Source organism: Meriones unguiculatus, chromosome 19, assembly GCF_030254825.1.
Source record: "Meriones unguiculatus strain TT.TT164.6M chromosome 19, Bangor_MerUng_6.1, whole genome shotgun sequence".
In the NCBI taxonomy this organism is placed as follows: Eukaryota; Metazoa; Chordata; class Mammalia; order Rodentia; family Muridae; genus Meriones; species Meriones unguiculatus.
The window spans coordinates 13,159,010-13,303,188 of NC_083366.1; the positions used below are offsets into that span (position 1 = coordinate 13,159,010).

The 144,179-nt window shown below is 39.2% G+C and overlaps 1 protein-coding gene across 9 annotated transcripts; it reads left to right on the top strand.

Moving 5' to 3' along the window:
* Positions 1 to 48,466: 48,466 nt before the first annotated feature.
* Mindy3 (MINDY lysine 48 deubiquitinase 3) lies at positions 48,467 to 120,869 on the top strand. 9 transcript variants are annotated; one of them, XR_009587712.1, is made up of 16 exons: positions 48,467 to 48,791; positions 58,690 to 58,769; positions 62,420 to 62,480; positions 64,200 to 64,370; positions 67,333 to 67,384; positions 68,239 to 68,353; positions 70,636 to 70,709; positions 71,881 to 71,960; positions 81,041 to 81,111; positions 85,631 to 85,711; positions 102,936 to 103,008; positions 110,002 to 110,074; positions 111,834 to 111,921; positions 117,015 to 117,086; positions 118,145 to 118,280; positions 119,914 to 120,053. XR_009587712.1 is itself a non-coding variant. In XM_060372726.1 (15 exons), the coding sequence occupies exons 1-15, from the start codon at positions 48,698 to 48,700 to the stop codon at positions 120,061 to 120,063; spliced, it is 1,335 nt and encodes a 444-aa protein (XP_060228709.1). In that variant the 5' UTR covers positions 48,469 to 48,697; the 3' UTR covers positions 120,064 to 120,869. The 9 variants fall into 9 exon arrangements, 8 of the variants coding, with proteins under 8 accessions (XP_060228710.1, XP_060228709.1, XP_060228713.1 ...); XM_060372726.1 differs by lacking the exon at positions 118,145 to 118,280 and having other exon boundaries at positions 48,469 to 48,791; positions 119,914 to 120,869; XM_060372727.1 differs by lacking the exons at positions 85,631 to 85,711; positions 118,145 to 118,280 and having other exon boundaries at positions 119,914 to 120,869.
* Positions 120,870 to 144,179: the final 23,310 nt, after the last annotated feature.

The following is a 144,179-nucleotide window of genomic DNA, read 5'->3' on the forward strand; positions in this document are numbered from 1 at the left end:
ACATACAATGACAGGAAAGGTTTATAAAACATGAAAAGTATTAATGACAAAAATGAGTACAATTAAAATTTAGATCACTTTTTATAGGAAAGGCATTAAGGAACTAAGAAATTATGAAACTGTGCATTTAAAACTGAGCAGAGAGAGTACTTTGGTTGGAAAATATATTCTTAGCACATATATCTGAAAAAATTAATAACCAAAAATTACTAAAGGATTCCAATAAATCAACTAGAAAATATGTGGTCCAGCTGAATTTAAGAAAAACAATAAATCTGAGGTTTTCCCAAAAATGCCAATAATACCAATACCAACACCAAATATGAATAAGCAAAGAAAAGCTTCTGAGAATCACCAGCCATGAGTGATTTCATGAATATTAAAGATTCTCAGGAATATTAAAGACAATGTGATTCCCATTCTTAGCCTCAAAATGCAGGACTTCGAAGAAACAGACAAAACTGAAGACCACCAACACTTCTATGGCTTTAAGGAAAGACAAACACATTATTCACAGGCATGAGGACAAGTCAGTCGGCAAAGCGCTTTTTCGCCTGGACGTGGAAGGAAGCATGAAGCTCACACCACCAGCATGTCTGGGGTTGGTCTGGTGCTCTGTGTAGTCAGATGCTAAATACTGACCCCCAAGATCTGGTTGCCATCCAGATAAGCACTTTCTCACGTACACCAAGCGATGCTGTATAACTTTGGTCCTCAGTTTCCTCTGGTTAAAATGAGAAAGGCTGGAGTCTGTAGCTGGGCGGAAGAGAGGTAGGCCGCGCTTCCGTTCACGTGACTAGGGTTCTCCGGAGGGACTGTGAGGCCAGGAAAAGCTGAGAGAGTGGAGAAGGAAGAAGATGGAGCTAGAGTACGCGTGGCCCGAGAAGGCAGATTCAGCCCAGACTAGACCGCAATTTGACAAGTAACTTAGGGGATGCAGCCGGGAGATAGCCAGACTAACTTAGAAAATTAATTCAAACGCCTGCCCAGTTATTACGACAAAATTGTTTAAGTAAATTAATATGTCTTTGTCCAGATCATTGGTCAGGCGGGTAGCTCAGTCGTAGAAGAGCCCTCAGGAGTCTAAAGAACATTCTGTAACACCGTGTATCTGTAGTTCCAGTGCTGCGGAGGCACAGATGGGTAGATCCTAGAGCCACTAAGATGGGCTGGCTAAGCCTGCACGGGGAGCCTCAGGCTGGTGAGAGACCTGGGGCTTAGGGTGGGTTGGGGAAGGGTGCAGGGGTAGTTGGCTTGTAAGGAACAATACCCGAAGTTGTCCTCTGGCATCGTAAGTGTAGCCCCAGTAACCACGAGCACCCAAACATGCACACACATCCATACATGCTCATGCAGTGGGCAAACGTGCTCCCTTCGGAGCACTTTAAAGTGGTGTTTATCCCCCTCAGGTGACAGAGTCATCATGACTTAACCACTTCCCAGTGCCCCGCCTCCTAACAGCCCAACAGTTGAGTTTAGGATAAATGAATTTTAGAGAGACACGTTCAAATCACAGTAAGGCTGAAAATATTGTCAGTTTTTCCATCGTAACACTTTCTCTTTCTTCCTCCTGCGTCCTGTGTAGATCTCAGCTCGCTTGACTTTCATCTCAGGGTTTACAGAGATATCTAATCTATTCACAATCTAGTCATCCACTCACTGGACACAGGTTTCCTAGGTGGAGAAGGGAACATGGTTTACTGTCCCTTAAAGAGCTTCAGGACAATGCAAACCTCATTTTCCTTCAGTGCGCTGGATTTCCCTTCCCCCGGGATTTCATGACCCAGTTTCCAGGGGTGCCCTGGGCTTCTTCAGTAATAGGAAATTGCCTAGCACACTCTTTTCTCGCTCTTTCCTTTTTACCCCTCCATGCTTTCTCTTCCTCCACCTTGATTTCAAGTACACTTCTCCCATGGAAAGGACCATGCCTCTGTAGCCATCATGGAGAGCAGATCACACTCAAATAACGCAGCTGGTCAAAGGAAGACGCGGTGAGTACAGCGGGCGTGCTGGGCAGTTACACAGTGTACAAAGATAAGGCGTATAGATCACCTGTCTGGGGAGAGAGGAATTGTTTTTCTTGGGAACCTGTGTGTTGGAACTGAGGGTGAGCTGCAGACAAGCAGACCCTGCCAGGAAGTCCAGTCCACTTGGAAGCATGTCAGACTGAGAAACTGGCCTAAGATGATCTCCGATAGTAGAGCCTCCAGGGATCTGGCAAAGCCTGTTCTTGGGGGCTGGGGAGATGGCGAGGTAAGTGAGACCATGTATCACACAAGCCTGGTGACCTGAGTGTGATCCCTGGCACCCACAGGTAAAAACTTGGCACCATGGCATAAATCTGTGGTCTGCGCACTCCTACAGGGAGATGGGAAGTGGAGGTAGGGGAAGTCCTGGAAGACAGATGGCCAGTCCTGCAGCAGAGAGCACGGCAGAAAAACTAGAAAGACCCTGTCCCAACCAAGCGGGAAGAGAGAGCCAAGTCTCAGTTGTTCCCTGACCTCCATATGCACAGCTGCACTACATACACACAATAATAATAAACAAAAACAAATAAAGATGAAAGACCTCTAAACAGAAAGATGATATATCTTATTCTCAATATTGTTTCTGAAAATAATCCTGCAATTTCTGACACCCAGCCACTAAATGATCTCAAAGAATCAGTGGTGGCATGGCGCATGAGAGAACATGAACAGTTTATAGAATGTTATAGGCACAAAAGAGCTCCAGATATTAATGTGGATAGGCAAATTGTTTAAGCAAAAACAATCAGACAAGTAAACCTCATTTCCATTAATAAAAGCTGTCTAATAGAAGTTAACTTAGAAGGGAACCTAAGAGTAATAGGAAGTGAAACAGCAATTTAGAGATGCTTTGTCTTCAAGTCCTGCTCCATCACTAAGGGACTATCCCCTCAAGAACACGGAAAGGTCCGGGAATTTCAGTGGGAATAGAGAAGGAATGACTGGCATGTAGATTCTCACATTTAGCACGTGTTTTAAGTAACATGTCTGTCATGTGCTCTGGTGTCTTTGGTTTTCCTTTATACAATTCAGAAATATTGACCCAGAGTTCTATACTTCACATGACTTTCTAAGAATAAGACAGGCATGATTAGCAATTCAGGAAAATGCAAGACTTGCAGTCCTAGAGCTTTAGTTGTTCCTAAGCTGGAGAAGGACCATTTATAACATCCAGACCCAGCTGTACCATGAAGTCACCCTGGGGGATCATCCCTGTCAACCTGACCTAGAGCCTCATTGTAGTTGCTATGTGGCCTCTGTTTCTTTCCAATAGTTATCACAGCACCTACTATTGTCTAGAGGGCCAATAAGTAGTTACTAGATAAATATATTCATTAATCTTTCTGATTTTGGTGAGACCCTGAACATATTTTGGTGTTAAACAAAATATGCTGATAACAAATAAGCTACATAGTCATTTAAGTCAGTGAATGAAGTGATAGTCAATTCAAAATTAATACTAGCTAATGGAGCATTACAACATACGATGCACTAGTCTAAGAATACACAGACTTTGAAAGCTCCGTTTGACCTTATTTTTGAGGTTATCTGAGAATCCCGACTTCCACAGATGAGAGCACTGAGGCACAGACTCACATAGTGGTCTCCTTGGCTCCTGTAACCACTCAGTATTGAACCAGGATTCAGACCTGTGAAGTCAGGGGCCGGCGAGATGGCTCTGAGGCTACAGACACTCATGAGAAGCTTGATGACCTGACTTTGGTCCCTGGAACCCACATGGTGGAAGGAGAGAAGGAACCACACAAAGGCAGGAGGTTCAGATGGTTCTGGCCATCACCTCTAAGTGGAAAGTTGTGGCTGCATTCTTTAACCTCCTCTTTTCAAAATGTTTCATTAGGACATAGTTCACTCTAAAGCACAACCAGCACGTGTGCTCCCTTAATTAAATCTTACTCTCTTTGGAATTAAAGTCTCATCTTTTAATTTTTAAATTGGCTTTCATAGCTACTTAGTTAAAGAATTTAGTCTTCTGTTTACTTTTTAACAACATAAAAGTATTAACGTTCAGAATAAAATATATTGATTCTACATGAGTTTCTTTTTAGTGGGATCTAGTCAGTCCTATCTATTACAAAATTTAACCCAGCTATGATGCAAACTGCTGAAATGACAGCATGCCTTTTCACTGAAAGGTATCCATTTATTTTTATAAAACGCATTAGCTGACCACACTGATATTTTCCATACAACTCCACATTTTCAAGTTTAATATTCTATACTATGCAAAGATGGTGCATGTTGCTTTAGGGTAACATAATCGTTGAGCTCTATCATTTTTTGTGTTTGGCATACTGCTTTTTTAGAGGGTTTTTTTTGTTTGTTTGTTTGTTTGTTTTTTCATTATGAGTGCTTTGCCTGCATATATGTGGACTCAGAGACTGGCGGAGGGTGCTCAGTCCCGCAGAACTGGAGTTACAAATGACTGTAAGCCACCATTCAGACACTGGGAAAAGAACTCTAGTACCCTAGAAGTGCAGCCAGTGTCTTACCCGCTGAGCCATCTCTTCAGCCCCAGGTCACCTGGTTTTTAAACTATTAGATTCAGTCAAGAGCCCATTGACTAGACTTTCCTGTTTAATGACCAATGTGTCTTTGTCAGAAAACAAAACTATGCTTTTTATTCTATACACACGTTTGTTTTGTTTTGTTTTGTTTTGTTTTTTATGGCATTCATTTGCTACACTGGTATACCAATTTTAGGAATCAAAAGTATGCTTCATATCTGTGGTGTGATAAAATCAATGTATATAAAACTTATATTCTCGAATTTATTTAGACATCAATATTCTCTTTAGCCAGATATGTGAAAATTGTTACCTATTTAAGTCCAAGACAGATGATAAAAAGAATTTCCATACAACTTGATTTATTCGATTTAAATTGAAGGTGGTCGACTAAGATGATATGGCATTTGAAAAACATGCACATTGCAGACAAGCCACAATGAACACAGTTGGAGCATTCTCTCCACATTATTTAAAAAAAAAAAAAAAGACTGATGCAAGAAAATTTTAGTGCGTTGAGAAATTCATTCTCTCATGAGATGAAACATTCAATTAGTGAAAATGTGGTCCTGCACTCTCATCTGATGGCATTCTAGGGACAAAGACAATGCGATCTAGGGTACATAATTCACCCCCAGCTGAGCTAATATTGTACAGTTAAAAGTTCCCATGGGACTCCCATACCTTGCCTATATCTCCCATACATGTCCTAAAGACCAGTTTTTCTTTCATTTCAGATAGAAATAAAGATTTTTATTCTTGATTCTCTCTTTCAGCAGCATGGGCATCCATGGAGAAAGTACCTTTCCTTTTCTAGAATGACCAGTCTCCTCAATTCCCTTCTGGATCACTCTCCAGCCTGTATTTTGCCTTAGGAGGTCAACAGATAAGGCCTACAGGACAGGCTCTCCTGCTTCCCACGAAGTTTGCTCTTGGCCAATGAGAGACAAGAGTGCAGTTGGATTGCCTCAAGATTGTCACACTTTTCCAAGGAGGGTGAGTTTTCAAAGCATGTTTTCTTCTTCCAGTTTCCAACACCCTATCTCCATTCTGCCCATTAGCTCTGGGGTGACTACATTCCCTTTATTATCCTCTCTTTTGTTCTCTCTGTCTCCTTCCCTCTCTCCTCAATCTCTCCTTTCCTCCCTCTCTTTCTCCCACTCTCTCTCTCTCTTTCTCCTTTCTCCCTCCCTCCCCTCTCTTCTACTAGGAATGTCTACATTCCCTGGCAGCATCTTTTATATGGTCCTTCTATTTAAAACACCAGCACATGGATTAATGTGCCATCAGAATGGTTTTAAAGCTGGAAGGTACTCAGACCACTCATATATTAGATGGAAGAAGTGAACTCCTGGAAGAGTGCTAGCATATAAAGTAAAACCAACACAAGGGTGTCAAAAGACCGTCTCAATGATCACACCTGTAATCTTGGAACTTGACGGGTTGAGGGGAGGGAACAGGCAAGAGGACTGTGAGTTCAGGTCCAGCCTGAGCTGCACACAGTGTCTGATTCCTGAAAATTAAAGTGTCACAGACTAATTGTTTATCTTATATAAAAAATAAGGAATACCTTTTGTTTAGTTGGTCGATGCAGGTAGAGTATTTTAAATTATTAAAATCAGTTCAGGTGCCGCAAGCCAGAAGGACTGCATCTCCACCTGAGAATTTATTACCACTCAGCCATCTGTGACCAATAGTCCCTACAGAATTGTTGCAAATTTATTCTTCCAAGTTAAATCTATGAAAGAAGAAACCTGGCACCTTTTCAGCAGGTGAACAGCTGGGTTCGTTTTGAACAGGTAAAAACCAGCTACCTGATATTTTAAATATTTAATGACCATAAGGAATGATGCCGAAATACATTATCCTGTTGTAATAAAGTACAAAGAATTAGTTACAAAAATTGGAAGAACATGGTTGGAAGGCCCAAAGGTCTACAAAATTGCACATGTTTAAGGGGGAATAAAAGTAGCCACAGTGGGAGATGCTCAATTTTGGATTGGAAGTCCTAATTATTGTTTACCTGGAAATTTTATTCATTTAAAATTATTTTCTTGAAAGTGCACATTAATTATCTGTAAGCTTTATAATATACACAAGATATGATTAAGAAAATGGTAGAATGGACCTTATTCTCTCAGAGCAAAATTTATCTATGAAAAAACTGTGGTAGTTAACCTCCTCATCCCATCAAACTAGAAGAGGAGGAGCAGTCAATAGGACTGTGTTGAGTCTGCGTTGCGGGCAGTTCTGCAGCCTGTGAAACGCCTCACAGATGTCTTCCCACAGGCCCTTTGTTCTTGCCAAGGATCCGCCACATGGATCAGTGTGCATAGACAGGCACTTCGTAACCTCGAAACTTTCTATTTTCCTCAACTCTTATTTGGACATAGGGTGAGGAGAGAAGTCTGTATTGTCAGGTCACAGAAGAGGGCAGGGTATGGTGGAAGAGACAGTTCTCAGCAAGCTAAAAACAACTATTACCGAAGTCATGTCAATAGTATCTGAAGTGCCACCAACATCAAGTAAGTACTTTACACTTTCAAAAGTCCTGTCTAATTGATAAAGATAAAACTACATACTGGCATAAATTGTATTTCTTTCTCTAAAGCAAAGTTCAAGTTACTTTAAGATTATAGTCACTTGCAGTTTTATGTGTGTGTTGCCCACTGGAAGCTGTTTTTTGTTGTTGTTGTTGTTTTGTTTTTAACTTGTATTTATTTATTTTAATTTAAAAAATTAGTGTGGAGGTGGGGGAGGGGAAAGACACACATGGGTAATGGTGCCCACAGAGGCAAGAAGAGAGCACCAGATCCCCAGATCTGAAGCTACGTAAAGTCTTGAGCTGTGTCAAGTGTGCTGAAAGCCAAACTCAAGTCCTGTGGAATAGCAGCAGGTACAATTAAGTTGTGTGCCATCTCTGCAGCTCTGTTGCTCTTTAAAATTGACTGTATTGGCATGTTTTTATCTCTCTCTTTAATATCAATGTCGCGTCATGCTGAGTACGATGGAACTTGGTCAGGAATTTGTGTTACCTAAGGAAAGCTGTGGGGATGGTGTAGCACTCACATGTTGATAGGGGAATTTATGGTTGGTATCTGTATTTACTTTCTAGATAAATAAATTAAGAAGCTTAAGAAATTTGTGGAGAAACCCAAGGATGTAGCTTAGTGACCGTGATGGCTTAATGGGAACGGCCCCGTAGGCATATTTGCGTACTTCCTCCAAGTTGATAAACTGTTTGCAAAGGATTAAGGAGGTGCAGTCCTGAGGGAGGAGGTGTGTTTTTGTTGGAGGAGGTGTGTCTCTGGACATAGGCTTTGAGGATTCAATAGCCCAAAACAGGCTCAGTCTCTCTCTCTCTCTCTCTCTCTCAGCTGCTGCTGTTGCCTTCAGAGCAGAATAAGCTCTTAGCTACTTCTCCAGCACCATGCCTGCTTGCATGCCACCTCACTCCCTGACGTGAGGATAACTGACTAACCCTCTGAAATTGTAAACAAGTGGCTTTGGTCATGTCTCTTGACAGCAATACAGCAGTAGCTAAGGCAGTGATTAAGTATGTGAGCTATATTTATTTAAATAGGGCAGCACTTGGCCAATATTTTCCTCTTATTTTCACTTGTGTAAAAGTAACAGACTAAACTCATTAGTCTTAACAATGAATAGGACTGGTAGCATCTTTTTATAGTTTTTGTCTTTTTTTTTTTAATACATGAAAAATCTTTCAAACCATACATTTTGTTTTTCTTGTAGAGGATCCATAATCATTTTTTCAAGAGAATTTTCCTAACCTGCATAATGTTTCTTAACAGCTCAGGGAGATATTTTAAGGCACTTAAATATCTTTTGATGTTCCCTCCAATTTTTATATTTAAATCCTTAAATTTCTACTTAGTACACAGTGCTTTCTTTCTTACAAGGATTTTTCATTTTTAGAATGGATAAAAATTCACTATCAACATAATAATGCAACAGCAATGCCAATGATTCAAAAGAAAACATTGCATTCAAAAATAACTCCATCTTGTGTCACAGTTTGACCCTTTGATTTATTGGGCAACCACACAAACTGATGCAGCATTCTATGACCATGAACATGAACAAGCCAAGACTCTACAGTCAACTAGTTTATAATTCGTTATCAGGTTTACCAAAGATGCAAATGTCCAGTTAAATATGAATTGAAGTAAATAAGTATTAACATAAGCATGTCTCAAATATTTCAAGGTGCATTCCTGTACTAAAAAAAAAAAGAAAAGAAAAGAAAAACAGAACAAAAAAAACCAAACAAACAAATAAACAAAATAAAACAAAACAAAACCCTGCTCATTTGGAATCCTGTATTTCACCTGGAAGTTCCAGATGAAGCATCTAGTATAATATTGAAATTCATAGGAATTGAGCATTTTAGCAAGAGTCCTCCCTCTTGATTAGTTTCTTTAGGTGTACAGATTTTAGTAGGTTTATCCTATATTATATGTCTATATGAGTGAGTATATATCGTGTGCATCTTTCTGCTTCTGGAATTGCTTACTCAGGATGATCTTTTCTAGATCCTACCATTTACCTGCAAATTTCATGATTTCCTTGTTTTTTGTTGCCGAGTAATATTCCATTGTGTAGATATACCACAATTTGTACATCCATTCCTCCACTGAGGGGCATCTGGGCTATTTCTAGCTTCTGGCTATTACAAATAAGGTTGCTACAAACATGGTTGAGCAAATGTCCTTATTGTGTACTTGAGAATCTTTTGGATATATGCCTAGGAGTGGTATAGCTGGATCTTGAGGAAGTGCTATTTCTAGTTGTCTGAGAAAGTGCCAGATTGCTTTCCAGAGTGGTTGTACAAATTTACATTCCCATCAGCAGTGGAGGAGTGTTCCCCTTTCTCCACAACCTCTCCAGCACGTGTTGTCTCTTGAGTTTTTGATCTTAGCCATTCTGATGGGTGTAAGGTGAAATCTTTGGGTCGTTTTGATTTGCATTTCCCTGATGGCTAATGAGATTGAGCATTTCTTTTTTTCTCTGCCATTTGATATTCCTCTACAGAGAATTCTCTGTTTAGCTTTGTACCCCATTTTTTAATTGCATTACTTGATTTTTTTGCTGTTTAACTTCTTTAGTTCTTTATACATACTGGATCAGAAGAACGAGAAAACAGGGAACAAGTCAGGAGGCTGACACAGAGGACCTCTGAAAAGCTCTGCCCTGCAGACTATCAATGTAGATGCTGAGACTTATGGACAACCTTTGGGCAGAGTACAGGGAATCTTAGGAAAGAAGTGGGAAACAAATCTGGAGAGGACAGGAACTCCACAAGGAGAGCAACAGAACCAAAAAATCTGAGCATAGGGGCCTTTCCTGAGACTGATATTCCAACCAAGGACTATACATGGAGATAAGCTAATACCCCTGCACAGATGTAGCCCATGGCAGTTCAGTATCCAAGTGGGTTCCATTGTAATAGGAACAAGGATCGTCTCTGACATGAACTGATTGGCCTGCTCTTTAATTGTCTCCCCCTGAGGGGGAAGCAGCATTACCAGGCCACAGAAGAAGACAATGCAGCCACTCCTGATGAGACCTAATTGACTAGGATCAGAAGGAAGGAAAAGAAGACCTCCCCTATCAGTGAACTTGGGGAGGGGCATGCATGCAGAGGGTGGAGGAAGGGATTGGGACAGGAGGAGGGAGAGAACCACAAGGGGGATACAAAGTGAATAAAGTGTAATTAATAAAGAAAAAAATAATTTTAAAAATTTTTCTCATTTATTTATTTAATCCCTTTATAGCCTGATCCCAGCCCCCTCTCTCCTCTCTTCCTAGTCCCACCATCACACCCCATTCCCCTTTTCCCTCTCCCCTTCTTCTCAGAAAAGGGGAGGCCCCACCATGGATGCAACCCACCCTGGCACATGAAGTCACAGCAGTATTAAGCACACCCTCTAAGTACAGACAAGGCAGCCCAGCTAGGCGAAAGGGATCCAGAGGCAGGCAACAGAGTCAGAGACAGCCTATTCCCATTGTTGGGGGATCCACATGATGACCAAGCTGCTACATATGTGCAGAGGGTCTAGGTCCAGCCCAGGCAACTCTTCATTTGGTTATCAATCTCTATGAGCCCATGGGCCCAGGTCAGTTTACTCTGTACATCTTCCTGTTGTGTCCTTGACCCTTGTGGCTCCTTCAGTCCTTCTTCCCACTCTTCCGCAAAACTCCGAGCTTAGCCTACTGTTTGGCTGTGGGTCTCTGCAACTGTTTCCATCAGCTGCTGGGTGAAGCCTCTCAGAAGATAGTTATGCTGGGCTGACTGCAAGCATAGCAGAGTATCATTAACAGTGTCAGGGGCTGGCTCTCTCCCACCAGTGGGTCTCAAGTTAGGCTGGTCTTTGGTTTCCCTCAATCTCTGCTCCATCTTTATTCCTACACATCTTGTAGGCAGGACAGATTTTGGATTGAAGGTTTTATGGATGGGTTGGTATCCCCGACTTCCTCCACTGGAAGCCCTGTCTGGCTCCACATCTCCACCTGCTAGGAGTCTCAGCTAGGCTCACCCCCATAGACGGGAGCCTCCTCCCCTGTCCCAGAGATAGCCCTACACCAATTTCCATTCTCTCTCCCTGTCTTCCTCCTCCCCCCCCCCATCCCTGCTCTCCCTACATCTGATTCCCACCCCAGTTAGGGAGTGGGAACAGTTTATTTTTCTAAGACAACAGTAGCATTGAGCAACGAACCTAAGCATGCTGTACAGAAGACCCGAAGACCCAGAGAGTAAACAAGACGATAACATTCATACTGATGGTAATCACGGGTGGTCTCAGAGAAGTGTAAAGTACAAGCAAGGGGAAGACCAGCAAAGGGCCCCACATAACCTTTACCAGAATCCGTTGAGGAGGTTTATAACAAGGCATAGCAAGCATAGCCCGTATGTTAATTCCCAAGTGTAAACGGTGAAAGAAAAATACACAACCTTACACTTCCTGTTTATCAATTACAAGTCCAAGGGTGTGACAGTAACCCTGTGAGACATGACTTTATTTCTGGTGGAAAAGCTATTTATGGTAAGTGTTATTGCTCCCTCTACTGGTGACAAGAGAGAAACGCTTCCATTGCTATGGAAAGACCTCACCATTTCATAAGAAAACATTCCTTATTATTCAAATTTTTCTTGGAATACATTATTTTAATCTGTATAAGCGTTCATTTTATAGAAGCCACAATTCAAAAATTAATTAGTGAGAAAATATACAATAGGTTTGGGGATTCATTTAAAGTTGTTACATGTTACCTGTCAAGTTGCCTAAGTGAAGCTCATTAGAATCTTGGATTTTCTCCCCAAGGCTGAATTCACCCCACCCAACTGAAATTCCCCAGAGAGAAAATGCAAAATCTGTTATTGATTACATTTTCTAACTACCCAGAATAAAGCTATGTATACATAAATAAGACTCATCCTATGGGCTTGAAAAAAATAAAACTTTCTAATCTCAAAGCTGGAAAACAGAAGCACCACAAGAAGGGTTTAACAATCTTCACTTCAGCAGCCGCCCCCAAGCGGCTGTTACCAAGCCCACTTGAGAGGCACTTCTCCAAAGCAAGCGCTCCTTAATAAATTAAAGCTTCTTAGCTGCCAACTTGTCGTTGAGCAGTTGATCGACTCCTAAGTACCCTCAATTCATTAGCACTACCTGTTTGACAAATGGAAATTGTTCCCTATTGTCTATTAGATCAACTCCCTGTTAAGAGTTTTATTCTCTCCTCCAGCTGGGCTTTTCTCTCAGCTCACATTCCTACACCTGGTCCTGATTCTAGAAATATGTCACTCTCATTGGCACCTTCTCTGTCACGTGTCTCCTTGCAGGGGGGAAAAACTGATTTCATCTTTTCCAAGGCTTGCCTCAAGTTTCAACATCTACCATACTAACTTCTCTAGCTGGCCATGACCTTAACTAGCTATATCCTGCATGGTTTTTTTGTTTGTTTGTTTGTTTGTTTGTTTGTTTGTTTTGTTTTGTAGTTTAGACTTGATCTCTATAGTACTAACGTGAATCTTGTGAATTTATAGACTGATAATGTATGCACAGTCCTGGAGAGCTTACCATTGGCCACTCTTCTAAACACACTGGTTCAGTGTTACTTCAAAATATATAGGTAAGACAGGTTGGCAATGCAGGAAGAAGATCTCAGAAGGAAAGGAGAAAGAAGGAAGGAAAGGAAGGAAGGAAGGAAGGAAGGAAGGAAGGAAGGAAGGAAGGAAGGTTGAAGGAAGGAAGGAAAGAAGGAAGGAAGGAAAGAAGGAAGGAAGGAAGGAAGGAAGGAAGGAAGGAAGGAAGGAAGGAAGGAAGGAAGGAAACATTCATTGCAACCACACAACACATCCGCCCCAGGAAAGTTTTAGTAAGAGCATCTTCTCGGTCTCACCTTTTGATTGACGTTTAGCACAACCTATACGTGGCAACAGCACAGTTAGCTCTTTAGCTACTCCATGGTCAGCTCTTCACATATTAATAGAATTAATAGCGCTCACCCAGAATCCATATTCTGATCTTGCATACATTCCTCTGGGCTTTCACAAGTCACTGTACAATAAGATTCTTGATGAGTATTTAGTGAATCACTATCATCATAAATAGCCACTTTTCATTTTGTCTGATATATCTACTTCAGAGATTTTAAACATGACTTATTAATGTTTTCTTAGAAATTCAGATGTTAATAAATTCACAATAGTTACATTTCAAGCCTTATGCTTGACTAGTTAACCTAATAATAGCAGCATAAACATTAGAAAATAGAAATAAAAGTTAGCAAACATTCTTTTTATTGCAGCAAAAACAATTTGTATATAAATAGGAGAAAAAATCAAACAGTCTTAAAATATCAAAATCTGGTACATATTTAACATAGAATCAAGCAGAATATTAATTTCAAATGTGCATACTCTCCCTGCATCTTTAAAGCATTCTGGCTTTAAAACTATCATGTTCACATTTTAACATATATTTATCTATGTCACTATGTCTCTGCTATTTATTATAAGTTACACTAAGAACTGAATGTCATCCTGAATCCAGCACAGAGCATGAGACATGGACTATAAACAGTAACAGTTTGTGATCTAATTTGAAATGACTGCTCTAATCTGGTTAACAAGCATCAGTTTGACTTAGGAGCAATTATAAATTAAATAGACAAGTAAATTATCAAAAGGAGAGAAGGCCATGTTCATAGAAGTTATTTAATGCAATTGCAGGTGAACTGTAGAAGCCATCATTGTTGTAAAATGAGTTACTACAAACTACAACTTCAAATACTTTGCTTTGTCCCAGTTCTGTGGATCAAAACTATAGAGGGACAAAGCTGAGGTGCTTCAGATCTCCAAAGACAAAAATCAAGGTGTCAGCAACTGTTTGGTATTTGGAGGGTCTAGAGGGATCCATGCCCAAACTCATGCCAGTCAATGGAAAACCGCATTCCAGAAGTTAGCCATTCTTTGCTGGTTGTTGTGGAACAATTTTGACTCTGATGATATTCTTACCATCCATAAAAGCAGCAGATGGGCATCCACACCTAGTCCTTCAGCCCTTCTAAGACTCTTTCTCACCAGCTAAACTTTGCTTGCACAATACTCCTGTAAAAGATCATACCCACACAGGCAATTTTCCTTGAAAACATAAGATAATCTGTAGTTATTTCTCTATCCATAAAATGAGAATGACATTTAAGCCTATGAAGAGACTTCCCTGTACTCCAAAAAAAGCAGGTGGTAAAAGGTGAAAGTCAGTGTGATCGTTCATAGAACTTTGCATGTTGCACAGGACAAGCAGATTATTTAGTAGATGGTTATGGTTTATTTAAAAGACTGAGCACATATTTACTAACTTACAACTCCAAGTATGTACCCATGATATTATTGGAAACATCAGAAAACATGGTCACTCGGGTGACTTATTAATAACTCTTATTGTGGTGATTGGTTTAATACAGATGTGTAAATACAATAGTGCCGTAAAAGAAGGAGAAGTGGGTTTGAGTCGTAACATAAGAGGTAGGTGAGCAAAAACAGGCGACATTGAGATCCAGGTGGTGGAGCAAATGATGGTGGTCTTGCATGTTATGCTGAGATTTTACTTTATCCTTTAATGGATAATACAGTGATCACTCATTATTCAGCAAGAGAAAGAGATGTCTGCAACCACTAGAAAGCTAGATTTAGCATTGTCATTAGCAATAAACAGTGCAATGTCTGCAGACTGTTATTGGTCCTGCATTGGGAGGAGAGAATTTGATAATCCTAGTGGCCAAAAATGTTAATACAATTTTACCATCCCATAGGCCCTAGGAAATCTGACTCAGCCTGGCATCTCTTCCATCAGTCCTCTGTGACAACTTTCTAATTTACCATAATCTACTGTGTTACACTTCCAAAATTCTAAGAGTTCCCCCCCAACCCTCTGCCAGACTTCTTACAAAGAATTTCCTTTATAGACTAGAGTTGAAGCTTTCCACACATTAAAAAAAAAAAACAACAAAAACAAACAAACAAAAAAAAAAACCCCTGCACCTTTTATGCCTGCTGTTGCTTCCTGAGAAAAGGTTACAGGAATCGCAAGTAAATTTGAATGAGTGAGCTTCTAAGTTCTCAGAACTGATTTATGTGGGTAAGCATTTGAGACTTTGTAGTAAGCACATGGTTGACATGAATTATCATATAGAGGGACACCATTCCACACTCATCGTCCCCTTGCTTTAAAGAGTGGCTCAGAATAATTTGTAAATGTCAGTGTTGGATCTGCTCACCACAAGGCACTAAGCATTTAGAAAATCAAGTCCTAGAAGTGACTCATCATTGAGCTTCTTCTTATCAAGGGAATATATTGTTGCAAAATGTAAACATGTGATGGGAGACCCATTTTCTGACGAAGGTGAGGTGACCAACTGACTGTTTCCCTTCCTTTCCCTACTTTGTACATCCGTCCTGCTCTTTCTGCGCCCAGCCACATGAGTGACTGGTGAGATTCTATTCAAAGTTTTACCTCAACTAATCTTCTCTCAGAATGGAGTTTTCTGTCAAATCCATGAGAGAGGGGAAAGAAGAAGCCTGAGCTTTCAAAGTCCCTGGTTGCTGAGAAGGTCGGTCAATGGTTGTATATAGAATGTAGCAATGATCAAAATATGATTAATAATTTAGAGAAGCACAGTTTCACCCCTCTAAGTGACACTACTAAATAATGAAAAATTTTAGACCTATCAATTAATTCACATCTGAATTTCTCAGAAAGAATTTTGTTTTGAGTACATAGTATGTGCATAAGCTGTAGCAGACCTGGGCGAGAAGATGCTGAGAAAGACACCTTTGTAGAGTCCATTTCAACCATGGAGCGTGTTGGGAACCCACACCTTCTCCAATCTTTAAACAGAAGCCAAATCCACGTGTGGAAACTTTAGTAGTCTTCCCAACCAGATATTATGGTGTCCTATGGTGAGTAATCAAATTTATTTTTGTCTCTTTCTAATCCATTTGCTTATTTTTCTTTATACTCAAATTATTTAAGGTGATTGTCCTTTTCTGTCACCATTGTTTACTATACCTTCACATTTTAACTTCATGAACTCTAAAACCTTCCAGATAAAGACTGTTGCTGCAGCTCAAGTGTTTTTATGTTTGTGAAAGGGTGCTTGTCAATCTGAAATATTTCTGTCAATTGCATTCAGCCATTCACAAGGGCTAAGGTACAGTGAAGACCCCAAGGGCATGATATGGACAAAGAGGCAAGTTACCTAAGCTCTTTGCTGAGACTCATACACCAGTTCCTGTGATCTTGTAGAATCTAGGAGAATCTACAACCTTCCCTTTTCCAAAATTGCCCAAAAACGTAAAGGCTATTGAATTATGCAAAAACAAAATGCTATTTCCTGATAAAATATAAAATGGGTTTTCTACAATTTAAGGCCTAACTTACTGTTCCAAGAATACTTCAGCAGTTGGCATTCACAAATGCCAAAACCCAGTGTGCAGTTTTGCAGGTTGAAAAGTTGACTCCTCCTTAGCTTAAAAACACAATATTTAGATCACTTTGCTCAATGTGCATAAGAACATTGAGGTCTAAATTTCACTATAACAGCAAGAATATTGTATCCATTGGAAAATTAAGTTAATCAATAAATAAAAAAGCTTTCTGGAGCTCTAAAATTAAATAATAGTCCTCAAGATTAAAAACCAACTAATTTAGTCTACCAACAAGGCCCAAATTTATACACCTGACGTTGGTGGAAGCTGTGCTGCTATGAAAGCAGCCTCTACTTTTTCTGTCAAGAGCCGTGCAAGCTGGCTTGCAAATGCTTTGCTTGGTTACCTGACCCAATCTTGCATTTTGCACATAAAATTTGGACATACAGCTTTCTGTATAAATTATAGATTCCAATTTCATGTTTTCATGGAATTCCCAAGTGTATGAACATCTGTGTCTCTGCATCGATTTATATGTGTCTTGTGCTTTTTCTTTTGCTCTTTTTTGTTCTGTTTGTTTTGTCCTTTTCTGGGTTGTTTGGTTTGGTTTTCTCTTATTTTAGTTTATTATTATTATTTATATGCCTGTTTGTTTTAAAACAAGAGAAAGAAAGAGTATGGATTCTGATGGAAGGAAAATTGAGGAGGATCTCAGAGGAATTAGAAGAAGGGAAACTAATCAAAACATATTATATAAAAACCTATTTTTAATAATAAGAGGAAAGTAACACATATAATTGCCATGGTCAACCACACTGTATCATTCTAACATATCAGAGTTCTTATTGGATACAATAAGCTTGTTAACAATGTTATATTTTCTTTGTTCCCTTATTATTCATATTTTAGAAAAAATATACAGAATACTCTGAAACAAAAGTTGATTCACCAGTGTCTAGTATCCAATGTTTTCTCTTGGAAAAGAAGGCTCTGGCAGAATGGCATCATAAGAGACAGCTACAGTCAAGAGGAGAAAAATTAAGGCCAGGCAGATGATTCCATAGTTAAAGCACTTGTGCAAATGTGAGAACGGGGAGAGTCCAGATCTCCAGAACCAACATAAAGGCAAAGCGAGTACGGCAACTCGCCTTTAATTCTAGCTTCAGGAATCAGGAACCCGGGATTCCCAGAATAAGCTGGATAGTTGTAAAAGCATTTATTATTTGCCTGATGTAATTGTTGTCTGAGAAGCTTTATGCCCCTATCTGCTAACCTAGGCAGAAGCTTCTAAACTTTGTAAAATTTAACCTAAGCCTAGAATGTTTTCAGCTTCTGGGACTGATTGCTCAATAAGCTCACCCTTCCTAGTTCTTTCTGAACTCTGGCTGGCTGGTTCAACTCAGCTGTTCCAGCTCAAATTCCTATCCTAGCTAGCTGATTCAAACTGGCTTCTCTCAGCTTCTGACTGAATTGTTCTACTTGGCCTCAAACTAACTGTAGCAATCTGTTCTAATCTTCTGGCTTCTTCTCATTCTTCTGGCTTCATGCTGTCCTCATTCTGTCTAGCTTGTTCTCTCTTTAACCTACCTCTAAAACTCTCCTCATGCTGCTCTCTTAAGTTGCTTCTCTTTCCTGTGTTGTCCCTGTGAGAGTTACGCATATCCTATTCTGTCAAATCTTTCTCTGATTCATTACTTTGTCCCTCAGTTGAAGTAAATTTCATGGACTGGAGAGAACTCTCAGTTATTAAGAGAATGTAGAACTCCTACAGATGTAGCAGATTCACTTATCAACCCCTATTGTGTGGCTCATTGCTACCTGTAACTCCAGCTGCAGAGGAGAATTTAGAGGGCTCTGGCTTCCATGGATACCTGCACTCCTGTGCATATACTCCCTGTTCCCCCCCAAACACACATACAATCAATTTTTTTAACAAAGAAAAAGAGAGAAAAAGAAAGAAAGAAAGAAGGGAAGGAAGGAAGGAAGGAAGGAAGAAAGAAAGAAAGAAAGAAAGAAAGAAAGAAAGAAAGAAAATTTTCTTTATCAGTTACATCAGGCTTTTCTATAATTGGAAACAATAATTAGGCTTGGTTATATGACAGTTATAGGCCTTTCTGTTTTAGTTTTCCATGTAAACCACAGCATTAACTTTTGTTTTATGTATCATGTGGGTTTTTTTTTTTGTTTTTGCTCTGCTTAACATAATTATTTAAAACCACACTGTATGATTTGCTAAGACATCAGAAAATAAACTTGTGGTTTAAAGGCTTTAATATACTTAGAATGAAATAATAATATTTTATCAATACTAATGGGAATGACTTTCACAAGAAAAGTATAGGTTTATTCTCTATACCATATCTGCTTTTTGTTTAACACTACATGCATACGTATTTAAATATAGGATAAATACCTTCTGGTGTTGAATTGTACAATAGTGTGCTAATAGATTGTCCTTCATTCAAGAAAGGATTTTGAGTGTTTTTTTCCACAGAGATTTTTTTTTAATTTGGGCAGATGAAAAGACTCATCTTAATGTATTTTTGTGTTGAAATAACATACCGACTGAGAAAGAGCAAAGTGTGTATGAAGTTTCACAATACAATCCACTTCATTTTTTTCAAACAAAATGATAATGTTAATAATGAAGAGGCAAAAACACAGCACTCAGAAATGTGTATAATTTTGTGTCATTTAGGAAATAAGTAATTAATATGAAATTTTCAAAAAGATTGATGAGCAAACAAGAGCTAGGAAAAAGAAATGAGAAAAATATAGTCAATTTAAAAATGCTCCATAAATTTACCTTCTGGTGATAAGCAATATCAAGATTTTGTTTTATATCTTTCACCATTATTTGCACATATCTGTAAGTGCTTCATACATGGTTGAGACATAAACAACATCTGTAATTCTGTCTTTCTGCAAAATGTCTTGGCGCTTACAGTACTGAAATGGGGAGTGAGGACAAAAATCACTTGAATAGCTTATATAGGAAGGGACAAGCAAAGAGAATAAAGTAGATCTGGGACATGGAATAAACAGAAAAACTAACAAAAGTATAGATAACACAGAAAGAAGGTGTTGGCTTTAACTGATGGTTTGACACAGCTTAAAGTCATCTGGGGGACTGTAGCCTGTGGCAATGTCTGTGAGAGACAGTCTTGATGAGGTTTGCTATGGGAAGGCCGAGCCCACCGTGGGCTCCACCATCTCTAGGCAGTTGGGCCAGAGCTGTATAAGATAGCTATCCCCTATCAGTGGACTTGGAAAGGGGCACGGTGGAGATGAGGGAGGGAGGGAGGGAGGGACTGGGAGGGAATGAGGGATCGGGACACGGCTGGGATACAGTTAATAAAATGTAACTGATAAAAAAAAAATAATAATAATAATAATAAAGATAGCTATCCTGCATGAGCCTGACAGGGAGCCAGCAAGCAGCCTTTTTCCATGGTTTCTATCTCCAGGTCCCTGCCTTGATTCCCTGCCCTGACTTCCCTTCACGATGGACTGTGACCAGGAAATATAAACCAAACAAACCCTTTCCTTCCTCCTCAAGTTTCTTTTGGTCAATGTTTATCACAGCTACAGAATGGGACTAGAGTAGATAGAAAATAGGGCTTTGGAGAGAGACAGACAGACAGAGAGACAGAGAAAGAGAGATAGACAGAGGGAGAAAGAGAAGAAATTTTTCTATAAATTTTCAGCATGGTGACATGTCTTCAATCCCAGCACTTGGAGACTAAGATAGGAGGATCCCAAGTTCAAGGCCAGGTGTGTGCATAGCCTTTGTTCAGCCGGATGAAAGCTCAGGTCTGGAAAAGGGGGAATCTCATTTTGAGAAAATGCCTCTATCAGACGGCATGCAAGAGGATATGCAAGTTTGTGGGGACATTTTTGTGATTAATGATGGCTGTGGCAAGGCTCACCCCTAGTCAGGTAGTATAAGGAAATAGTCTGAGCAAGCTGTGGGGAGTCAGGCAGTAAGAGGTATTCCTCTACAGTGAGTACTTTAGTTCCTGGTTCAGGTTTCTGCCTGGAGTTCTTGCCTTGGCAAGATGATGGACTGTAACCTGTAACCAAATAGGCTCTCTCCTCCCAAGCTGCTTTTGGTCACGGTTTTATCATAGCCATGGAAAGCAAACTAGGACACCAGATGAGCTGCACAGAGTGTTCCCAGACATGAGCTACATATGATCCCACCCCACCTAGCGCCCTAAAATAAAGCTTTAGGGAAACTTTTGATTGCAAATAAAGATTTCAGTGTCACTCTCTCTACGTGAATGAAGACTGCCAGCCAGTTCAACTGTATATTAGTATGTTTGCGTGTGAATAAAACTAATGGGAGCTATGTCCTGACATGCTCATTCTTCTCTTTACTAGCTACAGCATAAACTCCCCAGATGTACTGGACATCTAGCAGTCAGGTTGGCAATGGCAAAACTCTAGTCCTGAGACCCTTGCGATCCTGAGGGCAGGCATAGATTTGTATACCCTCAGCCCAAGTCTCTCCAGGAATTTACAACTATAATTTACAGACTCCCAAGTGGTTTCCAGAGGTAGCTTGCTGTCACAGATAAAGCTGGTATTCTGGTGTCAGCGTAATCCACCACATGGATCATGGAATTAGAGAGAGAGGGAGAAAGATGAGAATGCTGGCAATTCTTTAATATCATGGTTTAGTCTTTAGTCTTTTTTAAAAAAATGTTTCTGTGTGGTGCTAAATCACTGAGGTATCTCTTAGTTTTTATAACAAATACTTGTTTGATTAGTCGGTTGGTTAGGTTTTTTTTTCTTGATTTGGCTAGGTTCAGTTTGCCTCATCATTGACAAATACATTCATAGTCTCTCTCGTACATACACACACACGTATGCATGGAGGCAATCATGCACATGTCTAGTAAACTGCATTTTCTCATTCTATAATATGTCAGAAATATCTTATATTAATAAATCAATCCTTATATCATCTATATTGATTGTTCCAATAATTTGTTCTACATTTTCTTGTATGCTTCCTGCTCATATAAACAATCTTTGCACATATATCTGCATGCTTATTTGAAATTTTCCTTCAGGATAAATTTATAGCATCCCATATGCTAGATCAAAGACTATGCACATTTTTAAGGCTTTTGAGACATGTTGCCATTTTGCCTCCAAAATATGAAACAATTTATCAAAAAATAGTCACATATATTTAATAGCTCAACAGAAGTACAGATAAGTATCTTGCTTTTTTAATTTCTTTTTTACATTTTATATTAATCACAGGTTATTTACTTTGTGTCCCAGCTGTAGCCCCCTCCCTCATTCCCTCCCAATCCCACCCTCCCTCCCTCCTCTCCTCCCTGCCCCTTTCCAAATCCACTGATAGGGGAGGTCCTCCTCCCCTTCCATCTGACCCTAGCTTATCAGTTATCTTCAGGACTGGCTGCAATGTCCTCTTCTGTGGCCTGGCAAGGCTGCTCCTCCCCTGGGGGGGGGGGTGTCAAAGAGCTAGCCATTGTGTTCATGTGAGAAATAGTTCCTGTTCCCCTTACTAGAGAACCCACTTGGATACAAGTATCTTGCTTTAAGAGTCAATATTTTAGTCACTAGAGCATGACAATATTTATTCACATGTGAGTTACTTTATTTATTTTATAGTTAAAATTGCACTTTATATTTTGAACTTATTTTATGAGGACACAGAGTTTTCTATCATTATTGTAAATGTTATCCTAAATATAAACATTTCACTTGCTTGCTTAGCTTAGGTGTTGCACTTATACTTCCTGGTGTGTTACTGGTTCAGTTTTTAAAATTTACTTATTTTTAAATTAATTACAGTTTACTCATTTTGTATCCCAGCTGTAGCCCTCTCCCTCATCCCCTCCCACTCTCTCTCCCTCCCTCTTCTCCCATGCCCCACCCCCCAGTCCACTGATAGGGGAGGTCCTCCTCCCCTTCCCTCTGACCCTAGCCTATCAGGTCAGACTGGCTGCATTTTCTTCCTCTGTGGCATGGTAAGGCTGTTCCACCCTCAGGGGGAGGTGATCAAAGAACAGGCCACTGAGTTCATGTCAGAGACAGTCCCTGTTCCCATTACTAGGGAGCCCACTTGGACACTGAACTACCATGGGCTACATCTGTGCAGGGGTTCTAGGATAGCTCCATGCATGGTCTTTGGTTGGAGTATCAGTCTCAGAAAAGACCCCTGGGCCCAGATTTTTTTCTCCTTTTGTGGAGCTCCTGTCCCCTTCTGGTCTTTCTACCTCCCCCTTCTTTCATAAGATTCCCTACACTCTGCACAAAATTTGGCCATGAGTCTCAGCCTCTGCCTCGATACCCTGCAGAATCTTTCAGAGGCCCTCTGTGGTAGGCTCCTGTCCTGTTCCCTGTTTTCTCCCTCTTCTGATGTCCATTCCATTTGCCTTTCTGAATGAGGATTGATCATCTTACCCAGGGTCCTCCTCCTTGCTTAGCTTCTTTGGGTGTACAGATTTTAGGATGATTATCCTATATTATATGTCTAATATCCACTTATAAGTGAGTATATACCATGTGTGTCTTTCTGCTTCTGGGATACCTCACTCAGGATGATATTTTCTAGTGCTCACCATTTGCATGCAAACTTCATTATTTCCATGCACTAAGATGTATGTTAATAAATGATACTGTGTTTCAGATTATACTGTTGCTCTGACTGTTTTCCAGGCTTATGAGTACACTATCTATGTAAAAGAATTCTCCCATATAATACCTACATCTAGTATCACGATTGGATTATGTTAATCTTCCACCCTCTAGTGATAGAAATCACCTCTCTTGTGTTCTTAACCTTGTGGTTTTACAGCAGGGAGCGTTCTTTTCATTTAAAAATATGTATTTTACTTTTTTCATACCAGAAATGTTCAAACACACAGAAGAGTTGAGCAAATTCTATACTAAACACCCTGAACTCTTCATTTAGTTGAAACTTCAAGAATGACCATTCTTCCCCCCCTTTTTGAAAATAGATTCTTTTCTCATAGACTATATTCTGATTATAGTTCCCTTCCCTTTACTCCTTCCAATTCTTCTCAATAACAACAAAATATAACAAAATAAAATATGATAAGATAAAGCAAAACCCATAACATTAAAGTTGGACAAGGCAAACCAATGGAAGGAAAAGAGCTCCAAGAGCAGACACAAGAATCAGAGACCCACTCATTCATACACACTCCCAAATCCCATAAAAACACAACTGAATTCTATAATATATAAAGAGGAGCTGATGCAGACCCATGAAGGCCTGTTCACATAAGTTTATTTGAGCTTTGCTTAGTTGATTTAGAGGGCCTTGTTCTCCTGGTGTCCTTCCTCTCTGGCTCTTAAACTCTTTCTGCCTTCTCTTTCATGGGATTCCCTGAGCTCTGAGAGGAGGGATTTGATGGAGACATCCCATTTAGACCTGAGTATTCTGAGTGATCACTCTCTCTGTCTCTCTCTTTTGTTTGTGTGTGTGTGTGTGTGTGCGCGCGTGCACGCGCGTGAGCGCGCATGTGTGTAGATCATGTGTGTAATGTTTGTTTGGCTGTGGGTCTCTGTATTTGTTCACATCTGCTTCAGGAGGAAACTTCTCTGATGATAACTGAATAAGGTACTGATCTATGAGTATAACAGAATATTGTTAGAAATCATTTTATCATCACTTTTTTTTAAGACTAGTAGTGTTTGATTTTATCCTAGGTCTCTGGGACACATAGTCTCTGGTTCTGGGTCACTCAAGCAGTGTTGGTTGTGGGTTCCACCTCATGGAACAGGACTTAAGTCAAATCAGATGTTGGTTGGTTACTCCACAATCATTGTGTCATCACTGCCCTATCATATTTTGCAGGCATGACAGCATTGTAGATTAAAGGCATGTGGTACTTTTTTATAGTCTATTTCTCAGTGTATCACCTCTCTTTCTACTGATTTGTTTTAGAGAAAATTAAATACCAAGTATGTCACTTAACTGTGACATTTAGGAAACATCTCTATATAATGCAATAAGATGCAAGTGTTTTGTGATATTTATGCTTAGAGAGTTCCTTCAAGAAGAGCACCTTACCTGGTATGAAGTCCATGGCCACACTACCAGCCTGCGCACACCCAACCATATTGTCCTGATGTACATGGACTAGTCGGTGCTTAGAACACTTGGCAGAAGTTCCTCATGCATCTTCTTAGTCAAACACATCTGAGATTAGTCCTCCAACACACTTTCCCAATTTCTCTTTTGGTCACCAATCTGTTAAGAGTTCTTACCACATGCTTGATATGTTACTTCAAGAAAAATCAGCTTTTCTATTCACTGCTTTTAATTCACTGCTTTCCACTTTTTCTCTCTGTAACTTTCTCCATAGCTCTTGGGTATATTTAATTATATGAGTTTATTAGAACTTGAATGTTATTTTTAGCTGACTTCTGATTGTACTTTCTTGTTTAATAATAAACAACAAAACCAATATTCCTTGATGCTAATATTTGTAGTTTATCTTAGAAGTTATAGAAAAAAGGTATTTTAAGCATCTAGTTTGTATTAACATATTGTTATTAATCTCTACTTTGTGCCTTAGTTAAGAATATGTCTTCTATAGTCTGGGAAGATGGTTTGGTCAGTTGAATGTTTGGCATGGAAATATGAGACCCTGAGTTTATATTCTTACACCCATTTGAAAAAATAAAAGCAAGGCATTGTGTAAAGACCTGTCTTCTGAGTGATGGGGAGGTAGATACAGGATCTTTGGGGACAGGAGATCCCCAGAGCAAGCAGGCTTCTAGCAGTGCTAGTCAGCTGAGTTCACTGCAAGACCATGTCTCAATGAACAAGGTGGGAAGCAGTTGAGGAAGACTCCCCAAGTCATCCTCAAGCCTCCAAAGCACATGTGCACCCATGCACTCACAGACATGCAAACACACATATATCCATGCGTACACACTACAAACAGAAACACATGAAAAAAAAGGAGCTACATCCTACATCCTAAACAAGTGATCAAAGCCTGTTTTCTCCAAAAACACCTCCAAAACAGCAATAGTACTACCAGGGCTTGTCTCTGAAAGAAAAGGTAAGGGATTGAGGAGTGGGCACTTCCATTAGCCAGCAATGAGGACCTCCTCACTAGTGGCAAGAAAAGCAAGATGATCCAAGAAATGTCACCAGTGGCAAAGTACGATGACATATCCACATCGTGGCTCACAGCCATCTCCAGTAAGCATATAGTGCACATAAACTCATGCAGGCACATACACTGAAATCATTAATTAATTAGTTAGTTCATTAATTAGTTTGTTAGTTAGTTAATTTTAAAATTTAAGGGGGTCTAAGAAAGCTGCTATGTGCCATGCAGTCTCACAGCCAAAAAGACAGACAGTAATGGAAGTTGATGGGAAAACTGTACAAATCTTCTGTATGTCTCTGTGTGTGTGTGTGTGTGTGTGTGTGTGTGTGTGTGTACAAATCTTTCTTCAGAAGTAGGATATCTAAAATTATGTCCTTGCAAAGTTCAAATCCCTCCTCATTATAAAAGTTCTGGAAAAAGAACACACCTGAACATAAGACTATTTATTACAAATTTATGCCAACATTTATCCTTCAATGTCAATGTCATAATAAAAATGACATTTGAACTATTCCATCTTTTTCTCCAGATTCTTTGGCAATGATGGTTAGTTACAGTTAAAATTCAATCTGCCCATGCATGCTGTGTAACAGAAGAGCACATGACTTAGAAGGACCTTTTAGTGGGTGTTCTGATGTGTCCTTTGAGTGTAACTTCTAAAAACTTGATTGTGAAATGAAGATTTTCAAAGAGCCTGGAAACAAGAAAATTTGAAAATGAATCTTAATGTAGCATATTTGAAGACAGTGAATTTAAGATTCTTGTTGATAATTACATTGTTTAATGTATAGCCCATAACTTGGGTTTCTGATCCTAAATATATCTTGTTCATCTGCTTTGAGACTGAATTTTCTATATGCTGACCTGTTCATCCAATTGACTCAAATGCTTCTAAAATCAGTTTGGTTCACGTCTTGGTATTTGTACTGTTGACAGTTCTGGGCTTGCTGAAGAACTATATTGTTTTCAACTACTGTTTTCAGATCACCCAAATCAACAGCACAGTACTAGTTAGATTGGATGAGCTGGTGGTTTCTGAAATCGCCAAGAACAAACACAAGAAGCTTCAAGCTAATCTCCTTCTCTATGACCTGTGCCAGCTCCTCCTCACACCTTCTGTGATCACACTGTGGCTTTGAAAGCCATCCTTAAACAAACATCATCTCCTGGCGATGAAGGACAGGCCACTGAGCAGGACAGAGCTGGTGTACTTTTCTCTGTGTTCTCCTTATGACAGGGAAGATGGGTCAACTGTCCCAAGCTATCCCAATGTGACTTGCAGCAGCATGAAAGCACCTTCACAGTGTTATTCCTACGAATGATTGACTATAAAGACTTGTCTGGCAGAGCCAAGACCAATATTATATTTAATGCATTTGCAAAGGAAGAAATATAAATATGTATTCAGTAGATCTTTTACTCTCAGGATGGGAAGAAAAAAACACTAGAGGTCCCCCTCACACACAGCAACATTTTAAAAATCGTAAGAAGAAAAAAAAATGAGAATTGTCATAACCTAAAATATAAAAGCAAATGTCAGGCTATTTAGTAGTCTACTAAAATCTATTTTTTTGTTTTGTTTTGTTTTGTTTTGTTTTTTGGCTATTAATTTTTTCTTTAGACAAAAGAAAATTCACATGCCCTACAGTTTCTTGAATTACGTATTGGGAGAATGTAAATATTTCATAATAGCATGTAGCCACATACACTTTCAAACTCTAAAATCAAATTTTGTTACAGAGTAAAGGCAGTAAAAGAATCTTTAAAATGTAAGGTGCTTATAGAGCAAACTACTCCATTTTTTTTTTCCCCACAAAATTCAAATTATAATCCAATGGCACCACCTGTTGTTGAGATGGCAGAATTGACCTACATGACAAGATCACATACTGAAATTCAAAGGCAAAAGACAGAGCATTAGACCTTTAACTGCTGGGCAGATGACATAATGATACAATAACCTGGTGATTGATTTATTCAGATGCTCTGACCTTCTTTCTGTAGAACTACACAGGATGCCTTAAAGACTCATCATTGTGTGAGCATAAGAGAATGTATGAGTAGGATTACTTTCCCTCATGTATTTAAATGTAAGGCATAAAAAATTGTTGATAACATTGATTTGTGTTTGTGTGTGTATGCATGTGCGAGTAGATGTGCATGAGTGTGTGTGTGTGTGTGTGTGTGTGTGTGTGTGTGTGCACGCGCACGCACGAGAGCGCGCACGTAGAAGCCAGATATTGATATCAGGAGTCATCCTCCATTACACTCCATTTCATCCTTTGAGACAAGTCTAGGAAGCTTTGAGATCTACTTGTTTCCCTGCCACCACTGTGCTAGGACTGTAGGCATCTGGGTTCTGGGGATATGACTCGGATTCTCACATTTTTTGCAGCAGGCACTTTAGTGACTAAACTATCTCCTCTATATCAACATTGATTTTCTTTTAATACAACATATAGTGAGATTGCATTGAACATGAAGTTCTGCAGATCACAGTATGGGCAGCATTTATTTGTTTGTTTATTGGAAACATGATGGACTAAATAAATAACCAGTAAATACATTTTAAAATATTTTTTAAATAATTAATATATTTTATGCATACTTATTAAAAAAAAAACTAAAGAATATCTTCACAGGCAAAGTCATTGAAGGATTTCAGAATCAGGGCAATAAGGCTGAGGAGCTATCTCAGTCCTTAAAGTGCTCACCACTCAAGCAGGAGGCTGGGATTTGACCCAAGCTGGGTGTTGTGACATAGTTTTGTGATTCCCAGCACTGAAGAGACATAGACACAATGATCCCTGTGTCTTTCTGGCCAGCCAGCCTAGTTAAATTGGTGACACTAGGTTCCATTTAGAAACCCTGTCTCAGAAAACAAGGGTCATGGGTCCCGTAGAGAAAAGACACCTGAGGTTGGCCTTAGGACTCCATGTGTGCCGACACTCCTCCTCCTCTCCCCCCCGACACATACACACACACACACAACACAGAGACATACTAAAAACAAAAGCCAAAGCAGTCAATCAATATGCTGAAATTTCCTCAGCTATCCTGGGAACTTACAGGATGTTGCCAATTGAAACTGAACTACTTTAGACCATACAGCCATGATGGAATCCTGAAGAAAGTTCCATTGCAGATGAGGAATGAGTTTCCGTCTAAAAAATTTTCAAAACCAACAAGGACACATTTTATCATGAGTAATTCAAAAAACATCATAAATTCTCAGGCACAATGAAAGGACAATTAGATAAAACATGTATCATCTAAAAATTTACTAAGATTTAAAATTCTGTGAATTGTGGGGATAAAGGAATTAAGCAGAGACTTAAAGGAAGACTATTAAAACAGCAGGCAAAAGAAACAAAAATATAAATGAAATTGATACATGGAAGATGGAATGAATAAACACAATAAATTATCATATTTCTTAAAATGAACATTAAATTTATGATTGAGGAAAAATGCTAAAATTGAAATGGCTGATTTTCCCCAAAATTGGTGAAAAACGAATCTTGTCATTGAAAATGCAAAAAGACCCCCTCCTTCTTTCTGTCCCTCCTTCCCTTCTGCCTCTCTGCCTCTGTCTCTGTCTCTGTGTGTGTGTGTCTCTCTGTTTCTCTCTCCCTCTCTCTCCCTCTCGCTCTGCTTTCTGCTGCCACTGGGAAAGCAGCTTTGCTATATATTCCCACTATGGCATTCTGCCTCCCTCCAGGTCTCAACAAAGCAGCTAAGTGATTGATTCTGGATAGAAGCTTCTAAACTGGGCAACACAAATCTTGGCCCCATTTGTAAGTTAGTTAGTCCACAGCTTTCACAGGGTGGTAGAAAGCTGGCAGAAATAACATCTTTTCAACCTAAAAGCGTCCTTTGTGCCTTACTATGGCTTAAGATGACACTAATGAGATCCAGGCCAATGTCCGTCTCTCCAGGCTCCAATCACAGTTAAAATGTTTCTTCCTTATGCTGCAGAATGTGTGGAAGAGTAGGTCCAAGTGCAGAGGGCATTCATCGGCTGGCAAACATGGCATTCTTTGAACAAAGGCCATGGTGGTGGTCACAGCCTCCACTGAACCAGGCAGTTAATGATCCCAGGCCTCTTCCTTCTCTAGTTTTCCATGTAATAGTCCAGCACCAACCTTGAACCAAGTAAACTCGGATATTCCTGTGTTAGCTTTTCACTGCATCAACCACTACTTTAGAAATCAACTTTAAAAAAGGAAACTGTTTTAGCTGACTGTTTAAGAGATTTCTGTACATTGTTGACTGATTCTACTGCCTATGACAGTGTATGATATCACACTGGAAGCCAGAGAAAAATCACTCACTTCAGAGAGGTAGGAAGGAGGGAAAGAGAAAAGGAAGAAAGGAAGGAAGGAAGAAGGAAAGAAAGGACTTACAGAGAGACAGTCCCAGACAAAAGCATGAGAAACAGTGGGAGAGGAAGTCCCTGAACACAGCAGGCTAGTGAAGTATAGGAAGATGGAAGAGAGAAGCTAGAGAGATGGCTCAGTGGTGAGGAGCATGCTCTGCCTCTGCAGAAGACCAGATGGATTCAGAGGACCCACATCAGGTAGCTAACAACCACCTATATTTCTAAATCCAGGGGTTGTCTCTTGTCTGCAAGCACGGCAACTCCCATTCAAGGACCTATACACTGACATGCACAATTACTCATACTTAAAAAGAAATTTTTGCCATGACAGTTCAGTGTCCAAGTGGGTTCCATAGTAATGGAAAGAGGGACTGTCTCTGACATGAACTGATTGGCCTGCTCTTTGATCACCTTCCCCTGAGCGGGGAGCAGTCTTACCAGGCCACAGAAGAAGACAATGCAGCCACTCCTGATGAGATCTAATAGACTAAGATCAGAAGGAAGGAAAGGATAGACCTCCCCTATCAGCGGACTTGGGGAGCGGCATGCATGGAGAAGGGGGAGGGAAGGTGGGATTGGGAGGGGAGGAGAGAGGGGTTTAGAAGGGATACAAAGTGAATAAAGTGTAATTAATAAAAATTTTTTAAAAAGAGAAAAAAAGAAATTTTTGAAGGAATACATAAGAGGTACTAACATAGGCAAATTATAACATAATTTTAATGTATTATTATCATACCAATAATGGTAGCTTTCTATTTTGGTGTTATTTTCTTTCTCTTCCTCCTTCTTCTTCTCCCCTCCTTTTTCTCTTGTTCTTTGCCTCCTCCTTTTCTTCCTCCCACTCTTCCTCCTTCTCTAATTCTCCTCATTTTCCTTCTTCTTTGTCTTCTTAGTCTTCTTCATCTCCTTCATCTTAGTCTTCCTATCATCTTGTCTTACTGAGTAGGACCTCTTTTACTATGTTAAATCAAAGTGATTACTATGGGCATTGTTATTTTGTTGGCAGTCAAAAGAGAGAACTGGGACATAGTGATGTCTGTCTTTAATCCCAGAACCTGGCAAGCAGAGGCAGTAGATCTCTGTGAGTCTGAGGCTGGCCTGGTTTACACAGAAATTTCTAGACCACCCAGGGTTACATCATGAGACCATATTTAAAACATAAAATACAATTCAAAGATTAAAAAAATCTAAATGTCTCAGTAAATGTGACTTTGTCAATGATGATTTACAAAATTCCCTTGATGCCTGTGAAGGAACCTACAACTTGTCACTTGGATTCCTCTCACTGATGCACCCAATGCTGCTGTAAATGATTGATAGTTAAAGCTGGCAACTGTTCCTTTCCACACAGAGTTACGTTTGAACAAGTTACAGCTAAATGCATTAGACATCCCAGCCCATTACTGAGCATTCCTATGACCTATTGAGAATTGCTTTATGACCTGTTGCAAGGTAACACATCATGGTGGGAAAGAGGCAAGCAGTTGGTAGAAGCTAAGAAGAATAGCAAAGACCATCTCCTTTATGGGGTTCAAGGAGATGTTCACAGAAAGAAAATGATGGGCTCATAGGTAGTGCAGATTAACATTCTTAGACAAAGAATGAGATTTTAAAGTCTCCTTGGCAGCACCTACTAAGAAATGAGAAAAGCTTTAGATTTGTTCCTTATAATGACAAAAGGGAACATATAAAAGCAGGAAGCCAGTAAGAATTTACTTTTCTAAAATTATTTTTAAAATTTACTTTTTAATTAATTACCATTTATTCACTTTGTATGCCAGCAGTAGCCCCCTCCCTTGTTCCCTCCCAATGCCACCCTCCCTCCCTCGTCTTCTTGCATGCCCCTCCCCAAGTCCACTGATAGGGGAGGTCCTCCTCCCCTTCCCTTTGACCCTAGCCTATCAGATCTCATCAGGACTGGCTACATTGTCTTCCTCTGTGGCATGGTAAGGCTGCTCCCCCTTCAGGGGAAGGTAATCAAAGAGCAGGCCACTGAGTTCATGTCAGAGATGGTCCCTGTTCCCCTTACTAGGGAACCCACTTTGAGACTGAGCTGACATGGGCTGCATCTGTGCAGGGGTTCTAGGTTAGCTCCATGTATGGTCTTTGGTTGGAGTATCAGTATCAGAAAAGACCCCTGGGCCCATATTTTTTGCTTCTGTTGCTCTCCTTGTGGAGCTCCTGTTCTCTCCGGGTCTTTTTATCTCCTCCTTCTTTCATAAGATTCCCTACACTCTACCCAAAGTTCGGCTATTGGTCTCAGCATCTGCTTTGATATCCTGCTGGGTAGAGTCTTTCAGAGGTCCTCTGTGGTTGGCTCCTGTCCTGTTCCCTGTTTGCTCCCTCTTCCGATGTCCATCCTGTTTGCCTTTCTAAGTGAGGATTGATCATCTTACCCAGGGTCCTTCTTCTTGCTTAGCTTCTTTAGGTGTACAGATTTTAGTACATTTATTCTATATTATATGTCTAATATCTACTTATAAGTGAGTATATAACATGTGTGACTTTCTGATTCTGGGATACCTCATCCAGGATTATCTTTTCTAGTTCTCACCATTTGCCTACAAATTTCATGATTTCCTTGTTTTTAATTGCTGGGAAGTCTTTCATTGTGTAAATGTACCACAATTTCTGTATCCATTCCTCCATTGAGGGACACCTGGATTGTTTCCAGATTCTATTACAAATAAAGCCACTATGAACATGGTTGAACAAATATCCTTGTTGTATACTAACTAATAGGCAGAGAGTAACTATCCAAATCAGCAAAATAAGAAATTAAAAGGGGGACATAACGACAGACATTGAGGAAATCAAAAAAATCATTAGGTCTTACTACAAAAGCCTATATGCCACAAAATTTGAAGATCTAAATGAAATGGACAATTTTCTTGATAGATTCCATTTACCAAAATTAAATCAAGATAAGGTAAATAAATTAAGTAGTCCTATATCCACCAAGGAAATAGAAGCAGTCATCAAAAGTCTTCCTTCCAAAAAAGCCCAGAAAAAATAGAAACAGACATACCAAAGAGCAGTAGACGACTGGAAATAATCAAACTCAGGGCTGAAATCAATAAATTAGAAACAAATAAAACAATTCAAAGAATCAATGAAACCAAGAGCTGGTTCTTTGAGAAAATCAACAAGATAGACAAACCCTTAGCCAAACTAACTAGGAGGCAGAGAGACACTTTCCAAATCAACAAAAACAGAAATGAAAAGGAGGATATAACCACAGACACTGAAGAAATCCAAACAATAATTAAGTCTTACTTTAAAAGCCTTATATGCCACAAAATTTGAAAATCTAAATGAAATGGACATTTTTCTTGACCAGTTCCACATGCCAAAGCTGAATCAAGACCAGGTAAATCAAATGAATATTCCTATATCCCCTAAGGAAATAGAAGCTGCCATCAAAAGTCTCCCATGCAAAAAAAGCCCAGGGCCAGATGGTTTCAGCGCAGAATTCTACCAGACCTTTAAAGAAGAGCTAACTCCAATTCTCTTCAAATTATTCCAGAAAATAGAAACAGAAGGAACATTACCAAACTCGTTCTATGAAGCCACAGTTACCTTGATACCTAAACCACACAAAGACGCAACAAAAAAAGAGAACTTCAGACCTATCTCTCTTATGAACATTGATGCAAAAAAACTCAACAAAATACTTGCAAACTGAATGCAAGAACACAGAAAAGATATCATCCACCATGACCAAGTAGGCTTCATCCCAGGCATGCAGGAAATCCAAATGTAATCCACCATATAAACAAACTGAAGGAGAAAAACCACATGATCATCTCCTTGGATGCCGAAAAAGAATTTGATAAAATCCAACACTCAATCATGTTTAAAGTCTTGAAGAGATCAGGGATACAAGGCACATACCTAAACGTAATGAAGAAAATATACAGCAAGCCTATAGCCAACATCAAACTAAACAGAGAAAATCTTAAGTCAATCCCACTGAAATCAGGGACAAGGCAAGGCTTCCCACTCTCTCCATATCTCTTCAACATAGTTCTTGAAGTTCTAGCTAGAGCAGTAAGATAACTAAAGGAGACCAAGGGAATACAAGTCAGAAAGAAAGAAGTCAAAATATCACTATTTGCAGATGGTATGAGTATATATGAGTGACCCCAAAAATTCAACCAGAGAACTCCTTCATCTGATAAACACCTTCAGCAAAGTGGCTGGATACAAAATTAACTAAAAAAAAAAAAAAAGAAATAAGTAGCCCTCTTGTATATGAAAGAAAAAAGGGCTGAGAAAGAAATTACAGAAACTATACCCTTCACAACAGCCACTAAGGGCATACAGTACCTTGGAGTACCTTGGTGTGACTCTAACCAAGCAAGTGAAAGACCTGTTTGAAAAAAAACTTCAGATCTCTGAAGAAATAAATTGAAGAAGATATCAGAAGATGGAAAGATCTCCCATGCTCATGGATCAGAATTTACTTTTCAAGTTAGAAAACTATCAGAGAAAATGTAACTCTCTTTACCTAGGTCAGATAGGGCTCCACCAATCAAGTGTTCTTGAGTGATGGGAAGGGTGTTTCTAGCCTTGGCCCTTCTTCCTATGTGCCTACCAAAAACAACTGGAGTGACTTTATGATGTGGCATTCGGATCCCAGCAAAGCAAAACAGTCAAACTACCAGGCAGAAGTCACAATGCCTATAATGATCTTTTAATAGAAATCTATCCCCCTGATTCTTCAGTATTGCACTGCTCACATCATTCAGTGTTGTTATGGGAATAACTGTCAAAGGCATGAATCATTCACTTCCAACATGAAGGCTGGTTACCTCAGACCACCTGTTGGCCTTTAATTATTCAAATCCCTAATATTGTGAGACTTGTTTGTCCACTGCCCAAGAATCCCAAGCATCTCGTATTATTAATGTGCCAGCTTTAACTCACAAACATAGATAAGCATCCTCAAGGGCAGTTTCTCAAAGAAGAGCCACATAATCCGGTCTGCATGCCCATCATGTCGGCAGAGCAGATCTCTCATCATCTGACCTTAAACTAAGAGCAGCCCTTCTGAATGAAAATTGAGCATCTTACCCAGGGTCCTCCTTCTTGATTACCTTCCTTAGGTGTACAGATTTTAGTATGATTATCCTATATTATATGTCTAATATCTACTTATAAGTGAGTGTATACCATGTGTGTCTCTCTGCTTCTAGGATACCTTACTCAGGATTATCTTTCCTAGATCCCACCATTTGCCTGCAAATTTCATGATTTCTTTGGTTTTAATTGCTAAGTAGTATTCCATTGTGTAAATGTACCACAATTTCTGTATCCATTCCTCAACTGAGGGACATCTGGGTTGTTTCCAGCTTCTGTCTATTATAAATAAAGCAGCTACAAACATGGTTGAACAAATGTCCTTGTTGTGTACTTGAGCTTGTTTTGGATATATGCCTAGGAGTGGTAAAGTGGTAGCGCTATTCAGAAGAGGGAGAAAACAGGGAATGGAACAGAGCCTATCACAGAGGGCCTCTGAAAGACTCCACCCAGCAGAGTATTAAAACATGCTGAGATGCATAGCCAAACTTTGGGCAGAGTACAGGGAATCTAATGAAAGAAGGGGAGATAGAAAGACCTGAAGAAAACAGGAGCTCCACAAGGAGAGCAACAGAACCAAAAAAATCTGAGCACAGGGTTCTTTTCTGAGACTGATATTCCAAACAAGGACCATGCATGGAGATAACCTAGAATCCCTGCACAGAAGTAGCCCATGGCAGCTCAGTATCCAAGAGAGTGCCCCAATAATATGACCAGGGACCATCTCTGACATGAACTCATGGGCTGACTCTTGGATCACCTCCCCCCTGAGGAGAGAGAGCAGCCTTTCCATGCACAGAGGAAGACAATGCAGCCAGTCCTTATGAGATCTGATAGGCTAGGGTCAAAGAGAAGGGGAGGAGGACTTCCCCTATCAGTGGACTTGGGGGGGGCATGGAAGAAGATGAGGGAGGGAGGGTGAGATTGGGAGGGGATGGGGGATGCCCTTAATCAGCAGGAAGTAGTCTAAAGATGTCTACACCCCTTCCCCCTACCCTCACCAACCTTCTTTTTCAACTACCTATTGTTGGGGCAGGGTTGGAAGGGATTGGATTGGAGAAGAGGTGTAAATATAGGAACCCAAAAGGCCTGGCTACAGCATTAATACGTACACAAATGTTTGTGTGTGTACATAGACATAAAGAGTTTAGATGAAATTCTCACATTTGAGCTGACATTGCTTCTCCCAAAGAGCTGCAGACTAACTAATGAAGATGCCACCAGCAGGCAAGAACCTTTCTAGTCAGTCTTAAACCCTGCAAAAGCAGCGTGCACAGCACTGCTGCTGCACTGACTCTGTAGGCATCAGGTGTAATTCAAATGCTGAGTTCTGTAACTCCACCACCACCTGGTTGCAGTCCTTATTCTGAGACTCTCCTTTCTCAGTGTTGTATAAACACTGCTTCCTAATTGTCCCCTGCTATACCAATAAAACAGCTATAGCCAGGGGAAAGAATAGGGCTGGACTTTCTGCCAGCCAGGGAAGAAAGAGTTAGAGGAGGAAGTATGGTTGATTGAGCCGTGGCAAAGATCCAAGAATCTTCAGCAGGTTCAGCTGGAGCAGGGAGAGACACAAAGTGCAAGTGTCTCTGGGATGTGCCCTGGGAGGAAACCAGAGGGCTAGGGATAGAGTAAGAACTGCTCAGTTACTGTCATGCTTATTTTTAACCTCTTTTGTATTTGAGGTTCCTTAAAGCCTCTCCCTCCCAATCCCCCAGCCCTGGGTAGGAGCGAGGTTAGTGGAGAGGGGGCGCACACCCCTTTACTTCTCCTGGATGTTTAAGGTCTATTGGTTCTTTTGGAGCTATACCAACCTCTGTCAACAGCAAATGCAGTAAGCAGTCTCCTCCAAGCTGCTGAGACACAAAGCATCTCTCCTGTGTCTCTCCAACCCACACACCATCAGTCTCCACACGACACACCATATCTTTCTTTCTAGGCTCTCATACTTATATCATTCAGAGTCCTAAACTGTACCCATTTCTGTGCTGCACAAGACAGGCCTATACCAGCTGGCAAAGGACAAACTAAAGTCCAAACTAAAATCCTACACTTGGGATTAAAAATATATATATTTACATCAGATAACTGCATTTTTAAAGCAGCCAAAACTTCCATTACCGCTATTGTGTTGGAAACTTGTTATTAAACAAATATAAAAGAGTCTCAATTATTTGTGTGATATCCCAGTTAAGAGAGAAACTGAGAAACAAATGCAGTTTTGTAAAATTATATCCTCCTCAGCCCTATATATTCCTTCATTTTCTCCAGTATTAAGGTAATAGCTTCATGTGGTGCTCTTAGCTCCTCTGGGTGACTTTCAGGGCAAAGAGGCTCTGAAAGCTTTTACACTGTGGCTTCAGTAAATATTGGAGTTTAGACATCAATGACCTAGTTGCTCATTCCTGTGTGTACATAGGGAACCAGGCAGACCTGTCATTTTCATCCCATTTATGTTTCAGTTCCACTTCTGTCAACAGAGATGCTAATTGTACATTTAGGCAGAGTTATGTCTCAACCTGTTAATTAGTCTACCAAGCTCGTCCATTCTGCCTCCAAAATGCCTGTGGAATTTGCTGCTACCTAAGCTCAGCACTGTTAAGGGTCTATCTAATTCAAACCCTGAGCTCTTCTAGAGCACTGCAGCCACTCCCTACCTGGTTTAGTAATTTCCAGACTCTGTTCTTTTCATTCATTGTCTGCACTCCTCCTGGCCAGGTAGCATTATAGAATATAAATATGATATTCTCACACTGAGGCTCAAACATTTCTCAAGTTCTCTTAAAACAATTTATATTAAAAACCAAGTGGTAGTAAAGGAAAAAAGTTCAAGGGATAAGCTCTGAAAACAAACTACCCATCTTAAAACATCTAATGGTAGATGCTGGATATATGTCCTCGATTTTTTTTCATTTATTGAATGTCCAAGGGCATAGTATTTATACTTTTAAGAGATCTAGTAACATACATCAAAGAATGTGAGAGTTATATTATATATATGGGCTTAGCCATAGATAGATAGATAGATAGATAGATAGATAGATAGATAGATAGATATGAGCTTAGAACTGACCTGCATAATACTAAGACAATAAAAATCAGCTGCTGCTATTCTTATTTAAGACAGTGTCCTATTTTTTTTTTTTTTAAGATTTTAACCCGTGTAATGATCAGGTAGCTATTCCCTAGTGAAGTATTTCTAAGTAGACGGCTGGTACAAACATTTTTTTTTCTTACAGTTCTGGAAGATAGGTTTCTAGCATCAAACAGCGCTAGGGATTGGCTTAGAGCAGTGGTTCTCAACAGTTGCTCATGTTGTGGTGACCCCAGCCATAAAGCTGTTTTCACTGATACTTTATAATTGTAAGTTTGTTACTGTTGTGAATTGCAATGTAAGTATATGTGCTTCCTGATGGTCTTAGGCAACCCCTGTAAAAGGATTGTTTGACCGCAAAAGGGGTCATGACCCACAAGTTGAGAACTGATGGCTTAAAGTGAGACTTCATTTCTGTATCACTGGTGGCTGACAGCATCATGTAGTTAAATGGCTTTCTCTCTGTTAATGGAGATAGGGATTGCAGAAGAAAGGAAGAAAAAGGGGAAAAGAAAGAAAAGGAGAGAGAGGGACATGGGGAGAGAGAGAAAAGAAAGGGAGAGAGAATAAATAAATGAATATATGTATTCTGAGGGTTACTTATAGAAAATAGAATGTTCATCTTGTTGAATTAAGGCCCAATCCCACGATCTCATTGAACTGGAATTTTCTTCTAAAAGGTCTCATCTCTCAGTGCCTTCATGGTTAAGCTTTAATCATGTAGAATTCAGAAGGAGACTTATTTGTGTCTTCCTAGTTACAGAAAAGTCAAAAAATTTTCACAATTGTATTTCATACATAAAAGGCACATATACTATCCCATTATAGATATTTATGCACACGCACACATTTTTTCTTTAAAAAATATTGTTGTATACATACATGATGTGTGTAGAAGTGTGCATGCCACAAAGCACATTTGGAGTCAATTCCTTTGCATGAGACCCAGGGACTGACCTAAGTTCATCATGGTTGCAGGCAAGTATCTTTAGCACTGAGCCATCTTGGCAGCACTTTCTTATTCTATAGTCAAAATCCTCTGCAGCTTAAACTTCTCTGATTTTCTCTGATCAAAATGAAGAACTAAGTCTCATTCCAACTTTGATCCTTCTTTTATGTTGTTTTCTAAATCAATAGGTTATATAAGAACGGTAATTTCTTTTTTATTTATTTATTTATTTATCAGTTATATTTTATTAACTCTGTATCCCAGCCGTGTTCCGATCCCTCATTCCCTCCCAGTCCCTCCCTCCCTCCCTCATCTCCACCGTGCCCCTTTCCAAGTCCACTGATGGGGGGGACCTCCTCCCCATTCATCTGATCCTGTTTTATCAGGTATCTTCAGGACTGGCTGCAAAGCCCTCCTCTGTGGCCTAACAGGACTGCTCCTCCCTTCGGGGGTGGGGAGGCCAAAGAGCCAGTCACTGAGTTCCTGTTAGAAATACTCCTTGTTCCCTCACTTTGGGAAACCAATTGGTTACTGAGCTACCACAGGCTACATCTGAGTGGAGGTTCTAGGTTATATCCATACATGGTCCTTGGTTGAATATCAGTCTCAGAAAAGACCCTGTGCCCAGATATATTTGGTCCTTGTGGAGCTCCTATCCTTTCCCCATCAGACTAACTCCCCTTCTTTCTTATGATTCCCTGTACCCTGCCAAAGGTTTGGTCATGAGTCTTTGCTTTGAAAACACTGCTAGTTAGTCTTTCAGATGCGCACAGTAGACTCCTGTCATACGTTCAATGCACATCCCATCTGTCTTTCTAAACGAGGATTGATCATCTTGCCCCATGTCCGCTCAATTGATTATCTTTTTTAGGTGTATAGATTTCATTATGTTTATCATATCTTATAGGTCTATATAAGTGAGTATATCCCATGTTTGTCTTTCTCCTTCTGGGATATTTCACTCAGAATGATCTTTTCTAGATCCCACCATTTGCCTGCAAATTTCATGATTTCCTCCTTTTTGATTGCTGAGTAGTATTCCATTGTGTAAAAATACCACAATTTCTGTACCCATTCCTCCGTTGATGGACATCTGGCTTGTTTCCAAGTTCTGGCTATTACAAATAAAGCTGCTATAAACATGGTTGAGCAAGTATCCCTTTTGTGTACTTGAACGAACTTTGGGTATATACCTAGGAGTGGTATAGCTGGGTCTTGAGGAAGCACTATTCCTAATTGTCTTAGAAAGCGCCAGATAGCTTTCCAGAGTGGTTGTACCAGTTTACATTCCCACCAGCAGTGGAGGAGGGTTCCCCTTTCTCCACAACCTCTCCAGCATGTGTTGTCGCTTGAGTTTTTCATCTTGGCCATTCTGATGGGTGTAAGGTGATATCTCAGGGTTGTTTTGATTTGCATTTCGCTGATGGCTAATGAGAATGAGCATTTCTTTAAGTGTTTTTCTGCCATTCGATATTCCTCTGTCGAGAATTCTCTGTCTAGCTCTGTTCCCCATTTTTTAATTGGATTACTTGGTTTGCTGCTTTTCAGCTTCTTTAGTTCTTTGTATATACTGGATATTAGTCCTCTGTCAGATAAAGGGTTAGTGAAGATTCTTTCCCAATCTGTAGGCAGTCGTTTTGTTTTGATGACGGTGTCCTTTGCTTTACAGAAGCTTTTCAGTTTCATGAGGTCCCATTTATTGATTGTTGCTCTTCGAGCCTGTGCTGTTGGTGTTCTGTTCAGGAAGTTGTCTCCTGTGCCTATGAGTTCTAGGATGTTCCCCACTTTTTTTTCCAATTAATTTAGGGTATCTGGTTTTATGTTGAGGTCCTTGACCCACTTTGACTTTAGTTTTGTGCAGGGTGATAAATATGGATCTATTTTCATTTTTCTGCATGTAGACATCCAGTTGGTCCAGCACCATTTGTTGAAGATGCTGTCTTTTTTCCATTGAATGGATTTGGCTTCTTTGTCAAATATCGAGTATTCATAGGTGTGTGGGTTTATTTCTGGGTCTTCTATGTGGTTCCATTGATCCTCCTTTCTGTTTCTATGCCAATACCATGCAGTTTTTATTACTGTTGCCCTATAGTACAGCTTGAGATCAGGGATGGAGATACCTCCAGATGATCTGTTGTTGTACAGGATTGTTTTGGAGATTCTGGGTTTTTTGTTTCTCCATATGAAGCTGAGAATCTTTTTTTCAAGGTCTGTAAAGAATTGAGTTGGTATTTTGATGGGAATTGCATTGAATCTGTAGATTGCTTTTGGCAGTATGGCCATTTTCACAATGTTAATCCTACCAATCCATGAGCACGGGAGATCTTTCCATCTTCTGATATCTTCTTCGATTTCTTTCTTCAGAGACTTGAAGTTTTTCTCAAACAGGTCTTTCACTTGCTTGGATAGAGTCACACCAAGGTACTTTATGTTATTAGTGGCTATTGTGAAGGGTGTTGTTTCCCTAATTTCTTTCTCAGCCTTTTTGTCTTTGGTATATAGGAGGGCTTCTGATTTTTTTGAGTTGATTTTGTATCCTGCCACTTTGCTGAAGGTGTTTATCAGCTGAAGGAGTTCTCTGGTTGAATTTTTGGGGTCGCTCATGTATACTATCATATCATCTGCAAATAGTGACACTTTGACCTCTTCCTTTCTGATTTATATCCCCTTGATCTCCTTTAGTTGTCTTATTGCTCTGGCTAGGACTTCAAGTACTATGTTGAAGAGATATGGGGACAATGGGCAGCCTTGTCTTGTCCCTGATTTCAGTGGGATTGATTTAAGTTTCTCTCCATTGAGTTTGATGTTAGCTATAGGCTTGCTGTATATTGCCTTTACTATCTTTAGGTATGTGCCTTGTATCCCTGATCTCTCCAAGACTTTAAACATGAATGGGTGTTGGACTTTGTCAAATGCTTTTTCGGCATCTAAGGAGATGATCATGTGGTTTTTCTCCACATGTTTGTTTATGTAGTGGATTACATTGATGGATTTCCGTATGTTGAACCACCCTTGCATGCCTGGGATGAAGCCTACTTGGTCATGGTGGATGATATCTTTGATATGTTCTTGGATTCGGTTTGCAAGTATTTTATTGAGTATTTTTTGCGTCAATGTTCATAAGAGAGATAGGCCTGAAGTTCTCTTTTTTTGTTGGGTCTTTGTGTGGTTTAGGAATCAAGGTGACTGTGGCTTCATAGAATGAATTTGGTAGTGTTCCTTCTGTTTCTATTTTGTGGAATAGCTTGAGGAGAATTGGAGTTAGCACTTCTTTGAAGGTCTTGTAGAATTCTGCGCTGAAGCCATCTGGTCCAGGGCTTTTTTTGGAGGGGAGACTGTTAATGACTGCTTTGATTTCCTTGGGAGATATAGGGCTATTCAGTCTTTCTACCTGATCTTGACTTAGTTTTGGCAGATGGAATCTTTCAAGAAAATTATCCATTTCATTTAGATTTTCAAATTTTGTGGCATATAGGCTTTTGTAGTATGACCTAATAATTGTTTGGATTTCCTCAGTGTCTGTGGTTATGTCCCCATTTTCATTTCTGATTTTGCTGATCTGGATAGTTTCTCTCTGCTTTTTAGTTAGTTTGGCTAAGGGTTTGTCTATCTTGTTGATTTTCTCAAAGAACCAGCTTTTTGTTTCATTGATTCTTTGGATAGTTTTATTTGTTTCTAATTGATTGATTTCAGCCCTTAGTTTGATTATTTCCAGCTGTCTGCTCCTCTTGGGTGTATCTGCTTCTTTTTTTTCTAGGTTTTTCAGTTGGGCCATTAAGTTGTTTGTATGTGATGTTACGAATTTCTTCTTGCAGGCACTTAGTGCTATAAATTTTTCTCTGAGCACTGCTTTCAATGTGTCCCATAAATTTGGGTATGTTGTGCCTTCCTTTTCATTGAATTCTAGGAAGTCTTTAATTTCTTTCTTTATTTCTTCCTTAACCCAGCTGTCATTGAGTAGTAAGTTGTTCAGTTTCCATGTGCGTGTCGGCTTTTTGTTGTTTCTGTTGTTGTTGATGTCTAGCTTTAGTCCATGGTGGTCAGATAGTATACAAGGGATTATTTCAATCCTTTTGTATCTGTTGAGGCTTGCTTTGTGACCCACTATATGGTCTGTTTTGGAAAAGGTTCCATGCAGTGCTGAAAAGAAGGTGTACTCTTTTGAGTTTGGGTGAAACGATCTGTAGACGTCTATTAGGTCCATTTGATTTAGGGATTCTGTGAGTGCTTTTATTTCCCTATTTGGTGTCTGTCTAGTTGATCTGTCCCTTGGTGAGAGTGGAGTGTTGAAGTCTCCCACTATTAAGGAAGAATGGTAATTTCATTGTTTATGTTTTTATACCAAATGTTCAGTATTACATATCACAATAATTTTATCACATATTATTTCTTTATGTTCTTTTTCCATATGCTTTTAGTCAAAGAGAAACAATTTTTAGAGTCATTATAAAATTAGTAATAACATCTTGAGTGAATGAGAACCTGAGAAATTATCTAAATGCAGTCTTTACAGATGAAGAAAGCAAGAACTAGACAGTGAGATGACATAACCACAGCTTGTGCATTTGGACTTTCTACTCCTACTCTAAAGTTTATTCTACTATTCCACTGATTCCTAAAAAGCTTTTCCAGAACACAAACTGTTCAAGAGATGTGACTCAAATGTCTCCTTCAATCCTGAGCACACTTAGCATTCTTGGGAGCATTGCAATTAAACAACTTGCTTAAATTCACTGTATAGCAGCTCATGATAACATTCTTTTTCTACCATGTAGTGACATTGGTAGAAAATGCTGGTATAATGACATCTTACTTGAATGTGACTGTACAGGAGTTGAAAGGGCTTCATGTACTCAGTTTGAAAATCCAGCTAAGCAAAAGTTAGAATTATGCAAAATAAAATTCATTAACTTTGTTAAGATTTCTGGTTTTACCAGAGGGGAAAGAGTATATGAGTAAGCTTTATTAATGAAGTGAGGATGAGCCCTTTATAAGATTTATTAATCTTGTTGCAGGGTACGCTTTTTAATTTTTTCTTTTATTTTACTGTAATGAAAATACACTAACTTAGGAGATAAAGATTCTTATTGGAGAATTGTTCTCATAGTCATTTGTGAACAAATAGAAAGAGAAACTGCTTCTTTTATTTGCAAAGAAACTTGGGAGAAAGACAAGGAAAGCAATTAAACAGAGTTGGGGAATTATAATGAATAATTCCTTTGCCATGAGCTAGTACACATTATTAAGTTACTGAAAATTCTGAATAAATAAAACTTTATGTTTCTATTGTAAAAGAAATTCACAATTTAGGTGTTATAGTTAAAGAATAAGTGAGCCAATAAATAATTTAACATTAATTAAATATTACTTGATAAAATATGTGCTGGTACTTTTAAAAATATAAGCCACCAAAAATAATAGATACAATATTAAAGAATTGATAAGGACATTAATCAGGGTCTGCTTCCTTCAGCATAGATTAACATTCAGAAAAAAAATCACAGGTCAAGATTTTTTTCTTTTTTTAAAACACATGTTTTATATTAAAACTGCTAGAGGGGCTGGAGAGATGGCTCAGTGGTTAAGAGCACTGTCTGCTCTTACAAAGGACCTGGGTTCAATTCCCAGCACCCACATGGCAGCTCACAACTGTCTTTAACATCAATTTATTCCAAGGGGTCTGACACCTTCACACTAATACACATAAAAGAAAATTAAATAAATTATTAAAAAATAAAACTGCTAGAGAAACAATAGGACATAGGCATGTGTGTGTGTCTGTGTGTGTGTGTGTGTGTGTGTGTGTGTAGTAAAAGGAGCTATACCACACAGAGTGATAATGCTTCCCCAAGAACCATAAACTACTAACAAAATGCCAGAAGGCATGGGAAATCTTCCTTTGTTGGTCATAGGGCTCTAAGAGTCTCCCAAACGTATTGTCATTGGTTTGGGTTTGCCTCCTGAAAGTAAGACCGTGCTGCTGAAACCACTACACATGTAAGATGCTGGACTGAGAAAAACTGAGCTGGAACTCAATTGAATCTCCATCCTGAGGTCTAGTTCTCATAGTATCAGAAGGTGCTGTGGAAAGGAAGAAAAATAACCAACAGCCCTATAAATAGTCCTGTAAAACCTACAAGTAAGATATCCCAATGGTGCAACTGTGGCACTTTTATCTTGAGGGTAAACAACAGCAGAAGAATTAGACTTAAGTTTCCCCCAACAAGAGGGAATTTATGGCTAGTTCTGCAAACATAACCAACTCTCAATTGTGGGGGAGACCATAGACTCTAGAAGAGAACTTATTACTGCTCTTTTCCTAACTGTATTTTTTAAAACTTACCCTCATACCCTCAAATAAGTAGCGTTTACCACTCATCCAAGAAGCTTCTTTCTGTGACATATGGAAATTATTACACAGATGCCCAATTGGTTAAAATACAGAGAGTAAGTGGCTGTAGAGTAGCCAACTATAATATATATATATGTATATTATATATATATATATAATGTCCCTATCTATCTATCTATCTATCTATCTATCTATCTATCTATCTATCTGTATGTATATATATGCAACCAGAACCTATATTCTTCAGACTCAGGGAAAATCACAGAAGAAGGGGCAGAACATTTGTAAGAGCCAGAAGATCAAGCTGCCTCGTGCTACATGGTGTTTTATAGACACAGGAGCTGTATCCATGACACCACAGCAGCATGGTTGCCTACAAAAATAGAGCAAAACCAAACAAAAAAACCTGGGTACTGACAACATCAGCTGACATGCTGATGGGGACAGGGGAAGTTTCACGTGGTCCCACTCCTACATGAAGATCTATAGACAAATCAGTGTCTGTTGAAAAAGGGAGAATGGGGGGGGGAATTCTACAATCCCAAGTAGTCAGCTTCAAACACATGTAAATAAGCACAACACTAAATAGATTTGTTTAAGGATTTTGAACAACAAGAATAAAGAAGAAGTCATGAGTTCAAAAGGAAGCCCAGAGTCCACAGGAGGAGCTGGAGAGGGGGCGTGATGAAAATGACTTAAACATAGTGTGGTTTGTATGAGAATGGCTCCCACAAAGTCCCATGTTTGAATACATATACTCAATTGGTAGAAATTTTAGAAAGGGTTAGGGGGTATGGCCTTGTTGGAAGAAGTGTGTTTACAAAATGAGGGCTTTGAATTTTCAAAAGACAAATGTCATTCCCAGTATTCTCTCTGCTTCCTGCTTGCTGTGGAGATGTGATCTCTCAGGTGTTCCTGTTGCCATTCCTTCATTCCGCCATCACAGACTCCAGCTGTCTGGAAGTATAAGCCCAATTAAACACATCATTTTATAAGTTATCTTAGTCATGGTGTTTTATCATAGCAATAGGAAAACAGCTATGATGTATAGTATTTGTGTTTGAAATTTAAAAATAAATATATTTAGACAAATCAAGCTTTTAAAATATAGCTTTTTCTCTCTGTATTGGTACATAACTACCAAATCTATTATCACCATCTCTGTATTATAGGGAAAAAACAAACATGTTGAATTATATACATGTATACACAGACATATATATATATATATAAAATGTATAGCTTTTAAAAGAAATTTGGATTTAAGTTACACCTTCCTTTTGAGATATGTATGTGTTAAGAGTTGACAATGTTGAAATGTTGGTTTATTTATCAAGTAAATTTGAGTACTAACTTCTAGTATAAACAATCATAGTCATAGAGTTACATATGAAGTAATGTGAAATTTCACAAGTTATTGTTGGTTTAGACTGTAATGACTGAAGAAAGTGTTATACAAAAAAACATGCAGAGCCTATCTTATAAAATAGCTAAGATTCAATATGTAAAATAGAATAAAGGGCCAACAAGACATTTCGTTAGGTTAATGAGTTTTCTGCCAAGCCTGAAACGTGCCTTCCATCCCTGGGACACATGGCTGCATGAAAGAACCCATCTTCACAGGTTTTCCTCATATCCCTACATGTGTGCCACGGTATGCATGAACCCATGTGTGCATATGTATTTACAGCACACACACACACACACACACACACACACACACAAATGAATGTAATTTTTTTAAAAAGAGGATAATGGGAATTCAAAACACTTGTTAAAAACTCAGGAGGAAGACCTTGCCCACAACAGGCATTTTTAGCAACCCCCTGGTACTACAGGAAAGGTCTTGTTTTCAAACAGCATGATTTAAAATAAGAGTTTATGTTAACCAGTTAATACGAAAGCAATGTTCCATAAAACACTTGTATCTTGAAATAAGTGAACTATGTGTCTTGAATTTATCATTATATTAAAGAGCAAATTGCCTAAAACGTGAGTAAAAGAATAAAAAACATTAGGGTTGCATCAAATTCTCTCACACACACACAAAAATCTTATTTAATAAAACATCCTTGCTTTGTTAGTACATTCCATGTGCCTGAAAGTACCTGAATCTTTTGCCTCTATTTTTCTTTTACACCTTACAACATATGAAGTGTATGGCATTTCCTCGTTTAGGGAACAAGACAAGGGGGAGTGAAGCCAATTCAATAATCAGCACAAAAGAGTCTGGAGTTTTCATAACTCAGAATCCAACCTCCAAATTAAATATGAAATACTGTATCCCACATTCAAACAAACAAACAAACAAGCAAAAGACCCCAAAACCCACACACTTTTAAAATGCACATTTGCCCTTTTCATTCGTTAAAGCCAAGCAGCGAAGTCTCTTTTTTAACTTTCCCAAATGGTTTTCATATTAAATTTAACAGAATACTAATCCTTGGATAAAACCCTGGTCTTCAATCCCAAATGCTGCCAACGTACGGGGTTCAAAACTTGAGATGAAATCTGTGCTGTTTATCAACTGTTGCTTTAGGTCAGCTTAGCTCTATCCAGCTTTCTAATGTGTGTTACACCTATAAAGTTATTTTTAATACACAAATGCATTTACAGGTGTAACCAAGTAATGACTTGGTTGGACTTGTCGTGGTTTATGATGGGAGAGCAGAAGGCAGCTTCCAACTCAAGGGCATAGCCATCATCTTATAATTTCAGTTTTATGCATTACTCTAGATTTTTACAACCAGGTAGTAGAGCGAGGACCTCAAAGTCGGCTGCAAAAATTAGAGCGGAGCCTAGGAGAGGAGGGGCTCTCTAGGCGCCCTGGCAGGGCAGTGCAAAAGCGAACAGTCCAACTTCCCCCAAACCCTATGGCTCCCAAAGGAAGCTGGACTCTTCCAACTCTCCAGGAGCTCGCCCCACTTCCGCTTCCGGGGAAGAGCTTCTCCGGCAACCCGCGGAGGGCGGGGCTAAAGGAAGCCGGAAGTTAGTGCACTTCCGGCACGGGAAACTCCTGGCTGCGGCTTCGCCCCTCTTGACAGCCTCGGTCTGTGCCGGCGGCGCGCTGTCCTCATCGCTCTCGGCCTCCGGTTCGCGCCAGGCCGCCGCCGTCCCGCTGCCCCTTTCTCGAGTAGCCCCTTCCCTATGTTCCGGGGCCGGAGTCCGGGAAGCAAAGACCCTCTTGCCCAGTCCCCATCATGTCCGAAGTGACCAAAGAGCTCCTGGAGCTGGTGTGGGGCACCAAGAGCAGCCCCGGGCTGTCGGACACCATCTTCTGCCGCTGGACGCAAGGTACCAGGGCAGGGTTCACCGCTCCAGCTACTGCCAGGGTTCCGGGAGCCGGGCCGGGACGCCCGGCTCGGTCCAGTACCCGCGCTCCACCAGCTCGTCCCGGCTCCGCCACCTCGGGTACCTGGCGCTTGACCCCAAGCTCCCTAGACCCGTGCTTGGTCCCAGTAACCCCGCTTTAGGCACGCTGGCACCCGCGTTCTGTCCCAGTAGCCCCGCTTGGACTCGGTACCCCAGCTTCAGTCCCTGTAGTATCCGCAACTCTTTCCCTTGGTCCGAGTGTCCCAGCTCCGGCTCCTGCGCTTCCAGCACTCTTTTCCTGTACCGACCCTTGGTCCTGGGACCACAACTCGTCTCTCGGGTACTCGCACTCTTTCCTTGAGCCCAGTACTGCGCCGGCACCCTCGGGACTGTGCACTCAGTTCTAGATACCGGACTTGGTTCCAATAACCCCGCTCGGGCACCTCATGGGTACCTCGCACTAGCCTCCCTTGCCCCCGCTCTGGCCTGTCGGATATCCTGAGCTCGGTCCTAATACCCATGTTCTAAGCAGTGGTTCTCAATGCTTAATGCTGGTTCTTAATGCTGCGATCCTTTCATACAATTTCTCATGTCGTGGTGATCCCTAAAATAAAAGGTTGATACGGACCCCCAGTGGGGTCGCGACTCACAGTTTGAGAACCGCTGCTCTAAATGGATTTTGATGGGGAGAACTTGGATGGGAGAGCGTTTACCAAAGAGCTCAAGTGCCTCTGCTGACTCGCTGCAGAGGCCAAGGGACCAGGGTGGGTGCAGTGTGTGACGCCTTAGGGGTGTCACCTGTCAGGATCATTACACCTCCAACCTCCAAGTGAGCTTTACGTTTTCAGTGTTTGGTATGTTTTTGAGGGTGGGGTGGAGTGGTGATCTAGGTGACTAATGCCAGAAAGCAGTTTTATGTTGTAATTATGTGGTTAGGTGTGGCACTCTGAACGGAAACACAGTATTGCTGGTGGCAGATTGTTCACTTGGCCTCAAGTATCCCTGATTTTGAGACAGTGTCTGATATTGTTTGTTGTATTTTTGTTTTGTTTTGTTTTAAGGAGTGTGGATCACAGACAGCACTTCCTCAGCCAGTCTAATGACGCTCAGAGGCCATTGTTAAATGTTGCTGTGGTAGCCATTCGGGGTTGTGGAAGTGGGCACAGAGCACGGAGTGCTGCATTAGTGAGGTGGCTTGATTTTGTGGCCAATAACTGCATTGGATTGACAACTGCAAACTCAGTGTTCTGAAAATACGATGCAGGTATAAAATGGTTAGCATAAAACCAAGTTATACCCAGAGATATTTCTTTTGTGAAGTTACATTAGTCAGGTTATTAAAATAAGCCAACTGAGGAGCACATGATGGTTCGTTTTTCATTGATATCACAATCTTGGTTACTTCTTTGGTAATCCCTTTCACTTGAAGAAGTAGACGTTTTGGGTTGTTTCTGAGCAGTCTTTAAAGATTTATTTGATTTTTTTTTACTTAAAAAATGAATATAGATGTTTCGCATTCATGTATGCATGTGCACCACGTACACGCCTTAGGCCCACAGAGGCCAGAGGAGGACATTGGATTCCCTGAAACTGGTTGTGAGCCTGCACATGGATGCTGGGAATTGAACCCAGGTCCACTAAACAGTCAGTGTTTTTGTTTTGTTTTTTATTTTTTGTTTGCCACTGTGCCATCTCCCCAGTTTGCCAGTTTTGTTTAAAGGCAATAAGCCTTTTAATAAAAGGCTTGAAGTTAATTTTGTTTTTGAAACAAGCTCTCACCATGTAGTTTTGTCTGGCCTCGAGCTCAGAGATCCACCTGCCTTGACCTCCTGGGTGCTGGGATAAAAGACATTAGCATGTCTCGGTGATCCAAATTGGCCTTTTTTAGATTGAAATTTTGTCTTTTGTTTTTGTTTCTCCTGTTCATTTGCCTACCTTTGAAAAATGGGTTTTCACTTTTTTAGTTCACTAGCACCACTTACTCTTTTTTCTTCCCGTAAACCACACTGATGTACCAAACCCTTACAGCCGAAACCTGGGGGAGTGGAGTAAAGCATCAGACACTTGTAGTGGTTATTAGTGAAGGTACAGAGAGTCCTGGAAACACTTGGAGTCATGAAGGGATCTGAAGAAAGTGTTCCAGACAGAGGGCATCACCCCTGTAAAAACCTTAGTGCCAAGTGTTCCCTGGACTGTTGATTTGGGAACAGGAAGGAGGTCAGTATGGCTGGAGAGAGGCAGTGGGAAGGGGAGGGTAATAAACATTCTAAAAGTAATATAGTCATATAAAACTTTGTAGCCCTTGTAAGGACAGTGGCCCACATTTCTGATGAACTAGTGGTCACTGGAATGTTTGGGGCAAAGGAGACACAGGTTCTGTATTTAGAAGGTTGATTTGGCTGCTGTGGCCGAGTAATTAAAATTAGGTGGTCCCTGGAGGTCCAGGGGAAAAGGTGGAGCAGATCAGGATACTAGCATTAGTAACAGTAGGAAGCTGTCAGGTTAACTATGTCCCAGCAGAGCCCAAATTGGCATCTTCTCTGCCTGACAGAAGTAGTATTGATCATCCAAATGGGAACAATTGACGTAGTAGAAGTTCAATTTTCAATGCTGATTTCGTAACTCGGTGTTTGGTAGACGCCCTGTAAAGGGTCAGTGCCTTTCCTCTTTCTGTGTTCCTCTGGTTCTGCTGCAAAAGCTGTCATGGGTAGTGTGGGCACAGCTTCTCCAAAACATCTTTCATAAAGCATCTGGGGACCGTGCTTTCCCTGACCTTAGTTTAGATCTCAGGAGATCAGGATCCATGCTGTCCCTTCCTCAAACATCACGTTATTTTAGAGGTGTGCTGGAAAAGAGAATACTATCTGTAATAATGTGGGTTATATCTTTTTGTGATGGGGCAGGGCTATATTTGCTTAAAATTAGATTCGGGGGTCTTCAGGAATAAGGGACAGTCTTTATTAACTAATACGAAAAATAAGATTTTTACCTTAATGAAAATTGAGGGATCATTTAAAAATATAAAGTGGGCCAAGAAGATTACACAGGAAGCCTGACTCCATGAGTTTGATCCTTAGAACTTACATGCTTGAAGGAGAGTCAGCTTGTGCAAGGTGTCCTCTCACAGCTGCATACACATCCACACACGGCAGGTGCACACACACATGCACACACAAATCATTACTGCATCATTTGGGTCAAAGTTTGACTTAGGTTTTACTTTCTGTAACATAACTAAATTGTAATTAACCTAACAAGCAATTAAAATCATAATTTGCAAGCATAAGAGGGTTAATTGCTTGGTACTTAAATAACTACTAATGTAGTCCTTTAAAATCAAAGATTTTAAATATCTGTTATGGTGACATGCTGTACAGGGTTTTGAAAACTTATTTAACGCTTACTACAACCTTGCAAGATAGCAGAAGATGACTATTTCTATTCTACCATTATTAGCTAAGGAAAATAGGATACCATTCAGATATTTGCTCAGGCCATCTGCTTTATAGTAACCTAACCAAGTCTGTGCGCTTGGTTTTACGCTGGTGACTAAGAGTTAGCTGTCCAGTCAGTTAGAGGAATGTGTATGTGTGCAGGCAAGACTTGAGAATAAAAGACTGAAAATTTTCAAAAAGACTCATGGCTCACATTTACATTTGACGCTGTAAAACATGAAACAGAATGGCTTCACTGTCATTATGGCTTCACTGTGAAATATGCTACTAAACTATGTGTCAGGTCAGCTGTTAGCTGAGTAATGTTAGATTTAATTAGAAAATCGTTCTTTTAGAGAAGCAAATTTCTTTTAAATCTAGGAAATAATTTGAGTGAAATAAAAAACACTTGACAAGAAAAGTAACTATATTAACAAACTCATATTCAAGGATAAAAATAAAAACAACTCATTGTATTGTGATTGTAACAGTAAGACCACCCATGGATCTTGATAGTTGCATTATATCAATAGGATTTTTTAATAATGTTTTTACTTCTTCTTTGAATATTGATGGCATTTTTTTAAGGAAGGCTAGGATTCACTCCTAATTCACTGTTTATTACATGAACTGAAAGATCAGTAGAATCTCGTTGTTCCTCTGCATGTACATGCAGTACCAGGACTCCTTCCTTATCCTCCTTGGACAAACAGTGAGGGTCTCTTGGCATCAACTCTCTTATTCAAGTGATAACAAGGCCTGATGGTGCTTAGCAGAAGAGAAGATGTGGGGTCAGGTGGATTCTTGATGGTATTGGCCATAGACTCTTGGCTTCAATTTTCATTCTTAGTTTGGACCTGAAACTTGGTTGTCTTAACATGATAACCAGTACTTTTTAAATTATTATTTATTTAATTTTATTTTCTGTGCATTGATATGAAGATATCAGAATCCCTGGAACTGGAGTTATAGACAGTTGTGAGTTGTCGTGTGGGTGCTGGGAATTGAACCTGGGTCCTTTGGAATTGCAGATAGTGTTCTTAACCACTGAAGCATCTCTCCAGTCTCACGAGCCATCTTTCTAACTTAGATAACCAACACACTTAGTTGTCACATTTCTTATTAAGTTTTCCCCATCCATATTGAAGCAGATGCTGAGACTCACAGCCAAACTTTGGGCAGAGTACAGGGAGTCTTACGGAAGAAGGGGGAGAAGGGTAGAAGGACAAGGAGGAGACAGGAGCCCTGCAAGGAGACCAATAAAGCTAAAAAATCTGAGCCCAGGGAGTCTTGCAGAGACTGATGCACCATCGCAGCACCATACGTGGAGAGGACATAGACCCTCTGCTCAGATGTAACCCATGGGCAGCTCAGTTTCCATGTGGATTCCCAAGTAAGGGGAACAGGGGTTGCCTCTGTCATGAAGTTGCTTGCCTGCTCTTTGATCACTAACTCCTGGCCATGTGGCCTTGCCAGGCCACAGAGGAAGAGGATCCAGGCAGTCCTGATGAGACATGATAAGTTATGGGCACATGGCAGAAGAAGAGAACTGCCCCTTTCAGTAGACTAGGGGAAGGAGATGGGGAGAAGAGGGAGGGAGGGTGGGACTGGGAGGGGTTGAGGGAGGGGGTTCAATTAGGATATGTAATGAATAAATTGTAAAAAAATAAATAAAAATTTGTAAAAAGTTTTCCCCATATATCTTAACTACTCCCAGCTCTCCATTTATTGTTATCATGGATTCCGGGTGTGTGCGCCAGATAAACATGTGTCTGGCATCAGCACAGTCAGTAATCACACTTTAGCAGAGTCCTCCCTGCTTCTACCCTTCATCTTTTTCAGGTGTCCTTGCGCTTCTCAGACTTTGCATCCAGAGAGTTCCTCAGCTCTCACCTCTCATCATATCCGGGACTCCAGCCAGCGGCTTCACTTTTCTTTGTTTTAGAAATCTAAGATTCATATCTGTTAGGTTACCAGCTTTCATGTTTTCAAAGCTCAGGATGCCATTACACTCTTAAAAAATGAAGGATTTCAAAATGAAGGCAGACAGTGTCTTGGTAGGATTGTGAAAGCGCTTTAACTTCAGGTAGATACCTTGCACCTGTCTACAGCACTATAAGTTTGTAGTGGGGGCACATTTAAGAAGCTCTGCAGGGCTTGCGTTTCCTTTTTCTCATTATCAGTCTCTGAATCAACCCCTGTTTATCTCTCTGTTTGTTTGTTTTTAAACAGTCTCACTCTATAGCCCTGGCTGCCTGGAACTCACTAAGTAGTCCCAGGTTGGGCTCAAACTCAGATCTCACCTGCCTCTGCCTCCCAGGTGCTGGGACTAAAAGCATATGCCTTTTTTTTTTTTAATCTCCCACACTTCATTCTTTTGCTAACATCAAGTGTCAGAATAATTCTTCATGCTGCCATCTTTTTTCCTTCCATGAAACTTGCAGCTTGCACACCAGATACATTGCTTTTGAGTGTTTCTCCCAGTATGGCTGTTCCCTCTAGCTCTGAGTTTTCTTTTGTAGTACTTCCAGTGGTGTGCTTGATCCAGCATTTTGTCTTAGCACTTGTCACAGCTGACTGCCCTTGTATCTAATTGCTCTTTTCTGGAACCTCGGCTACTATATTTTTTATCTTGCCTGTTTTTCTAAGCTGTTATCCTGCACTGCTGGCCCAGCTTCTGCTCACTTTTAATGTTCTCAGAAGCTTTGTTATCTTTGCAGTGCATGTTGGACTTCACTTCATTAACCTGCTTCAGATGATTGTAATTCTCTCTGTAGTCCCGAATCTCACCCTGAGGTTCATTATCTTTGACTTCTAGATGGGAGTAATGGCTGTTTTACTTGTTTGAAACTCAACTGTTTTACATCTTAGAAACAAACACCCCTTATTGTCTTCCTTTCCAAATTTTAATAAGTGTTAATAAGCCTTGAGTATACAGCATATGGTGAAAAACAGACACCAATTACAGACATGATACCTGTATGATAAATTAACAAAAATGTAGATTATGATAAATGCTGGTTCTGCCGAGGGATGGTAGACAACTTAGGTTTGCCAGGAAGTCTCTACGGGGTTAACATGTTAAGTTGGATCATGAAGACCTTGAAGACCAGAGTGGAAAGAAGCATTTCATTGGAAGAAGAGCAAGCATTAATAAGGACTTCATAGCTAAGCAAAGTAAAAGTAGAACGTGGTCAATTTACCATGTCTTTACACCAGAAAAGGGAGTTAAGGTTTTATTCTACTTGCAGTGAGAGCCCATAGAAAGATTTTTAAGCAGGTGTGACCAAATCTGGTTTTCTTTCTGAAATACTCTCCAGGCAATATTGATGAATAGGAAGGGTTAAGGAGATGAGCTGGGAGGTGTCGTTGGAAGCTTTTATTCTATTTGAGAGGGCATAGTAGTTTGAACAATAAGATAGATGAGATATGGGATAGGAATGGACACATTTAAGATATGTTTCAGAGCCTTGAGCCAAAAGGAAGAAGCATAAAAGATAGGTCAGTTTCTTGAGAAAGGGCAAGCATGTGGTTCAGGTTGAAGCACATTATGTCCAAAGGTATGGTAGAACATACCTGTGATCCCAGCACTTGAAAGGTGAATGCACAAATGTTTGAAGACCTGGAAGAATCTCACCAGTAGAACTAAAGTCATTGTGCAGGGCCACATAAGGACTTCAGATGCTGTATCTGGTCTGTATTTGGGGATTCTTTGGTTATAGTCAGTAATGAGAATTGAGGGAGTAGATGAAATTACTAGGGGTAGATAAAATTCTGCCTATTACCAGAGAGATCATACAGAAAGGAATAATCATAGTTCCAAGGCCAGTCCTTGGGGAGCAAAGGCATTTAAGAGGTGCTGCAGTGACACTGAGGATAGCAGGTTAAAATGTGCAACGAGGGACCAGTATGCAAGAGACCAAGTCTATGCTCATAATTTTAGGTGACTCTGGGAAGTTAGATGAGCCTTTAAGAGTATCCTAGAGGAATCAACAGTGAACATGATGAGAGTGAGCTAGGTGCAGCTAGGGATGGAAAGTAAGCACATAATGTGAGCTGAGGAGAAAGGTGGGCTGTTGAATATAGACAGCTGGGGTGGAACTGAGAGGTCAAGACTGAGAGGGTGTGGGGTAGGGGTAGATTTCTTGGTGGAAACACAGATTTTAAAAAGAAAAAAAGCTATGTGAAAGACATTTAAATGCTCTCTAGAAGAGAGGCTAAAGGAGAGGTGTGATGAGGAAGCTCGGACCTTAAGTTTTGTTTTTGGTTTTGTTTTGTTTTTGGTCTCTAGAAACTTCCGAGGATAGAAGGACATAGAAGCCAAAAAATCTGGTTCCAGGGGGCCTGCAGAGACTGATGCATCCATCACCCAAGGACCATATATAGCCTACTCAGATATAGCCCAAAGGCAGCTCAGTCTCCATGTGTTCTCTAGTAAGGAGAGCAGGGGCTGTCTCTTGTCATGAACTCAGTTGCCTGTTCTTTGATCACTTTCCCCTGGTGACACAACCTTACCAGCCCTCAGAGGAAGAGGATCCAGGTGGTCCTGATGAGACTTGATAGGCTAGGTCAGATAATAGGAGAGGACTCCCCTTTTGGTAGACTAGGGGAAGAGGGAGGGAGGGGCCTACAATCAGGATATAAAGTGAATAAGTTGTAAAAAAATTTTTTTAAAAAAAATGAAATAAATTTTAAAAAACTTCAGAAGCAACTCTCATTTCTTCTGTATCAAGCATTCTGCATTTACATATAGTAATCAAACTTTAACTTCACTTTAGAAATACCATTTGAAAATAGCTCTTTCTCTCCAAAAGAAACTAGCTTTTATTGGGTCAGTTCCATCTCTACTGGGCTCTTAAAAGAACCTTCCTGTTTCAGTTCTTTAAAAAAGAAGAAAACTATGTAGTCCCCAAAGACCAGAGCATTATCAGACCCATGCAGGTCTTTGTAGTGTGTTCCACTTCTCTTCCCTTTCGCCTGTTTGGGCTTCTTTCTGCTCCTAACCCGCCCTTCATCTGCATTCAGATCCCCTTTGATCTATCAACTTTTCCTGCTCTTCCAGCCCTTTTCCTTTAAGACTACAATTTCCCACCCTCCCTCTTCTCCCCTTATGCCCTTTCCCTCGTCCCCCGATAGGGGAGGACCTCCTCCCCTTCTATTTGACCCTAGCCTATCAGGGGATACAGAGTGAATAAATTGTAATAAATAAAATAAAATAAATTTAAAAAGACTGCCATTTCCTTTGCCTGAACATCATTTGCACACCCTTGCTTCCTGGGCGCACACCCTGTTATGATTAGCCTCCAGTTTATATGTTACTATTGACTCAGGCAGAGTAAGTTGTTCCTTTCTGTACCCAGACACCCACAGTACCCTTCAGTCTCCCAATACACTAACATATTCTTTTAGTTATTACCTATTTATATGTCTCTTCGGCTGGATTATCAGCCTACTTAAACCAGAGATTTTAGTGGTCTTGTATATATTATAAATTGCAGGTATATGATCTAGTGTTTATGAAATATAAACAAACGCATTGTGCTGACGGTTACTGAATTTAACTATTAGTGAATTTCAGTACATACCTAGCACTTTGAAGTTGAAAGTGAACATTTTGAAAAATAAGACCCTCAAGACTCAGGTAATGATATGATTTTTCCAGGGTTTCTACTGGATTCTTACTTCTGTCCCAGGGCAATCTGCATAACTTTAGTTGCTATCAGTTAATGCTGATAAGGAATATTCAACATAAGGTAGAGCCATTGTGTGAACACTTACTATCTATCATGCTATTTAGTTTTTAAATTTCGGAATGTGACTCAAGGATTGAAATGAAGTACTCTCACTAGTAAAATACTCAGGGCCACTGCTTAGTCCACTGCTCCCATACAGTGTTCTCAGTAACTTACTCTTAAAAGGGGCAGGGGTTGGGGGAGGTGAAATGAAAAACAACAACGAAGTAGTTTGGGAAAATGGATTTCTAGTCTTCTTTCAAGAAATTAAATTATGTAAAAGTAAGGTTTAAGGGGTTGGAGGTGTAGCTTAGTGCTGAGGATGTGCTGGCATTCATGGCTATTTCCAGCCATCAGATCAAGAAATAAATACAAGAGGTAATGTCCTTCCATTCAAGTCCACCCATTCAAGTTCACTTTGCCTTCCCTGGGTGTGAAATTTTGGATGTGTGAGTGAAGGGGGTGGGTAAGTGAGAGTGAGAGAGAGGTGAGAGAGATTTTATAAATATTTTTTGGAGGAGAGGCAGTAGTTGTATAATATTTTTCAAAGAGTCCTCTTGATCTCCTGAAAGAGAGGCCAACTCATTCTGTCTGACAACTGTAGATATTTTGTTGTTGTGAAACATGATCTCAAAGCAAAGTACACGAATAATTCTTTTATAGAAGATGCTGCTGGAATTACTTTTAATCCTTGCTACTTGCTTTCATTTTTAGGCTTTGTGTTTAGTGAATCAGAGGGATCTGCATTAGAGCAGTTTGAAGGTGGCCCCTGTGCTGTTATTGCTCCCGTCCAGGTAACACAGACTACTTTACCGACTCCTTAGATAAGGGGCATGTTCCATGGTCAGCTTGCCTTTGTCTTCTGTTGTCTCTACTCCTAGAACAACCAGACAGTGCCATCTGCCAACTCTTACACAAGGATTGTAACTAACCAAAATGAAAATGAATCCAGAGCATGAGTGAGTTCTTAAAACAGTAGCATTTTGACTATTTTCAAGGAAAAATAAGAGTTATATCCTGATTTTAGAAGATTAGGAATTAAAGATAAAGACCCGTTATATGATAGAATGATCATACTGATCCTATAAGATCTATACATTGAAAGCAATTTGTCATTTATTCCTAATACAAAGATGTTCCTAAGAAGTTGAAGATGAGTGCATGTTTTCATGGCCTAAAACTTTATATATATATATAAAGTTTATATATATATATATATATATATATATATATATATATATATAGGCTTTAAACTGGCCTTTCTAAGTAAGTTGCAATCAATTACAAACATGATTTAAAAAATAATTTTTCTTTGCACAAAAGATTTTTGTTTAGATATCAGAATTTCTTTGTTTTAAATCTTGATGTTTTTGAATTTCTGAACTGCCGTTCTATCACTGCTAATTGCTAGAAGCGGCAGCTTCTGGCTGACTGTTACATATGTGACTATCAGTGTAAACTCAAAGATGTTGGATGGGGACTGATGCCGATTACCCACTGGACAGGGAAGACTTCTAAACCCTTAGTCACGTAATACATTAGTGTCCAACATTATCCTCCATAGGATAACCTCACTCAGTTAAAAGAAACCGTCTCAGAAATGGAGAGACAGCTCAGTGCTTTAGAACACCTGTTGTCTTGCTGAGGACACAGGCACATGCATGGTGCACATACAAAAATGCAGGCAAAACATTTATACACATAAAATAAATCTAAAAAATAAGATATTAAAAGGGTTTTCTCTGAGTTAATCCAACATACACCTTTGTAGATCTTGTTTTTATTTTCTCAAAGAATAAAGCTACTTTCTTTTCATATTGGTAAAATTTTTAAGAAAAAGTTGAGTGTTCAAATCTTGTTTCAGAATTGTTAAGTATATAGAGTGGAAATTTAAGTATAACATAAAAACAGTACATTTAGATATTCTGTGTGATTACATATATTTATATAATAATATATAATATACTATTGCTAATTATTATTATATCTTTGTTTCTGAGTATATGAGGCAACTTTCAGGAAACTTGTTTGAATTTGAAGACCTTTGTGTCTTCAAATGTGTATTAGATTTAGAAATGGGTCAGCAATAGTGCTATAGGATTGAAGGTCTGTGAATGCAGGTAAGCAGAAGGTAAACTACAGGCATTTAAAATTCATTATATATCAAAAATAAACGGCTTTAATATTGAAATCCTAACTGCCTTGTTATGGACCTTTACAGCGGTGGCTTTAGCTTGAGAAATGTACCAGTATTTTCAGTCAATATAATCATTTTATTTTGTATTTCCACCTAAACATCTACACTAAATGATTAAGAGTAGTGAGAACTGAGTCAAAATATAAACAGTAACCTTTTGAACTATTAACTTTAGACCATGGTGCTAAACAATACGTAGGGATAACATTAAACAGATAATTCATTTATTAAATAAGGATTTGCCATCACATACTGTGATAACAGAGCTGTGATCAGTGTTGAAATAAAATGAAAATTTATAAATACCACTAATATGACACAGTTTGGGGGGGGGCAAATGATTTTTGATCATCTCCTACCATATGCCAAATATGTCCATAAGAAACCCAAATATTAATGTACTAATGCTCTAAGATAAAGGATTACTTTAAGCTAAACATTCTCAGTAAATATTATTCTCAAGGGATGTTGTCTGTCCTACACAGGGAGATAATACAAATTGGATAAGAAAAGCACTCTAACCCCATTGGTAAAATGGGCATCACAAAGTATTTATTGATAGGTGAGGTGATGCTAGACAAGAAACTAATAAAGACATTTTCTGAGTGCAGGCCAGTACAAAACAAAGTACAGCTTGACCATGTTTCTTATTTTGTTTAGTTTCTGTAAATATAAGATTGTCAAGGCATGTATGGATGGGATGGTGCTGGCACTTTTGAATATTGCTGTCTAGTACAAATTTATTCTGTGAAGGTGTTTTAGATTATGGTTTGAGCTATGATAATATAGATTCTTGAGGCAATAGTGCACGTCTATGAATCTCTTAAAAAATCCTTCAGATGGAAAAAAGTTGTCTTCATGAAGAAACTCATTGGTAGTAGCAAAAGTTGTACTCTGTGTTTTGTAACAAAATTTAAATGTGGACATAACAGGTAAATCTTGGGAACTTCATAGAAGTAGTGACTCTGGCTGTTGAGTTCTGTGGAAAAAAAAAGTGTCGTGCTTAATATATGCATTAAACAGTTCCTTCTTACAAACCAGTTATTCGGAAAGAGTGAAGAAATCTTATATGCCAACAGCAGGAGTATTAGTGGTGGATTAAGTGCCCTTGTGCTTTACCTCCGAAGTTTGTGTTGTAGATAATTACCCAGGTAGTTCATTTATGCTGATTGTTGAAGATAGTCTATAGTTGGTTGTAGGGTTTGCTTTATCTCTGCATAAGGAGACCTTTCTTGTTGGGCTGGGGAGGTTGCTGAGCTGACACCTGTTAGGTGCCGGGTGGTATGCTGAGTGAATTGCATACATTTTCTCATATAACCCTATTGACATCTTTCAAAATTTGTCCTAGCAGTTTTGATTAACAGTGTAGTAAATCAAGTAAAAGCAATCTCCATCCTGCTTTCTGGTAGCAGAGGAAGAGTCCTCTAAAACCCCCATTTCTTAGACTTTCCCTGTTCAGATTCAGATTCAACAGGGGGGCCCAAGAACCTGCATTTATGCAGGTCAATTGCATTGTGCCTTGAGGAGGCACTGTCCTGTAACCCACAGCTCCTGTGACACAGCCAATAAAAAGTAGGAATCAACTTGTTTTTCTTTAAATCATATAACTTGATGATTCAAATCATGAAGTTATGAGTTATTGTGAGAAGTAATTAATAGTAAGATTTTCCCTTCTCTCCCTTCCTCTCGCTCTCTCTTTCTCTCAGCATTTAGCCTATAATCTCACCATGGTAGGCAAGTGCTCTGCCTACTACTAAGCTTCATCCACAGTGCTTTTGTATCTATCTTAAGACAGGGTCTTGCTAAGTTTTCCAAGATGGCCAGTAGCGGTATTTGAATAACAGATCAGAGCTAACAGGAAAGAAAGAACTATTGTTGTATTAAGATGTCTCATCCCCAAAAATCCAACAGAAATATAGAGGTGTTCCTATAAACCTATAAACCTTCACTTTATGGATAGAACACTAGATTTCTAGTTACCTGTCTGTTATGTGAATTAATTCTCTACTTCTTAGAAAGTATGTGTCTGAGGTAGGTAGTCTGTGAATCTGGATAAAGTTTATATTAGTATATTCTAAATAAATAATGGTGTACAGTGACTTTTGAATATGGGGGAAGACTTTGAAGTTTTAATAAAACTACTCAAAAGATCAGGAAGGTGGTATTAATTTTTTCCATTTTTAAAAATAAAAGAGCTGCATGAGTGTGACTATAATGCATTCTAACTGTTGCTTTAATTGTGTAAAGGCATTTCTTTTGAAGAAGCTTCTGTTTTCCTCTGAGAAGTCATCGTGGCGGGATTGCTCAGGTATGCTAGCTGGCTTTAAAGTGTTTATTCCATCTTCTCTTGTAAACCTGGTCTACTTAGCATTTATTGTTAGTAATCCTCTTTTTTTTTAAGTCTGTCTTTAGTAGGAAACAGTTGGTAGACTGTTATTTTTTGAATATTTCAAAAAGTTTTATAAACAGTGACTTTGTTATAAAATGTTCATTTTAGATTTTTCCAAATAAGAGACAATCTAGGCTATTATGACCAAGGGAAGACACTTGGCCTCTTGCTTACATGCTGTTTCTCTTAACCTTTACAATGCTAATGTACCCATCAAGAGTACCATGTGCTCTGGTGTTTGTTTGACAGGATCTCACTGTATAACAAGGCTAGCCTGGAACTTGCTGTGTAGCTCAGGCTCTCCTCAGGCTCAAGATCTTCTACTCTCACTGCTTATGACTAGGATCACTTTCTTGCCCACCATGCCTGTCTACTGCTTGTTCCACCTTGGCTTTCCCTTTTATTTTTATTTTTATATTTTATTTTTTGCCTTATTGAGTTCTAATCAAGAACTCAACATTCACTTTTTATTCCTTTATCTTTTATTATAATGCATTATTCAGTGGGAACACTGAACATAATTATATTGCAGAGAAAGCTATCAGAGTGTCTACAGCTTGAGTAAGACAGATCCAGCAGCTGCCTGATAACAAACATTTGCATTCCACTTGGCAGTTTGCAAAGGTCTTTCCTCTTTTACAGCCTCATAGTCACTTCTAGAAGGCAGGATATTACAGTGCCATCTTTGTGTGTGAGAACATAATAGCCTCCATTCTAACCCATGACCACAGAATCTTGTCATGATTTTGAACTGAAGAGTTAAAGATGTCCTGTTAATATGAAATCCAAAAGTTCAGTAAAGAAACTTTGGGAGAGTCAGTTATTAACATGACTTTCAATTGCTGAAAACATTTCTTTCTCAAAAACACAGTCTCTTTGACAAATTTGGAAAGCATTGTCATAATGTCATGAAAGCTGTGGTGCAATGAATGGAACTGTTACTGACTGTAAAGACTTTCAATCCATTAGAGAAGACAGAAGCCTCTTTAATGATAAAATGCAATTTATGTTGTTACACAGGCTTCATTTGGACATTTGAGTGTGATGGTTCATCTGGAGAGGGAGGGCTTGCCTAGATTCTGGAAGAAATGGCCTTGCTGTGCCATCTCTGCAGTGCTCAGCTTACTGTGGGATGGTGTAGTGGCATCTGGCTTATGCAGCAAAACAGTGGTTGCTTCTTCTATTGTAATGGATTGTGGGTTTTGTGTGCTGATGCTGTCTTATTGCCTTCCTCTTTTTCATGTAAATTGGTCAGACATTAGAATTCAGAAGATGAGGAGAGCAAAGGTCTCCAGGGCCCCTGTTGTTCCTTATGCTTGCTTCTACTGGAAAGGGAACCTGAGTGCTCATGGGTCCAGACAGAGATGACCAGCATATTGCTTCTCATGCTGTTACATTCTGCCCTTTTCAGTATTCTTCTTCTAACTGATGCCAGTATTTAAAGTGATAATATTTTAATCTTTAGGCAAATTGCTTTTCTAAAGAGTAGTTTACAGTCTTCAAACTGTTACATATGTTTTCCTCATTCTTATAAAACACCTAATTTTCATTATTAAGGCAAGGCATTCTTACTATTTTTCATGACTGGGTTTTCTTTTTCAGACACACCATTATAACCTATATTTTGGTCATTTTTAGAGGAAGAGCAGAAGGAGCTCCTGTGTCATACCTTATGTGATATTTTAGAAAGTGCTTGTGACAGCTCTGGATCATACTGCTTGGTTTCATGGTTGAGAGGAAGGATGACTGGTGAAACGGCTAGTGTTTCTGCAAGCCCTGCGCAGTCTAGTTGCCAAGTGGAGCACTCTTGTAAGATACATTTTTATTTCCTGAAGTTATTCTTGTTCTTTTGTTTTAGTAAAACTATTGAAAATTTTGAAGAGGAAATATTTTAAGCTTCTATAACACTTTTTCTATCTTAAATTTAATTAGTAATCTTTAATTTTCTATTTCTTTTTCTATTTTAATTACTATAAGACAGTGTATTTTTACAAACGGAGTTACATTTATCTTTTAAGCATTTTTAAAATAATACTAGCTAACTTCTGCTTAATGAAATCTTCAAGAATTAGAATTCTGATTTTATCTAAAAAACGTACATTGTATGTAATAGAATTAGGTATACAGAGGGGCTTTTTACACTATTAAATGTTTAAATATCCTTAGTTGCTTTCGAAAACAAAGATGGAGACATTTCTTAATTTTACACCATTATTTTGCTCCTAAACTTTTTGGACATTGTTTTATATCTGAACTAAAGTAATTTTAGTTTTGTTTTATTTATGTCTTTAAGTTTTCTGATCTTGACTGTAGTTTCTTCTTTTAAATAATCTAAATAATATCTACTCTTGTTCATAAAAATTACATACTTGAACATTTTCAAAAGTGGCCTAAATACTGCCAAAATGAACTAGTAAACTAGAGACTTCTAGTGGCAGGGATTATGGATAGGAGTTACTTTTCTGATATTCTTTGGAGAAATAATCTTGCTAGTAGATGATTTTGATAATTGGTCATCTCAAATACCTAGACTGAGTAAGTGATTTATTCCATCCACTGAAGTGCGCTTACTACTTTCTGCATAAAAATGGTTTTGTAAAATTCAGATACCTGACGTTAGGAAGTAAATATTATGTGTGTGTTTCTATCACTTTCCATATAGAAATACCTATGAGACAGTGTTGCTTCCCCTCAGCTGAAATGCCCCATTTTTTCATTATCTTTTTTTTTTCCCTACTTCTGCAATTAGAATAGCTTATGCTCGGCAAATTTTAATAACACATTTGTGAGGAGTAATTTAAAATTTAAATAGTTGTGTAATTTTTATCAGGCCTTTAAAATATTTCCTTGTAAAAAGAATTTATTTTGGAGTTGAGAATGACCTTTAAAGACAAATGAAAATTATTCAAAAGGATGAAAATAAAACATCATTAATTTTTAAATGTTTTTTGTAAATTTTACTGTGTGGCATGTAAGCATGTTAATAATAACATCTGAGATACTAGATTTTGAGAGAGAGATAATGAAGCTATTCAGAGGGTTTAAATTAAGCTCCCTTCGTATTTTCATTTGGGTTTCAGTAATACCGTGTGCTTACTATGGAATAAGTGGTGCATTTCCATACTGACAGGTTAGGATGCTGCAGAGTGAAAGACCTCATATCACACAGTCACCTAAATAACTAATTTAGATGGACATGTTCTATTGAATCCCCCTCCAAGTGACATGCTAGCGAATTTTCTAGTGTATTTAATGACTCATTTTAAAAATAAGCATGATATAAAACCACATTTGAAATATGCTTTTAATTTCATATACATTTAAGATATTTTATAAACTGAAAATTTGAGAATTTATCTTAGATACTGACAGTTGAACTGAACTTATATTGAAATATTTATTCCATATAACAACCTGTTTTACCTGTTTTTCTTTATCCTCAGCTGTGTTCCTTTCTCGTGTTTTACTTTCCATCATTTCTGACTGCTAAACTTTATTTTTTTGCTTGCCTCTTTAAAGTACTCTATGTTAACTTCACAGTACATCATGAGCAGGCATTATAAAACAGTATAATCTGGAAAGGTTAGAGAGAATTTTTTTTATACTCAAAGTTTAAATGTGAACTACTCCCCCACTTATTGATACTGCATTCTGTACAGGCATTAATTCATTGGCTTTTGTGGTGTGTATATTTTTTGCTTGTTAGTGATGCACACTTGTTTGCAGTAGTGACTTCTTGGGTTCAATTTCAGTTTGTTTCCCACTTAAACCAGAAGATAAATTAATCCATTTGGACGTCTAAAGATTTGAGAAAGTCATTTGGAACATAGAAGAGTTAAACTGAGGCTGTATAAAGCTAGTATAATATGCAGTTTTAAATTGTAAATAAAATTTAATTCTGATTTTATAATCACTAGTGAAAATGTACGTGTGACTTATTCTAATTTGCTTCATTAAATTGTTTATTGCAAGAAAGTAGGCATTTTGATTAGCCACTTCTAAAGGCTTTATCTTCTGGAAACCAAGACTGAGTGTACATTTTAGTGCTAGTTAGAGCTTGGTGCTCTTAGATTTCCTAGATGTGTGGACGTCAGGTCCCTCTTCTACAACTGGAGATGACAAGGCCAGGACCACTAAGTCAGACCAGGCCTGTCACACAGTGTCCAGTGCTTAGTAAATGTTATCTCTGCTTTAAATGCTTTCCTTGATTTCTTTACAAATTTAAAATGTTTATTTATTAATATAATCTTAACAGTGATTGAAAACTTGTAAATCGTTGCATGAATAACTGAGGAAACAAACTTAAATCTGACCTTGAACCTGTGATTTTAGTGCTATGCCTTTTATACACATTTGTTTAATAAGTGAGCTCTAAGCCTAAGGATTTTATATTAAGGAAGACTAGCTCTGATGTTACATCTGTCCATAAACTGGAGGATTTAAGTTCAGGACACATGACAATGTGTGACAAACAGGCAGTAGTCCCTCCTATTTTGCATGTTCTCCTAGCTTAACCAAATTGTACAGAGATGTTTGTTACTTAGTAACCCTTGTACATTCTCAGTACTGTCTCCATTTTAGTTATAACCATAGTAACTAAGATGATGAACTATAAATTCATGTTATTATAAAGTTCAGAGTAAACTGAGAATTGTAAGGGAATAAGAAATAGGGAATGTTTTGATTGCTTGAAAGTATTTACAGCCTGCTATGTGTATCTTGTGTCATTTATTTGCCATGTGTAGTGCTGAAAAGTGTCTTTTATGTATAGCTGCCTTGGCTGTCGAAGAGCTTGGCTTTGAGCGATTTCATGCATTAATTCAGTAAGTAACATTGAAACATTTAAAATACTTACCTTGTGGACACATTGCCATTTTAAGTCTGTTCATCCTGTGGGTCCTGAGACTTACATAGCACTTTTTAACTTAAACATGAGCCTAAAATACCTTGTTTGAGCATTAATTTGCTTTCATATTTAAAAATACATGTGCGTGATTCTAAGTCTTAAAGTAACTATCCAAGCACACTTTTTAAAACTCCAAGTTAAATGCCTCTTCATCATTATCAGTGAAAAAAGATCATTTTATCATATTTTTCTGTTCTGAGTGAATATAAAGCCATTTGCAGTAAGAAAAATCCTAAGATTGTTTTTTTTTTTTGTCAAAATATGCTTCCTATAATTTTCATTAATAGTACCCATGTTTCATCAAAACATTTAAAGATTTTATTATAAAATCAAAGGGAGGCTGCTATGTTGACAGAATTATGGGTGGCATTTTGAAATTTAACATTATTTCTTTCAAAAGAAGCCACAAATGTCTACTGTGGTTTTAGCCCTCATATTTGTCGACGAGCTTTCATGCTTTAAATGATAGTTCTCTGGTTATTGAACACCCCTTTGAAGAAGGCCAGTCTGTTGTCTAAATAGTTGCATAGACTAAAAAACTGGTGCCAAGTGCTGCACCTAAGAGACACGGAGGCCCCCTGCCAGTCCTCAGATTGCCTTCGTAGGCTGGGTTATATATGGTAGGAGTTGTCAGCAATAGTTTTGCTTTCCTTGGCTAAATTTGTTTTTAGAATTTGAAGTTTGTATATTGTAATGAGTAAGAATTTAAATTTTTCTCAATTTATAAATGGTAATTGGGATATTAATACTCAATTCTTCTTCCCCCCCCAGAAAAAGATCATTCAGAACTCTATCAGAATTAAAAGCTGCTGTCTTGGACCAGTATTCAATGTGGGGAAACAAATATGGAGTCTTGCTTTTTCTGTATTCTGTGTTACTGACAAAGGTGTGTTTCAGATGATTTGTTTTATTAGCTGTGCACTGTTAGAAACTGTGTGGCTGCTGTTAGTACACCCAGGGTGAGAAGCGCGTTGTTGATGAGGACTTTGCCTCTGCCTCTGCCATTCTTTAACCACACTTCCCCTGCTCTGTATGGACTGCAGAGGTGCCTGTTCATGTTCTAATCATAAAGTGTTTTCAGTTCTTCTGAATTTTGGCTTCCTTTGACTTTAGCAGCATCTAGCACTTGGACTTTTAGACCTTGTAGAAACTTTTTCTGAACTCCTTTCTCCTGGATTTATTTGCTAATCATCATGCTACTTTCTCATATGGTGTCTTATATTAAAAAAAAAACATTTTATGTAATAATTTTGTTTACTTCTTTATGTGTTTTCCTTTCTTCTATTCTGAATTTTAGAATTCTGGAAGAGTAATTTTCTGGGTCCTATGTAATTATTCTTATTTTTCTTCTATGGATAGTTGTTTTTTCACAGCTCACCTCTCTGCAACTGACTCCTGCATGCACACTTTCTTTTTTTTTTGTTTTTTTTTTTTTTTTTTTTTTGCATGCACACTTTCAAATGCCAATTTCAACTACTTGTAGACTTTTAGTCTCACGTGGAATATCCCCCTTGTCTTTTAAAAGTTTTCTGTTTTTTAATATGAAAACAGCATATTAATAATTCCATTAGCAATTCCATTGTGGTTTGGGGTGTTAGTTTTTAGATTTGTTTTATTTATTACATGTAGAAAACATTTTGAGAAATTAGATGGTTGTGGACAGACTCAAAGGCAGACTCAGTGTGGTGAGGACCATTTGGTGCATGTAGGGACTTTGTAGATGAGAAGAATTTTACAGTAGGAGAAGCAAGTCGAAAGAGGAAAGGGATTGGGGTATAGCACAGATTTGGGAGGTTATAAATACTACCAGCCTACTGCAGTCTGACCTACTTAGGGACAGCTGTGAAAGGTGTTACTTATACCTTTTACATAAGAAATCTTTTGTAAGTTACACAAAAAAATACTTAAGGCTTCATATCAGATTTAGAACACAATACAACCTTTAATATAGAAATGACATCTTTTGTGGATAAAAGATGCCTAAATTGGGATGAGAATTTGTGATGAAGAGATTTGGCAAATGGAATTGTAAAGTCTAGGAACCTAGGACGGTAGTGTTATGGTAGAAGCCTAAGTCAGAATGGTGACCATAGAATGGATGAGAATGGGAACATATTTAGAATAGAGAAATTGACCAAATGAGGTTGGATGGTTGGGCTAGCTGTAGTGATGTGGCTAAGGTGGCACACCCTCATGAATTTTCCTGACTGTTCACTTGGGTCCAGTGTTTATGCCTCAAATTCTGGTACTTCCTGTATCCCTTGATCTTCCTGCCATTTTACTGGTGCTCCCTTGGACGCCTTTGAACTGTTGCTTTCTGAAGTGCTTCCCCCATGCCCACCAACTGTGCCACTTGTTCCCACCATGGGTTTTGAGTTTGTCATGGCCTGCTTTGCTTTGTTGTTCTTCGGGATGACAAGTCGAGATCACACACCTCTCTTTTCCCCTCTGATGCTTAGGCAGTTGTCTAACACATTGGTTGTTGCTTGTCTGTATTATCCTTAGCTGTGGTCTATGGTGGTTCACAGTAGGTGAACAGTTCTGTGGATATCACCTCATGTCATTTCAGAGTTGACGAGGTTAAGGTCCCTTGATCTTTCTGTGCTTCTCCAGCCTCCTATTTATAAGATTGGAAAAGTATCAGGGGATGTTTTTACAAAATTAGAAACTGCCTGCTCTCATAACGGCTATTTTATTTTGTTACTGTATATCTGAATTACAAATTTGGGGGAGAAAGTACATACAGAAAGTATGTAAGCTTTCCATTTACCTCTGTACTTAGTATTAACATCTCTAAACTCAGAAGTCTAGGCCTTTACTATAAAGTTTCTTAAAATGACCTAAAGTAAAGTGAGTTTTCTTAGTAGGTATATTAGGTTTCAATTTAATTAGCCTGAAGTTAAATAAATATTAACTTTTGTATTAAATACTTTCCTTTTCTCTCTTAAAAATTGTTACCTGTGTTCCTTTAGCCAACACCAGACTTACTATCTTTGAGATGTGTCCTTTATAGAGCCCATGAAAGAAAATGGAAAGTAATTTTTGGCAAACTACTTTTTAACATCTCAAGTCTGGGAAATTTGAATAGTATTTTATTAACATAGTCCAAACTGGTCATACTGTGTACTTTAGTTTTAAAATAAGTTAATGAAATCTTGGTCTCTTTAGGGCATTGAAAACATAAAGAATTCAATTGAAGATGCAAATGAGCCTTTGATAGACCCTGTGTACGGGCATGGCAGGTAATGGCTGTAGTCTGCTATCTTTTATTGAATTCTGGGCCTTAGGAGTGGGAATTTTCTGATGAGTGTATTGGCAGCAGAAGTCTGTGGGCTTGACCAGCCCTATGCTGTGTGCACTGCACTGCATTAGCCAGTGTTCGCTGTGTGTGGCCAGTGTGTTGGCATCCAGTTTCAGGTAGTTTCTACATAACTGTTATTATGGGAAGTCTCTTGTTTACATTACTGATGACAAGATTTTAACAAAGTGTCCTGTATATCAACTCATGGCTTTTTAAAAAGTCTAAATTTACTCACATTAACTTAGAAATAAGTATTTTCTTATCTATCTCTGTTAATTTCATCTTGAGTTAAAATAATTCTTTCCTAGTTTTTGTTTTGTTTTGTTTTTTGCTTATTTTACCCAAATCAATAGAATAGTGAAAATTAATCTACTCTTCTACAGTCCTTCTTTTTAGGTGTGTCTGCCTTAGTTGTTAAGATTTACCTATCTTCTATCAAAGACGATATGTTAAATATAATTGTAATGGTCTCCATCCATTGCGAAGAGAAGTTTCTTTAGTGTGGGTTGAAAATTGCATGTATAAGGATAAATATTTTAAACGTAGTTAAGGATTATGCTGGTTTAGTAAGGTTGCTTTTATAGGTTCTTCTCCCAGACCCGTGACTTTGATCAATAGTCAGGTAGTTAAGATTTGAAATCCCAGTTCTCCAATACCAAATGTCCAGTACCCAACATCATGCACATGCAAGCAACGTTATGCAGACTGAGCAGTTTGTATTTATTTAGGAGTATGTCTACAAATATATATAACAAAAGTTAAAGGAAAAATAGCAGTTAATTGAGACTAAGGTGATACATCAGAGGGGCTGAAGAAAGAAAGGGGAAGGGTAAAATGATATAATTTCAAAATTTTATTATCTATAAAAATAAATATAAACACTAAGCAAACAGACTACATTTTATTCATTTAAATGTGCCTCCTTAAATTTGCTTAGCTTCTGAGGTCACATAGCGCCAAGGCCGGTCACAGAAAAGGGCATTGGAGGTTCCCTCTTGTGTTTTAACATAATGTAATGTAAAAAGTCATTTTAAAACTTTATTGTAGTAATTACTTGATTTGAAGAAGTAGTTTTCTGCCTGTTTTAACTGATATTTAATTTTTATTGATAGCCAAAGCTTAATTAACCTCCTACTGACGGGTCATGCAGTATCTAATGTATGGGATGGAGATAGAGAGTGCTCAGGAATGCGTAAGTATGTTCTTTGCTGTGTTCTTAGATAATTAATATTTTAGTGAAACATGGGCAGTTGATACTCATCTATTTAATGGCTCTACATTATGTGAATGCTAAGGTAAGTGCTTTCTGTTAGAAGAACACTTTATGGTTTCCAAGATACCATAATATTAAAGTGTAGGTTTTCAGAAGCCATCTTGGGTCCTAAATCTATGAGCTTAGTCAGGCTTGAGCCCCAAGGCTTTGGTTCTCAGCTGGTTTGTTACTGGGACTGTGCAAATAACTTTAGAGATGGTGATCTGTCTCTTAGCAGATGTAACACAAGACTATTAATCCAGGGCCAGGCTGCATTTGGGGCTGGAAGATACGGGAAATCATAAAGTAATTGAATTACCTGTTTTGACAGTGTCCTGATTTTTTCTATATTACTTTTACTATACACTTTAATATGCTGGGCAGATTTAATGTTTTCTTAGGTTTTACATCTACTCACCCTTCCATTAGCTTTCCCATTTCTGGTTTCAGTTATTTTGTTTCAGTAGCTTCTCACATTGTCAGGAACATCAAGTGGAGCAAAATGGCCAGTTCAGTCTCTTAAGCAGAGCTGATGCACAACTATGTTAAGAAACATTTGAGCAAAATTTACAGTGCTCCAGAGTTTACAGCCCACAATGCAACCTTGCGCTGTGCTGTCTGGAGATTGAGAGCCTGACCTATTCCGTGATGAGTGAAGCTCAGTTCACTTAGTGATGAAGTTAGAGTGAGAGCCCAGCTTGCTGATGAATCCCTACAAGGGCTCAGTCTTGTTCTGTGCCCTGCATTCAGCACACCCAAAGGACTCTCCATTCTGATTTAAATTTAAAAGCTTATGACCCTGCTGAAGTAGCAGCCTCTCTTGTGTAGTGAGCAGGTTCTTTGATTCTCCGTGCTCACACCCCCCCCTGCTGAAGCTCCCTGGTCTCTGAGGACTGTGCTGTAATTTCAGACAACTAGGGAAGGAAGTGCAGTTTGCGCATCTCCTCCTCCTGCCTGGCCCTGAGCGCTGCTGATTCCTGCTGCTTGCTCTGCCATAGCTGTTAGTCTCCTGCTTGTCACTAAGTTTTCCTGGTCCAGTTTCCTGTGCTTTCTACCATTTCACTCGGGTTGCCCTACTACAAACTCAGATCTCTGCCCTCCTGCCTCTCCTAGGTGCATAGGCTCTGACCCTTTTGAGGGTCTAACCTCAGTTACAGAATTTGTTCACCAACTTACAGAAGCCTTCATTCCTGGTGTATGCAAATTCATCCTTTTCTAACTCCTGAAGTACTGTCATTCAAGACCAAGGGTATCATTTTACTATAGGTGGTTTAAAGTACAGTTTAAGGATCACGACTTAAACTGTAAAGGCTATAAGATAGAGTTGTCTTCAGAAAGAGAATCGCCTAAGTGCCTTTAAATTCTTTTTTCAGTCTTTAGGAATGTTGACTTGAGCTTAATTCTATGTCCAGATGTTTAAGCATAAAATAAAATCCATACATTTACTCAGCATTTACTGTATGTATTTCTGGCTTAGACAACATGGTAGGGAGTGTAGACATAAATGAAAAGTTATATAATAGTTTTCAAACACCTAGAAAAGTCACTTATCTTGCTTCAATTTCTTTTGTCATCAAATGGTTATTATAAATACTAGGAGTTCTGTATTGTCTGCATGGACTCCTAGGAAGAGCTCAAGTCTCTGTCAAATGCTTCTTCACCAAGTGTGGATGAAAACATGTACAAAGATGATATGATAATGGTGAAATGAGACATATTGAAATAAGAACCATACACATGCTGAGGAAGAAGGAACGTTTTCCCACTGTGTTTGTTGGTGTAAATAGACACAGGAATTTTAATGGAGGCAGATAGCATGAGCAAGAGATTTTTTGGGGAAACACACATACATTATATGTTTAGAAGGGAAATTGAATAGAGACAGTGTACATTATTTGGAGACTTTAAAATAATGAATATTAAAGATCTAGCTGAGAAAAGTTAAGGGTAGAATTTTTAGAAATTGGGACATGGCCATAAAACTTAAAACTTCTGAGCGATTCTGCCGTGATGTGTGGTGGACAGTGGTAAAAGGAAAAGACTGTGTCAGCGTGGGCTTGGATGAGAACACAGAACCTGCTAAATGCTATCACACTGTAAGTATTGAACAAAAATAACATAGTAGGATCTGGGGGAAAAGGATGCTGTCAGTTTATAGACTTATTGGAGTGGAATCACAAGTTCAAAGAAAGCTAAGGCATACAGCTTAGACAGTGAGACAGGTGATATCGCATGGCAGTGATAGGCAGTGGTGCAGGAAGGAAAAGAATAACATTTTATTCCTTTCTTCAAGTAGTATGTTTTGGATATATGTTTTGAACCTCAGTGTGGTTAATGAAACAGAGGCTTGGGTGATTATTAATTTGCCCACAGTTAAACAGCAAAAACTAAATTAGCAGAACTCCTGACCATGCCAAGGCCTCTGCTGCTTCTCTGTATAACATCCTCCTAAGTCAGTCCGCCTCTGCAGTAGAGTTGTAGCAGGTAGAACTTGTAGAACTCACATTACAGGTGAAGGTGGAGTGCAGATAATTCGTGGGATTTTAAAGTGCATTAATTTACACATAAAACATGAGAAAGCCTTTACAGGTATGTGTATTTTGACAATATGCTTAATCCTTCTGATATACTACCATTATGTACTACATTTCATGTGCTAGTCACCCTAAAAGCTAGATGTTTGCCCACAGAGAAAAAAGTTAATGGAAAGGTCTGTGTCCACAGTGTAGATCCGTGCCACACATCTCATTCAACGAGAATGGTTGCTAACAAAGAGTATGGTCTTTCTGTAGTAAGATAGTTGAGATAGCAGCCACCTACAAGGGAGTCGCTCTCTAGCAGAGGGCAGAGCTTAGAAGTGAGCTCTTTGAAGGGCTTCATAGTTTTTGTTGTAATAATTAGAAATTCCCTTAGGTGTGACTTGGGAATGTTTATTGAAAAGTGGACAAGGCATTTTTTATTCACCTTTATTTATTAAGGTTATTAGTGTTTGAACTGCCATGTGTGTCTTTTGCCTTGAGCAATTTATCTTGGGTGAGCATGAAGATGGTTTCTAGTTTTGACTACTACAAAACAAATCTGTAAGAAACATTAATATGCGGGTTGGTCCTATTCCATGCTCCTGCAGGACTGGTTTGTTAAACTAGGTATGTACTAAGGATTTAGTCACCTGGTGACTTTTAGTAATAACTTTATTGAAATCTCATCTGTATACTATGCATGCCATCCAGTCGGAATGTAGACTAAACCAAGCCTGAACTTCCTTTCTTGCTTCGTAAAGCAATCCTGGTCTCTCAGCAGCAGCTCCACGTACTTCATTCCCTCCACGTTGACAGCTACCAGTCAGCTTCCTGTTTCTGTAAACTGTCATGTCCTGGGCATTTAATACAAATAGGATAATATGTCCAGTGTTTGTGACAAATTTCTTTCACTCTGAACAGTGTTTCACTATACTGGTGCTTTACTTTTATCAATGAGAAAGCAATATTGCAGTGTGTGGATGAGCCATACATATTTATTTATCATCAATTGCTAGACATTTGAAATGGCCTCCTGACTGGTATGGCTAATGCTGTTAGGGACATCCATGTGCAAGTTTTTGTGAGAGCATGTGCTTTTATCTTCCTTTGCTGTATACCTAGAAATTGAAATCCTGGATCATATATTAACTCAGAAGATTTAATCTTTTCAGGAATATCTCTTTAACTGTTAACTAATGACGACTTTTTCTCTAAAATGTGCCTTACAACTAATAGAGTATCAATATATCTTTGTGACTATAGAGTTCTGTTTTTTCTGGTCCCGGTTAATAACTGAGCACTGTCCATCTTTAAAATTTCATCAGTTTATAACAAGTGATTACATATTTTAATTGTCATTTGTTCTGCTTCCTAATGAAGCTAAACAAACATGTTTTTATGTAAGCTTTTAAAGACCTTGTCCTCTGGGAATCACCTCCTACCGGGAGGGGCTAATGTGTCACAATGGCTGAGGCTCTGTAAATACTTCATTATAGTGCAGGTAATTTCTTGTAATATTTTCTTAGGTAAATTTTGCCCAGTGTTGACTTTTATTCCTAAGGTTTTCGCTTCTTTGATGTTTAGTCATTTGATACTTTCTGCTTCATTAGGCTTTGTTGCTCTTTCCCCCATAACAATTCTGTATTTCTATTATCCCCAGATTAAACTAATAGTCTCTAATATTTTCTTTAAATGTTTTACTTTTGTATATCTTGTCCATTCATCATTTTTATACATTTAATTGGTGGTTAATTATAAGGAATAATTGATGCTCATTAATGTAAAGATACATGGAAAATACAGAAATATAAACTCTAAGGTATATGATCATTTCAGAATTCAACAATTAAGTAATGTGATTTACAGTTATGATTTATTAGAATTAAACATCAGAAGTGCTGCTCTCCTGAAATTGTATTACTTTCAACATGTTTTATTAGCTAGAGTCAGAGTAGCAGGTAAAGTTAGATCTCCTTCTCAAATCTACATGTGAGATAATCAGTCATTTTAGAGTGTAAGTATATTGTTTTTAATGTGAATAGGATTGTATGTCTTGGTGTTTGAAATATAAATGTAAATGGCTAGCTGGTTAGTTTTCATTGTCAGCTTGACAGAACCTAGAGTCACCTAGGAAGAGAAAACGTCCAAATTAGGTTGGCCTATGATAGTGTGAATGAAAATGACTACATGGCTCAAATATTTGCATGCTTAGCCACCAGTTGGTGAACTGTTTGAGACTAGAAGGATTATCAGGTGTGGCATTGTTGGAGTAGGTGTGGCCTTGGAGGAAGTGTGTCAGTGGGGGTGGCCTTTGATATTTCTATAGCCCACACCAGGCCCAGTCTCTCCCCTTCTTCCCCCTTTCCCCCGCCCCTTCCTTTTTCCCCCTCTCCCCTCTCCCTGTTTCTCTCACTGCCCCCACCTCTTGATCAGGTTACTGCTCTAGCACCATGCCTGTCTGCTTTCTGCTGTAATGATAATAGACTAACTCTCTAAAACTATAAGCAAGCCTCCAATTAAAATGCTTTCTTTCATAAGAGTTGCCTTGATTATGCTGTCTGCACAGCAATAGGACAATGACTAAGCCAGCTTGTGACTATGCCTGTGATGGACTAATGGTTGATGTGGAAGGGTCTAGCCTACTGCAGACTGCACCATCACTTGACAGGAGGGCTTGGCTATATGTATAAGGAAGCTAGCTGGGCATGAGCCTGGAAGTGTTCCAGGGAGGGAGGCAGCAAGCAGCTTTTCTCTGTGGCTTCTGTTTAAGATCCTGCTCTGACTTTTCATAGTAGTAAATTATGACCTGGAAGCATAAATTGAACAAACCCTTTTTCCTCCCCTATGTTGCCTTTGACAAAATGCTTTAGCGCTCCAACATAAATGCAAACTAGAACAAATGGGCAGGCCAGTTGGTATTTATTTTTGTTAAATGTAGCAGCTCTTATCCAGTAGGAGCAGACCAGCTTCTTAGGAATCCCCCAGGTAGTCATCAATGGATTTAAAAGGATCTTCACTTTTTTTTTCTCATATAATTTAAATTGAGGCATAGTTATTCATTCTTAACTCTCTATTGTAAGCACAAAATTTAATACTTAAGTGTATTTAGGGAAAGAACCATCACTGAGATCTTTAAAAAAAAATAGATTTTAAACTGAAATTGCAGGTACCATTCCTACAAGTGAAATAATCAGGCTTTTCAGGTGGTTTATTACTTTGTATTTTAACTGCTGTATATTAAAAAAAAACTGTATGTTTTTTTATATGGATTTTTTTTCTTATTCACAACCCTCCTAGCTCATTTTTCCACATATCATAAACCTGTGCTCCCCTTACTCAGCAACCCACATTCTCTTCATTTTTTGAGACAATCATATATATGTTGTTAATTAGCTTAATTTAGCTAATCTATAATGAATAGATATTTCAGGACATGTATAATATATACAACTTTCATTAGTGAATTATAGATAAAATTGAATATTACCTTTGGCCAAAAAATAGGCTTATTTCTCTTCTATCAATCTAATTAGTAGTTTTGAAAATTCAATCAGGAGTTTAGATAATCTTCAGCACTCTTTTATGAGATAATATTGGCAAAGAAAAAAGTCTTAAAATTACCCATTTCTTGTAAAAAAAAAAAAAAAGCTAAAGACTGAGACTTTTAAAGAAAATCTAATACAAATAAGTTCTGTAAATAATATAAAATGATATAAAAATACTATTTTACAGCTTGGTATAAAATAAATTAGATACATTTTGACTGTACTTAATTTTGATCTACTTAATATAAGAAGATAATATTAAGTTTGGCAGTATGAGGATAATGCAATTGAAACATCTTCATCATGGTAGTGTACTCCCATATCCCAGAATGTGGAAGACAGAGGCAGGAAGGTAGAAGCAGGAATTCAAGGCCCATCCTCAAGTACATAGTACATTGAGGCAAGTTGGAGTTTATGAGAGCTTTTCTCAAAAAAATCAGAAGGGAAACAAGGAAGAAATGTCATCTGAGCCAGACACCTGAGTGTGTGATTCTTGGCCAGCTCTGAAGTATCTTGGTGATATTTCATATGATATTTCATCACCAAGATAGATGAAGTCCTACTCTTTTGGATTTAGTCGCATGGTGTTTTAAATGTACTGTTGTAGACATTTGACTAAACCCAAGGAAATAGGTGATGCAGTATTTAGTTGTAACACTAGGTGGTGGTAATTGGTTCTAGAAATAAAATTGTACAACCTGCTTCTCAACCTGTGTGTTTGTCTTGGAATAAGAATATTTTGTTGCTGCGTATATTTCAGAGGAAAGGAGACAGACATGTTTGCTAACTGAAGAGTATCATTTCTACCCATGTCTGCTGTTTGCTGTACTCCTACCCCCTTCCTTAATGCAACTCAAAGACTAAAATTTTATTTATACTCTTAATACTTCTAAAATTTATTGAAGATTCCAAAGAGATTTTACTTGTACATAGAAGATTTACTGGTAGATATTAATATTTTTCATATTAGAAATTGTACCTGAGAAAAAGCTTTTAAATCTATGTTTATGGTACTAATGTTTTATAGTACTACTTACTGTACATTAACTCAAAGTGGTAGATATGAAAAGTGTTTACTACCATCCCAGGTCCACCTGTATGTGAGTAGTGTCATTGGTCAGCACCCTCTGTGCTTTGCCTGTTGTGGCTTACTACCTCCTTGGCTTTACTTCTGTGAGTTTAGCCTGATGCTGGTGATCCATCAGTGTTCAGCCAGGCCTGCCTCTGGTTCTGAGCTCTGCTGGAAGTTGCTTATCTCAGTTAAAGTCCCAAAAGTATCTCAGCCATAGTTTCTATCAAAGCAAGGTCATGTTACGTCTTCACATAAATCCAGAGCATGTTCCTTGAATTCTTTCTTTCTTTCAAATTGATCACTGTTAATCAGGTTTGCCATGTTTTATGTGTTGAGGAACTAGCTGTGCTGTCACACACCTGTAGTTCTAGAGGCTAAGATGGAAGGACTTTGAGGCCAAGGTTTTGGGGCTGTCCTGTACAATATTGAAAGACCCCATATTGAAAAAGCAGGAAGCTCTGACAAATTTTCATTTCTTACCTTAATACATTGACTTTCATTCTTTCATCGAATTCCTTACTTTTAAATTTTCTTCTTATCTTTTCTAGCCTTGAAAAATTCTACATATGCCACAGGATTCAATTCAGATGTTGCCATTCTTTTAAGACTGCTCTGACACAGAAACAGGTTCAGTCTGCCACACTCCACTCTGTATGAGTGTGTGTATGTGTGTATATACATATGTAGAAAGCGCGCATTGTTTCCATTTTCCCCTTGGTAAATTTTCATCTTTTATAAGGCAGAGCCTGTTTCTTAGTCATCACTGTTTCCATAGCCTTAAGCATACTGTCTGGTTTCATTTACAATAGAAAGGGATAGCTTGAAATGTCCATGTTTTGCTAGGCAGTGGTGGTGCACACCTTTAATCATAGCACTTGGGAGGCGGAAGCAGTTGAATCTGAGTTTGAAGACAGCCTGGTCTACAGAGCAAGTTCCAGGACAGCCAGGGCTACACAGAGAAACCCTGTTTTGAAAAGCCAAAAAAGAAGAAAGGATGGAAGGAAGGAAGGGAGGAAGGAAGGAGGGAGGGAAGGGAGGAAAGAAGAAGGAGGGAGGAAGGGAAGGAAGGAAGGAAGGAAGGAAGGAAGGAAGGAAGGAAGGAAGGCAGAAAGAAAGAAAGAAAGGAAGTCAGTCCATGTTTTAAGTGCTGTGTAGGTGTGGTTACCATTATCCCATGATAAATAACTAATAGTTATGGTTTAACATACTCATTTTTTTCTCAAAATCAGGATCAGTTCAAGTTAGCTCCTTTCCTATAACTATATCTATATAGACACCTAGAGGTAGATATCCATGCCATATATATGCATATATGTATGCATGTTAATAATTTCTTTGTGTTAAAGTGTGAGTTTTCTTTAACAAAAAAGTTAATATTAAACATAGTTTATGAATACTTTTAGTCTATATTTGAACCATTACATTTCCCAGTGCAAAGCTACCTAGTGTCATTTTATAATAGTGATAACATGATGATTTGGTATGACATTTTTTTCCTGCATTTTAGTGAGTTAATTTTTTTATTCTTCTCTCAGATGTTACATTCTGACCACAGTTTCCTCTCCTTCCCCATCTCCCCAGTCTCTTCCCCACTTCTCCTCTCTGGCAAACCTCCCCCAACCTACTTCCCCTCAAAGAGCAAGCCTCCCAGGGAATCAACCAAACACAGCATAATAAGCTACACTAAGACCAGGCACATAACATCATTGATGTGACATCTTAAGAATATGTGCAAAGCTTTAAAAATAGTTTTAAGTGGAAGAAAATCTTTTGGCATGCTTTGAATATAAATATATTTATGCACAAAACTATACACACACACACTACTCAGACTTCCATATACTAAAGTAGTGTTAAATTTGGTTTTGTTTATTTTTTTTGCAGAACTTCTCGGTATCCATGAACAAGCAGCTGTAGGATTCTTAACATTAATGGAAGCTTTACGATATTGTAAGGTAAACTGTCTGGAAGGATTTGAGTGTGTCCATGCTGTGGACAGTATTTTCGTTCTATGGCAACTAACTTCAATTCCTGGCTATTACCTTTCATCACTGTCTTACTTCCTTGCTGAATTCCCAACCCAAACTGACACAGTGTTAAGAAATCATAATCATTTTCCTGTGAAGGGAATGGCTGTCAGAGTATAGAGCAAAATAATACATAAAATGGAAATATATATGGTTGACTAGGAATACACTTTTAAGTTGCTTTGCCTTGAACTTTCATTGTTGATATTGAGGTACCTACCTGTGTAGATCTCAGTAATCATTAAATATTGTAAGTGGTTATAAATGAGGCTTACATCAGCATTCTCACTTTAAAAAGGATGATGAAGATTTGTGGGTTTTTTTTTTCATTTATTTCATACAGTGCTTTATTGCATACAGTGGTTCTGATGATAGTGATAATTTTTAGCAACTTTAATAAATGTCTTAGTCAGGTGGAGGTGGTGTACATCTTTAGTTACAGCACTCAAGAGGCAGAGGTAGGTGGACCTCTGATTTGGAGGTCAGCCTGGTCTACAGAGAGAGTTCCAGGACAGGCAGAGATGCACAGAGAAACCCTGTCTTGAAAAAACAAAAGATAAAAGCGTCTTTGTCCTCTTTCTGTGTGTGTGTGTGTGTGTGTGTGTGTGTGTGCGCGCGCGCGCGCGCATCGATTACTGCTCCTGTTATTCTTGATCAGACATCATTCCTCCTTCATGGCAACACGTAAACAGAGATGTTGTAGATGGAAGAAGCATACAAGATTTATTCTTACCTTACTTGTAATTTGTGACTATAAACTACGGTAATGCCTTCATTTTCAGTCATTTTAATTAGACAAATTAATGCTATTCTAAGACAGCATGGCAATCAGAGATTCAAACTGAGTTCCCTGTTCCCCAATACATGTACATACTGACCTATCCTGGAGGAAAGTATGCACCTATGCTCACTCACTCATAGACTCTTACTCATAGACACAAACACACATTTAAATGTGACCACATTGTGGAGATTTGATATTCTGAAATATTCAAATATTTGAGTTTAGTTTTTTGTTGCTCTGATAATATAATATGACTAATGCATCTAAAGAAGAAATAATTTATATTGACTTACAGAGGATAGAGTCCATTTTGTTAGGGAAGACATGCCACAGTGGAAGGAGCAGGAAACAGAGAGAGCAAACAAGAAGTGGGCCAATGTATAAGCTCTAAAACTAAAACCAGTGATATACATCCTTCAGCAAAGTTCTACCTCCCAAAGGTCTCATAATGTCCCAAACAACACCACCAACTGGAGGCAGAGTGTTCAAATACATGCACTTACGGGAACATTTCTCACTTAAACCCCATGACCATGTTGCCTATAGTCTTCATCTGGATCCTGTCATGTGCTAGTATTGTTCCCTCCAGTTCACCATTCCAGCCATACTGGGGGCCTACCATTTGCCAGACACATCCAGCCCTTGCCTGTCTGATGGAACATTGGTATTTGTCATTTCTGCATAGAGTCCCCAGCTCTTTAAGTGAGTGCCCGATTTTTTCCTTGGATTGATTTTAAATTGTGTCAGAAAAAGTACTTCCTGACATTCCCTCAGGGACTCTTGTAGATTTGGTTGTGAGCCAAGCCTGTGGTGACTGAGCCATCTTCCAGCCTTCACATTAGGAATGACTACTCGATGGTGAATTTTACTTAATTTTTTTTTTTATCTTGAATTTGTTTTCTCTTTTTTCCCCAATGGTATCACACTCTTACAGGATTCTTCTAATGCCCCAGTGCACTGTTGCTTATAAATGAGAGGTGGAGACGTGACAATGGCGCCACCAATGGATCCCCCTGGTCAGGGCCACAGCAAGCTGGAGCTGCAGGCGTAGATTATACATGCAAGTGGGGAGGAGTTAGCTTGGTTGCCTAGTCTGTTATGATGTCCTAATTTGAATAATTCCAGTGGACCCTATGCCGTAAGACTGTGACTATTTGTCCAACACCTGGTGCATGGCAAATAGATGGATCCTGGACTGTGAGGGCTATGAAGAGAATGGGGCAGTATGAATTCAACCAGCTGTCTTTAACAGAGACCAGCTAGTCTATAACCAGGGCATCAAAACTGAGTTGTCAGTTTTACAATGCTGTATGTAAGTTCATCAGTATGTAAGTTCTCAGTCAACATATATGTACATTTCACCATATAATTAGGGAAATGGCATAAAGGAAAGGCATTATGGTTATATAAATGTTACAAATCTAAACATTTCTCTATTTGATAGTGTAGCAGATTGTCTTCTAATAATGAAATTACCGTTTTACTTATTTTTGAGCATATATACTTAGGAACATGAGTGAAGTGGTACCTGTTTATAACTCTCCTACACGTGCACACACACACACACACACACACACACACACACACATGAAAAATGGTGCTTTTAACTGTATATTTAAAAATAAGAAAGACAGAACTTATACATCATAAATATCACCATTTTTAATATATACAGTTCCATGGATTTTGCTGTATTCTTAAGGCTATGCGATCATCATCCTTATCTAATTCTGGAAGGTTTTCATCATGCCACAAAGAAGCTCTAACCTGGCAGTTGCTTTCCTCTTCCTAGCTCCAGGCATCACAGTTCTACTTTCTGACTTCATGGGTTCCTTCACCCATGTATTAGTACTTTTTTCCTTTTTGTGTTGAAACAATTCTGTTTTATACTATGTCAACTTTGCTTCTATCCATTAACTGATGGATGTTTCAAATTACACATTTTGAAGAACCTGTTTATATTGTAAAACTTTTAAATTAGCTTCTGTCAAGAGGAATTGAGTAACTATTCTTAACGGTTCATATTTAATACTTTAGAGTGATAATTTCAAATTTTAGCTGTTAGAAATACTGCTACTGTAAACAGTTGTCTGCACTTTTTTATAGGCATATGGTGTTACATTACTGTGTACTCAGGATTGAAATTGCCTGTCCACATGGTAATTCCCTGTTTAACTATTAGAGGGCTGTTTTATTTCCAAAATAAGGACAATATTGTGTTCTTTAGTGATTGATTTTGTTATAAAATATGCCATTAGCATTCATTTATCTTTTGATTCTAGTACAAAATTTACCACCCCCTCTTTTCAACCTCTACTTTAGGTGAAACGCACGTGCTTTTTCTAAGAAATTAAGCCGTATCTAGACTGTCCACTGTGTGATAGAATCTCAGGCTAGAGTCAGAACAATTGTTTGTGATTCTAGCTCTGTAGTTAGTGCTTACGTTGAACTATGCTGTGCCACTGTGCATCGCTCTGCTCTTGTTAGTGAGGTCTCATACCGCTCACCTCTGCTGTCCCATTTGACACTACCGGAGCACCGTGCCTTTCCTTCACTCACTTCCTTCTCTGCTGTCCTCAAAGGACCCTTCCCATCTGACTAGTTTTCTGCTGCACACTAGCACATCTAACTCGTCCCTGCTGAGTTTTCTGCCCATGAATACAAGAGCTCCTATTTTCCACCTCCCTCAAGGTGATAGTAAATTCCACAGGGCTGTGGTGGTGTTGAAGCAGGGGCCGCTGGATAAAGAAAAAAGAATAATGGACTTTGAGTGCTGCAAGTGGCTTCTTGCAGTTTCCCAGCCGGAGAAAGAAAGCAAACGAGATTGGGAAGATCAGGTGTTTGTAAGGGAGGTCTCATCATGGAAGTGTGAAGCTGATTGATGGAAGCAAGGTGGATTTGTAAATCTGTTTATGCGTCTAAAATTAAAGTTTTATCTCAGTCGCAATACAATGTTTACAGTTTTTGGAACAATCTTATATATGGATATATAACCTTTTTGGAACAATCATTCATATATATATGTATGTATGTCTATATATAAAATATACAGGTATATACATATAGATATACATATATATATATAAGGTTATATATATGGCAAACTATAAGTATGGCTTTTTATACATTTTAAAGATACTATATATGTTGTAGAACTATGCACTTTTCAGAAAGCATCAAATAGCAGGAGTCCTTTATATTCTTGAATGTTTTACACTGTCAACATTTTTTAGGAGAGATATTACCCTAAACTCTTTAAGGAAAAGGATACCTTTATTTTTAAAACCTTATCTTCATTATTGATTTACATTATTTACCTTTTAAAATAATTATAAATTTGTGGCTCTAAGTTTGTGCCAAGTTGAAATTCCTGAAGTTCTATCTGAAAAATGTAGCAAAACCTGAGAATGATTTCTTGAGCTAACGTCCTCATTTCCAGCTGTGACACATGTATATGTACAATTAATGTATGCATTGCTATGTTCTGATCTAAACATGCAACATACGCTTAGGAACATTTCCCTTCTACGCTCAGCATTAATCTCTGTGGGTAAGAATTGTTAAGTAGACACCTTTTTTATGTTTCATCTATTTCTGCACACATATTTAAGGGACAGCATAAATTTTTCATTTATTTGTTTTACTTTGCTAAATTTATTCTAGGTTGGTTCTTACTTGAAATCTCCAAAATTCCCTATTTGGATTGTTGGCAGCGAAACTCACCTCACCGTATTTTTTGCCAAGGTATGCTTATAGGGGACTTTGTTTATTTACTCTTTTTAAGAATGTTGTTAAACAAGTAATACTGCACGTCCATATTTAGTTTGATCTTTATGCAGGTGGCAGTCCAACCAGTAATAAATGGAATGTTTCCTAAAAATTTTACTAGTTCACACTAAAAAAAAGACTGTTACCTTCCTCTAAGATTGGGGTCACCTCAGTAAACTCCTTTACAACTCAGTTACCGTGTCTAGCTCTGCTGACTTCAGAGCTCTAGCTTTCGATTTTGTTCAGAAGTCACTGAGATGTGGAAGAAAATACTTTAACTTTATTCTACATTCTTAATGTAAAATGGTTTCTAAATCTTACATGTTAACAAGATCAAGCTATTTTCCACAGTGGGGTGATAAAAGGTTTGGCATGGGATACCTTCATTTAAAACCTAGTTTCTTCACAACATCACTTGTCCTCTTTTCCACTGTATTTCAAGTAGAGCTTTATAATACTACCTAGTTCTTAGAGGCATTGTCAGCCTTAAATCTGTAATAAAAAGCAGTGCCTCTCCCCAGAAAGGCACTCAGTGAATTTGAACACTTGTTACCGCTATGGTCATGTTCATTATTCAGCAAACAGTTATCAGATGTCTCTCATACTATTAAGAATAAACTGTCAGATGTTGAATTAACAAGGAGAATAGAAAGATGTGTTTTTGAGGTTCCTTACTCCAAGTGTACTTTTCTAATTACTCCATGAGACTTTGGTAACATGCTTTTTTCAGTATGAATTTTCTTCTGTAAGAATTCTATAAATTTCACTTAACCGGTAATCTGAATTTTTATTTTCTACCTGCTTTTATTGTGCTAGCCAAAATCCAGCTTATAGATATTGAATGAGGTGCATGTTACTTTTTCTTAACATGGACAGGCCATAAGTGCAACTGTACAAAAATACAGGCCTTTCTGATACATTACTTTGAGTCTGAAAGTCGCTGTTCATTTCCCTTTCAAAGTAGGGAGGATGAAGTCAAACTCAGAAACAGAAAACTTGTAATCCTGAACAAATATTTCATCAATATATATTTCTAGAAAAGGTGATCAGCTTAAATTTACATGGAAATATGTTTTTAAAACAATTGCTTTATCTCCAACCCTATTCTTTAACACCAAGAAAACTGGTATGAAACTATACAGGTGGGTTTGTGGAGAGAGCCCTTGGATTTTCAGGGACAGGCTCTCCCTATAAAGCCAAGGCTGACACTGCATAGAAATCTTCCTGCCTCAATGGAAAACAATATAAATAGTGAAGGAAACTATTAACATTTATTTGGGCTCAATTTTACATGTTTTAAAATATAAAGTATTTGTATGTTCTTCACTACACAGAAAATAATGGAAGTTCTGCTGTTCTTTGAATTATAGAAGGAACCACTTGCTATTTGAGTTGGTCTTTTTAAAATACTTCATTTTGAGCTATGACTTTTAGCCATATTTTGCTGTTATTTGTTTGTTTGTTTTGAATTATTGTTATTTTGTGGTTAATTTATTCACTTTGTATGTTCATTGGCCCCAGAGAAACATAAGTTTTTTTCTCCAGCAGTTTATTTGAAATAAACTCTAATGTTATATCAAATCGTCCTATGAAATCTTTTCTGTAGGCCTGGCTCTGTGTCTCCTGTTCGGGTTTTTGCTGGTTGGAGTTAGGCACCTTTGTTGTTTGCTCATAGATTTCAGCAGCCTATAAGGAAGCATTGTTTCTTGTCTGCAAACGGTTGGATAGCTTATGCACTGTGCATAGGCTGCAGCTGTGTTCATTTATTCCTGTGTGCGGCTATCAGATGTTTTCTAGGGATAGTATGTGCCTGGAATTATGCCAAATGCTGTGCATACGGTGTTAAACAAGCATAGACATTGTTCTTACTCTTATGGAGTATTTATGTATCCTGGTGGAGAAGGCAATGGCTGAGGTTACCACTTAGAAGTTTTCAGGAGTGATGAGTCTTGACAAAGCTTGGGTCTATAATACCATGAGGATTTTATCTGAGTTTTGAAAAGCTGTGATGTTTTTTAGAAGAATTGATATCTAAAGTGAGCACTGAGGTAGCAGTGAGATTAAACTAGGAAGGGAAATAAGAGCATTTGCTACTTAGGAACAAATAAATGTCTGCAGAAGGAAAAGCTGATGAGAACCAACTGAAAGAAAAGAGCTGGAGCACTCAGAAGCAGGGAGGGAGGTAGGAGATAATGCTGGGAAAGTTAGCACACAATGTTACTACTTAGCCTAAGAGTATTCATAGCCACTACACTTGCTAAAATTTTGGCTGGGACCAGTGTAGGGGAAGTAAGAACAACAAGCTTAAATTTTCATTTTGAACACATCACTATGGCTAATTGTAGAAAACAGACATGTTGAAAAATAATTCAAGTGATAGGTAAAACAGATTTTTATCGTGTTTGTGGTAACTGGTATAATAAAATTTGGTCCAGGGTAATTTTTTTATTATCCTTTGAGGATTTTATACATGCATATAATGTATTTTTATTATTTTATCATCACACACCCCATTCCTTCTTCGAACTTTTCCTAACTCTATACCCTACCTCTCTACCCCATCTTCCAATTTTTTTTTTAATACTCCAGTGAGAACAGTTTGTGTCGCCATATGTGAATGGGTGTGGGGCATCCAGTGTAGCATGGTCAATCTACTAGGAATCACACCCTTAAGGAAACTGACAACCCCCATCCAGTAATCTTCTACTCTATGTATCTTCTTAGCTAGGGGTGGGAGGTCTTGAGTCCCTCTTGCCTCATGTTAGAGTCTGTAAGCTCTATAAACTCGTTTGGTCTTGTGCAGGTCTTGTACAGGTAACCATGCCTATGTTTGTTTGTGGGCTCATTGGTCCTATCATGTTTAGAAGACAACTTTTAGGCATGGTCCTTCCCAACCTCTGGTTCTCGCAGTCCCATTTATGACTGAGCACATCATAGACACTTACTCTCTGCCCTTTGAAACTCCTCTAATGTGGGCTCAGAACTGCCCAAATCTGAATGCGTATGTAGGAGGCATTTTGATACTGTGTCCGTTTAGCAAAATTATAGGATTAAGTTCACCCGTGGTGCTGTGTTTGTGGGAAGACATGAACAAACATCTACTCAGCACAGATGGTACCAAAGTAAGAATACTACCACCAAAGTCCAACTTGCTGAACCAATAAGTTTCATAATGTGCTGGAGTAGGGGTGAATACTATTCATAGGAGCAAAAATGACTCAAAAACAACTGCTTCACCAAAAGCTCACCCCAGGATGGGTGAGCCCTCAACCTGAGTGACAGCTTGTGAAATCTGGAAACCTGGAGTTCAGTGCTCAATTTATAGGCAGCTTACTAGTGTGTCTTTTCCAGGTAGCTCTGCTGGTTTCTGCGTCTTATAGGCAGCTTGTCTGATCTCTCCATTCCAGGCAGCCCTGCTCGTCTGGGGATGTCTTTCAGTAGTCTGCTACTTATATAATCTGGGTGGTAAGGGGCCTAGTGCATATGGTCGATTTTAGGGACTTTCTGAAGCTTCTCTGATGTTTATTTTTGGAGTCGTAACAATTCTCTCTTTAGAATATCCTGAGACATAAAGAACTTCCCTCTAAGATGGAAATTTATGTTTCAGAAAAATTTTGGTAGGACACCTGAGATCTCTAATCTTCCCAGCCATGGTTAGATTTACAATATTAGGCATCCATTTTCTCTCATGTTGCAAGCTTAAATCTATTCAAAAAGCAGTTGGTTACCCTATAATAGTGATGGCACAATTGCACTTATGGGCACATCTCTCCAAGCTGCTCATCATTGCAGCTCACATAAGAATGTTAGTGACTTTTCTCTCCCAGAAGCCTACTTTGATTCTTCAAGTAATTACTATGAAAGCTAGCCAAAATAAAACACCAAAGTCTAACCAAATAAAAGCACATACAAAAAAATTTGTAGAGTCCATTATATGGACTCCATATATAATTGGTCAAAATTCCTGATCATGAGGTCTGCCCTGGAGTGGTTGATAAACCCAGTGTTACTCCATTAGGAAAATGGATTTTTCCTCTCCCAGCACATAGGACAATTTAGTTCTTAACCTTTATGCTAGTGGCTTCATTGTCTTTCATCCATTCATTTTTTTAATATAACAAACTAAAATATAAGATAAAATAAAAACTTTCACATTGGAGTTGTACAGGACAAACCAACAGAAGGAATGGGACCCAAGAGGAGGCACAAGAATCAGAGACCCATGCGTTTGTATACTCAGGAATCCCATAAAGCACTAAAGTGGAAGCCGTAATAGATACATAGAAGACCTGGCACATGCTGCTTCAGTTTCTGAATTTGCGCGAGCTTTGCTCATGTTGATTTAGAGGGCCTTGTTTCCTTGGTGTCCTCCATCCCCTCTGGCTTTTATACTCTTTCCACCACCTCTACCACGGGGTCCTTGAGCTCTGAGGTAGGGATTTGATGGAGATCTCCCATTTAGGGATGAATGTTCCAAGGCCTCTCACTTAGCCAAATGTCTAGATGTAAGCATCTATAGCTGCTGCAAGAGGAAGCTTGTCTGATGAATATTTTAAGGAGTCATTTTATCACTGTGTTTGTTGTTGGGTTGTGTTTGTTTGTTTGTGTTTGTTAGACCAGTATTATTTGGTTTTATCTAGGCCCATAGTTTATCTAGTCTCTGGTTCTTGATAACCCAGGCAGGGCTGGTTATACGTTCTGTCTAGTGGAGTGGACCTTAAGTTAAGTCAGTTATTGGTTGATTACCCACACAGACTTTGTGCCACCACTGCCCTAGCATATCTTGCAGTCAGTACACAATTGTAGAGCAAAGGGTTTGTGCCTGGGTTTGTGTTTATATTTCTCTTTTGGTGGCCTGCAGAATACGTTCCTGAACCAAAGATGCTAGAGCATAGGAGCGAAGGTTCTGTCTAGACACCAGCTTGACATATCCATGTTCAATGAGTTATGGGTGTCGTAGCTTTGTTGTTCTGATGTACTCACTTCTGATTCAGTGAGTTTACTTGATATTTGTAAGTCAGGTGACCTTGAGAGATTGGGGTATTAAGAGACAAATATGTAGAGAACTAAGCTCAAAACTGATATCACTTTCTGATACCACTTTCATATTGAATTTCCTTTCAAAGGTATTGATGGGAGTCAGTTTATTGTAGATAATCTTGCTATAAGTATTGTTCATTTTAAATTTACAGCACAAGAAATATCAGAATATTTGATCCAAGCTCCATTCTTTATTATAAAATAAATATTTTTAAGATAGAAAGATCAATTCTAATTTTGCAAGCTTGAGAAAGCAGCAATAGTCAAGTTTATATAAATTATCTAAATACCAGGTAGAAGCAGATTAAACTTAGCCTTTTCTATGCTGTGAAAGTCTGTATCAAGCTAGTTAATAATTTGTAAGGTATTAGTAATATTGCATGTACAGTGACTCAAAGTTTTTATTAAATATATGCAAGATTGAAATCTATAGAACTAAATTTGCTTTACTGAAAATAATTGCCATTACAGATGTAGTTTGAAAGCTTGATTTAAAAATCTAATTAGGAGCTTATTTTATTTTTAGATTGTCTTACATGTTCTGTATACATGCCATTAAATTATTAGAAAAATGTAAGCTTTATGTATTAGACTGTTTGTAAAGAGAAATAGCAGCTTTGTTATGTTTCACTCTGAAAATTAAAACACAACTTATAACTACATGCTAGAAGTAAGCTAAAGGGCAAATTGGTGTATCAATAGGTAATAACACTAATTTCTATGTGTTTGTGTTTTAAAGTATTTTAAATCAATAAAATTCCAAAGTGTATATATTGAATCATTGTAGTAATTTATTTTAAAAAAATCACAAAATTTTCACAAATGCCCTTACATAGTTTCATGGACAGTACTGAAAATATACCAAGATCAAGTAGTTGATGACTTCGACTCATTTTATTTTTTAATTATTTATTAAATAAGCATTTACATATTTACATACAAGATAAGCAAAGTTTAAAAAAAGAGATAAGCAAAAGTCTTGACACACATTTTTTTACCCCTTCGAGACAGGGTTTCCCTGTGTAGCCTTGTCTCTCCTCGACTCATTTTGCACACCAGGCTGGCCACGAACTCAGCCTGAATCTGCTGGGATTACAGGCATGCACCATGCATTTAATGAAAGTCATAGACTGACGAACTTTTCTATGACTTTCTTTTCTAGGACAAAATAAACTCTTTACATTAAGACTTCAGTTTTATTGCAAATTATAGTTTATATTTATTCATTTTATTATGTTTTCTGCCCTTATTTCTAACCTAATTTAGACAAAATAATAGTCTTAGCTTGAAATTAATAGCTTAGTTGTTTGTTCTTATAATAGTACATCTTTACTTTCTGGTTCCAAAACAGATTATTTACACTGGTAGATTTTACAGTGCAAAGAAATGTGATACAAACTGAAAAATGGAGCCTTATCTCGCCATCTAAGTAAGAAGAAGCTTTCTGAGCAACCCCAGAAAATGGGTTTTTGCACAGTTTTACTCCAAACAAGAAGCCACTTAAGCTTTCTGCATTATAGTTTATTTGTATCTACTTATTTCTTAGGTTTCTATAGTCTGGTTTCTTAAATTGAGTTTATTATATTTTATATTTATAGAAAAACCTATTGCACAAATCATAATTGTTAATTACTTTGAACTAGTATTTATCCAAGGATTATCAAAACATTCTTGGCTTCATGTAATCTCTTGTTGTGCATAATAGAAAAAATTACAAATTTTAAGTAAATGAGGTGAGGTAGTACAGTAATAATTGAATTATAAAAATTGTTAGCAGTTTTAAGAGAGCTGGAGAGATGGCTCAGCAGCTAAGAACACGTGCTGTTCTTGGAGAGGAACATTTGGTTCCCAAGCACCAGCTCACAGCCATCTACTCCAGTTCTGGGGCTCCAGCATCCTCTTCTGACCTCAGCAGGCACAATGCACATGAGGTTCACTTACTACATACATGCAAACACTGCTATACATAAAATAAAAATAAATAAAAAATCTTTTTACCAAAGGTCACCTTGTAGCAACACTGTTTTCACCAAGGTCCGATCGTCATTCCATTTCTACTGGGGCACAGAGGACATGAGAGACGCAGAGTCTTCACCTGGGCACTGTGGCAGCATTAGGAGCTGCACAGCCTACTTCTAATTAGGCCTTGGACCATTTTCATTTGTTGTTTGTTTGTTTTTGTTTTTGAGACAGGGTTTCTCTGTATAGCCTTGGCTGTCCTTTGTGGACCAGGCTGGCCTCAGAGTTATGGTGAGATCCACCTGTCTCTGCTTCTGCCTCCCAGAGTCTACAGGATTGCGCCACAGCACCTGTCTAAAGCAAGTCCTGTTTCTTAAATGTTTAGGATTTCCTTAAATTTATTGTATCTTTTAAATAGTAATTCTAATACTTGTAAATAACAGGACTTATTCAGCTTAGATTTCAGTATTACTGAATAAAGGAACTTTGAAGAGTAGTGATAAATAAGCAGCATCAAAATACTGCTTACAACTAAATGACTCCAGAGCACTTAAAAACCCGAACTTAAAAACTTATCGTACTTAAGACTGTTGTGACCTGAGGGTAGATAGAAAAAAGTTTCTCTCTTTTGAAGTAACCATTATTTCAAAACCTGTTTTGGGTTTTCTTTTGATAAGAACAACTGACCTTTGGACTGACTGAAACTTTTTTTTTCCAAGACAGGGTTTCTCTGAGTAGCCTTGGCTGTCCTAGACTCTTTGTAGACCAGGCTGGCCTTGAAATCACAGTAAGCCGCCTGCCTCTGCCTCCCAGAGTGCTGGGATTGCAGGCGTCCACCACTGCTGCCAGCCGGATTGAAACTTTTCACAGAGAACACCAGTGGCAGTTTGTGATTTCAGTTTGGGTGCTGAACTTAGAAGTCACCATGCCATATCCGAGTAGATCCTAAAGGATATAGAAACCTTGCTCAGACTTACCTTGGTCTTTTTTTAATTGCTCCCTTACCTTTTTATAAGCTGTTGGTATCTCTTTCTGACCCCCAGAAAAGAAATTGTCTTTTACAAGATTATAGGAATTTTATTACAAGTTGGTTTTATTAAAAATCAATAGTAAAATGAATTTTCTCATTTTATAAAGATGTTAGAGACCCATATTGAAAATATATTACGTATTTTGTGGCATTTCCTCTGATTTTTAAACTTGAACTTTCCACTGTGTTTTGTAAATTGTCTTTTCTGATATACTAGCAGTCTTCTGAAAGATCTAACTAAATATGAGCCTGTGTTAAAGCAAAGGTAATATTGCTCTCACTGACGCAGTGTCTCTGGGAGTTTGCTGGAGAAACTCACAAAAGCTGCCCTGTGTGGATTATTGTCTTAAGGGGAAGTCACAGAATCTCCCTGCAGGAGCCTTATGGGAACTGCAGAGTAGTGAGGCAGCAGAGTTCCCTTGGGCCCTCTAATAAAGATGGAAGCAGGCAAGATCCTAAGTAAATGGACTCTTTCAAGAAGGAAACTTAACTCCTATTAAGGTGAATGGGGAACTTTTCATGGGAGCTATCTGAATTTTGGCAGAACAAAACCTTTAGATCTGCCAAAGGGAATATGCCCTGTGGGCATGGGTCTCCAGAAATCCCTCTGAAGGTGTTGAGAACTTGCAAACTCACTGCACAACAGAAAGTCCTTGTGCAGTAGATCCTTTGCAAAGTAGATCTTTAAAGAACTTAGAAACCATGCTCAAACTACTTTGTGTGTGTGTGTTTGTTTTTTTTTTTTAATTGTTTTCCTTTAATGTCAGAAGATAGCTAGTTCTTAGTAAGCAGGGCTGCGGAACAGATGCTAATGTCTGTTCAGTGTTTTCTTTGTGGCAGGAACTGCACCGAGTTTCCTCAAGCAGGGCATCTCTCTCAAAACCACATGTGCCTGTGTTCAGGAGTTGGATCTTTTCACTTTTTCAGACTTAAAGGCTTCAGTGTGACCAGGCTGAGTGGTTGGGCACTTGCCATCTCCGCTTCTCTTCTCTAACCATAATTTTTACTTGTGATTCTTTGTCTCTTTTTCACAATTGGGTTTAAGAATGAATTACATAAACCATTTTCTTCTTCGAGAACTAATTATGTATTCCTATGCTGTTACTCAAGAGGAAATACACATTACCATTTAAACAGAAAATATATAAAGAAGCTTAATGTAATGGACCAGAGAAACATCACAGCCGCCCCAGTGCTCTACCAGTAAGGTGTATTTCTGGGCTTGGGATGCAGAGCAGCTGCTCTCTGTGGTGCTCCTTGTACCATCTGGAAGGCCACCACAGGGACGCGCCAGGGAGGGCCCTCCTTTAGATGTTTTTAAATTGCTCAGTTCTGTCTTAATGGAAAATAAGTAAAGTGCTTTACAGTTTTTAATATTTACGTTATGAGGAAATTTCACTGTTTTGTATCTTTAATTATTGGATAAGGATTAAAATACTCATAGGATTAAAATACTTAATTTGTGGGCAGTTTGTAATAGTTTACTTCTGTATTTTAATGAGGTTTAATCATCCCATGCTAATGTTTACATTTCATAACTTACCCATTACAGAAAAAGAATAGACTTAAGAAATTACAGTATTTATTTTTCAGATTAAATCATAATTTGTGTAACCACATCTGTCTTCCAAAATAAATAACAAATAATTTTACCTGAAATTTCTTGAAGGTTTGATGAGAACTCTATGCAAATTAGCCATTTTTAATTATTTTGGTATAAAAAAATGAAGTTTTAGCTATAAGCTTCTCTAACTTAGCATATTTTATACTAGTTTCCTCTAGCAATTTAAGATTCTGTTGATGATTTGTATAACCACAAAACAAGGGAAACTTTCTGGTTTTGATGACTTTAGTTGGAATCTAGAGTAGAGTGCCAGTGTTCTTGCCTGGAGATCAGCGTTACTTGTACTGTTCTCCTCTCTGCTCCTCTCTGGCTGGGTGGGATGTTTGCTCTGGGTAACTACATTTCTCAGAAGCAGTCCCGGCTTCCCTTGGCTGTTGCCATTGGAGAATGCAAATGGTTGCCTAAAGAAGGTAAAGCGTACTGGATAGAGGGCCTTAAAGCTGTTCTGTCCTGACAAAGTCTAACTTTGATTAGTCAGTAGTTGAGTTCACGGATCTAGCTATTTAGTTGGGGGGAAATATTGTGGCTAACAGAGTTTATTATAGGAATTAGATCCTATTTTGTATAAATCTTACATACTTAATATATGACCATTCCTAAATGTGCTTATTGAAATCTTGGTCCACATATTTGTTCTAGCCTTGACATCTTTGGCAATGTGACAGCCCACTCTTGTTTTGTATTTCAATTCTTGGCTGGATTTCTCGTGTAAAATAGGGTGATTTGAAATAGTATTTTCTAAATTCTCCTAAAGGCAGTCTGATAGAGTCTTGGTACACAGGAGAATCATTACAAATCAGATACCTCAGGAATGTGAGATAAAGCATATGGCCAGACTAAGAGTGGGCTTCACGTGTACATGAACGGAGGAAGGACTGCTCATTACTGCCCGGTGACTTCAGTGACTACTGTACAGGAGCCCCTCACACCCACAGATACTTCCTCCCATTGCCGCATGCTTCCACTTGTGCATGTAGAGCTTAGGGTTGTCTGAAGAATAACCTTAAAAGGCTGTTTGTACACTCATGAATTTGGCTTTGCTGATACAACAGGAAAGGAGCCACACAGCAATAGGCTGCTGTGGAGATAACCTGGGGCTTTTGCATGGTATTTGAAAACGAAGACTGAAAAGACAAGACCACTATATACCTAGCTTCAAATGATGCTATGTGTTTTGAGAACATTTAATGATTAATTAAAATATATTTCTTGATAGTTCCCAAATCATTTTAAGTATAACTAACAAAACAAAGTCAGGATGAAATTATGAAGTGGATTTAAACTTTACTTAAAACAGAAAAGTCAGTTATATGTATAACTTATTGTTCTGAGAGGCTCTTAATGGCAATATAAGATGTCTGCAAGCTAAAATAGCATTTTTTTACCAGTGCAGTTGTTGCATTGGGTAACCTTTTGGAGTTTCTTTGGTTACAACAGCAGATTGTTCTTGATAATGAAGAACGGTGTGATGAGTAAATTGTAAAGACCTCCTCAGTTACTCCACTGGTGCCTAGCCAACACAGGCCTTATGTTTCAGTACACATTGAGAAGAGGTAAAGTTACAACATTTAAAAAAGATTTCGTGCAATTAAATAATCATGCTGAAAGGACATAGAATGCTGCATGAAATAGTGATACACGATTCAGATTCCTGACTGTGGGATACGGGGGACTCCCTTTATATGTTAGTCCCTGCTGTTCTGCCACAGGAAATCACCAGTTAAGTAAGCAAGCATGAGTCTAAATGTAAAGGCTGTGTTCTCCAGTAATCCCTGTTGACGAGTAAGTGAGCTGAAGACAGGATGACTCACCCTCACCTCTGCCTCCGCGAAAGCACCTGATTGTGTCATGCAAATAAATGTACAGAGCTGATTCCAGAGCAAAAATCATCCTAATGGGAAATGTGACTACACTGGCTTGACCCTTGTGTTTAAGGTGTTTCCTCCTGAGAGAATTTAGAGTTTCAGGTGCTTCTCCTACCAAAAGCTTTTTCCTAAATGGTTAAACTAGAGATGAAGAAAATACAAGTAACTCTTAACGTGAGGGACTTAGAATCGTAATCTTACAGTCTCTTTAATTAGAACTCCATGGCAAATGGGAGATTAGAGAGTTACTGCTATGTATTTGAACTTCATTTTAGAAGGTAATTTTGTTAAGATAATTATTTACAAAAATGTTTTAAGGAACATATTTTTCATCTATCAGACTGTGACCTGAAGTGCAAAGACTTTTCTTTAACTTCTTTAAAGTCTTTCTTTACCAACTAATAGATGAGCCAATATAAAAAAAGAGGGAGTACAGAAGAAGGAGAAACTATGGGTGTGTGGACTAAGAAACCTGCAGTATGAACAATGTGCAGTCCAAGAGCTCTTCCTGTAAGAAAGTCTTAGAAGTAGAAAATCTCAGTGAGAGAGTCCTCTTCATGCAGAATTATTCATGAAAGTTCTAGTTTACTTCCTTGATGTAAAATATGAAATTTGAGAATGATGCCCTCACTGAAGTATTCTGGTTTGGGATAATTAAACAGTCCAAATTAAGTAGGGTTCTGTATTTCTGTTCAAATTTGGTGCACAAATACATTGAATATTATTATGCTGCCAGAGTTCCCATGCAGATCCCTCAGCCATGGATCTTTGTGCTAGGAAGTTTGCTTTCCCACGGCACCCTTACCAAGCAAGACTGCCGGCAGGACCAAGAGAACAGTGTGCTCTTTTGCTGGGTTAGCATGTCTATTCGTGTACCTTCCCACTTTTTAAATTGGGTTTTTGTTTTCTTACCATTAAGTTTGGGATCCTTACGTATTTGGAGTAGTAATCCTTTATGAGATGTGGGACTTGCAAACGGATTGTCATTCATGGGTGTAAATTTGATATGCTCTCATTTGACTGTTGTTGGTTTGGGTTCCTGTGGTTTTTGAGTGAGACTTTAGAAACGCTGCCATGGACAGTATCATTTAGTTCTTTCTCTATCGTTTTCTTCCATTAGTTTTAGAGTTCTTGTTCTTACATTTTAAGTTCTAATCCATTTTGCAGTAATGTTCATATGTAATTAGAGCTAAGGATCCAGTTTCACTCTTGTGGAAATCCAGTCTTTCCTATTGGGAAGCTATAAATCTATTTTTTTAATTGTTACTTTGTGTATGTATGCATGTGCTTATATGTACATGTGTGTACACCACAAACACACACACACACACACACACACGGAAGTCAGAGAAGAGCTTTCAGAAGTCGGTTTTCTCCTTCCAGTGGTTCACAGGATTGAATTCAGATTGTGCCTAGGCAGCAAGCACTGTATTCGCTGAGCGATCTGGATGGTGTGTTTAAGATCAGTTGGCATGCCAGGATTAATTTCTAGGCTCTCTATTCTATTCTGCTGGTCAGTATGCCATACTGCATTGCCAGTAGTTTCTCCTTCTCTGTTCCCTCTTTCTTACATTAGTTCATCTATTAGATGGTAAAGAAGGACTTTAAAAAAGTTAAAGAAAAGTCTTTACACTTCAGGTCACACTCTAATAGGTGAAAGAGAAAAAAAAATACATTCCCTAAAACATTTTCATAAATAATTATTTAACAAAATTACCTTCTAAAATGAGGTTCAAATAGACAGCAGTAACCCTCTAATCTCCATTCGCCATGGTGTTCTAATTAAGAAAATGTCCCCATTTGGTTTTGTGCTCATGATTGCTTATCTATTTAGAACCTTTTATGGCTCTTTTGTGAACATTTTAAGATTTTTTTTCGATTTTTATGAAAATATTAGGGTTTTAGTAGATACTACATTGAATTTACAAACCTCCCCTGGGTTGTATGAATATTTTAACAGTGTTAATTCTTCTGGTCCATGGTTATAAGAGGCTACAATGAATATTATATACCAAAAATTAAATAACCTAAAAATTTAACTTTCTTGATAAATACAACTATCTACTTGGGTGAAAAATCAAAAACTCAAAACAAAACAAAACAAAAAAAAAAAAACAGAGGAGGGAGGGAATACTTTCAACTCTGAGAATCCAGCACTGCCCTGACAAAGACTTGGCAACACAAGGGAAGTCAGGCAAGGGTGCACATACCTGTGATCCCAACACACAGGAGGCTGGGGGAGGAGGAGCACAGCTTCCAGACCAGGAAGACAAAATGGAGGCAAGCCAGTGTCCTTGATGAACAAAATTCCTCTGCAGGTGTTAGCACACGGAATTCAGCAGTACGTAACAGCTTGTGCACTGTGATCAGGTGGATTGTGTTCCTGCCATACAAGGGTGTTCCAGAATATACTAGTTAATAGATGTGACACATCATGTCAAAAGAATGAAGGATACAAACTGTGATTATCTTTCTAGATGTGGGAGGGGGTAAAAGCATATGACAGAATTCAGTATGCTTAGATTATAAAAACCCTCACCAAAATTTCTGTAGAAGGAATTCACCTCAGCACAGTGAAGGCTGTATATTAGCAGCCCACAAACTTTCAACAGAAATACTAAAAGCTTTTCCTGTGAGCTCTGGAAGAGGACAAAAACTTCTACAGTCACTCCTTATGTTTGCCATAGTGTGGAATGTCCTCACCAGAGTAAGAGAAAGGTGTCGACAGAAGAGCAGAGGAAGCCGAATCGCCGTGCTCGCGGTGCGAGCTTACATAGGAAACTCTACAGCAACACTGGTGAAGCTAGTAAACAAAGAGTGAAGTTCAGGTTAGATTAGCCTTAGTCTGTAATAGCTACCAAAAAGTGCACAGGAGTAATCAAAACCAGGAGAGGAGTTGGAAGATCTGTGGAGCATCAATGACAGAAATTAAGGAACATACATGGCAAGATGCTCTTTAATCATAAATTCAGAAATTTAAAAGTTTTGTTTTTCAGACAAGAAAAGCCCGTTTTTTTTTTTCCCATCCTTCATACTTATAGTTTTAAGTAATACTTAGAAATTCTATGGAATATTTTTAATATTTATTTTATTTTTTTACATTTTATTCATTTTATATACCTATTGAAGCCCCCTCCCTCAACACCTTCCAGTCCCACCTTCGCACCCTCTTCCCCCCATACCTGTCCCCTAGTCCACTGAAAGGGGGAGTTCTCCTTTGCTATCTGCCCATAAGCTTGTCAAGTCTCATCAGGACTGCCTGGATCCTCTTCCTCTGTGGCCTGGTAAGGCCGCATTGCCAGGGGCAAGTGATCAAAGAGCAAGCAACTGAGTTCATAACAGAAGCAGCCCTTCTCCCCTTACTTGGGCACCCACATAGAGACTAAGCTGCCATGGGCCACATCTGAGCAGGGGTTCTAGGTCCTCTCCATGCATGGTCCTTGGTTGGTGCATCAGTCTCTGCAAGACCCACTGGGCCCAGCTTTTTTAGCTTCATTGGTCTCCTTGTGGCGCTCCTGTCCCCTCCGTGTCCTTCTTCCTACCAAGAGAAATTCCTCCAGCAGGAATATTTTAAAGTACATCAAACTTATCTTCTCCTCACTAATTGATAGGACAGAAAGTTGAGTGGGACAGTTACTGGGAAAAATGAGTGTTGAGTTGCACACAATTGAATGCACTGTTTGTGAGCTGCTGTCTGCCAGCACTGCGTGTATACTCACTCACCCTTGGCTCCCTCAGACCTCCACACAGGAGAACTGAAGAGAAAAGGAAGGAAGGGTGTAAGTAGTTAAAGAGGCTAATGCTTATGCTGGAATAAATGCAGAATGTAGGCAGCTAAGGAATAAGAATATCTCTAGTAATTGCAGTTGCTCCCTGAATCTTGAGAGCTGGGAGACAATCCTAGCTTTAGCCTAGAAATAGAGCAAAGGCTCTATTGGTGATGTGAGCTTTAAGAATAATTTCTCAAGAGGCTTGTGATGTAGCTCAGTTGGTAGAATGCTTGCCTACCTTGTAATGAAACCCTGGGTTGAATCCCAGCACCTTGTAACCTGGAAAGAGGTGCATATCTGATATCCCAACACTCAGGAGGCAGATACCAGAGGATCAGAAAGTCAAGACCATCCTCACCTTCATAATGAGCTTGTGGCCACCCTGGTATACATGAGACTCTGTCCAAAGATAAAACAATGCTTGAAAGAGGTAAACGAACACAATCTACAAGTCTCCAGTCCCTAGCAAAATTACAAATGCATTCGTCCTATGACCCAGCAATCCACTGTGGATATTTCCACAAACATAATTAAGCCTGCATAAAATTATACCTTCACATTTGCTTGATGCAGTTTCTGACAGCTAGGCACTGCCCACATATCCAGAAAGTAAGGAACTGAATCATGAATTTAGAACCGCATTTGCATATGGGCAGAATAGCACTGAAAATGCAGGAAAGGTGTCTGAGATGGAAACAGGAAACATAATATACATTACTGAATTATACAAATAACAGGCCCTCATCTTCATCATTTGATGGAATACATAAAAATACTTAAGGTCTTGTGTGATTGCATTATTTCGATTCCCATTCTTGATTTTCATAAAAACAGAATATGCTGTTCCATCCTGAGGAGTTTAGTCCTTGGGATCAGATAACAATTCCTCTTACTGGTTCTTTTAGTTCCTCCTTTTACAAATGAGATGTGAATGGGTGAGGATAGGCGTTAGCGTATCTTTCTTTAAAATTTGCCCATAGAACACTTTAAATTTTAACATTCATACCTCAAAGCTGTTGTGTTTTGTTTTCTATGTTCGGTTTGGTTTGAGATGGTCTTGCTGTGTTGCCCTGGCTGAGGGGTTGCGATGGTGCAAAGGGATGTCTGTTCCCTGATGTGGTGTGTCGCATTGAACACAAATATTGGTGAAAGCTTACACAGGAGCTATGACAGTCGTCAGCGCAGGGCCCTCATTCTGCATTTATGTCAGTCAGAAGTAAGATTTCACAGCAGCTTAGATGTCTGCAGTGTTGCTGAATGAAGAACCGACAGCACAGAGCACTGGGCTTCTGTGCTGCAGTTTGGATGAGCAGTGGTTCCCACGGTGGTGAAGAAGCTTGACTTAAGAGGCAGAAGGAATAACTACCAAATACATAGATTGTCTCCTCAGAAGCTAAATTGGACATGCAGAACCTGAAATGCATGTTACGTTATTTTTTCCAAAGTGGTAACTGTCATCACAGTACGATGTGTGATTGCCCATGTTTGTCTTTGCTTTTAGAAAAAAATCTCATAGTTTTGATTCCTTGTAAACTAGAGTATATTTTGTTATATTTCCTGTCTTAGTTTTGATTCATTAGAAAGTAGGGGCTATTTTAAGTTATATATTTCTTTACGTATACAGCAACATAACATACTTAGAGGCCATGGGCTCTCTGCATACTGAATTTTATATTAATTGCTTTTATAATGTTGGCATGTAATCCTCTCAGTTTTCTGCATTTAAAGCAGAACTATCCTTCAGAAGTAAAATTAAGCACTAGAGAGAGTTGGTGAGTTCTCTGGCCACTCACCTTATGCTGCATTTATTCTAATTCTAAAATGATGATGCCATCATTTCTTAACCCACCATAATGTTTGTTGTTAAAATCATGATGCTGCAGTGGTTGACAGTCTTAATTTTATTTTTTAGGATATGGCTTTAGTTGCCCCTGAAGCGCCTTCTGAACAAGCCAGAAGAGTATTTCAAACCTATGATCCAGAAGGTAAAAACATCCTGTCAACTATGTTGTATATTTTTGTGTTTGAAATATATTGATACTCAGGTTCTATTCAAACAATGAGTTGTATTATTAAATGTAAGATAGGTGGCAGTTCTTAAAAAACAAAACAAACAAACAAACAAAAACCTTAGGGGAAGTGACAAAAATGGAAAAGCAAGAGACCAAGCAGCAAAGAAAGCAGACTGGGGCTCCCATCAGATTCAGCCACTGAGCGATTGTGTTTCTTGGGATCCTGAGTTAAAGGTGACTTACTATTTGGTACTAGATGTCAAAGATCAGGATTCACTTAAGTAATAATCTTTCTTATTTCCTCATTCAAATGAACATTGAATAAACAGATCAGTCTAGAGAGATGGCTGAACAGGTAGAGCACTGGCTGCTCTTAGAGAAGATCTAAGTGTGGTTCCCAGAACCCATAGGTAGGCGCAACTGTAACTCCAGCTCCTAGGGGTCTGATACTTTTGGCCTTCCCATGTGCATGTGTGCGTGCACACACACCAAAAATTTCATGTGGAAGACTATCATGTTGATTATTTATCTTCTGATCCCATGTTTATTCTTCTGAAATGAGTTTTGAAAATTTCACATTTTTAATTTAAATGTCCATAGTTACTATCACCTGAGGAGTTGCGAGGGCCATTTGTTTCTGTTCTGAGGAAAAAATTTACTTAACCCTGCATCTGCCTCCCTTAAAGACACCTTAACTCCTGTCTGAAATTATCACATAGAAACCAGAGTTGTTAGGCCAAGGGAGTCTTTGGGAGCTCCAATGAGCTCCAGTTGTCTCTGTGTCCTCTTGAGAATCTGTCCTTTCCTCTTAGCAAGGCTTCTTTGTCGTGAGTTGGCTCTCACTGCCTCATCAGGGAGCAGATTTGATTGTGAGTGATTGGAAAGACCGAAAATGAAAATTCATTTTAGTGCTAACCCTTAAGCAAGGTTAACCACGATCAGTGATGAGGAAGGAAAACATATCTTCATTAAGATAAATCATATATAGAAAGCAGTAGCTATTTGAGGGAGAACACATTTGCTTGCTTACTTTTTATTAGTACTTCAGTTCATATATCCCTGCTAAGCTAACACACATACAATTTTGAAGATGAAAATCTTTTTCCTTATTAATTTTTTCCACTAGTAGAAGCATGAATAGCATTACTTGATATGAATTATATTATATTCTCACCTTGATAATCAAGTAAATGAGTAAACTTGTCCTGGCAGGCCAGTCATCACCAGCAGCACTTCTTCTATGAGACCCCATCTTGCACCTACTTTCGTTTTATTAATATTTACTTTTATTTTGTATTTATGTGTGTGTGTGTGTGTGTGTACCAAGTATGTGGGAATACCACGTGTATACAGGTACTCTCTAAGGCCAGATGAGAATGTCAGATGCCCCCAAGTTGGAATTATAAGTGGTTGTGAGTCACCCAATATGAGTCCTGGCATTTTCTGCAAAAGCAGCAAGCTATCTTTCCAGCCCCTACATATTGCATCCTCTAAACATAATGGTGACTGGCATTTGTGGAGCATTACAGCTTAGAAAACATTTTACCACCATGAATATATTAAAGCCATGGCATGCATGTGGCTGGTGATATGGCTAAGAAGTATTTGCTATGCTGGCATAAGGAACTAAACTCAGCTCCACAGAGCCACATGGTGAAGGTGGTGTGTGCTTGTGATCCCGCTGCTGAGGACTTGGTGACATGAAGATCCCTGAACCTCAAAAATTGGCCATGTAGCCAAGCTGAATCATTGAGCTCTAGGTTCAGTAAGAGACCCTGCCTTAAAAATAAGGTGAACCTCCTCCATTGCTGGTGGGAATGTAAACTTGTACAACCACTTTAGAAATCAATCTGGTGCTTTCTCAGACAATTAGGAATAGTGCTTCCTCGAGATCCAGCTATACCACTCCTAGGCATATATCCAAAGAAGCTCAAGTAAACAAGGACATTTGCTCAACCATGTTTGCAGCAGCTTTATTCGTAATAGCCAGAACCTGGAAACAGCCCAAATGTCCATCAACGGAGGAATGGATACAGAAATTGCGGTACTTTTACACAATGGAATACTACTTAGCAATTAAAAACAAGGAAATCACGAAATTTATAGACAAATGGTGGATCTAGAAAAGATCATCCTGAGTGAGCTATCCCAGGAGTAGAAAGACACACATGGTATGTACTAACTTATATAGTCCTATAAGAAGATAGGATAAATATACTGAAATATGTGTACCTAAAGAAGATAAACAAGAAAGAGCACTGGGGTAAGATGATCAATCCTTACTTAAAAAGACAAATGGGATGGACATGGGAAGTAGAAGAAAACAAGAAACAGGACAGGAGCCTACTACAGATGGCCTCTGAAAGACTCTACCTAGCAGCATATCAAAGCAGATGCTGAGACTCATAACCAAACCTTTGGTAGAGTGCAAGGAATCATATGATAAAATAGGGAGTTAGGTTGACTGGGAGAGGACAGGAGCTCCACAAGGACAAAATATGTCAGGGCACAGGGGTCCTCTATGAGACTGTTTCTCCAACCAAGGACCATGTATGGATATAACCTAGAATCTCTGTTCGGATGTAACCCTTGGTAGCTCAGTATCCAAGTGGGTTTTCCTAGTAAGGGGAACAGGAACTATTTCTCACATGAACTCAATGACTGGCTCCTTTACCTCCCTCCACCCCCCGCGGGAGGAGCAGCCTTGCTAGGCCACAGAGGAAGACACTGCAGCCAGTCCTGAAGATACCTGATAAGCTAGGGTCAGATGGAAGGGGAAGAGGACCTCCCCTAGCAGTGGTCTTGGAAAGGGACGAGGAGATGAGGGAGGGAGTGTGGGATTGGGAGGAAATGAGGGAGGGGGCTACGGCTGGGATACAAAGTAAATAACCTGTGATTAATATTAAAAAAATAAAGTCGAGAGGGAGTAAGGAAGACACCCAGTTTTCACCTCTGACCTACATACAAATGAGCACACAAACCTTCATGAGTACACACCCACACCAACATACACAAAAACTTTGCCATAAACCTAGGAGATAGAGATTATCACCTTTTTTTTTTTTTTTTTTTTTTTTTTTTGCAGTGCTGCTAAACTAGTTTTGCAGGTGTTGCTTTCAAAGGTACATGTGTATTTTTAAGAACAAAGAGTAGATTCTAAATGTTCTAGATCAACAAATCTTGGCCCCTCCCTACACACCAATGTCTGTTATGGCTAAATCCATAGAGATGCCCAAGCCACTCTACAGTTGTTGACCTTAGGCTGCTGCTAATAATTTGATATTGACTTTCCTTTTGCATGAGCAATTAGAGTAATCTGTGCTTTAGGTTTTTCAAGATTCTAGAAGCCTGCTACTTATTTTCTTGTCAAACAAAGTTATAAGATCAAAAGAGTATTTTTGAGTTGCTAATTTCTCATTTGGAATGCTATCAAAATTTTAGTCTTAGCAATGGTTTATTATATCATTAATTACTTGGCAGGGTTTTATGACTAAATCACAAATTAAGAAATGACAGTAATAAAAAACTGCTCAGAACATAGTAAGGACGATTTACCAGGCAGCAAACCCTTATGCACAAATTTTTAAGGAAGTTCACAGTTGTATCTGTTATTATTTTGTGAAGAAAAGTACTTGAATCTGGGCTTTCACGTATTTGCTATAATTGGAATTTTTCTAAAGTAACAATAAAATTAAAAGAATGAAGCTAGACTGATGAAGTGCCCAAACAGAGACAGTAGAGAAAAGTTTTTTGTTGTTGTTGTTGTTGTTGTTGTGCTTCCTAAGATGCTGACTATCAAGTAGAAATCTGTGATGGCCAATAAACACAGCGACTTTTCCACATTACTCTTCCTGTCCACTGGTGGCCAAATAAAATCTGTTTTACATTTAGAGGTTTGGGAACCGCTCTCATCTCATCCCCTCATCTGAGAAAATAAAATTACATTTACATAATTCTGTAAAGCTTTTATAGTATTCTTATGACCTGAATATCTTGTTGTTTATTGCAATATTTCCCTTTCTGTATCTGATTCTGTTAATTTGGGTCTTTCTTCCTCCCCCACCCCATGTCTCTCTTGATTAGTTGAGACAAGTGTCTGTCTTGTTATCATCTCAGAGAACCAGCTCTTAGATTTTTTTTATTGTTTTCTGTTTCTATTCCAATAATCTCTTGATTTATTTTTATTTTTATTTATTTATTTATTGCTGTTTACTGGTTTTGAGTTTGGTTTGTTCTTATCCATTTTTTGAGATGCATCATTAAGTTATTTATTTGTACTCTGCCTTTTTATTATTTTGTTTTTGTTTTTGTTTTAATTTATTGAGAAGGTTCCATGAGGTGCTGAGAAGAAGGTATACTCTTGAGTTTAGGTGAAAAGTTCTGTAGACATCTATTAGGTTCATTTGATTTAGGACCTCTGTAAGTGTCATTATTTCCCTATTTAGCTTCTGTCTGGATAATCTGTCCCTTGGTAAGAGTGGAGTGTTGACGTCTCCCAATATTAAGATGTTGGGATCGATGTGTGATTTAAGCTTTAATAATGTTTCATTTACAAATATAGGCACTCTTGTATTTGGGGCATAGATGTTCAGGATTGTGATGTCCTCTTGGTGGATTTTTCCTTTGAGAATGAAGTGCCCCTCCTCATCTTTTTTGATTAATTTTGGTTGAAAGTCTATTTTATTAGGTAATAGGATAGCTACCCCAGTTTGTTTTCAGGGTCTATTTGCTTTAAAGTATTTTCCAGCCCTTTACTCTGAGGTAGGGTTTATCTTTGTTGCACTTCACTCTAGTCTGTATTTCAAAGGGTTAGTCTTTTTGTGGTGTCCGACATTTTTAACATGTTACATTCTTGAGGGGAAACTGTGTTTTTGTTTGTTTGTTTTCATAATCTTTGCTTGTTCAGTCTGGTTTCTGTACTTTATCTTTGAATTCTGATAGTCTGTCTTCTGCTGGATTAATCTACTTATACGACACTTATTATAAGTAATTATAGTTATATAATTACTTATATAATTACTTATAATAATTATAAGATTAACCTTATAATACTTATAAGACACTTCATTGAATTTTCTAGTTAGGTTATTGAGGTTTTCAATTCCATTCTTGCTTCAGCTTTTTTTTTTTTTAACATTTCTATCTATATTGAATTCAGCTTTTGACTCTGTTACTGTCTTCATTATTTCTGTCAGCCTTATGTATTTGGGGACAGGTATTAGTCATGTGTTTATTCTTTTAAGTTCATTATCTCTAAGTTCATTGAGCTGGGTTTGGTTTGGTTTGGCTGGATTTTTGTTTTTGTTGTTGTGGTGGTGGTGGTTTTTAGAACTCCTTCAATTCTTTAATGAAGTTTATTATGGTTCTTTAAAATTCTGTATCCTGAAGTTCATGTAGCTAATTCTCATTGAAGAAAGTTTCTATAGGACTGCTGGACTTTGGGGGCTTAAGTACTGCCTTGATCTTTCATAATTGGACTTTTGCATTAAGATCTAGGTATGTGGACATCACTTATTAGTTTTGTGTCTAATACAGACACAGTCGGCTAGGACAGAGCACAGGCCAGGTTGGGCCTGAAGTTGGATTTTGCTTAGGTAGAATGAAGCCAGATGAACTCCTGGGGGCCAGACTGGCACACGAGATGTGAGATCTTGTCTAAGTCTTGAGTTTGAAGGCAGATCTAGGGTTGGAGGAGTGCAAGGAACAGACCATCAGATGAAGTTTCTGGCTAGATCCTGGTCCAAGATGGATTAGGAGCTGGCTGGGCAGAGAGGTTAGACACAGGGTACAAGGAGCCTGAGGTTGTGGGCAGGTGGCACACTTCTTTGAGCAGCCTAAGAGTTTGTGAGCAGCACAAGCGGGGGTGGCCAGAGGAGGCCTGGGCACTGGACACAGGCTAGACCTGTAGGGTGGGGAGGTTGAGGCAGACTGACCCTGCTAGACCGTGGCATGAGATGTGCAGGACCCTGGTAGGTAAAAGGTTTTCTATACTATTTTTTTTAATTAAGTCATAAACTGTTTTCTGTGATGTTGTCATTGTCAACATTTGCCTCCACTGTGCATTCCGCAGTAGCTTTTTTGTGTGGATGTGTTGTTGCTGTTTTCGTGTTTAATTTGACCTTTTTTCTTTTTTTAATTGAATCTGTGGCTGTTAGTTAATACCAAGCCTGTTTTAAGATTTTTGTTTGTTTGTTTGCTTTTACACCATCAGTTATGTAAATAGGACCAGATCATTATGTTTTAGTAAAATTAGACTAACAAGCAGAACTTGTACTGGCCAGTAGTGGCACAAGCCTTTAATCCCATCACTTGGTAGGCAGAGGCAGGCAGAGCTCTGTGAGTTCATGGCTAGCCTGCTCTACAGAGGAAGTTTCAGGAAAGCCAGGGCTACACAGTGAAACCCTATCTCAAACAAACAACAGAATTTTTTTGTAAAGAATTCTTTTTACTAGATTTCTTCATGACAATTTAAAGATTTACCTAGTTACTGATTATGTTGTCATTTTAAGTAGAAAGAGTTTTGACCCGTTTACAGGTATCGGAAACTGCTTTATAAGAAAATAATTTCACTTTAAGTTTCAATTGGACATTTTTGTTTTGGTTTTTGGCTTTTGTTTTTTGTTTGTTTGTTTGTTTGTTTTGTTTTTTGTTTTTTGTTTTGGTTTTGTTTGGTTTGGCTTTTTGAGACAAGGTTTCTCTGTGTAGCCTCCCTGAGTGCTGGGATTATAGGCCTGTACCACCATGCCTGGCTTAATGGGAGTTGTTAAGTGGTCCTCCCCACCCCTTGAAGATAAGTCTTTGCCTGTGTGTCTAAGAAAATGTATCTGAGTACCTAGGAGTAATAAGCTCTATAGGAAAAACATACATAGTTCTTAAAATCCTTGATTCCTGTAATGTGATCCTTCCCTCCCCAGAACCTCATCAGAAATGTTCTTATTCTAACTTCTCCTTAATATTTTTTTCCAGATAATGGATTCATAGCCGACTCCCTTCTAGAAGATCTGATGAAAGCCTTGGACCTTGTTTCAGATCCCGAGTAGTGAGTGGAATTGGAAGTGTTATGTTGATCACTCACAAAAGATTCCATCAAGTTGAAACATTTTATACATTTTTCCCTTTAAAAAAATGTGATACACCTATATAACAAAACAATGAAAAATTAGAGAAAAGGGCCTAATCCAGTCTGAGGACAGAGACGGACATATCTACCATTGCCTTGACTCCTGAGTCTCCATTGATTGTCTGGGTTTCTAAAATAAGTCTGTCACTATTAGTTTGAATTATTTTTCTCTCTTAAAAGACTTTCTCTTTAGCCAGGTGTGGTGATGCACACCTGTAATCCTAGCACTCAGGAAGCAGAGCCAGGTGGATCTCTGCAAGTTTAAGGCCAACCTAGTCTACACTGAGTCCAGGACAGCAAAGGCTATACAGAGAAACCCTGTCTTGAAAACTAAACAAACAAAACAAAGACTTCCTTATTTAACATTTTATATGGGTAATTTCGTTGAAAATAATGACTTTGCCTTTGTTTCAGATCACAATCTGGCCTTCCTCAGACCCACTGAAACTCAGAGTTTGTGTATAGAATGTTGAAATGCCACCAGGGCTAGACGGTTCATGCTAGTCATTCCAGCATCTCCTCGAGCTGAGGCCCCATGTATCTGAACGTGGCTAGAGACCTCACACATGTAACTTTCATAAAACATTTACAAAAAAAGATTTATTCCTGAACATATGGCTATTTGTTTCTAATTTCTAATAAAACAAACAAATAAAAACCCCAGAACTGACCTACTCTAAACACAGGTAGAGGACAGGGAAAGACAGACAGATAGACAAAGACAACCACCAAACTCTGAGCATGGTCTTCTGACAGAGGCCTTGCCAGGAAGGGGGTCCTTGAACCTGTGTCATCCCTAAAGAGCTTGAGCTACAGCCTCCACCCTGAGCACTAGTGAAGTATCCTGGGGAAGCTGATCAGCCACAGTGCCCCATAACTCCCAAATATGATGTCTTGCTTCTTACATAAACAGTTTAACCTGCTGTTTAGATAGAAAAAAAAAATGATGGTTAAGCTGCACTCCTCTTTTCTCTGCCTCCTTGATGTACTCACACATGTCGCAGTCCACCAGCCTCAAACACATCTAAACGGCAATGGCAAGGGCTGTACAGAGCTGATCACTTCAGGCTGCTGCTGGGCCACCCAAGGCCACGCCACTCACTGTAATTCCCTGGACTCGAGCTTTTACATCGGTAGCCTTAAAGTTAGGCTGTTATTGTATCTTTCTATCTAGATTGTCCAAGCATTTATCTCATTCAGTTCTTCAAGTAACATCTGGAAAGCCATTTTTACCATCTGACATACCATTGCCTCATGGCTTGTTTCTTTGTGACTCCTGAACCCTTAATAGTTTTTAGAAAAGTAAATGCTCTGTTTGATTGTTGAATTCAGGCATACCTTAGAGAGCAAAGAGAATCTGCCTTTTGGAGGTTACAGCCTGAGTTTATAAGCCTTGGTTTTTAAATTACTTTACCTAATAAGGAACAATATTCTAAAGTCATCGTCATAATTTAAATTTTAAATAGTAACAGATTACTCTGATTTAAAAATAGCCAAGTTTTGGCAAATTAAATGTCATTCCTGTGTATTTGTCATTAAAGCTCTAAAAAGAACAGCTCTTAGGGTTCGGGCATCCAAATGTGTAATACCAGAAATTTAATCATGAAAGAACAAAATAGTTTTGTGGGTTTTTGTCTCCTGTGGTATTCACTGTTTTTCTCCTTTTTTTCCCCTATAGCATAAATCTCATAAAGAATAAATTAGATCCAGAAGGATTAGGAATCATATTGTTGGGTCCATTTCTTCAAGAATTTTTTCCTGATCAGGTAACATATCCAAGAGAATACATTGATTGATTTGTTATGTTACGATGACTGTCTTTGAACAGGATTTTCTTTTTCTAAAATGTATATGTGAGACTGAGAAAATACTATTATATAAAGGCCTTTCCATGCAGAGGTCAGAAAGATATGTATGAGCCTATACATCCATATAGTGCTCAGAAAACGTGCATGTGTCAGTACACAGATATGCCCAGAGGGGGTGTGTGTATTTCAGTAGAGTAGTACAGTGCTCTGACAGCATATGTGCCGATACTGTGCCCAGAGGATATGTTTGTGTTCTGATATAGTTTGCAGTGCTCTGATGTGGTGTGGGCCAGTTCAGTGATAGAGTTGTATGAATGTGCACAAAGTGAGTGTGTGTGTGTGTGCTGTACAGTGGGTGTGTGTCCTGGTATAACAATGTAGTCTTCAGAGTATGCATGGCAGTACAGTATCTATGTGTGTTACGTGTGCTGGTGTAGCCAGGCACTCCCCTGATTATGAGGCTTTATGTACTACAGTAATACAGTTCTCTAAGGGAGTCAGTGTACCAGTGTACTAATACAGTACTCTGAATTCTGGTGGCTAGCAGGGGATAGTGTAATTAAAAAAAAAAAAAGAAACAGAATAAACTTAGAAGTACATGAAATAGAGATAGCACTCTGCTTCCTCCCATCCATCAGTTCATGCTCTCCTGTATCTGTTGTTGATAGCATGCATTGTAGAACACTGCCAAAGACGGGAAGGGTAGGAGCTCCTAATAGCCTGAGTTCCAGAAAAAAAAGGGTGAATTCCCTTGTTTTTAGTAGAGTAGCACTGACTCCTCTTGGGACAGGTCTTCAGTTGGGCTTTGACCCTCAGGTAACAGGGCTCTGCCAGTTCTCACACTCTTTTTTTTTTTTCTTTTTTTCTTTTTATTTTTTATTTTATTTTTTTTATCAGTTACATTTTATTAACTCTGTATCCCAGCCGTGTCCCGATCCCTCATTCCCTCCCAGTCCCTCCCTCCCTCCCTCCCTCATCTCCACCGTGCCCCTTTCCAAGTCCACTGATGGGGGGACCTCCTCCCCATTCATCTGATCCTGTTTTATCAGGTATCTTCAGGACTGGCTGCAAAGCCCTCCTCTGTGGCCTAACAGGACTGCTCCTCCCTTCGGGGGTGGGGAGACCAAAGAGCCAGTCATCGAGTTCCTGTTAGAAATAGTCCCTGTTCCCCTCACTTTGGGAAACCAATTGGTTACTGAGCTACCACAGGCTACATCTGAGTGGAGGTTCTAGGTTAAGTCCATACATGGTCCTTGGTTGAATGTCAGTCTCAGAAAAGACCCTGTGCCCAGATATATCAGCAATCAAAAAGGAGGAAACCATGAAATTTGCAGGCAAATGGTGGGATCTAGAAAAGATCATTCTGAGTGAAATATCCCAGAAGGAGAAAGACAAACATGGGATATACTCACTTATATAGACCTATAAGATATGATAAACATAATGAAATCTATACACCTAAAAAGGATAATCAATTGAGCGGACATGGGGTAAGATGATCAATCCTCATTTAGAAAGACAGATGGGATGTGCATTGAACGTATGACAGGAGTCTACTGAGCGCATCTGAAAGACTCTAACTAGCAGTGTTTTCAAAGCAAAGACTCATGACCAAACCTTTGGCAGAGTACAGGGAATCATAAGAAAGAAGGGGAGTTAGTCTGATGGGGAAAGGATAGGAGCTCCACAAGGACCAGTTCTCACACTCTTGACTTGTGCCTGCATTGATGGGCAAACATTGCTCTAATTCGCACCTTTCTTTTTCTTTGATCTAAGTGAAACTTGTTTTACCACTCAACTCAATAGAAATGACAATTCTGTTCAACTATTGTAGAGAAATGTAGTTATTTAATTTTGGTAAGCTTGTTAATTTGAAATCTCGGTACAAACCTGACTTGAATAATCTGTCTTACTGGCATTCAGTCTTAGTTCTCAATACAGGCTAGAAAGCATAGGCTCCTTTTAGTGAGTGGTAAAATTCAGAAAAAAAAAATCAAACAAACAATGCTGGAACAGTATTGTAAATTGAACTTTTTCAAACGTTGGCAAGTAATTTGTGAAAAAGAAAGCAACTGGTTTTTTTCTAACATTGAAAAGGCACTGTTGGACTATAACATCCAGTGTATTAGCATTCCAACTACTGGGCTTTTCTGAATGTTCCTTTTTAGGCTTTAACATACTTTAGCTAGATTAGTGTGTAATTAATTGGAGCATCACAAGGTTTTGAAGCAATATTTGAGGCTATGGTTATATCCCAAAAAGGCTGTGCCAGGACATTGTTAGAAATCCCGATTGTTACTGTTAAAGATGAAGCACTCACATTCGGTGGAGATTGAGAACTTGGCTTTTTGGCTGCATGCATGCTTAATTAAAAGATGACGATTAACATTACGTAACTTAGCACCGGGAATGGAAAGTTCGTATTTATTAATTCTTTGAGGTTCTCATCTCGTACAAGGTCTTATGATCATATTTACCCCAGCTCCTCTCCTTAACTCCTCCTAGGTCACCCAGCTTTGACTCTTTGTTGTTGTATTTAATAGCCAATTGGCTCCAATAAGAGTTACTGTCTTTGTGGTAGTATTCCTTGAGGCAGTAGAAGAGTGCTCTAGTTCCCTTCTGCTCTACAGGAAACAGCCCGGTCTTTCTAATTGGCTGTGCTCTGCTCTGAGTCTTGCTTACTTCCCTGTGGTCTGAGCAAGGTCTGTGTTGGAGCATGGTTCCCTCGTTGCCCCTGTGGAACTCATACTCTTTCCTTAGCCAACATGTGTGACCTTGACATTGTTTTTCTTTAGAGTACTAGGTTCTCCAGTGGGGTATTTAAGAGCTAGTTAGAAATACAAACCCTCACACCTCTTCGTAGATCTAGTGGCTTAGGAGCTTTGGAGACAGAACACAGAAATGCTGCAGCACTTTGAGGTGACTAACGGAGGTCTGACTTAGAACAGCTGCCTCACAGGAGACCTTTCCCACTCCTACCCGGTCACATCACGTGGGAACCCAAACCCCTATGACACCTCTATGTTCCCATCTCCCCACGCCGCTGGGGCCCTCTGTACTGAGTGCATACCAGCACCATTGCTCACTTTGCTGCCATATTTAGTCAGCTTCGTACCTAACAGATGACTATCAGGGTCACTCAGTAAACATGTGCTCAGTTCAATAAGTGAAGTAAGTTACAAAAATAAGTTAGAAGGACAACAAGGGAAGTAGTTAATCAGTGATCTGTGTGTGGGGGTCAGATCATGGGGTGGAAAGACACCGCGTTGGTAGAAGGTAGACACTAAGCGGGGAAGCTAGTTTCCAGAGAGAACAGCAGAAGAAGCTGTCTTCACTAAACATATCCTGTACACCTTGTAAATTGAGTACAACTACCCCTCCCCCCACTTTTGATAGTGAAGATTAGAAAATTGAAGAGAAGGGTTTGATGTCATTCAGCTATTACATGGCTGGCCCAAGAGCCCAACAGGAGTCTACATAGCCCCAGAGGCAAAAGTACCTCCTGCTGTTCCACTGCCTTTGTGGAACTTCTGTATGTCAACTGATGAGCTAGTCCCCTCAAGAATACAAATACCAGTCAAGTGAGGAAAATGTTTATTTTTCTTTTTGAATTTTTTTCTTTATTATTATTATTTATTAGAATGTATTCACTTTGTATCCCGGCTGTAGCCCCCTCCCTCATCTCTTCTCTGTCCCACCCTCCTTACTGCTTCCCCCTCCCCAAGTCCTTCTCCTAGTCCACTGATGGGGGAGGTCCTCCTCCCCTACTATCTGATCCTAGTCTATCAGGTCTCATGAGGACTGGTTGCATCCTCTTTCTCTGTAGCCTAGTAAGGTCACCCCACCACAGGGAGGTGATCAAAGAGCAGGCAACCAAGTTCATGCCAGTGACTGCCTCTGCTCCCCTTACTGTGGAACCCCTATGGAAACTGAGTTACCCATGGGCTACATCTGAGCAGGGGGTCTAGGTCCTCTTCATGCATGGTTCTTGGTTGATTCATTAGTCTCTGCAGACCCCCTGAGCCCAGATTTTTGGCTCTGTTGGTCTACTTGTGGAGCTCCTGTCCACAAGGAGCTATCTCACCCTTCTTCCATAAAGTTTCCTGCACTCTGCCCAAAGTTTGGCTATGAGTCTCAGTATCTGCTTCAATACCCTGCTGGGTAGAGTCTTTCAGAGGCCCTCTGTTGAAGGCCTGTTCCCTGTCTTCTCCCAGTTCTGATGTCTAACCTGTTTGCCCTTCTGAATGAGGATTAAGCCTTTTCCCTAGGGTCCTCCTTGTTGTTTAGCTTCTTTAGGTGTACAGATTTTAGTACGTTTATCCTATATTATGTGGCTAATATCCACTTATAAGTGAGTGTATACCATGTGAGTCTTTCTGCTTCTGGATTACCTCACTCAGAATGATCTTTTTTAGTTCCCACTATTTGCCTTCAAATTTCATGATTTCCTTGTTTTTAATTGCTGAGTAGTATTCCATTCTGTAAATGTACCACAATTTCTGTATCCGTTCCTCAGTTGAGGGACATCTAGGTTGTTCCCAGATTCTTGCTATTATGAATAAAGCTGCTACGAACATGTTTGAGCAAATGTCCTTGCTGTATGGTTGAGCATCTTTCAGATTTATGAGCAGGAGTGGTATAACTGGATCTTGAGGTGGCACTGTTCCCAGTTTTCTGAGAAAGTGAAGATATCAGTACATGTGGATCTGTGGTTTTAGTAGAGACGATGCTTTCCTCCACATTGAGGACTAAATGTCTTGTGGAGCTGTATTCTAGGAGATATTTGTTAGGAGCTTGTCCTTTTTTGAATATAACACATACATCTTAGAGATACGAGCAAGTGCAAAAGAGCGTATGCTGGTTGGGGCTTCCCTGCTTCCAGAGGCAGGTATTTCCTTTCCTGGCAGTTAACTGTACAGCTTGTCGCTGTTTACTGATTCCCCATTAACAGTAAAGATTTAAGAGATTTCAGCCTTATATTCATTGTTCATTAGAAATTGCCTGATAAAAAGATATAACTTAAAGTTTTAATAGTCCTTTATTTATAATAGGGCTCCAGTGGTCCAGAATCTTTTACTGTCTACCACTACAATGGATTGAAGCAGTCAAATTATAATGAAAAGGTATGAGAATTCACACAGTAATTTGTCTTCAGCTGGGTTGATGAACTACATGCGGACACGACTGTGTCTGAGCCCTCTGCAGCTGCTACTTCAGGATGGTGTTCCGGATCTCCCTGCTGCTCATGTGTGTTAGAACTGACTGTTCAAGCTGACCAAGACATAATCTGCCTTCAAGCTGTACATTGAACTGTGGGGCAATGATACCACTGTGTACATACTCTATTACTGTAGACTGTGGAGTTACTTCCAAATCAGCAGTTCTGGTTAGTCCACAGAAGGTTGTTATTCATCCATTTAGATACAGAAGTAGATGAGACTGTTTTTTTCTTTAATTGAGAAAAAAAAATTTTAATTTACCTAAATGGCTTTATTGAGCACTTACCTAATCAGAAGGTAGAGTTTCACACCGCCTTCTGAGGTCAGTATTGTCTGTATACGTCTGCTTTACAGAGGGCCATAAACACAGGTAAGCAGCTTGTCCAGGGCCAGGAAATGGCAGAGCTGGGGTTGACACTCATGGATGTAACCCAGAGCCTCTGCTTTTAGCCTCTTCTCTCTGCACCTCTTTTTTTCTAAGCCATGGACAAAGGCACACAGATGACTTGTGTCTGATTGTACCAGCCTCATTCAAGGCAAAAGTTTTGTCTGAACAATGCAGTCTCTTGAATGAAATGCCAATCTTGTGTGTTCTTGCAGCAAGTATTTTGTCTACAGTAGATGTAGCCAATATTAGGAGGAATAATGTCTTTTCAATTTGATCTCATGCTGGTTAGAAGATGGTTACAGACAGTAGATGGTAATGTAAATTAGAAACATCACTTCAATAATACCAAACTAAAAGGCTAAATCAAAACCTTTCATATGTCCAAAAGTCTTTTCACTAGCTTATTGCTATCTGTAACAGACTGCAATCAGGAAGAAACCCTTGGTGCTATTCTTATTGTGTGTTAATGAGTACTCATTTAGTTGTTGACGTGTTGCCTAGCTTTGTCATCACTAAGTATTAATTCACTGCCACAATCCCTGTAAGGTAGTCAAATATTATCCATATTTTACAGATGAGGCCTCTGAGACAGGGAGATTAAGTGACTCACCCAGAGTCACACAGCAACTCATTGACAGAGCAGGGATTGGAACTGAGTTCCTGATTCCCAATCCTGTCCTTGGTCTGCTTGGCCACGCTACCTGTATATAGTAAGTTTTCAAATCATGCTTGTGTCAAGCGTCTGACATACTAACACAAGATCAGCAATCAAGACATATGGAATATTAACATGACATACTAGTAACAACTGTAAAGCAACGCATGCATGTCATTATACAAAAGTATGAAGTCCTCAAGTTATGCAGGATCTAGAAATAGGACTCAGTACCCAGTCAGGAACCACTCAAGCTACCAGAAACAGAAAATAGGAGAATTTTAGTCCAGGCTGCAGGCACCAGGCAAGGCAGCAAACGCTGTGGAGAGCACAGAATAGATGGTACTACTGGGCTACCTGCCCTGATGCTGGGAGCCCCTGGAGAAACAGGTCCTGTCTTGACTTATATTCCTTTCAGAAACTTTTTTAAAAGTAATACTTTTGGTTTTTGCTTGAAAATGTGAGTTGAAATTTTAATATGAAAGACGTATTTCACCTTAATTCCTTTGGACTTCCCTAAAAAAGTAAAATTTATAAACCAAATTATGTGACCTAATAATAAAACATTTTTTTTCCTACATCAGTTGTGTTTTTAAGGGAACTCTTGTTGAAGGCTGATAAACTTGTTTCTTTTGGCTCCTTGGTCACATAGCTTATGGCTTTTAGGTTAGAACATAATTGTAGTCATGTGTATCAGCCCCTGAATGGGTAAAAATACATACTCTGGAGTAGAGCAGTCCACAGCCACTCCTTTTCATCACATACTGCTTAATGTGCACACTCAATCCTTGATAGTGAATTAGGGTTCTACTGGTATGTCAAATAATGTTTGGTGTCTTCCCACCAAAGTATATTAAATGTGATCATTGCCACAGGTTAATTTGTTCTGTCATCCTTCCATGACGTGTGTATCTTTCCTCACATCTTTTGTGATCTTTTTTCTCCATGATTTTCATTCACTGTAAAATGTACTCAAGAGCTGCATTTTCAAAAACATTCAGTCCAGATACAGCAGAATCCATTAACAAGCATGCAAGTCATCTTCAAATCTGAACATGCAGTCTGTACATTGACAGTGGAAGGTGAGGTCCTCTCAGTGCATGGCTGTGTCTGTGTGGGTGCAAGAGCACCTGACCACCCCAGTAGCCCGGCCAGAAGAAACCCCGTCTGCCGCCTGGACACTGGGGAGGAAACACCGTGCTCCCTGGCATTGAAGAATGACCTCTTCTTCATCTAAAAGCTTATGGCGTGTGATCCACCTGTCTTTTTTGTCTGTTTGTTTTAGTCTTGATCTTGAATTCTAAATTTTACCAGTCAACTAACAATTAAGATTTGTGTCACCAGCTGTCACACCTGCAATCCCAGCACTAAGGGAGGCAGAGGCAGGTGAATTGCTTTGAGTCCGAGGGCAGCCTGGCCTACAAAGCAAGTCCAGGACAGTCAAGGCCACATAGAGAAACCCTGTCTTGAGAAAACCAAATAAATAAATAAATAGATTTGTGTCACCATCTCATTCACAAATTTATTTTACAGATGCAATAGTTGCATATAATTCTTATCAAGTCAGTTAGATGTAAAGTTCTGTATATCAAGCTTATAAAAACATAACTTGCCTGTGAAGCTATCTGTAGCCACATGAGAATTTGCTATGAACATTAACTGACCTTGCTGGCTTTTCCTCTCAACAGGTCATGTATGTCGAAGGGACCGCAGTGGTTATGGGTTTTGAAGACCCCATGCTACAAACAGATGACACTCCTATTAAACGCTGTCTCCAAACCAAGTGGCCGTACATTGAGTTACTGTGGACTACAGACCGCTCTCCTTCACTCAATTAACTTGCTGGAGTATTTAGAAGGGAGCTTGTAAAAACAGGTGTTGAAAGAGGGAGTCATGACTGGCTACATAAAGCTAAACACTGGTATTGTTGATTAACTGTAAATAACAATTAAAAACACATTTTCAGTGTTTAAGATATGTTTAAATTATTTGTTCTAAAGCTTTATGTTAAAGGTTATCCTATTTTAATCCTTTCTATGAAATTTACTAACAAAATTAAGCTTTAATTAAAGTTCATTACTTCTGCAGTCTGGTAATTGCTTGTCACCAGATTATAAACAGAATATTACAGCATTTTTATAATGAGAATCAGTCACAAAAATCTGCCTGGGATTTCATTTCATTCAGGTTCATTGTATTGTGTTATTTTTAGCAGTCTCCACACCAAAATGCAGAAGTTAATTTTCGTTACTTTTGTTTTTCATTGCTAAAATCTTTTTTTTTTTGTGAGAAATACTAATAAATAACAAATTATCAGACATGGTCCTTTGATAACTAGTTTAACTCTAGCATGTTTACAAAAAAAAAAAAAAACAGCAAAATATGAGGAATTCCTATCTGCTCGCAGGTGCATAGGGATGCATTTTTACAATGATGGAGGGAGGGTCTGTTTGCCAGGCAGTCTTAACACTGTAACTTCACTGTATTGCTAAAGACACATCTCCACCTTTGTCCCCGCAGGCCAGCTCTCGTGTGTATTTATAAACACGGTAAATGCATGAGAACATCTGCTGTTCATTAGCATATTGCATTATTTATTATGATCCCATTAAATACCATAAATAAAGACTTTTCTTTAACTACATTCTTGCACTTTTACATTGAATTCTAAATGTTACCAGTTAACTAACAATTCAGATTTGTGTCACCATCTGTCACACTGTAATCCCAGCACTAAAGGAGGCAAAGGCAGGTGAATTGCTGTGAGCCCAAGGGCAGCCTGGTCTACAAAGCAAGTCCAGGACAGCCAAGGCCACACAGAGAAACCTTGTCACACCATTAGTGGCTCATGATCAACAAGTGTGTATGACTACTTCAGCCCTGCAAAATGTTCCTCACAGAAGTCTTCTGAGTGCTGCTGCATGAAATGGCACAGCAAAGTGTGAGTTTTACAAATTGTCACTCAACACTTTAGATGAGGGCTAAGGATGTAGCTTAGTAGTAGATAGGGTGCCTGTCATTCATGACACCCTGTGTTCAGTCTCCAGTACAGCATAAAATCAGGCATGGTGTTGCATATCTGCAGTTTCAGCTCTTCAGAGTTGGAGATAAAGTTCAGGGTGAGATTGAGGTGCCTGGGATACGTGAAACCCTGTCTTTAGAAAGAATAATACAGAACAGCACAGCGCAGAGATAGCTTGCCTGCTGTTCCATCTGGAGGCTCCTCTGAGAGGCCCAGAAGCCATGGCTGGCATCATATCCAGATGTATTGATGCCTTGACAGGTGTGACTGGGCCCTTAGCTCAGCTGCTGGAAGCATCTGCAGTAATTATTTTGTGTGGCTTCTATGTGTAAGTTACTGAAATCAATGTAGATTGGGGGATAAAGGTAGTCTAGAAAAATCACCCCCCAATTAGGAAATACACCCCATACTTCTAAGTAATCCTAAAGAGAATCACAATGAATATTATAACATTTAGTAGACAATACTGAAAGTATGACAGAGAAAAAGTTACTGATGTCAAACTTTAGAAGGAAATATGTTTTCGATACATATAGAAGAAGAAAGTTTGTAATTGGAAATCTAAAGGAAATATTGGGAAGTAAAATGATGAAACAGGCACAAAAAAATGGACCCCTACTACAGAGCTCACATGAAAATTAACTTTATGTGATCATATGCTCACTTCTCAAAGCTAAAGCTATAAAACTAATAGAAGTCATAGGGACAAATTTTAGTGACCCTAGATTTGGCAAAAATGAAAAGCTATAGTATTCATCAAAATTTAAAATGTGTCCAGATACCACCATCAAGACAGTGAAGGAATGATCCATAGGATGAGAGAAATTATTTGTAAATCATAACTCAAAAGAATTTTTATAGCATTCATGTAGAACTCATAACCCAGGTGTTTACAACTGGGGAGATGATTTGAAGAGATATTCCTTCAAAGATGGTGTTCTAATGACCAGTAAACATGTAAGACTCTAGCCTACAGTAGGTATTAGAGAAATATCAAAGCCAAGATACACTCACCACTCATTAAGCAAGCTAAATCAGAAACCCAGACAACAACACTTGACAAAGATACAGAAGCATCTCATGTACCCCTAAGGATGTAAATGATAAAGCTACCTTAGAGAACAGCTTTTGTCATTTCTCAAAATTCTAAATGCCCTGGTCTACAAAGTGAGTCTAGGACAGCCAAGGTTACACAGGGAAACCCTGTCTCAAAACAAAAAAGACAGGAACGAAGAAAGGACCGAGATAGCATAAGACCCAGGATCCGCCTAGGTATGTCCTAGATATGTTCCCAAAAGAAATGATGAAAATACGTATACTAAGGTTCTAAAAGAAACTACAGACCAGCTTTATTACCTTGGGGCGGGGAGAGGAAGGGCATCAGCCTAAATGTCCAGCTGAGGATGGGTAAACCCATGAAGTATAAAAATACAGCAGGATTTTGTGTAAGTGAATGGCGGTACAAGCTAAGGAATAGTGAGCCTTGAAGACATGCTAAGTGAAGACAGTCACAAGGAGTGGAATAGTGAGCCTTGAAGACATGCTAAGTGAAGACAGTCACAAGGAGTGGAATAGTGAGCCTTGAAGACATGCTAAGTGAAGACAGTCACAAGGAGTGACTCCAGCTTATTTGAAATGTTCGGAACAAACGGGCACATACAGAAGGTGGGTTAGCAGCACTAGCAGCTGGCATGGGGACGAACAGAGTGGCTGGACTGGAGACTGGATACAGGGTTTATTTGGACAGTGGCACAATGTCCTAAAATTAGACTGTGGTCAGTCATAAAATCACTAAACTGTGAGGCTAGACAGAAAAGGCAATGAAATCAGATAGATATTGCAAAAGGGCAAATCCATTGGTTCTCTTTAAAAAATAGAATGATAAAATCTAAGACTGATTTTTTTAATGAAAAAAGAGGAAACAATGATGTAGCATTTATGTTACATTAAACATTTAAATGATTCAAGGAAAATTACAAGTTATCTTCTGCAAAAATAAGTTTTAATTTAAATTAAAATGCCTAACTATTTGAAAAATGCAAAATAGCAGAATTGACACCCAAAGTCTATGTTAACTAAAGGTTAATCAGTGGCTAAGTACATTCCCTACAAGGAAGCTGGATGTTAAAAGGCATTGGCAAAGGTTTTTGAATACTTCCTTGTTATAAGTCCTAAATATGTGTGTATACATACATGTACATATATACAAACATATAAAACAAACTTTATCTAAACACTTGTGTCCTACATTATGTATATTTATATGCATACACATATGTGTGTGTATATATATATAGTTTAACCAAACTCTTTATATGTCATATATATATGTATATACCTACACATGTGAATACACACATATATGTGTGTGTATACATATACACATATACATATACACACATATATACATATAATAAATGAACTTTGGTAGTGGAAGCCCTGAGAACAGTTAACATTACCCATGCTGTCTGTGCTGGCTAGTTTTATGTCAACTTGACACAAGCTAGAGTCATCAGAGAGGAGGGAGCCTTAATTGAGAAAATCATGAATGCAAAAGCTCATGCTACAGACAAGCCTGTGGGGCATTTTCTCAATTAGTGATTGATGGAGGAGGGCCCAGTCCATTGTGGGTGGGTGGGTGATACCACCCCTGGTCTGGTGGTCCTGGGTTCTATAAGGAAGCAGACTGAGCCAGCCAGTAAGCAGCACCCCTCCATGGCTTCTGCTTCAGCTCCTGCTTCTTAAATTCTTGCCTTGCTTGAGTTCTTGCCTTCACTGCTTTTGATGATGAACTGTTATAGAAAACTGTGAATGAAATAAGCCCTTCCCTCCCCAAGTTGCTTCTGGTCATGGCGCTTTATCACATCCATAGGAACCCTAACTAAGACACTGACCAAGACCCAAGGACTCTGTACCATTGAGCAAAGACAAGGACTCCTCCCACCTCCAACTGCTTGCTCCCAATGTCACATGAGCAGTTCACTTGTTATAAGCCTTTTTTTATATGTAAAATGGTTGAAAATAACATCCCGCCCAGTCCCAGGAATTGGTGGAACTTGCTGTGCACACTAGGTGAGCACCAAAAGAAGCATCTAGCAGTCATTAGAGGATGCCTGTGTCCTCTGCCCGCCTCCTCTTCACTGGGGCAGCCGGGAGCTCCGTATGCACACATCTACACACACACACCAGTCACACCAACTCAGAGGCCAGCTACTTCCTTACTTTTTCTCAACTATTTTATTCACATCAAAGTTTATAAGGTAAAGCTTAATTTGGATGTGAATTGCGGGCACTTAAGTATCCCCTGGCCTGTATCTACATAAAATATAATATACAAATTACAAGTTTCATTTAATTGAAGAAGCCTACACATTTGGCCTGTTGCAGGTTGATGTTTCTTGTTCTTATCAGCGAAATTTTTTTTTTTTTTGGTTAGTTGGATTTTTTTATTTGTTATTTTTGGGTTTGGGTTTTTGAAAGAGAAATGGAGATAGAGAGAAACAAAAGTAGGTAGGGCAGTAGAGAGGATCTGGGAGGAGAAACTAGGGGTATAAACATAATGAAAAATATTCATGAAAATTTGAATCTAAAATAAGGAAAAAGGCCTCTTGGGGCTGGAGAGATGGCTCCGTGGTTAAGAGCACCTGTTGCTCTCGCCGAGGAGCCAGGTCACGTTCTTAGCTCTCCCTTGGTGGAACACAACCATTTCTAACTCCTGTTCCAGGGGATCTGATGCTCTCTTCTGACCTCTGTGGGCACCAAGCACAGGTGGTGCAAATACATACATTTAGACAAATGAACATACAAATACAATTAGGCAAATACACATAAAATAGAATAAACAAATCTAATTTTGTATTAAAGATTTCCATCCCAGTACAGTATTGTCTAACTAGTACAAAACATGTCTAAGTGCTCTTCTAAGCAATAAGACTTACATGAATTTAAATTGTTCAGCTGGTAAAAAAACTAAATGTAATCGAGATAATCAAAGAATATAATCAAGACCCTACATCTAGCCATTTATAGGAAAAAAGGACAAACATTACACGAATTCAACTGGTGATAACCAGAACAGGGGGGCTTTGAAAGAAAAACCACCTTGTTTCTCTAATGCATACTTTTCAAGTGAGTGAATGCATGAGGAAGGCAGACTTCAAATCTGAAAACAATGTTAAAAGACACTTATGAAACAATCAAGAGAATTTTAACTGATGGGATATTCGATACCAAGGAATTATAGTTAATACTGAAGGTGTGGTGTGATTCTGATACTGTGATGTTATTATAAAACATAGCTGTGATCTTTTGGAGGCACTAAAATATTTTCAAGATAAAAATATTGGCTTTCTGATATTTGTTTCAAAATGATCTGGTGGGAGTGCGATGGAAAATGATGCAAGGTTAGCTATGAACAGTCAGTAACATGGGGGTTACTGTGCCGGCCTCTCTGTCGTCTGTATGGATCTTACATGCTCCATGATAACAACAGCAGTGAACAAATAAAGATTTAGAGAAACTCAAAGGCTTGTGCTTAGTGATGATTTAAATCAAGTACACTAGACATTTTAGTGAGAAAAATGAGATAGTGCTGTTTGCCCCTTAAGTGTCCCAGTTCAGCCCAGACATGGCCTATCTAAATGAAAGTTATATACTGGTTAAAGCAGAATACTTATTCTTTAAAACATATCTCCCATCAATTCAAGCCAAGTGTCAGCTGTATTTTTCAAGCTGATTAATAGAGAATAGCCACAATGATTATATTTTGTAAAACTTTGGTCCATTCTTTTGGGATCATACAAAGTTTGAGCTATTAAACATGGAATTCCAAATTTATGAACTTCTGTACTAAAATTTAAAAATAAATTTATCAGTGAATTTAACTTACAACAATTACCTAAGTAGGAAAAAGTTTCCACCAGAAATTTTTCTCAGTAGAAGATAAATGAGTTTTTCACTATGCCCAAATCAGAGCTAATACTTAAAATACTGGAGACTACTCAGTCTGTCAGTGCAGTTTTTATATTCTGCAGTAGTATATTCTCCCCTGACAATGCCCTTCTAGTCTTGTTTGCACTAAACTGATGTTACCAATGAAAACTATTGACTAATTCTAAACATATTTTGAGTGGCAAAGCAAATGTGAGCAATTTCCAGCTGCCTTGTGAAATGAAAACATTTTGCCTATAAATACACATCCAGTTTTCATGAGGGAAATACACTGTCAAAATCACTGCACTGTGGGAAAACGAAATACTGTATATTTGTACCAATTCTTATATGGCCGCATTCACTGCCCACACTGTCTCTTCCCACATAGCTGAGTCCGCACATCCTCACCAGCGTGCAGCACTTCTGCAATTACAGCTGGGAGTCAGCCTAGGTATCCACCAAGGTGGGACCCTCAAGGGGGCCACCACTGCTCAGCTACAGGGCCTTGGACTGTACACTTGTTTCTGTCCTGTTGTCTCCACCAACAAGATCAATTATTCTGGCTCAAAGTAAATTCTCAAAGTATCACCTTTCGTGGCAACCAGTAACAATATTCTAGCCAATGAAAAAATAATTCTCACTGAAACTGACATGGGGAGTCTCCTCTGTAAATGAGATTGTATTGTATATGTATTGTGCAGTAGACAAAAACATAATATTTAAAATAGTCAAGTCTAGGTGTGGGTCTGGCCTCACTGACTATTAATCTCTGGTAAGTTTCGACCTTACGAAAGACAAAAGCCAGGTCTTACTTGCGTCTCCAGTTCTGGTAGCAGTTTATATGACAAAATTGGGACTCAGCAGTGGTGTGTTGAACTGTTGCTCAACCTATAACCCATTTGTCAGCCATTATAACATTCACCCTCTTAGCAAGGCAAATTATGTAAGCCGGTTTTTCTTTCTTTTGAATTCTAGAAATTCTAAGAGTTTTTCTCAAGGAAGATGGTAGCTACATGTAACCCCTGGAGCAGAGCTGGGTGTGGGAGGAGATACTGTGATGAGACCAAGCTGGTTAGCATCCCATGCTCCCCGAATGGGGATGCTGAATGAGGCGGAGAAACATTGGTGAAATCAAATCAAGGATGGTTGCAAGATTAAGGCAAAGACCCTGGTAACAAGCTGGGAAAGAAGTCACTGAGTACAGAGCTACTGCCTCACTCCCAACTCCAGCTTTACTGATGGGGTGGAGTTTTCTATTGCAACAGGCATGCATGGTGCAGGATGGTGAGCTACAGCAATGAGGAGCTTTGAACAGAATAAGCCTGTCTAGATCCTGCCTGCTTGCCTCCAGGAAACTATAGAAAATGGTACACTCCGGCATGGAGGGGAGAGATCAAGGGCAAATACTCTGGATATTGGTAACAGAAAGAGGCCCCACAAGCAAGACAATAAGAGTAGTTTTAATTGGGGAGAAAAACCAGACATCCCCAAAAGGGAAAGAATAAAATGGGAGCCTTCCAAGCAGTCTTCCAGAGAGACCACCCAGGAAGAGAGGGGTGGCACTTAGGAGAGGTCGTGTGCCTTTGCTACACAAGGGAGAAAGAAGCACCTGATGTTAAGACCCAAAGTGCCGGATGTTTGCACACACACACACACACACACACACACACACACACACACACAGACCACACCCAATCCTGGACTCTGATACAAGTCTGTCCTTGATCCTTGTCAGAGCAACAAAGAGTCTATGATATGCAAGAGTAGGGCAGAGGGTATCACCCTTCCTACATTTAGGTCCCTGTTACCTGTCTCCAGATATTCCAGCTGTTTCTGCTAAGTTCAGGTCTGTTTCCCAAGCTGTTGTCCCACCCTTTCCCACCCCTTCTGCTGTTATAAGAAAATGAGAGGGAAAGGCTGTGGGTATAGCTCAATGGCAGTGCTGTCGCCTGGCAAGCACAGGCCCTGCCCTCCATCCGCTAGAACCCAGCTACCTCTTTGTGACCTTCTGGTGGGTAACAAACCACAAAGAACCCATGATTCCCAGCTGCCATGAGCCTCCTTGCAGTTCTTCCAGTCACTAGATTTAACTTCAGGGCCATTGTTTGCATTTGCCTTCCCAGCTACCCTGTCTCCCTCCTTGCTATGGTTTCGACGTGGCTTCCTGGTTTTGTGTGCTGAAAGCTTGTTTCTAAGCATGGTGATTGGGGGATGGAGAGGACTCTAAAATGTGTGACCTGGTAGAAGGTGATAAACACCTCGAAAGAACTTAAGGCAGTGCTGTGGGATCTTGGTGAGTTTCCCTAGCATGATAATACAGCAAGCCTGGCCCTCTACACACTGGCTTTCTGGCTTGCCATTGTGGTGCCTGATGCCACACTGTCCACACCAGGTACAAGTTATTGATACTGCATGCCTTCAAACTCCCAGAACTGTTAATTATTTAATTCAGATTAAAAAGTCTTCTCAGAAAGTTCCACTTAATCTTGCCCTTATAGCTGGTGGTGGACCCTGTCTGGAAGTTGGGCTGAGGTACAGTTATTAATTCCTCTCTGTGTGGCCCTCTCCATCAGGGCCTGAATTTCCCAACTGTACAGAAGCTGGGTTCTAGAAAGCAGTCTTCTGATGGGACAAGGCCCAAGGGATAAGAGTCCAGGCACCCTCTACCGGTACATCATGGGGGCTTGGGCTGCTTTGACTAATATGAGACATATTGGCCAAGCTCTTTAGTCTATCAGAACTTGATCACCAAGAAGAGCAGACCACTGGGCAGCCCAATGTCAGAGCCACCTCAGGAAGAACCTGTACCAAATAGACTTGGCATCCCAAATCTCAAATACATCAAGTTTTCTAAGTAGGAATTAATCTATTTCAATGAACTGTGAAAAAAAAAGAGAGATTCATAAGTGGAAATGACAATCTCTTATTTTTTTGTAGGAAATAAAGGTACACTTTATCGGAACACAGCACCATGTGTGTGCAAACATCATCATGAAAGCTGGGGTGGAAACAGGACACCAAATGTAGGCTGCTCCATCAGTAAACAGGAAATAGGAGACTTTTTCTCAGAACATTTCCAGCAATGTAATGAGACCGGGTGTGTCTTGATTCTCCAAATCAGGACATCCCTCTCTCAGTCACTGGAATTACCCACTACAGACAACTTAATGAACATAGCACAATACTAGACAGCTAAGACTAAATGGCAGCCTCTGGTCTCTTCATGTGTGTGTGATGTCCTCGTGTGTACAAATCAAGGGCCTTCCTTACTGCTGTCTACCTTTTATTTTATTTTGTTTTGTTTTATTTTATTTTTAGATAGACTCTTTCACTCAACATAAAGCTCACCAATTCATCACAGACTGGCCGATGAACCCAAAGAACCTGGCCTTTTCTGCCTCCTACCACTTGTAATAGAGATACATACTGCCATGGCCTGGATCTGAACCTGGGTGCTTGTGCTTGCTTTTACTAAGTGATGACCACAGCCCCCTAAATCTCTTCATATGAACCAGGTGGGGTGCGTACTTAAAATTCCAGCACTCAAGAGACTGAGTCAGGCAGACTTCTGACAGTTCAAGGCAATGCCTCTTCACCATGGAAGGGGGGGGCTTTTAAAGACCTGGACAATTATTCTTTCAGAATTAAATACCACCAAGGTACCAAGGACATATTTTCTACTAGTTTTAATGTGTGGTTCCTGGATGAAATTCAAGGATACTGGTTTTAGCAGCAAAATATTTACATAATACATATTAATTACCTAAGTAACATGCCCCTCATGGTGCCTCCTAGAAAAAGCTACAGAGAGTGATGCTTTTTGGCACATCTCTAATTTTTAGGAGTGTGCTCTAAGTGGGGAAAAAATGCAAATCAATGCCTGATACTATATGTCATATTATTAAGAAAATATTGAAAGATGAAAAATCAATGAGGAGGCTAGGGAAGAGGAAAGAGAAGGGCTAAAGAGTAGGAAGGAATGGTTATGGAGACTTCCCTGAAGGCAGAATTGGATATACACAAAAGAAATAAAGATGCTTTCAAAGTTTTACTTCAGAGGGCAGGGGGGTTTGGTTGGGTGTAGGGTGGGAACTGAGCTCAAGAGAGAAACTATCTACAATGAAATAGAAGGAATGGGTTATTGAGAGGGCATATGCTCTGTTTCAAAATACTTAGCCAATGGGAGTATTTAAATTCTCGTTATGTGGCAGGCAAAGTACTGAGGTGTGAGGATCCAGTTGTAAATAAGACCTCAAGGATGTTATACTCTGTACAGAAGAGAAAAATACAACCATGGAAACAACAACACGCAAATACTGTTTCAGGAGAAAAATAAGACATTGAATGCATAATGAATGGCACCAACAGCATTACTGTGTATCTTCAGGTACTGTGCACATCACAGAAGATGGTTTAAGCAAATTCACTCTCAATTACCAAAACCTAAATACAACCAATATGCCTTTAATAGACACGTGATAAACTAATAAACCCAGGCAGTGGAATATTACTCCACTTAAAAAAAAATCTATTAAAAGGCTGGAGAGATGGCTCTGCTGTTATTCTGCAAACATGAGGATCAGATCCCAATGCCCATTTAGGCATACCTGAAAAGGTCTATGATCTGAGCTCTGAGGGGGCGGTCACAGACATGTTGCTGAGATTTGCTGACCTCTGGTTTGAATCTCCATACAGGGACAGACCCTGGCTCAAAAGAACAAGGAGAGGGTTATAGAGGGCTTCCAATGCCTCGTTCCAGCTTCCACATACACTTAGGAATGTAAACCGCACTCACATTTACATACTCTAGTCACATTGACACACATATATACATGCAAACTAAAATAAATGAAATGAAATCAAGCCATGAAAAGATATGATAGAAACGTAGATTAATATCATCAATAGAAAGAAGCCAGACAGTAGGATTCCACCCTTTCCATTCTTGAAAAGACATCAACTAAGGAGACAGGAAAAAGAATGGTGGTTGTCAGGCTGGGAGGTGGGGTCCCTGAATGAGTTCATAGAAGATATTTTAGGCAAGGAGAAATTATTCTATATGAGAGTAAATGCTTTCATACAAAGTGTGCACTACAATTAGTGTGAGTCCAATGTGTGGACTCTGGGTGGTGAGGAAGCATCACACAGATCCATCAGTCGTAACGCATGTGCTGCCCTGCCAAGAAGTGTCTTGAGCTGGGGAGGATGCTTTTCTCTTCCATTCCTCATCCAGTGTAGCAGCAGATATCAGCTGTACCAGAAAGTCATCACTGGCCTCATCTTCACACTGTAGCCCCTCATCTTATCAGGTTATCATTGTAGTTTGGGAAACTACCTGTTCCTGTTCCTGTTGAGTCCCTGGAATTTACTCTTAATTTAGATGTTAATAAGTTAGCTTTATTGTGGAGGGCAAGATGTCTCTGTTAGTTAGTGTTTTCCATAAGTCAAGTCTCAATCATAATCCTCCCAAATCTCTCCATCTTTTCCAGGGTAAAAGAACAGCCTCACTTGGACAAAATAACCCCATACTGTGTCACCCCCTCCCCGGCTCCTCTTGACAGTTTCAGTCCATACCCTGGCTCTGTCTCAGGGCCATCCATGCCCTTCCTTGCTCCAACAGTAGTTTACTGAGCATAGCCTTGAGCTTTGGTCTTTCAGAATAGAACATTCTAGCTATTCATATAGAGGGACCACTTCTTCATTTGTCCCTCTGATCTTTACCATGATGCCTTATCAGTAAATACTTCTCAGTTTCTTCTAAATTAAATAAGGGTGATATTCAACTTGCTTAACAACTTGAAATGAGAAACACTAGAGAGAAGTGTATTATAACACACTTCGATGAGTCTCTGTGGAGGGGTTCCCAAGTTCAAAGGAAGGAGCTGCATGGAATGTGACACCATCCCATAGGCTATGGTCCTAGTGTAATAGCAAGAGGAGCTAACAGAGGGCTAATATCTAGTATATATAAAGAACTCAAGAAGTTAAATAGCAACATATCAAATAATCCAATTAAAAAATGGGGTACAGAGATAAACAGAGAATTCTCAACAGAGGAATATCGAATGGTCAAAAAACACTTAAAGAAATGCTCAACATCCTTAGTCAACAGGGAAATGCAAATCAAAATGACCCTGAGATTTCACCTTACACCCATCAGAATGTCTAAGATCAAAAACTCAAGTGACAACACATGCTGGAGAGGTCGTGAAGAAAGGGAAACCCTCCTCCATTGCTGGTGGGAATGTAAACTTGTACAAACACTTTGTAAATCAATCTGGCGCTTTCTCAGACAACTAGGAATAGTGCTTCCTCAAGATTCAGCTAAAGCACTCTTAGGCATATATCCAAAAGATGCTCAAATACGTTTGTTCAACCATGTTTGTAGCAGCTCTATTTGTAATAGCCAGAAGCTGGAAACAACCCAGATGCCCCCCTTTTGAGGAATGGATACAGAAATCATGGTACATCTACACAATAGAATATTACTCAGCAATTAAAAACAAGGAAATCATGAAATATGCTGGCAAATGGTGGGAACTGGAAAAGATCATCCTGAGTGAGGTATCCCAGAAGCAAAAAGACACACAGAGTATATACTCACTCATAAGTGGATATTAGACATATAATATAGGATACACCTACTAAAATTTGTACACCTAAAGAAACTAATCAAGAAGGAGGACTCTGGCTAAATGCTCAAAAAGGATGGACATCAGAAGAAAGAGAAAACGGAACAGTACAGGAGCCTGCCACAGAGGGCTCTGAAAGGCTCTACCCTGCAGGGTATCAAAGCAGATGCTGCAACTTATGGCCAACTTTTGAGCAGAGTTCAAGGAAACTTATGAAAGAAGTAGGAAATAGTAAGACCTGGAGAGGACAGGAGCTCTACAAGGAGAGCAACAGAACCAAAAATTCTGGGCACAGGGGTCTTTTCTGAGACTGATACTCTAAACAAGGACCATTCATGGAGATAAACTAGAACCCCTGCACAGATCTTGCCCATGGCAATTCAGTGTCCAAGTGGGTTCCATAGTAATGGGACAGGGACTGTCTCTGACATGAACTGATTAGCCTGCTTTTTGATCACCTCCCCCTAGGGGGGAGCAACCTTATCAGGCCACAGAGGAAGACAGTGCAGCTACTCCTGATGAGAGCTGATAGATTAGGATCAGAAGGAAGGAGAGGAAGACCTCCCCTATCAGTGGTCTTGGGAAGGGGCATGCGTGGAGAAGGGGAAAGGAGGAAGGGATTTGGAGGGAAAGAGGGAGAGAGCCACGGGAGATTCAAAGTGAATAAAGTGTAATTAATAAAAATTAAAATAAAAAATGGAAAAAACAGCAAGAGGAGGATATGGTGGACTGCAGGCACATTCATGGGCACTCCTAGCTTCCTGGCTGCCATGAGGTGAGCAGCCTCTGCTCTCCCTTCCTGCTGCCATCATACTATGCATTATTCTGGCTTGAAGCAATGGGCCCAGCCATGCAGGGCCTGAAACTTCTACAATGCAAGTCAGAATAAACCCTCCTTCCTCTGAAACTGCATCTTAGGAATTTGTCATATCAACTAAGCTTGACTCACACAGAAAGTTTAAAAAAAAAAAAAAAAAGAAGACCTAGTAGCTCCAACTGACAGGCTAGCACACACAAAGTCCTTCACTGTGTGCCATTTTCTCCATAGCACTTTATAGCATTTGCTACCTGGTGTTGTTGGTATAATGTTCTTTTAAAATGTATATGCCTTACCCTTGTTAATTCAAATGCTGATTTCCCCACCCCCAACTCTCTGGTTTCAATCTGGATATTGCATTGTGATACTCACTACAAGCATCCTGTCTCAACTCTTGTGTAAACAGGACAAAAATAAAGCAACTAGATACAATGTTGTTCAATGAGAGGAGCCAGAGGACAGGAAAGAGGGGAGGAGCTAGAGAACAGGAAGGGGCGAGAAGGAGGAGGAGCTTGAGGAGAGAGCGGGAGGAGAGAGCTTGGAGGACTTAAAGCATGAACCAGACCTAAGATTTCACAAAAAACAAGTAAAATGTGGGAAATCTAAATGTTAGGAAACTGAGGGCTTGGAGGTTTAGGAGGGAGTAAATATTGCCCAGCATTGTGTTCTAGGTTAACTAAAAACCCAGTCTCTGTGTGGTGATTTGGTTTTACAGCCGCTAAATGTTAATAACTTATTACAACATGGTGTGCATGCTGATTCACTGTTTTATCGGCCATCTCTCTGTTCTAGCAAGTAAGCCTCACAAGACAGGGTATGTTATGTGCTCAGTGCTGCGAGTTCTCAATACCTGCCATCTGCCATCAAAACATTTGAAGTTTAGCCAGCAAATTACAAATGCACTCATTGAAGAAAGTTCTAAACTTGTGAAGGTGAGCATGGAAAGGAAACTGAAATGTGAGACATGGAGGCCGCTGGCATTCTTCCTAGTCCATTTCTGCCGCAAACCTTGAGGATGAATAGCACATTCCACCAATTTTACTGATTAAGGAAGTTCGTGTCCCTTCTGATTACTGTGCACTGCGTGACCAACCTGATGTGGGCTTTGTATCTTTGATTTACATTTGACTTTTAAAGCTCACTTGCTTAATGCAATCTTTATGAACCAAATTAAGTTGTTAGTTAGCATGCATGGAGTTGATTATCAGGCCCGGCAAAGCCTGTATCACACAAAGGCCGTGTCCTTCAGCGGGCTATCTTGGGTGCCTTAGCTTGCTTGTTCACTAAGATGCGACACCCAAAAGGAGAAATGTAAACTCTGTGCTCTCAAGGACTTGATGGCAAAACTATAGGCATGTGTACCAAAGCTTAATAAACTCTTCAAACTGCTATAACCAGTTTACAACCAAAGCAAAATGTGAACAGGCCAAGCATGCTTTTAGTAAGACATCAGATTGCTACCACTAAGATGTGATCAGCAAAATGAGAGTCCATTTGTCTTTTCTCTCGGTGCATTAATAAAAATATGAAATGGTTTAAGCTGCATTTACTGAGGAGATTAACAACCTAAAGGCTTTCTAGCAGTGTCACTAAATAAGAATATATATATATATATATCTCACTGATCTATTTTTATATTTATCTTTAACCACTAAACATATGTTCAAAAAATCATGAAATATTCCACTAGGTGGTGTCAGCAGAATTCCAGATTTTATGATACCTTTCAAATGGCAGCTATCTCTTTTCTGCACTCTCACCATCTTCCTTCAAACTTAAGTGTTTATCCAGACAACAGAAAGAACTCCTCCCAGGAAAAAACCAAAAAACCGTGGTCAGAACCTTCAACATAAAAGCACAATGGAAGTTTGGCTTCTGTGTTGTGCTGTGTAGCAACAGACAGAAGGGCGAAGGCTAAAGCTGTCTGTTACTGCTGTTAGAAACTTCACGAGGTTGATTCTCATTGTAGTTTGACGCTTGTTTCTATGGGAGCTGGAAAACACTAACACAGATGTGTCCCTGTCCGCCCTGATGCTAACCAGCACGTGCAGGAAGCCACTTCTGCCTACATTAGTATCTATTGGAACATCTCTGCCCTCCCATTACCTAAACCAGTTCTAAAGTTAATTGGCACTCCACCTATCTATCCTGTTCACGCCTAAAGCTCAATAATTAGCATAGTATGGTATAGTTCCAGAAACAGGAGACCAATAGGGTAGAATGGGGTTCAGAAATGGGACCACACACATGTGTATGCATGTAATCCAGTTGTGTTTCATTCACATAGATGTCTCATCAAAAACGGGGGGATGATTTGTTTTTCCACTGTATCCATCGGAAAAAAACATATACTATTAGACCCCTGCCCTGTCTTACACCCTGTCTTATACCTGCATGCCAAATGGACTGGACACCATAGGGTGCTTCTAAAAGTTCTGTTATATTCTAGATGACCATGGGGAAAAATGAATTTTCAAATATTGCATAAGTAAGGAAATGATGGGACTGTTAATATAAAACTTTTGTCATTGCTATAGAGAGAAAACCATAAAAATTTAGAAGAAAATGCCAAGCTAGGAGAAAATACTTAACAGTGGCTAACAAAGATTTCACAACACTCCTCAGGCAGGAAAATGGACCTCAGCATAAACATGGCGCTTGCTGGTAAAAGGCCCACTCTAAACCTCACCTTCCTCTGGAAAACAAAGGGGAGCGATGGTAGTGTATATAAAGAGGGGTCAGCCCCTCACTTGAAGCCCTTAATAAGAGCAGTTAATAAGCCCTTAATAAGGCTGGGGCTGAGGAGGTGATCATTCAGTGGGTCAGGAAGCTCGTTCTCTAAGCATGAAGACCTGAGTTTGAGTCCTTACCTGGTATGGCTGCATGTGCCTGTAACAACTCCAGCATTGAGAGACAGACAGGCTGATCCTGAGAACTTGCTGGCCAACCAACCAGCCCACCCAAAAGGCTGAGGTTTTCAGGCCCAGGGAGAGACCTTGTCTCAAGACAATATTGTAGAGAGTGACAGAGGAAGACAGGTGTCTTGCTCTAGGCTCCTAATGTGTGTGCACAGGTGAGCACATATTTGTAGGCCATGTCCACATAAGCCACACAAACAAAAACATAAAAATAGGGGGAAATGAATGATTGAAATTATTTTTATGTAGCTGTGCATGAGTCCATTTATCAATCCAACTCTCAGCTTGCTTAGGGCTATCCAAAGCTCAATATCCAAGGAAATGCCCTGCTCTGGGCAAGCTGGGATAGTTGGCCAGTTTAATATGCAGACATCTGTAGTAATGGACTTGAAGGCTGCTATCAACTCCTTAATAGTGATGAATTCTGCTAAAGAAGGTTCTAGATTCCCGTATTTTCTTTCTTTATTCTTGGTTGTATATTCCAAGTATTCCATAAATAGACATGTTCCTTTTATGAGAACATATTTATTTATTCCACTTTGAGTTTCTTAAATGCATATAGGCCTAGGATACTATTTTCTATGTGGAATATTTTTCAAAATATAGGCTGAGTCAAATATTATAGTCAAAATATAGGCTGAAATTCATATAACATTTAAAAAAAATCCTCTGGTCCTCAGACATGATGGCAAAAGTTGCCAAAACTTAAAAAAAAAAAAAAAAAAAAAAGCTGCCTGGGCCTATTTTCTATGATTTGACATCTAGTTTAGGAAACACAAGTGGTTTAATAAAAGGTACATTATATATATTGTCATGCAAAATTTTTAGTGCTTTCAAGAAAAACTGAAGCCCCTCTGTGTATCTGGTTCACTTAACAATTACATTCACGATGTCATGGTGTTAAGCTGTGACTTAGGCATTCAGACCTTGTCCATTGGTCATCAAGACTATGTGCTAAAATTGATAAGATATTATTAACTCTTATGAATTTATTAAATTAAGACTTTCTTTTTGCATTCAATTTCCTTAACATCCATCCAGTCATTTGAGCAGCCTGAAATTATTCCTTGATCACGTTTTTTGTTTTTTGTTTTTTCTAATGAATTCCTTAGAGTTTTAATTTTTGACAGTTTCATACTTATATATAATGAATTTTGGTCATGTTCACTCTCCAGCAAATTGTAACTTTAATTTACTTAATGTTTGAAATGGTCATAATTTAAACATATACATAGGAGGAGTACATGTGTGTGTTGTAGGGATATTAGAGTGAGTGTGTGTGTGTGTGTGTGTGTGTGTGTGCGCGCGCGCGTGTCTAAAAACTTTGGTGAGAACAAAATGAATTATTTTATGGTTCTTTCAATACCCATTTCTCATGGGGGATGCCAGCTGCATGGATCACATATGTGACAGAAGAGAACAAATGGCTGCAGGCAGCCTCGCCTTGTGACCAGAAAAAGCTTTTCCATCCACACAGAGGACCAGCCCGATCCTCCTGCCTCTGTATTCTCTGCTGGCAAGCTGTTAATGGTTTCACTAAGGTCTTTCCAGTTATTGTGTTTTTGAATGCTTCCACATGAGACTGAGTTGTACAGAGAAAAACATAACTTTTTTTCAAATGTCAAAAAACTGGCAGCTTCTCAAATCCTGCTTCTTAGCGCAAGCTCTCTTTCTCACACACATGAAGAGAGAGAGAAGGAGGAGGAGGATGAGTGGAAGGAGAGAGAGGGAAGGGGGGACACACTGCTGGCTGTGGCCTCATGAGAACTCAGATGGTCAGTACTACCCAGGAATGGAGACCTTCGGATTTAAAGAGCTCACCTACATTAGAAGAACAAATACTACCGTGCAGCCAGTTTCAAAGGCATCTCTCTGAATGTAGGATCCTGTTCTGCCCTTTACACATTATCACCCCAACCCTAGAGAATCGCCTGCATTTATCACTGTTAGGGTTTCACTAAGAAGCCCAAATCACACACGAGGGATTGCTTTACTGCTATATAAACTCCTCCCTGCCTTTGCCAGAGACAAAGGGTCTCTTCAGCAATTGCAGCTAATCAAAAGCAAATTGAGCTTTGGGTTTAGCTGCTTTCAAAAGCAAAACAAAAGCCAGCAGCACCCCAGGGAATATTCCTCCCTTTTCCACTAGTGAGCCTCTCAGGTTGCCCCTCCCCCACTCCCTTATTCAATGTCCCATCCATCTCCCCACACCTGTAAACTGAAAGAAACTGCTACAGGTAGGTACACGTTTTACTTCCATGGACTTGCACGCGTCTAGAAGCGTTGTGGAATGTTTATGGAACATCACCATATAGAAGATACAGCCTCATGGCACCAGTGTTGTACCACGAAGAACATCGTCTACATCCTTGAAGCTACTCAGAGGCAAAGCAGAGTTCTATCAAGTGGTAGTGGTGGCCGGAGGGGGGAGGGGCAGTCTGACAGGAAATCACCAGACAACCTGCACCACAGTTAGGCTAACTTAGAAACCCGAGACTAGGTCACTCATAAGCCAATGAATGTGTGCAGCGCACCTGCTGTGGAAAAAGGCTATTTATTGTCAACACAGCTCATTCATTCGAAACTACCTTCTACACGCTGAGACCTGCCTAGGGTTGAAACGGCACAGATATTCTCTGGGGCTTCCAGTTACCTCCTTTCTTCCCTCCTTCCTTCCAGGCCATTAGGCAAGCCATACTTACTTTCCACCAAGTTTTGCGGCCGCCAGACCTAACTGCCTTTTGTGGTGAGCTCTTCCTCATCTTCCTGCCTCTGCCACTCCATGTCACTTTATTCAGATCTTATCCCCATTCCTTACCTGGCCCTCAGACACCACCACTGGCTCTAAAGTAAAATGTATTGTTTTCATCAAATCAGGGAAACTTATTTATTTAAATAGGGCATCATACATACTAAGGTAGTTTGGAAAATAGTGTGTATCTGAGGATAACCTTGAATTTCTAATCCACCTGCCTCTACCCACGCAGCGACAAGATCCCAGGCACGCACCACTTCACTTGGGCTTCATGTGTGCTTGGCAAGTGTTCAGTAAACTGAGATGCATCTCCAGAACCCATAGCAGAGCTCTGTACTGCGTTCTCCTATCACCGAACAGCCTTCATTTCCAGCTACAGGAGCGGCGGCCCCCTCCTTCTGCTTGCCGGCTCACTAACACTGTCGCCCTCCTGTCATTCAACTTGAAGCGCCAGGATGGGGATACCGCCTGTTTTCATTCTGTGACACAGGTAGGAGTCATGGCTGCACAAGAGGAGAACTATTTTGAACTCAGACTTGCAACCGGAAGTGATTGCTTCCACCAAAGCTGCTTCCACCAAACAACTGCTCAAAATTAGCAAGCTGGGCTAGGAGATCCTCACTGCCCACAGGAAATCAAATCTGCAAGGAATACTGAAACATAGTTGAGATGAACACTGGTTGACAGCAGCTAACTGAGAGAGAGAAAAAAATATTTCCTAGAAATCTCCTGGAAAAGATCATCTCTTAAAGAATGGGCTGGGGGCAGTTGCATAAGCAAAGACTGCAGTGGATTTCTGTGCTGAGCTCTTCAGACTCTGAAGGAAGGAAAGCCATGCAAAGGGATGTCACAGCACAGCAGAGGCAAAACAAGCCCAGAGCCTGGAAATAGAAGAATCTAGACAAGTGTGCCATCCACTCTGATTAAAAATATCAGACTTCATGATGAAAAAAACTGGTTTGCTATTTCCAACCTACTGTTTTCTCTGTAAATCTCACAAACTCTACAGTAATGACTGAAGATGACTGTTACAAGTCACTGTGGCTCAGCATGGTTCTGAAGGACAAACCCAGAATATTTTACCATATGTATTATGGTAAATACATATCACATTTGGAGTACAGCCATTCTTAATCCCGTATTAAGTCACCATTCCTTCTGCCATCACAAGGGCTGAGAGACCCTTCTGAGCTGGCACTGACCTCTAGCAACCTTCAAGTACTCAACCAGCACATTTTATCAAAAACCATGGAAATATCTATAAGCCCATCACATCTATGTCTGTCTTTGTACACAAAGCACTATTAATGTTCTGCGTTTATTAGTGTGTATACACTTGAAGTTTATTTCTTCCCTTATTTCAAATAAAAATCCATACCAGATATTCTGGGAAGCCAAGTATATACACTACAATATTAACCTCAAGAGCTAATAATCTACTAAGGTAAAAATGTCATAAATTAAATAATGAGATGGCAGTTAAAAAAAAAACAGCTCAAAGCAAGCACTAATAGCTAGGAGGAACCAATAGGAGAAATCCCAGTGACAATAATTATTCTAATTATTCTTCTGTAGTTTTTTTTTTTCATACATGCAAAACAACAACAAAAAGCATTAAGTTCTGAATCTGGTTTTATAACAAAATTTTGCTAAATACTTGGACCTAACCCTTTCACCTACACAATTGATGGGTTTGGGGCTTAAGTTATGATGCTCTACAGATGAAGTTGGGAATGTGTTCAGAGCTGTTACTTGATCACTAAAGACTCACAGATCCTCACCTCTAGGAGAAATTTCAATTAGATCCATGTAAAATGACCAGTCAGGAATCTATTCACTATTTATGGCTAGGACTGGTGAAAGGGGAAAAAAGAAATGGAGAGAAGATTTTGAAAAGAGGTCACCTATCAAAAGCAAGCAAAGTAAATAAAAGGCTTAACAGAGGTCAGCAGGACTCTTGAGCATTTTCCTAGTCAAAGTAATTGCAGCAGCTCTATTGGAAAGAATATCACTCTTGGACTCAGGGATGAGTTATGAAAGGGGCTCTCTGGACTCAGACACTACCTCCTACCAGGTCAGACTGTTTCCTGCCAGGAATGGAAGCTTGGCAATTTCCAGGCTTACTCAGGCCAGCTCCTAATAGTCCCTAGAACATTTTCTAACCACAGACTTCCTAGTGGCTAATGTTGATACCACAGGGTTCTCAGAACCTTTTCCAAAACATGCTCAGGGATGGAGAAGGTAGATCAGGAGTTTTGAGTCTTAGAAGGAAGGTTAGGAAGATACTGGGCTGTGAAGACTTGGAAGGTAGCATCTCTCATAACCGTGCAACATTTGAAGCTGTAACCTTCTGCGGCTGGCGTGAGTGAAGAGCACATTGTGTCTGGAGGCAAGCCCAGACTCACAATTGCATCCCATCTCAGACCGTGTCCTCACCCTACTGGGGTCCAGCAAGTCACTGAACTCCTTATATGTATATGGTGACAACTTCCTTAATCCCAGACAGCTGTTACGGTAACGGTGGTGCCAGGGATGGCAGGGAACCAACAGAAACTGAACACTGATTAATACCAAATGGGAGTGCTCTGGCCAGGAAATGACAGTGAGTCACCACAACTGAATTCTGTTGGATACATGGAGCATTTGCCCTGATTTTTAGAAAGAGGTGTCACTCTGGAGTTATCATCTGAGCATGAACGGATGCAACCCACATGGATAATAGTCTGTATTCAGCAGGCAGGGAACATATGGAAACAGACTTGGAAGGTCAAGAGCAGCCCATTTGCTCTGACAGTAGTCATCTGTGTAGCCAGAATGACAGACCGCTGTGCCTCCTGAGTTTACTGAGCTAGAATACTCAGGGGCGGAATGTTGCCATGTTGCCACAAATAAATTTTTTAAATGCAAAAAAAAAAAAAAAAAAAAAAAAAAAAAAAAAAGGAAAGAAAGAAAGATTCTGAAGCATTGCCAAAGAAGTTAGCCCTCTGCTTTAGAACAATTTTCAAACAAAGAGATGCAAAATGAAGGTTGGATCCTAATACTATACAGTTAGTTCCAGAGTAGAAGAGTCGGGCAACGAATGGGAATGTTCTAAAGCTAGGGCATCTGGAAGCGGTTGTGTTTAATATTTAGGGTGTCTGTGGAAGCAGAAGACAGGAGAGGAGGTAGTTACTAATAGAAGAATTGGTAGAAAATGAATGTACTGTCCCCATGATGCAAATATGCAAAGACTGCAAATTATGTTTGAGATTCTGTACTTTGAGAAAGTACACAGAAAATACTTGCTCAGAAGATAGCTTGGTGGGTAAGAGCAGTTGTTCTGCAAAAACGGAGACCTGAGTTTGAATCTCCAAGACCCATATAAAAAATAAACAGGCATGTCTGTGAATGCCTATTACCCTAGAATTGGAGGATGCAGACAGTTGTATTCTGCAACTGTCCAGAATGTGCTGGACATATGCACCACACCCATATACTCCACACACCTGCCACCCCACACCTGCCACCCCACACCATACAGATGGAAAATAAATAGGTACAAAGGGAAAGAAAGGCAGATTTAGTCTGTGATCAAATAATTTTCATAGAATTGACTATCTCTTTTAGACAAGAATTCCTGGTCAGGGTGAAATGTTTAAGTTTGCACATTGCTATTTTAAACAGGATGGCTCAGCAGGTAAAATCATTTGCCATGTAAGCCTGACTACCTGAATTCAATCCCCAGAGCCCAAAGATTGTCCTTTGCCCTGCATAGGCAAGATTTGGCATGTGCATACCGGCATATTCACATGTATCAAAAACATACATACAATAATACTAATAAAATGTAAATTATATAATTGATCAGTGATAACCTGTTTTGGTCAGACTGACCATTCTGGTTCGAATCTGAACTGTCCCCTCAAGCTCTTATTTGGATGATCAGTACTGTTTGAAGGCTGTGAGAGTTTCAGGAGGTGGGACCTGACTGGGAAAGCAGATTTTTGGTGGGGACCCTGGAGGTGATGCCCCCTTCTGGCTTTGGTCTCTGTCCTGTGTGTGGCTGCATGCTCTCACCTCCACAGTCAGACTGCTCAGGCCTAACTTCACCACCACCTTGGAACAGGAGCCAAAGTATAGCTTTCTTCCCCCAAGTTGTTTTTGTCAGGCCTTGTGTGATGATGATGAGAAAAGTCAGTACCGTATCTCTCATTTGTGAGAACCGATGGGCTCCATTAATAAGGATTTGGCTCACAACTGTTTAACCTCATGATGATGTGAAAGTGGCATTCCTGTTGAATGGAGATTATACATGGAGAATTTTACCTTTGATCTTTTCCTGGGACATGTTCTCCTTTGTGGTGCTAGGCAGTATTACAGAGGTGCAGTTCCCACTTTGTCCCGGGATAATTAGGGGTTAACATGCTGTTGGGGGACTGCAGTGACAGCAGGTTTTGGATAGTGAGTCCTGTTTCATAGCTAGCTCATCAGGTCTGCCAGATGTATGTCTATGGAATAGAACCATTTTTGTGTTAGATGGTTTTGCCCAACTGTACACTAATGTAAATGTCCCACGCACATTTAAGGTAAGGCGAGGTAAATGGCGATTTTAGTAGTTGGGTATATTAAATGCATTATTAAACTTACAATATAGTCAACTTAATTAGGTTTATTAGGACCTAAATCCACTGTTAGTTGTAAAGCATTGGAATCTAACTTAGCAAGTTAGAAAGGACTGGACTGAATTGATAGTAAGATTTGACTCACTGCTCTCTTGATGGGATTTTAGTAAACAGAGCAATATTCTTTTTGTTTGTTTGTTTGTTTGTTTGTTTTTAGTAGAAGATGAACCATCGAGGCCATGGCTCTCTTCTGATAGCAATGGAGGGGACAGTGGAC

What these genes read in the sequence shown, in the direction of transcription:
- Mindy3 (XM_060372726.1), top strand. Translation starts at nt 48,698, where the DNA reads ATGTCCGAAGTGACCAAAGAGCTCCTGGAGCTGGTGTGGGGCACCAAG. An exon ending in TCACCGTATTTTTTGCCAAG is followed by an intron (nt 85,712 to 102,935) that starts GTATGCTTATAG and finishes TTTATTTTTTAG; the next exon opens with GATATGGCTTTAGTTGCCCC. An exon ending in TCAAACCTATGATCCAGAAG is followed by an intron (nt 103,009 to 110,001) that starts GTAAAAACATCC and finishes ATTTTTTTCCAG; the next exon opens with ATAATGGATTCATAGCCGAC.